This window comes from Ziziphus jujuba, chromosome 5, assembly GCF_031755915.1.
Source record: "Ziziphus jujuba cultivar Dongzao chromosome 5, ASM3175591v1".
Classification (NCBI taxonomy): domain Eukaryota; kingdom Viridiplantae; phylum Streptophyta; class Magnoliopsida; order Rosales; family Rhamnaceae; genus Ziziphus; species Ziziphus jujuba.
In genome coordinates this window covers 29,144,666-29,286,751 of record NC_083383.1, presented here as the reverse complement: position 1 = coordinate 29,286,751, position 142,086 = coordinate 29,144,666, and the positions used below count along the sequence as shown (strand labels likewise).

At 30.9% G+C, this 142,086-nt stretch overlaps 16 protein-coding genes and 1 long non-coding RNA gene across 24 annotated transcripts; 8 read left to right on the top strand and 9 right to left on the bottom strand.

Moving 5' to 3' along the window:
* The first annotated feature begins 5,423 nt into the window (after nucleotides 1-5,423).
* LOC132803823 (uncharacterized) lies at nucleotides 5,424-12,523 on the top strand. The gene is made up of 2 exons (XR_009639033.1): nucleotides 5,424-9,076; nucleotides 11,534-12,523. It is a non-coding gene; the product is annotated as an uncharacterized LOC132803823 (long non-coding RNA).
* A 2,126-nt stretch (nucleotides 12,524-14,649) lies between these two features.
* On the top strand, nucleotides 14,650-21,457 carry LOC107421657 (uncharacterized). Of its 2 annotated transcripts, XR_003056239.3 has the most exons (14): nucleotides 14,650-15,071; nucleotides 15,158-15,223; nucleotides 15,931-15,996; nucleotides 16,142-16,217; nucleotides 16,551-16,628; nucleotides 16,843-16,940; nucleotides 17,562-17,635; nucleotides 17,873-17,960; nucleotides 18,051-18,208; nucleotides 18,802-18,844; nucleotides 19,221-19,286; nucleotides 20,170-20,247; nucleotides 20,718-21,060; nucleotides 21,248-21,457. XR_003056239.3 is itself a non-coding variant. In XM_016030937.4 (13 exons), exons 1-13 carry the CDS (start codon nucleotides 14,973-14,975, stop codon nucleotides 20,826-20,828), a joined length of 1,101 nt encoding a protein of 366 aa, XP_015886423.3. In that variant the 5' UTR covers nucleotides 14,650-14,972; the 3' UTR covers nucleotides 20,829-21,222. The 2 variants fall into 2 exon arrangements, 1 of the variants encoding a protein (XP_015886423.3); XM_016030937.4 differs by lacking the exon at nucleotides 21,248-21,457 and having other exon boundaries at nucleotides 20,718-21,222.
* Nucleotides 21,458-26,691: 5,234 nt separating this feature from the next.
* LOC107421668 (protein BYPASS1-LIKE) lies at nucleotides 26,692-28,654 on the top strand. Its single transcript, XM_016030948.4, has one exon. The coding sequence runs from the start codon at nucleotides 27,069-27,071 to the stop codon at nucleotides 28,290-28,292; it is 1,224 nt and encodes a 407-aa protein (XP_015886434.2). The 5' UTR covers nucleotides 26,692-27,068; the 3' UTR covers nucleotides 28,293-28,654.
* A 3,831-nt stretch (nucleotides 28,655-32,485) lies between these two features.
* On the bottom strand, nucleotides 32,486-34,288 carry LOC107421663 (uncharacterized). Its single transcript, XM_016030942.4, has 2 exons — nucleotides 34,007-34,288; nucleotides 32,486-33,891 (listed from the first exon to the last, which is right to left on the bottom strand). Exons 1-2 carry the CDS (start codon nucleotides 34,152-34,154, stop codon nucleotides 32,756-32,758), a joined length of 1,284 nt encoding a protein of 427 aa, XP_015886428.3. The 5' UTR covers nucleotides 34,155-34,288; the 3' UTR covers nucleotides 32,486-32,755.
* Nucleotides 34,289-37,935: 3,647 nt separating this feature from the next.
* Nucleotides 37,936-40,266, bottom strand: LOC125423080 (uncharacterized). Its single transcript, XM_048476340.2, has 2 exons — nucleotides 38,912-40,266; nucleotides 37,936-38,558 (listed from the first exon to the last, which is right to left on the bottom strand). The coding sequence occupies exons 1-2, from the start codon at nucleotides 39,795-39,797 to the stop codon at nucleotides 38,554-38,556; spliced, it is 891 nt and encodes a 296-aa protein (XP_048332297.2). The 5' UTR covers nucleotides 39,798-40,266; the 3' UTR covers nucleotides 37,936-38,553.
* A 3,169-nt stretch (nucleotides 40,267-43,435) lies between these two features.
* Nucleotides 43,436-45,749, bottom strand: LOC107421659 (early nodulin-like protein 18). Its single transcript, XM_016030939.4, has 4 exons — nucleotides 45,312-45,749; nucleotides 45,078-45,193; nucleotides 44,479-44,910; nucleotides 43,436-44,005 (listed from the first exon to the last, which is right to left on the bottom strand). The coding sequence occupies exons 1-4, from the start codon at nucleotides 45,463-45,465 to the stop codon at nucleotides 43,943-43,945; spliced, it is 765 nt and encodes a 254-aa protein (XP_015886425.3). The 5' UTR covers nucleotides 45,466-45,749; the 3' UTR covers nucleotides 43,436-43,942.
* Nucleotides 45,750-48,841: 3,092 nt separating this feature from the next.
* LOC107421670 (G-box-binding factor 4) lies at nucleotides 48,842-54,455 on the bottom strand. Of its 3 annotated transcripts, none has more exons than XR_001581793.4 (5): nucleotides 53,393-54,452; nucleotides 53,210-53,281; nucleotides 51,451-51,480; nucleotides 49,454-49,764; nucleotides 48,842-49,122 (listed from the first exon to the last, which is right to left on the bottom strand). XR_001581793.4 is itself a non-coding variant. In XM_016030951.4 (4 exons), exons 1-4 carry the CDS (start codon nucleotides 54,149-54,151, stop codon nucleotides 49,684-49,686), a joined length of 942 nt encoding a protein of 313 aa, XP_015886437.1. In that variant the 5' UTR covers nucleotides 54,152-54,452; the 3' UTR covers nucleotides 49,194-49,683. The 3 variants fall into 3 exon arrangements, 1 of the variants encoding a protein (XP_015886437.1); XR_001581794.4 differs by lacking the exon at nucleotides 48,842-49,122 and adding an exon at nucleotides 52,258-52,366 and having other exon boundaries at nucleotides 49,194-49,764; nucleotides 53,393-54,455; XM_016030951.4 differs by lacking the exon at nucleotides 48,842-49,122 and having other exon boundaries at nucleotides 49,194-49,764.
* A 15,814-nt stretch (nucleotides 54,456-70,269) lies between these two features.
* Nucleotides 70,270-72,354, top strand: LOC107421647 (UPF0496 protein At1g20180). Its single transcript, XM_016030926.4, has 2 exons — nucleotides 70,270-70,757; nucleotides 71,217-72,354. The coding sequence occupies exons 1-2, from the start codon at nucleotides 70,721-70,723 to the stop codon at nucleotides 72,293-72,295; spliced, it is 1,116 nt and encodes a 371-aa protein (XP_015886412.3). The 5' UTR covers nucleotides 70,270-70,720; the 3' UTR covers nucleotides 72,296-72,354.
* Nucleotides 72,355-77,310: 4,956 nt separating this feature from the next.
* On the bottom strand, nucleotides 77,311-79,347 carry LOC107417030 (uncharacterized). The gene is made up of 3 exons (XM_060817326.1): nucleotides 79,150-79,347; nucleotides 77,928-78,159; nucleotides 77,311-77,840 (listed from the first exon to the last, which is right to left on the bottom strand). Exons 1-3 carry the CDS (start codon nucleotides 79,345-79,347, stop codon nucleotides 77,635-77,637), a joined length of 636 nt encoding a protein of 211 aa, XP_060673309.1. The 3' UTR covers nucleotides 77,311-77,634.
* On the bottom strand, nucleotides 78,774-80,164 carry LOC132803882 (L10-interacting MYB domain-containing protein-like). The gene is made up of 2 exons (XM_060817682.1): nucleotides 79,720-80,164; nucleotides 78,774-79,632 (listed from the first exon to the last, which is right to left on the bottom strand). The coding sequence occupies exons 1-2, from the start codon at nucleotides 80,047-80,049 to the stop codon at nucleotides 79,348-79,350; spliced, it is 615 nt and encodes a 204-aa protein (XP_060673665.1). The 5' UTR covers nucleotides 80,050-80,164; the 3' UTR covers nucleotides 78,774-79,347.
* Nucleotides 80,165-93,184: 13,020 nt separating this feature from the next.
* Nucleotides 93,185-103,417, top strand: LOC107421673 (sterol 3-beta-glucosyltransferase UGT80B1). The gene is made up of 14 exons (XM_016030954.4): nucleotides 93,185-94,186; nucleotides 96,005-96,153; nucleotides 96,345-96,578; nucleotides 97,211-97,322; nucleotides 97,973-98,143; nucleotides 98,610-98,673; nucleotides 99,434-99,491; nucleotides 99,599-99,776; nucleotides 99,988-100,118; nucleotides 100,702-100,804; nucleotides 101,387-101,463; nucleotides 101,721-101,768; nucleotides 102,131-102,280; nucleotides 102,934-103,417. The coding sequence occupies exons 1-14, from the start codon at nucleotides 93,970-93,972 to the stop codon at nucleotides 103,129-103,131; spliced, it is 1,890 nt and encodes a 629-aa protein (XP_015886440.2). The 5' UTR covers nucleotides 93,185-93,969; the 3' UTR covers nucleotides 103,132-103,417.
* A 137-nt stretch (nucleotides 103,418-103,554) lies between these two features.
* Nucleotides 103,555-104,684, bottom strand: LOC107421665 (citrate-binding protein). The gene is made up of 2 exons (XM_016030944.4): nucleotides 104,241-104,684; nucleotides 103,555-104,129 (listed from the first exon to the last, which is right to left on the bottom strand). Exons 1-2 carry the CDS (start codon nucleotides 104,517-104,519, stop codon nucleotides 103,746-103,748), a joined length of 663 nt encoding a protein of 220 aa, XP_015886430.2. The 5' UTR covers nucleotides 104,520-104,684; the 3' UTR covers nucleotides 103,555-103,745.
* Nucleotides 104,685-106,704: 2,020 nt separating this feature from the next.
* Nucleotides 106,705-108,106, bottom strand: LOC107421658 (citrate-binding protein). The gene is made up of 2 exons (XM_016030938.4): nucleotides 107,782-108,106; nucleotides 106,705-107,279 (listed from the first exon to the last, which is right to left on the bottom strand). The coding sequence occupies exons 1-2, from the start codon at nucleotides 108,061-108,063 to the stop codon at nucleotides 106,896-106,898; spliced, it is 666 nt and encodes a 221-aa protein (XP_015886424.3). The 5' UTR covers nucleotides 108,064-108,106; the 3' UTR covers nucleotides 106,705-106,895.
* A 6,755-nt stretch (nucleotides 108,107-114,861) lies between these two features.
* Nucleotides 114,862-116,512, bottom strand: LOC107421645 (citrate-binding protein-like). Its single transcript, XM_048475682.2, has 2 exons — nucleotides 116,249-116,512; nucleotides 114,862-115,257 (listed from the first exon to the last, which is right to left on the bottom strand). The coding sequence occupies exons 1-2, from the start codon at nucleotides 116,501-116,503 to the stop codon at nucleotides 114,862-114,864; spliced, it is 651 nt and encodes a 216-aa protein (XP_048331639.2). The 5' UTR covers nucleotides 116,504-116,512.
* A 1,205-nt stretch (nucleotides 116,513-117,717) lies between these two features.
* On the top strand, nucleotides 117,718-121,891 carry LOC107421699 (protein PHLOEM UNLOADING MODULATOR). Of its 2 annotated transcripts, XM_016030985.4 has the most exons (5): nucleotides 117,718-118,118; nucleotides 119,808-120,202; nucleotides 120,660-120,853; nucleotides 120,979-121,419; nucleotides 121,552-121,891. In XM_016030985.4, the coding sequence occupies exons 1-4, from the start codon at nucleotides 117,823-117,825 to the stop codon at nucleotides 121,378-121,380; spliced, it is 1,287 nt and encodes a 428-aa protein (XP_015886471.2). In that variant the 5' UTR covers nucleotides 117,718-117,822; the 3' UTR covers nucleotides 121,381-121,419; nucleotides 121,552-121,891. The 2 variants fall into 2 exon arrangements, with proteins under 2 accessions (XP_015886471.2, XP_015886470.2); XM_016030984.4 differs by having other exon boundaries at nucleotides 120,979-121,891.
* A 7,374-nt stretch (nucleotides 121,892-129,265) lies between these two features.
* LOC107421704 (thioredoxin Y1, chloroplastic) lies at nucleotides 129,266-132,743 on the top strand. The gene is made up of 5 exons (XM_016030996.4): nucleotides 129,266-129,575; nucleotides 130,534-130,622; nucleotides 131,406-131,583; nucleotides 132,095-132,163; nucleotides 132,472-132,743. Exons 1-4 carry the CDS (start codon nucleotides 129,384-129,386, stop codon nucleotides 132,158-132,160), a joined length of 525 nt encoding a protein of 174 aa, XP_015886482.3. The 5' UTR covers nucleotides 129,266-129,383; the 3' UTR covers nucleotides 132,161-132,163; nucleotides 132,472-132,743.
* Nucleotides 132,744-132,898: 155 nt separating this feature from the next.
* On the top strand, nucleotides 132,899-137,001 carry LOC107421703 (protein SET DOMAIN GROUP 41). Of its 4 annotated transcripts, XM_025074826.3 has the most exons (6): nucleotides 132,899-133,078; nucleotides 133,212-134,126; nucleotides 134,220-134,259; nucleotides 134,393-134,496; nucleotides 134,841-134,939; nucleotides 135,690-137,001. In XM_025074826.3, the coding sequence occupies exons 2-6, from the start codon at nucleotides 133,329-133,331 to the stop codon at nucleotides 136,665-136,667; spliced, it is 2,019 nt and encodes a 672-aa protein (XP_024930594.3). In that variant the 5' UTR covers nucleotides 132,899-133,078; nucleotides 133,212-133,328; the 3' UTR covers nucleotides 136,668-137,001. The 4 variants fall into 4 exon arrangements, with proteins under 4 accessions (XP_024930594.3, XP_015886481.3, XP_015886480.3 ...); XM_016030995.4 differs by having other exon boundaries at nucleotides 132,899-134,123; nucleotides 134,220-134,244; XM_016030994.4 differs by having other exon boundaries at nucleotides 132,899-134,123.
* The last annotated feature ends 5,085 nt before the right edge of the window (nucleotides 137,002-142,086 follow it).

Genomic DNA, 142,086 nt, shown 5'->3' with positions numbered 1-142,086 from the left:
ATTGGAATGATTCCAACATAGTCTCATGCTTTATTTTACAGACAAATATAGAATATCTCACAGAATGTTCCGTATATTAAAGAAAAGGCTTCTGTAATTTTGATGCATGTTGGATTGTGAATAGGGCATAATCTGGCATAGATATTGCCTACATGCTTTATTTATATGCATATTTTGCATATTCCCAATTTTAGGGAGACATGCATCTTGTTCTTACATAAAAAGATGCGGTGGTAAAGCTTTTTGTGATTGATGTTTGATGGGACATTATGGTCTAAAGTGAAATGAGCAATATCCTGCCAAGAAACTAGGGCAAGACAAGGGGATTAAATTGTCTTTTCAAAAAGCACATTGAATTAAATTTCATCCAATTCATCAAAACCATTGGTATGGTAGCTGTGGATGATTAATCCCTATAAAGGGCCAATGATGGACTTCATGTTTCACTTGCAAAGTGCAAGTCCGTTTGTAAAAGTATCAGCAAGTAGATTCTCTTAAGAGACAATCCGATAGCTTCTTCAAGTGACAAAAGAGAAGCCACTAGATGCAATATGGACTTTACTAATGCGCTCTCTCTTGATGTAAAAACACTTATAGACCTAAAATCAACACAGTAGATATCATCCTTTCCACTCAAATTAATCTATTCCACTTCTTTACAATTAATAATAAATCAGGGGAAAAAGTGATAAAAAGATATAAGATGATGAAAGTCAAATTCTAAAACAAATAGATTACAAAATAGGTGAAATTTTCCTCTTGAGTCTCAATGTATAGTTGCAGCAAAACGTTGTTCTAGAAGTAATATCCCCAATGAAAATATTAAGGTGGTTCTGCATTCTGCAACAGCTATGGAGAAGATCTGCATGCAATAATTTAAAAAAAGCTGGGCCAACACTTATTTCGGCCTTTGATCAGAACATTTGCCGTTCTTGTCATGAAAAGCTAACGAACAGTTTTTGGGATGTAGAAGACAAATAACACAAATTGATAAATTTATTCTTGCACCAAATGGAATTACTAAAAATTAAGATCCCACTTTACAATCTATTATATATTTTTCCTCATCAAAATCCTGCAGATAGATCGACGAATTCTGTTTCTGTTGATAATAATTGTCATATTTCCAAATTATAACTATATTTATATATATATATATACATACACCCATATATATTATTTATTATTATTATTTTCTGTTCATAAATCTATTCATTGAGATTCATTTCTGCAACCCAAATGAAAAACTTGAAAATTATGAAAAATGGAACTAGAAAAAGTACATGTCAAACATGGTTGTCTATGACTTATATATGTGTACTTTTCAATTTATAAATCAGTCATGTTATGATTGGCATCTAGCCACCTGCAAATGCATATAGGGCCTGGAAGCAGCATATATCATCATAATATGGGCCTGATGTCTATCAAAGAAAAATTATATATGTATGAAAGACAGCAGAGAACATTGTGGAGAAAACAGTTCTATTGAATCTGATTGCATTCATATTTTACAAGAATTAAAGTGGAAACTTAACAATTGATCTTCTTCAAAACCAACATGCTTTATAATCTCCAAATATCTCTCAGAGGGATGGAAGTTTCTAACTGATTAACAATCAAAATATTAATGAAATCTGAATTCTCACCTGATGATGTTCATGCTTTTGGAAAAACTATACAAAACAAGTACTCCAAAGCTGCAGCAAAAATGTCCAATCCCGGACCTTTACACTCAGCTACTACTCTCTACCATGAAAGTAATACATGGGGTTGTAGTTTCTCACACTTTTTGAAGTAATTTCATTGTAAGGTACACCAATTGAGCCACTGAAAAGCTCAAAAACTTACTTGACAGATTTACGAAAGTGAGCACAGATCAATGTTTTTGCAGAGTTCTAAGAACTCTTTGCAGTGCAACTTTTAAGGCTTCATAAGGAGATCCATATATATATAACATGTAGCCCAAACCTTATCTGCGACTTAGGCATGGTCTTCTTCACGGGGTTTTGAAAATCCTCTTCGGAAACTATGGGTGATGATCTACTTGCAGGGTGAGAGAAGATGAGAATGGAATGGTTCCTCTCCCTATAAAACTTACTTAGTATATAGAGGAACATTATGATATATACATTTATATATATGTATACATAGACATGGTATATGTATCTTTTTGATAATATAGACATGGTATATGTATACATGTCTCTTTAAGAGAAAAACATTACAATAAATAGTTATATATATGCTAGCAAACCTCGACCTCCTTTGTTAGTTTTCTCTCTGGAAATATTTAACAACCTTGGAATTTGTTGGGTTTTTTTGAGTGTGAATATTTTATAACACAAAAAGATTCAGTTCAATCTTTAAATGTATATGTATATACATACTATTTATTATAACTTAACACACACACACACACACACACACACACACATATATATATATATATATATGATTCTCTCCTTGGTGGTCTTTTGTGACAAAATGTGCTTCACGCGTATTGTAGCTAGAAATGTAAAATTATTCATTATGAAAAGAAAATGGAGGGGCATCGATCCACATAGTATGTCCCAGAAATCATATCATGATGATGGAACCCAACTTGCACTTGAAGCGCCACCACATATAGAAAATAAAAAAAACATGGTGAATCTTGTATACCTAACCTATGAAGATTGCAATGGGGGAGATGGTGGCCCATCAAAGAAACTGTTGGTGGACCACTATAATCTCAAGGATATATAATTTGCCAAGTTATGTGTGTGTATAAATAGTGTTTGTTGAACAAAAATGGATTACATTTGGACTGGATCTTATAGGCATCACTAATTCAACTTTTCACAATATAGTAATCCTCCCACTGCAGACTTTTAATTACCATGCGGCATCTTTCAGATCCAGGGAATATAATATATGCATACAGATATGATTGGAAATATGAGCATGTTTACAGAATAGAGCTAAAAATGTTATCTAAATTAATAATTTAAAATAATAAAAGAATATCTAGTTAATTAAGTGACAATGTTAAAGATGATATAAAATGAGAATTATATTCCTAATTAATCAAAATTATTTGCATAAAACTGAAGGTTGGCTTACCTTGGTCCTATTATCAATTATGATTACATCTATTGTATAAGATTTATTTTGTTGTATCCATGTAAAACTATGTAGGATTATTGATATAATAAGTGATAACAAGATGATATGATATAGTGATATGTTTCTATTTTATCGATTAGAATTTTAATATGTCTTAATTATGGATAAATAAATCCTTAAAAAATAATTATAATTAAATATAAAACAATAATATAATAACATTTATTACCTGGTAAGCTTCTTAATAAATTAACATATAACTCTAATATTATTCTAAAATCACTGTGTCTTTTTTATTATTCTTTATTTTATGAAGTAACAATGCGTCTACTTATTTTTGGTTTAATTGGTTACATTCTGATGCACTAATATGATTTCGATTGTTGTCATGGTATGTTTAACCAATAAAATGAACATTAGCTAAAAAAGCCATTTTAATGAAGAGCACAAATAATAAACTAAAGTCTTAAGGAAAGTTTGACAGGGTCTAAAAGATAAGTGTAATTATACATAAGATAGTTTCGGCCAAAAAATAAATAAATAAATAAATTATACATAAGATAATAATATAATTACACTTATCATTAGATTAACCTTTTAATAAATTAGTTGGTAACTATACTATTCTTCTAAGATGATTATGTGTCTCTTTTTTTTTTTTTTTAATGAATTAACTATGTGTCTGCTTATTATTGGTTTAATTGCTTACAATCTGAACGCACATATAACATTTCAATTGTTGTCATGGTATGTTTAACCAATATACGAAGATTAGCTAAAAAAAAAAAAAAAAAGATTTGACGAAGAACACAAATAACAAACTAAAGTCTTAAAAGAAAGTTTGACAGCCTCAGTGGGAATACAGAATCCAGTCACTTCCCATATAGAGAGTTAATGGAACAATTTTATAAGTTTCAGGATGGGGCTCTCACGTCAAGGTTTGTATTTTTTTTTTTTAATTGATGCTGTCCAGATTTTGTTTATTTATTTATTTTATTTTTGTTTGTCATCCTCAATTTTAAGTATATTATCTTGGATTAATCTTGGGTGGTATTTGCCATTTGCCAAGTTGCTAAGTTCTTGTTTAATTGTCAATTTGCCAAGCATGAACCCTTCTTTCTTTTATTTTTAGTTATTTATTTTTTGGAAGTACTAAAAGAAAACATTATCCTTCAAACAATTTTTTTTTTTTTTTTTTTTTTTTTTTTTGCTTTCATATTGGAGGTTTGGGTTAATTCCTCTACCTCCAAAAGATGAAAAATATACATATATATATATATATATATATATATATATATATATATATATATATATATATGTATGTATAGACCCATTCACATCAAGTAGAGATGATCCTTAGCATTTCCTTCCGACACCAGCGGTTACTTAGACTTTGTCTAAGAATAGCACACATTTCACAATTTTTTAGAGTAGAAGAAAGTTTTTCATTGTTGATTTTGGATCACATTAAAGTGTAAAATTTAAAATTCAATTATTGATTAAATATGATATTATAAGTATTAAAATTCTATTTGAGCAAAATGAACATATGGAGATTTAAATAAGCAATAAATAAATTACTTAATCTTAATGGTTAAAACAATTCAAAAGCTTAAAAAAAAAATTGTGATAATACTATTTAGTTAATTTGATAAGAACTTGGTTATATCTAAATATAATTTTTCTCTTATTTGTGAAAAAATTGTCTATAATGGTGTAGAACTAATACAATATGTTGTAATGTTATTTTGGATTATCTTAAGATATAATTTTTCTAAATACATATATGCATATAAATTGTTTAACAATATCTAACTCACAAGATGGCTCATTTTTGTAAACATTAACCAAATATGCCAAAAACCAAGAGCAAATTTTTTTCATGTTTAAACACAAAAGTTCATAATTTACCCACAAAAATAAAATAAAAACCACAAAAATTCATGGCCTAAATCGCATTCGTATTTCTACTCTTCAAAGGCTTAGTTTGACCATTTATCCATAAATTAAATAAATAAATAAACAAATAAAAAAATAAACAATTAAACAAAATGACTAGTTTGACCATTGTGGGGAATGCAAAAAAAAAAAAAAAGAAAAAGAAAAAAAAAACAAATTCAAATTAGATGGCCTGAGTCTAGAGTTTCATTTGATGGCCCAAAATATGCTTATTGGTCTCAAACATATTAGGCCAGTTTCTGGGCTATCATCGTTTAGCCCATTGGATTGGCCCAATATCAAAGCCCAAGATATTATAATGATGATCGTGTCCCCTCCAACATGAAGAGAATCCGAAAGAGGAGGAGGGTATTTTAGTCAGTTCAGACAATAAATGCATCTCCATCTCCACTCAAAACCCTATTTCTCTGTTTCAACCATACCTGTGTTCTCTCTGGTTTTTTAACCTTCGGATCAATCTCTATAAATTACCCATTTTTCTCATAAACGACAATGCAACACAAAATATAATCTATGGCCCATTGTCGTTTAGTTTATTTGTTTAATATCTAATGATTTTGTGTATTGCCCAGTGATGTATAAACTCAAATGTAATGAGCGGCTTAGCGTGGTTTTGTTCCTCAGGAGCCTTTTGTCATCACCGCCTCTTCTTCTTCTTCTTCTTCTTCTTTCTTCATACATAGATATATATATGTATACACACACACACACACAACCATACACATATACGCACATTCTCACAATTACGGTGGTGTTGAAAGGCTTTCGAAGGACGTCATTTGCTTGAAACCGTGGATGAATCATTCAAAAGCTATGAGATCTGAGGGCTTTTTTTATTTTTATTTTTGTGCATTTCGCTTTTCTAGATGGAACCCATTTGTGAATGAAGCTCCAAACTGGGCTTAGACTTGTTAGAATCTCTTTTTATTTATGGAAATTTTGGTTTTTTTTTTTTTTTTAAAAGAATAAAAAAGATTTTTCGCATTAATGTTTGTGCTTAAAGTATAGATTTTTTTATGAGCTTCGTTATAGACAAGTGAATGGAGATAAATATGTATTTTTGTGTTGTATTTTAGATTTAATAATATAGATCTGAATGCAAAATAGCTGTTTTAGTGTGCTTAACTTGGTTGATTACTGGATGTTTTGTTGGTTTGGGTTTGTTTCTTTGAGTTACTTCTTTTACTACTGGTTGTATAGTTGCTTGAGACCCAAATTTTGACTTTTAAGAATTGTATTGATTGCTTTTGCCCTATGATGGAAAATTTTATTCTGGGAAGTGGTACCGTGAATTTTCACATTGGAGCTTTTTTTTTTTTACATTTTTGCTGCTGTTACCATCACCACCACCACCACTTCTTACTCTCTCTCTCTCTCTCTCTCTCTCTCTCTATCTATCTATCTATCTATCTATCTATCTTCTCAATGCGGTTGAAGATGTAAAGAGGCTCTTATTGAAAATTTAGTGGCTATGCCCCTAATGACCAGCAAGCTATGAGATCTGAGGGCTCTTTAGAAAGCTTTCTTTTGTTACTGGTTGGCATTTTACTTTCTACAAAAGCAGTACTTTAAACCCTTTTGTTACTTCTTGGCATGATTGTTCAAATCCCGTTATTTGTTCATTTATTTGTTTTTTATATATCCTGTTTCTTTAAGGCTTCTTTAATTTGCTTGTTCCAATTTGATTTTTGTTTTTGAACCAAGAAAAATCCTATTTCGTCGTCCAATTTATGTTTAACTATCGTCCGTCTCTTGTATCTGCCCAATGATGAAAACCCATTTTATATTGGCTAGGTGCATTGGGTTTCATTTTAGGCCTTCATTTCCTGTATCTGTACCATTAAGAGTGGCATCTGCTTTTCTTAATGGTGCTTCTTGTTTTTGATTTTGTTGTTGTTGTTGTTGTTGTTGTCGTTGATGCTCCTGTTGTTTCTTTGTTATTGTTACATTTGGGATGTGAACAGGCTTTAAATGAAAAACATAAGCATTGCCAATCATGATATAAGTTGCTGAGGGCTTTAAAGTTTTGAGTTTGGAGGTGGATTAGAGTGGGATTGAAGAAATGGCTTTGAGGTCTTACCTGCTGTTGCTGTCGTTAGGAGTAATTTTGATTTTTCAAGTAGTTCTTGAGCTGCTGGTTTTTTCGTGCATATTTAGTTTTTTTTTTTATTGCCTCGTGTTTTAAATTTTTGTATGTGGGAAATGTCGGATTAGATCCATAATCATACCTTAACATCATTGAGCATTATGATCATTAGGACATTATTATGCCATTAGTGGAATGGTTAAATTTTTGCCTGTTTGAAATTGCATTTTTATTTTGCTGGTTTTTTATGAATTTGTATATAACTCCTTAATTTTGGTGTACCAAAATCATGTATGATTGTTCTCTCCTTAATTACTTGCTAAAGTTTCCACCATGCAGATGAGCTTGCAGTTCTGCCCAATGATGGAAATTCCATTGCAATTGAGAGGTGCTTTGATCTTCATTATGAGCCTCCATCTCCTCTAGACTTCTAGAACTGGCTGTTGCTTCTTTTCTTTTCCTTATTGTTGTTGTTGTTATTATTATTATTATTTTTGGTGTTGGTGGTGGTGGTGTTTGTGGTATATTGTGTAGTTGGTACGAAGTTTAGCTTGGTAGATGTTGACTGGCTTGTAGTTAAGTTTTTGCACTCAATGAAGTTGTATTGCATTGAGTTTCTGAGGGCAAATTTACCCAACAAGCATAGAAGAGGGTTTTAGAGAATTCTAAGTCTACCTTTTTCTGATGTAAACTTAAAATCTGGGTGCCAGGGATGCCTTTGATGAACCGTACGTGTGTATCTGGAAACAGAGCAAAAGTGTTTTGACATTTAACTTTCTGCTACTAGTGCTGCGTGCAATCAGGGCGTGTGCCTTCATCTTGGAGCCCCAAACTGGGCCTTGACTTGTTGGAGTCTCTTTTGTTTATAAAAGAAATTTGGGTTTTGCAATTTTTTTTATTTTTTATTTTTTATAAAATTTGACACATTAATGTCCTCGCATAAGGTATATATTTTTTTATGAGATACATGATAAACGAGTGAATGGAGATGAATGTCTTTTTTGTTGTACTTTAGATTTAATAATATAGATCTTAATGCAAAATAGCCGTTTCAATGTGCTTAACTTGGTTGATTACTGGATGCAATTTTGGTGGTAGAAGTTTCAAATTTTTCTTTTGTGGTTGGTTTGTTTCAATTACTTCTGTTTGTGTTCTGTGGTTGTGTAGTTGTTTGAGACCCAGATTTTGACTTTTAGGAGTTGTATTGATGGCTTTTGCCCTATGATGGAAATTTTTTTTCTGGGAAGTGGTACCGTGAATTTTCACATTTGAGCTTTTTCTAACATTTTTGCCGCCGTTTCCACCACCGCTTCTACTTCCATCTCTCTCTCTCTCCTTCTCTCTCTCTCTCTCCTCCTCCTCCTTCTCCTCCTACTTCTTTCTCTTTCTTTCTTCTTTCTTCCTTTTGCGGTTGAAGATGTAAAGAGGCTCTTATTGAGAATTCAGCGGTTATGCCCCTAATGACCAGCTAGCTATGAGATCTGAGGGCTTTTCAGAAATCTTTCTTTGTTCACTGCCTGACATTTACCGTCTTTAAAGGCAGTTTGTTCAAATTCTATTATTATTATTATTTTTATATATATGAGATGATTCTTGAAGGTTTATTTAATTCACCGGTTCCAATTTGATTTTTGTTTTTGAACCAAGAAAAATCCTATTGCATCTTCCAGTTTATGTTTTGAGTATCGTCTGTCTTTAGAGTCTGCCCGGTGATGGAAACCCAATTTATTTTGGCTAGGCGCATTGGATTTTCATTATAAGCCTTCACTTCCTGTATCTGTACCATTAAGAGTGACATCTGCTTTCTTTATGGTGCTTTTTGTTTTATTTTATTTTTATTTTTGGGTTGCTGCTGCTGCTGCTGCTGCTGCGGTTTTTTGGTTATTGTTACATTTGGGATGTGAAATGGCTTTAATGAAAAACGTAAGCATTGCTAATCATGGTATATGTTGCTGAGGGCTTTAATGTTGTGTGTTTGGAGATGGATTAGAGTGGGATTGAAGAGATGGCTTTGAGGTCTTATTTGCTTTTTCTGTCACTAGTAGGAATTTTGATTTTTCAAGTAGTTCTTTAGGTGCTGGTTTTTTTGTGCATATTTACTACTTTCTTGTTGCCTTAGGTTTTAAGTTTTTGTATGTGGGAAATTTCTGATCAGATCCATAACCATACCTTAATGTCATTGAGCAATATGATCATAGTAGGGCATTATTTTGCTATTAAGGAATGGTTAGTTTCTGTCTATTTGAAATTGTATTTTTATTTTTGTTTTGTTTTTCTTTTTTTTTTTTCTTTCTGAATTTACATATAACGCCCTAATTTTGTTGTACCAAAATTATGAATGATTATTATCTACTTAATTACTTGCTAAAGATTATTTTCATGTAGAGAAGCTTGTAGTGCTGCCCAATGATGGAAATTTCATTGAAATTGAGAGGTGCTTTGATCTTCACTATGAGCCTCCATCTCCACTAGACTTCTAGTACTGGCTGTGGCTTCTTTTCTTTTTCTTTTTCTTTTTCTTATTATTATTATTATTATTATTATTTTTGGTGGTCGTGGTGGGGGTGGTACTATTTGTAGTTGGACTTAAGGTTAGTTTGGTAGATGTTGACTGGCTTGTAGTGAAGTTTTTGCACTCAATGAAGGTATATCGCATTGAGTTTCTGAGGGCTCTTTACTCAACTTTTTAGTATGTAGAGGATGGTTTTATAGAGTTTTAGGTCCAGCATTTTCTGAGTTAAATTTAATATCTGAGTGCCAGGAATGCCTTTGATGAACTTTATGTGTTACTGGGAAAATTTGCCAAAGTGGTTTGACATTGAACTTTCTGCAATTAGTGCTCTCTGCAATCAGGGCGTGTGCTTTCATCTTGAAGCTCCTAACTTGGCCCTGACTTGTTGGAATCTCTTTGTTTATAAAGAAGTTTGGTTTTTGCAAGTTCTTTTTCAAGATTTGATGCGTTAATTTTTGTGCATAAAGTATATATTTTTTATGAGCTGCGTGATAAACAAGTGAATGGAGATGAATATGTCTTTTGTGTTTTATTTGAGGTTTAATAATATAGATCTGAATGCAAAATAGCTGCTTCAGTGTGCTTAACTTGGTGGATTACTGGATGCTCTGTTGGTGGTAGAAAATGCAATTTCTTTTTTCTTTTGTGGTTGGTTTGTTTCAGTTCTGTTTCTACCGTTTGGTTGTGTAGTTGGTTGAGACCCAGATTTTGACTTAAGTTGTATTGATGGCTTTTGCCCTATGATGGATAATTTTTTTCTGGGAAGTGGTACCATGAATTTTCACATTTGAGCTTTTTTTTAACATTTTTGCCGCTGTTGCCACCATTACTACTCTCTCTCTCTCTCTCTTCCTCCCCCCCCCAACAACATCTTTCCTCTTCCTCTTCCTTTTTCTCTTTCTATCTTTCTTTCTTTCTTCGTAATGTGGTTGAAGATGTGAAGAGGCTCGTATTGAAAATTCAGTGGCTATGCCCCTAATGACCAGCAAGCTATGAGATCTGAGGGCTTTTCAGAAATCTTTCTTTGTTCACTGCCTGACATTCACTGTCTAAAATGCAGTACTCTAAACCCTTTTTGTAGTTCGTAGCATGGTTGTTCAAATTCTGTTATTTTATTTATTATTATTATTTTTTTTATGGTTCTAATTTCATTTATGTTTTTGAGCCAAGTAAAATCCTATTTCGTCCTTCAATTTATGTTTTGAGTATCGTCTGTCTTTAGCGTCTGCCCAGTGATGGAAACCCAATCTATTTTGGCTAGGTGCATTGGATTTCATTATAAGCCTTCACTTCCTGTATCTGTACCAGTAAGACTGGCATCTGCTCTCTTTATGGTGCTTTTTGTTTTATTTTGTTTTTTGTTTTTTTTTTTTGGTTGGGTTGTTACTGGTGCTGCTGCTGGATATTGTTACATTTGGGATGTGAAATGGCTTTAAATGAAAAACATAAGCATCGCTAATCGTGATATAAGTTGCTGAGGGCTTTAATGTTGTGTGTTTGGATATGGATTAGAGTGGGATTGAAGAAATGGTTTTGATATCTTATTTGCTTTTTCTGTCACTAGTAGGAAATTTGATTTTTCAAGTAGTTCTTGAGGTGCTGGTTTTTTCTTGCATATTTAGTATTTTTCTTATTGCCTGAGGTTTTAAATTTGATTAGATCCATAACCATTGCTTAAAATCATTGCGCAATATGATCTTATTAGGGTATTAGTGGAATGATTAATTTCTACCTGTTGAAAATTGCTTGTTTATTTTTATTATTACTATTTTTTAGTGAATTCATATATAACCCCTTAATTTTGTTGTATCGAAATCATGTATGATTATTTTCTCCTTAATTACTTGCTGAATATTATTCCCATGTAGAGAAGCTTGTAGTTCTGCCCAATGACGGAAATTTGATGTTCAGAGGTGCTTTCATTTACATGATGAGCTTCCATCTCCAATAGACTTCTATCACTGGCTGTTGCTTGTTTTCTTTTACTTCTTTTTCTTTTCCTTATTATTATTTTAGGTATTGTTGGTGGTTGTGGTGGTGTTATAATATGTAGTTGGTCTGTACTTTAATTGGTAGATGTTGACTGGCTTGTAGTGAAGTTTTTGCACTCAATGAAGTTATATTTCATTGAGGTTTTGTTTATGTTTGGCATAGCTTTTGCTAAAATATTTCTTAAGAAAGTTATTTTTCACTAATTTTTGTTAGAAGTGCTTCTGAACCTCTAAAGCACTTCCAAAAAATATATAAACACTCATAAAACTATGCTGAACAGGGCTGAGTTTCTGTGGGCAAAATTTACTCAACCTTTTAGCGTCTAAGAGGATGGTGTTGTAGAATTGTAAGTCTAGCTTTTTTTTTATTTTAACTTAAATTGTCAGTGTTTTGACATCCAACTTTCTGCTAGTATTGCTGCCTGCAATCAATCAAGGAGATGAATGTATATGAATATAGAATTGTAAGTCTAGCTTTTTTCTGATTTTAACTTAAATTGTCAGTGTTTTGACATCCAACTTTCTGCTAGTATTGCTGCCTGCAATCAATCAAGGAGATGAATGTATATGAATATAGAATTGTAAGTCTAGCTTTTTTCTGATTTTAACTTAAATTGTCAGTGTTTTGACATCCAACTTTCTGCTAGTATTGCTGCCTGCAATCAATCAAGGAGATGAATGTATATGAATATAGAATAGCATATTGCAGAGCATGTATGATAACAAAATATTGTTTACCCAAAAAAAAAAAAAGAAGAAAAGAGTATTGGCAAAGTAGTAAAAACCGTCAAAGTCAGAAGAAGAAATAAAAAAAGGAGTAGTGGCAAAGTAGTAAAAACCGTCAAAGTCAGAAGAAGAAATAAATAAGTGAAATGGATGATGACAAGTGAAAATTTCGTTAAAAATGACATTAGGGGAGAATGAAAATGGTAAACTAGTATAGTGACCATTGAGGGGTACTTTAGCGAAAGGAAGTTTTATAACTTTCATACCTATAAGCTAGTTGAGGCTCGAATATTGATAAGTTTTGTTATTGGCTGGAATGATTTTATGCCGTAATGTCTTGTGGCATAGGATTGCGATATATTGTATGCCTATGATATTATCATAAAGCATTTTTTTTATCCAAAAAAAAAAAAAAAGTAAATTAGTATGGTGGGTATAAATAAAATCTGAAGGTTGTGCAAAATAATAAATATTGGTAGATATAGACTGATTCGCCGACGCAATCAACCAATGATAAAAGGTTAAAAAAAATAGTTCTTGTGGTTTATTGTTCGAACTTATTTAGGCGTGTAATTCATCTTTAAAAAAAAAAAAAGAAAAGAAAAAAGAACAAAAATCTTGTTAGCTTATCTTCAATTTAGATGTCAACCTAAAATAAGAGTGAAATATGAAGTTCTTGTCTGCTGGCATTGTATTAGTAAAATGGTCAATATAAAAGTGAAGACGAAATAATAGTGAAGTAGGTCCGATGATAAGTTATTAGTAAAATGGTTAATGTTGAATTAATATAGAGAGCAAAAGGATTCCAATTTTATAAAAGAGTAAAAAGGTTTCGTTTGGAATTTATTTTGGAGCTCTAAAATTTATAAGCAAAGGATCTAAAATTACTCAGGGCGGTAATGTTTTTAAAAATAATTTTTATAAATTAATCTTGTAAATGAAAATAATAAATTTGATTCTGTACTTTAAATTTAAAAATATGTTTGATAATATATTCAAAAGTATTTTATAAGAATGTAGGTAAAGAGAATATTTGTTTTTGAAGATGGTAATTATTATTCATATTTGTATCTAAGTTAATTTCAAGTGAAATTTATCTTTAATAACTATTGGATTAATATGGATTGATGGGATAAATAAAAATGTAATAATCATATTTAATAAAATAAGATAAATGTTATTTAAGTCTAAAAGAATCTTCAATAACTTTGTATATAGATTTTGTACATTTAAAAATTATTTATCAGATAAATAGATAGGATTTTAAAAAAAATTTCTTCAATGATTTTGTGCATTAGTTTTGTCAAGCTGATATGGCAATAAAAGAAATAGACATTATGAAGGATATTATTTACTTCTGGAAAGAAGTTTTGTTTGACAGGCTGAGTCAATATTATATTTATTTTTATTGATTTTTATTAAAAAAATAATTTTTATATGTGCTTTTGATTTTTTTAATTAGATATAATTTTAAAATAAAAAATTACACATTAGTATTTTATGACATTTTAAACAGAATCAATTGGTGGAGAGAAATTGTCGAAAACATTATCTATTAAATAGAAAAAATATCACATAAGCATTAATACTTTTCAAAATTAATACTATATAGAATCTAATAGGAAGAGCAATTGGAAATGCTCTAACTAAATATGGTATATATCTATATAAAATAAATGTTTTAATCCTTTTATATACTTGTGTTTTAGATTTTTTTTTTTTAATTTATATATGTTTTAAAGACTATTTTAAAAATTGTTTTGTAAAATGGACATGCCCGAAGTGTATGGTTAAAGCTAAAAGTTTTGAATTTACAATATTCTATTATTTATGGCTTGTTTTGAAGAGCAGTTTTAAAATATTGATTGTAATTTTTTTAATTATTTATAATTAAAATACTAATTTTAACCTTTTATTAAAAAATTTACAATAGCTTTTTTTAGATGAACGTTGTGGTAGTTGTGATGAGAAGTAAAAATTATATTAAAAATATTTAATAATATATATTAGATATATAATAAAAAATTTAATAATATATATTACATAAAATAATAATACAAGCAAAGGGACTATAACATCAATTGAAATTTACCATAATTAAAAATTGATTTTGAATCATATAATTAAATACTAATTTTTACTTATATAATAATTATAAAATAATAATTTATTAAATATTTAATCAAATATTTTTTTCCCAATACAATTAAAGTTGATTTTTTTTTTTTTAGAAGGTACAACTCTTTTGCACATACTTACAAATTTTATTTCAATTAATCTAATAAAGTCAAGGTTTTTCTTTTAATTTTCAAGTTTTAAATTGTACTTTTTGAAATATATGTGTATTTTCTAAAAAAGGAAAAAAATAAAAAATAAAAAAAGAGAGAAGGATTTATAAGCCAATTCAACAATTAATTAACATGATTATTAGTATTATTTCATTTTTGTATTGGTACCTGTGGTCGTCGTTGTTGTCGGTTTTACAGTCGCCAGTCGGAGCTTTTACTGTCAGTGCTCCACTTAGAACGTATAAACATATGCATTCCCGCCACGGCCATTGAAGCATAAAAGAGAAGCAAAGAAGAAGAAGATGTTGGAAGCGAAGAGTCTTCGGAAAGCGGTGATTCCGTCCACTCTCATCTCCAATCCTTCTCCTGGAAACCTTCAATCTACTCGCCTCGCCCTCCATGTATCTTACCTTCTACTTCTCAACTAAACCCTAAACCCTCACTCTCCCCAAGTCTTTCTATCTCAGTTCTGATTTTCTTGCCTCAGGTTACCAGTGACGGTTCCTCTTGTTGGGTCTATGTTGCTTCCGGTTGCCATGTTTACAAACTTCGGGTATTCTACTCTTTCTTCTTTTTTTTTCTTTTTTTTTTTTTTTTTTTTTTTAAATAATTTCATGTAACGCGAAATTAAGACGAATAAAGTTGTTTAGATAGGTTTAAAGGGTTCAAATATCATGTAATAAGTTCAATCGTTGAGATTGCTATGTAGGGACTTTGACAAAGTTTACAAATTTATAAATATAACGAATAATTGAAAAGCTTTCAAATTTTACATTAATTTTATTTGAAAAATAACCCCTCATTTCAGAAATGCAATCGTGATAATTAAAAATCTCTAGTAATCTCTAGTGATATCCTGTTCTATTTTGTTTTTCCTAATGCTAATAGGAAAGTTGAAGATTTGGAATTTTTATTGATTACCATGTTCAAAAAGGGAAATGTTGTCAAGGGCCAGTGGGCTTCAACCCATTGCAAAATGCAAAATTGGTTGAAAGAATAGAACTCAAATGAAAATGCTTTGGAATGGGATCCTATTGTTCAATGTATTATTAAAGAAGAGCATAAAAGTCTTGGACTTGGTAGTGCAAGCAGACTAGATTTTTTATTTTTTACGAGATAATGAGCTGATTCACTGTAAAAATAGTAATAATAATAATAATAATAACAATAAATAAATAAACAATAATTTCGTTGTTGCTTAAGCAGCATTGGTCCTTTGATATATTATTGCTTACAGATGATCTCTCTCTCTATCTATAGATTCCATTGGAAGATTCTTTGGTCAGCAAAGGAAAGGAAAGCTTATTAATCCCCATACATACACAGGTATGAGATCTCACAACTTAAAGCTGTGTGGGTCTAGATCTCATTGGGTTTATCATTTATTAAACATAAAGGGCCTATATTTGCTTGTATTACTACTTTGGATACTATGCATTAATCTAGTCATCTATTATCTGAACTCTTGAAGGTTATGGAATCTTTCTTAGTTAACCGCTGTCCTCACCGTTCGGAAATTCAGAGTATAGTGCTCGCTGAAACTGACAGTAAGTGCCTGTTGTATTGAGAATATTGAGGCTGAAAATCTTGCAGTGAATATCAAGAAATTTATGCACACGAAGAAATTAATATCTTAAAAACCTTTTTACATATTTTCACTATCATTCTTCAATACAACCATGAGATGGGAGCAGAAGTAGTAAGCATTTATATATGTTGGTCATCATAAGCTATTCATACTGTTCATAGGTCATTGTGCGGTGGGTTAATGTTCTCAAAATGCTTATCATCATAATAGTTTGAACCTAGAACCTAGAAGTAATCAATATTTCAGTGGAATAAATGCTTATGCATAATCACTATATTTATCTGAATTCCAGGCAATGACTATTTAATGTTGGGAAGTGTTGATGCTTATGGTCATCTTATTGTATCCAAATTAGACACCACTGGTAAAGGTACGTTCTCATTATTGAATCTATAATGCTGCCGATGTTTCTTTTTTGAAGAATTATATAATGCAGCTAATATTTCTTGTTTTATATACTTAATAGGGAAAAAATAAAAAATAAAAAGTCACTTGGTGATCTTTCTTCATGAAATTTTCCTAGGCAATATTTTTTGAGAAACAGTTTATTGACTGGAGTCTCTTACATACTGATCAATTGTCAGATGTTGATAGGCTTACATATACAGTCTTGCCTCGTGATTCTGGTGTTGGAGAAAGTAGCTGGGCAGGGGTCTGTTTCAGTCCAACTCAATGGTCTATGGTATGTAGATACTAGTTAGTTTATTTACTTAAAGATGGTTAATGTTGGTTTAGGGTATTAAATGACATCTGAGTAGTTAGCAAGAGACTGGTCTTCTAAAGTTAAATCTTGTTAGATATATTGATTGGACTATTTTTAATTCTTGATTATATTGCTAATTATATTTTCTATAATGGATATCTGACAATAGTTAGTTTCTTGCTGTCAAGTAGTTAGTCCATGGTGGGAGTGGGATCAATCAACTAATGCTATTATATGGAGAAGGTTGAAATGAAAGTCCTTGGAGTTGGTTTATCTATTGTTAGCAAACCTTAACTTCACCTTCTTCCTTTTACCAATTATTGCGTTAATCCTCCAGTGAGGCATGAAGAGCTAAATCTGCTCGTCTTATTGGGCCTGATATGTATTATGTTTCGCCATCAAACTGCATCTTGAGAAAGCTCCTATGCAAAAACACAAGTTCTTCTTGCAAATTAACCATGGATTAATGTGAATAGTTCTTTACACCTATATATTTTTGACTCTATATTAATTTCAAGTACTCCAATTTGACGCGTTAAATTAACTGAATCAGAAGTTACAGGCTCTGGCCAGCTATATATTTATCTTTTTATTGTCCAGGCAGCTGTGGCACGTAGCTTATGCAAAACTGTTGATATTTATGATCAGGATATACATGTGCTGACATTACGGACGTAAGTGGTACACTTGGTGCTTGAATCTTTTCTTTCTTACTCCTGAAAGATGTTATAATTAGTCAATAGTGTATGCATTTCTCTTGCATTTAGTATTTCGTCTTGGTGGCTTACTTTGATTGCATAATACTCAACTTCACAGGTTCTGCAATTGTATATTTATATAGATAGCTTATGTTGCATTACCTATATGTTGGCAAGTCTTCTTGATCTTCTTTGATGTGCCCACTTTTTCAGACTCTTGTATCCATCATCTTTAAACTTTCTACCAAATATGTATACTGGCAATGAAAATTCTGTATTAGCCATTGCTGAAGGTTGCCAGGTATGATTTTAGTTATTCCAACACTATTCTTAGCTTGGTTCTCCAGATTATTTGCTTTTACTGCTCATTCATCTGTTGGAATATTTGTAGCTGTCAATATGGGACTTGAGAATGAAAGAAAATGGCGGTTGTCTACAACGAATCTCCGGTTCTCTTGGTGATGTTTACTATGCTGTCTGCGGCTCTCCAACTGGTAATATTGCAGCAGGTGGAGCTGATCGTACCGTGACTATCTATGATCCTCGCAGGTTAGTACCTTTGAACTATTTTACTGGAAAAGATTTGTTTCCATAATCAACGCAAGTGAATTATATCTGCCGGGAGTAGTTCTTTTCTATTTTTCGAGTAATAAAATTTGTAGAAAAAAATTGCCAAATTGGGATATGCATTTTTTACACCATCCATGTACCTAGAAATGATTAAAAACTTAAAAAGAAACATGACCCTGAAGAATAACAAAGTGTCTACTCTCCCCTGACTTTAGACTTGGAATTGAGAAGTTGCTGTGAGTAATGCATCTGTATACCGCTTTTAAATCAAGGGCTTTTGTTTTGTTTTCTTTCTTTCTTTATTTTTTTTCCTTCCTCATACTATTAAATTAAATAGAAATAAGTGAAAATTAACATGTATTAAGATTACGTACTCTAGAGTAGGCACACACACTTATATAAGATCCAGCAGTCTTAAAATTGCAGACTTATCTTTTTTGCACATGCTTAATAATAAGTAACTCTATGTGCTCCATTTAAGCCCAGACAAGAGAGATCAAGGAAATGGAAACTCATTGTTTCTTGATGTTGCACAGAATGAGAATCTGATGTGTTTTATATCTTGAACGTAGATGGTCTGCACTATCAAGATGGGTGCATTGCTCAAAATATGAGGTCAGTTATGTTAGATAATAGCATGGTTTTTCCGATTTCTTGTTCTTGTTTAAGCTCCCACTCTATTTATATGTGTAATGCGTATGTGTCAAATTCTGATGTTTTCCCTCATTCTGTGTCCCATACTGACTTAGTGTGCTTGTCAATTGCAATTATACATAAGCCTATTTGAGTATCCTGTATGGCTTTAAAATTATTTTATAATGGAATCAAAATTAGTGTGATTCTTAAGGGAAATACCAAAATGTGAATGGTTGCCATGCTAAAGTTACTGAATTCCTACTACTTTGTTCAAGCTACAAAAATTCTTTCTTTTACATATTTTTGGCCTTTATATTGCTCCCAGAGATAACATGTTTTTTCATTGGTATGGCAGATAACTGGACTTGCTTTCTCCTCAATCGATTCAGACTATATCTATGTGCAAGGGGTTGATTACGAGGTGAATTATTTATTTGTTTATTTTCCTAACCTTTACTTGATACCTTCAATTTCTGATGAAATATTGCTGCTTTACTTCTATCATCCTTATACCACCATATGAGTTCTTCCATTTGTTATCCCGCTGCTTGATCAAATTATGTTTTTCAAAGCATTATTTTGATTCCCTACTTTATTATAAATGAAAAGAGATACTATAAAACTGTGTACTAAATGGTTCATTTGGTTACTCGTAGAGGCCTAGGCTATTATGACATTGATTCATGCTTGAGGAGACATGTTCATTTAAAAAGTTTACATGAGATAAAAAATTAAAAAATTTCTTTAGTTGCAACTCCTTTTATGTTCAAATGATTCTTTAAGAAATTCTTCCATAGAAAGTGGCAAATACAATTGCTTTTTGGAAATTTTTTGGTAATTGTCCCTCCATCAATCTGTCAATTTCCTTTCAAACTGTAAGCCTTCATATTTTGACTGTGTCAATGGGTACTTCGAATTTGAGCCATGATCCAAAGCTGGAAAGATAAAAAATGCAAACTGTCTAATGCAAAACATTGTAAGTCTAAAAGCAAAACTTGCCTAGCCTTCACAATCTGGACAAGTTATAAAGAAAGATACCAGTTACCAGATATATTGGTTTATCTTTTCTTCACAGAACGTAGAGCAATGCCAAGTGCTTTGAATTAGACTTGCTCTATGATGCAAATGGGAAAAGAAACCTTCAAAATGCATGTGCCAGAACAATGGCTGTGGGAACTTGGTGGCTTGTGGTGCTTACTTTGTAGATCTATCATTTTGATATCTTTTTGTACTTGAGTTCTAAAGCATTTGGCTTGATTATCATTGGTTGTTAAAATTTTGATACAACAAATATGTATTTGCAGGTGTTTTGTGGAAATTGGAAAGAAAGCAGTCGGGTTTTTTCATTTAGAGGAGACTCAAACTGGCTTGGCTTTGGCAAGGTATATGCCACTTAACATTTTATGCAGTTTTACACACCTGATCGATAAGTGGCTTAAGTCATCCCGTTAAACAAAAAGGCTAAGTTGTTTCCCCGACAATTTCGATTAATTTGGTTATAATGAGCATCTTTATTCTTGTTCTTTGGTGAAAATTGAATCAAATCAAGCAAACATAGCTGGAAATTGGTTTCCATTTTGGAGCATAACTTCTCATAATCTAGAGTTTAAGCCAAGTGAGTGAAAGTCGAGAGTTTTTCGTAGAATGGCTATGATGAATTATTTTTACATATCACTAAAGCTTAATCTACCCAAGTGGACCTAGACGTTAACCAAGAACTAACTTAGAGAGTAATGATATTTTGTTTCATATTCTACATAAAATTAGATGCATTTCATGTAACTTTAGTGACAGCTTACTGTCTGATGGAAACTTGAAAATGGAATCTCACAATTTTATGCATTATTTTCAGTGCTACAACAGGGATGTTCTTGGCGGATGGTGCGACTCGGGTAGCATCTTTGTGGCTGATGTTGTAGCCAAAGAAAGCGAAATGGACTCTTCAAAAGATTTTGTTTGTTAATGGATCTTTTTAGTCCTGTCATCTCATCTACATTGATTGCGCTTTGTTTTTTTTCATGCTATCACAAGGGAAAGGGTTTGAACCTAATCAGCAGCCTCCTTCCGCAAACCTGCCTGCTATGATCTTGAGCATCCTACCTGGCCCCATTCGATTCAATGAAGAAATTATCCTTACCCAATTCAACATGATTTTCTTGGCTCTATGGACTCCACCTTTTCAATTCAACAGCAAGGTTAGGTGGCTTTTGAAGTTGTACTCTGTTATGAGCTACTTGAATCATCTGTAGTACTTGTAACATTTAAATACTTGCAACTTTTTTTCTTTTTCATTTTTCTTAGTGGAAAATTTACTTTCTTTGTTGTCGGTTGAAGGAACAAGACCATATGATTGATTCGTTTCCCTGTTTATTCAATGAGCAGAGATCTATGCACCTTGGCCGGTTCTAATACATTTGTCTCCTGTTTAGCTCCCATGCGGCCCGTTTGCAATAGTTGAGCCACTACCATTTTGGCTTTAGCTTCTAGGGGATTGTTTGTGAAAATGGTGGGAGTGGAACTGATTGGAATTGGCATGGTTGTTGAAAGCCACTAGCTAGTTATACATATCTTACTTGGCATAGTTTTTTTTTTTTTTTTTTTTTTTTTTTTTTTCAAGTGCTTTATAAAAGAAGTCACTCTCTACTTCTCCAAAAGTGTTGTGGTTAGAAATGCTTTTAAAGGTTTGAAGCATTATTTTAAAATTATCTAAATATTTTTAAAAGCAATTTAAATTCATTTTTTAACGTTTAAAGTTTTGAGATCAATTATAATTTAATTTAATCTTTAAAATTAAAATTCAAATAACATTATCACCTATTTAAAAAAATTTACACTAAAATGGCCTACAATTGAAGGAATACTAGGATACTAGTTACATGTACACAATAAATTCACCATCACCGTTTAACCATTTAAGCTTTTAGAGTCGGTATTAATGCTATAAAGATTTTCACCCCAAAAAAAAAAAAAAAAAATCACTTTTCCTGCCATTTCCTGTCCATTTGACAAGTAACTTAAGAGATTCAATAGGGAAATGGAGTGGGGGCAGAGCAATCATTTCAAAGATATCAATAAAAGCAAAAGCTTAAGACTTACGATTCTTGAATTTAAGCATAAGCTCATAAGTTTAGTCAGATTAAGACCTATGGCCAGGGCTTGCGGTCCTCAATTTTAGGGTTTCAACTTAAATGAGTCTGATTAGTCAAGAGTCAAGTTTCTTGGATTGGGATGATTTGTATGGGCCCCGATTGACATCTATGTGGGACCTACATTTGGGGTTGGTTGCGAGACCTGCCTAAAGGGTCCCACCATTGAGATTCATCATTACAATCCAAACAACTTACTATCTGCAATCGAATGCATATTTCTTTTCAAAGACAATTACAAGTGAGAACCCCTAATCATGATAAAACGCCCAAAGGGGTTAAATAAGATGGCCCCTCCCTATCAAATCTCAGAAACTGTGAAATTTGCAGTCAATTTTGGACGTTAGAGATAAAACCAACGGTAAAATTAACAGTTCGAATTGGATAATATTTTTTTAATTACTAAAAAGATCCTTTCCAGTATAAAGGTCGTATCCAATTCCACCAATGAATCTTCAGAATATGAATAAAACAATTATTATTGGATCGCATCCAATTCCAATATTTGAGATATTCTTATTTTGTCTAATTGGATATAACTTGGGGTGCGTTTGTTTCTGCAAATAATTTTGAACCTCACTGGGGAAAAAAGAAAAAAGAAAAAAAAAAGCACAGGGCACATAAAAGGACCCTCCTCCCCACAAGCCATAACTCATAGTTTGTGACCTTCACTTGTACAAGATTTTCGAGGCAGAATATAATTTTTTTAAGGGAGGATCAATCTTTTCCACCCAAAAAAAAAAAAAAGAGGGAGGGTTAATCTTGATGCCCAATCGCCCACGTCTAACAAAAAACAAAAAATTTACAAAATTCAGATACATCCTTTTCTCTCCTTGTGTAGCATGTGTTAAAATTGTTAGTCAATTTTGTGGAACACTTGCTATTTTTTTAAATGTATTATATATTATATAATAAGTTTTGTTTAGGTGAATTTTAGGTTGCTTGGCTCCAAAGATAAAAGACTTTTTTTTTTTTTTTCTTTTTCTTTGTTTTAATTTTTAGCCGAACACATACACATACCTCATCCTATTGTCGCTAAAAAAAGAGACGTGCGAAGACTGTAATAAATTTCCATTTTCACACCATTCCCCAAATAGTGGGCTCCGCCTCCGAATATTAGAACACATGGCCCACATCTTTACATTTATATATATATATATATATATATATATATATATAATATATATAGTATTCTGAGGATGACAATTTGGGGACCCTACTAAATTTAATTTAAATGGACATCAATTTTGGACTACGTCACCTTATTGGGCCCTCTATATCCCCATGTATATCATTGATCTGTTCTAGGTAGCCCCTTAATATATTCTTATTATATATATATATATATTGATGTTGATAGTTATTATCACTATTCATCTAATAATCGTTTTATTTTTTTCCCCAAAAAAAAATTATAATATCTTGAGAATATTCATTTGCTTTGTTCAAGTACTTAAATTCTTTTTATTTATTGCCATGTGAATTAAGGACTAGTGGACATTCTTTTATTAATGAACAACAATCCGTGGATTGAACTTCTCTGGAAGATTTCAGCATTCGGTCTGAGAATAGTATACCACTTTTGAATGAGGAAGATAAAATTTTGTTTTATTGGATAAATTAGTGCAACATTCTATGTATTTTTGCATTAATTTTGCAAAGTAAAGATATATATATATATATATATTTTTTTTTTCCTTATTAAGAACTTTTATTTTATTGAAATTCTTATTAAATTGTTTTTGTAAATTAGCTATATGATGGGATAGTGGTCTGAACACAAACCATAAACTTGAAAACACAAACTGCATAATTATACTTGTTTGAGGAATGCCTAAAAATGGGAAAAAAATGGAGAAAAAGAAACAAAAGCCCAACTTGATGCTATCAAAATCAAATCTCTCTTTTTCGTTAACAAAATAAATAAATAAATAAATAAATAAAATCTTTCTTTGAAGAATGATCAAATGTATGAAGTAGATTTATTCAAACAAATACAACCAATATCCTTCTTTAAATACCAATATATATGCATATGATAAAAAAAAAAAAAAAAAAAAAACAATATATGCATAGGCAATTAGGCGTAAATAAAATTGATTTAGTTGCATCCCATTAATGAGAAGAAATTATTCAAGCAAAAAAATAATGAGAAGAAATTAAAGAAACTAATTAATATGAAATAAACTACAAAGATGTGATATGAAGCTTGACAGGCTTGAGCCAGATAATCAACTGAGTACCTCCAAAGATATAATTAAAAACAAAGAATAGTTGTCAGATAAAGTGAAAGGAAAAAAACAAAAAAAAGCATTCAATGAAACAAATATTTTTTTTAAAATTTTTTTTCTTGTCTTTTTTTTTCTTTTTTTCCTTGCCTCCGAACAAGGAAATAAAATAAAATAAATCAATGATTTTGGTCTGGCATTATAGGTTTTAGGATACTGAGATTTATCAACTGGATCCATTCCTCCATGTCCCTTGGGACTACCAAATATCAATTAACCCACACGTGGTGTGCTTTTAATTAATTATATAATTATAGATTCTTTTACCAATTAGTATTCAATCTCCCCAAGTCTTTTATTTATTCATTATTAAGCATTTCCTAAAATTTTCACAAATTTCATTATAATATATATTATATATATATATATAATAATGTAGGGGTGTCACTTCAATTTGTTGCTTTCGTTTAATTTCAGATTCAAGACCATAAGCTAGGGAGACTTTTTAGGTGGTGAAACAAAGAAATTTAAAAATAAAATAAACTAAAATCAGGAGAGATAGAGAAATTGGAATTTCCCGCTATTTAATGAATTGTTAACATTCAATGAATTTTGAAATTTAATAAATAAATAATAGCGGAAGCAATTGTCATCTTCCTCTATTTAATGAATTGATAACATTCACTGAATTAGGAAAATCAAGAAAAAAAAAAAATATATATATATATATATATATATATATATATATATATATAAACAGCTTTTTCCACATAAAACAATAATATTGTTTTCTTTCCTAATTTTGTATCTGTAATAAATGCAAATTATCTTTAATAAAGATATCATTCTTATATCTTTGGGACCGCAATAAAGATAGAATTTATCAATCAAATTTTACTTGCAAAAAATGAACCGAATTGCTTGAAACCTTTTTCGGGTAAAAGGAGATGAAGAATAAGAATCTTTTACTTTTTTTTGGATCTTTATTTATGCTTATTTTTAAAACTCAATTCTGGATTATTTTTAGCAAACTATTTTCTTAATGAAATGTTTAAAAGTTAATAAATTCAAAATAATATAAGTGTTAAAATACATTTGAAGTGCGGAAAACCCAAGCACACACAAAAATACTAAAAAAAATCAAGTAGAGTATGTAGATCTAAATAAATAAATGAAACCAATTAGTGGAAATGAATATGACCGAACATACTCATAATATTAATTTTAGTGACCAATTGGAAGGAATTACAATTCAAATTAATTTCAAAAAATACAATGATATAAAGAAGTATTTTTTTTTCCATGTAATAGATATTTTAAAAGGTCATTCATTAATATAATACTTGCCAACTAAAAGAAAAAGAACTAAGAACCATTCAACAATATTATACGCATAAAAAAGAGCATAAAACTATATAACATGATTGAAGGATTTGTTTTTACCCAAAAAAAAAAAAAAAACAAATTAATTGAAGGATTCGAATTTTTCTGATATAATTTTGGCTGATTTTGCTAAAATCCTCCCCCTAATTTTGTTAAATAGATACTCCGATATCCTATGTCTATTATCATAAGAGATTTTTAAAAAGATTCTTTACCCAAAAAAGAAACAAAAAAAAAAAAGAGATTTTGAAAAGGTTTTATTATTATTATTTTTTAATCTTCTAAAATAAAGAATTTGGGTTAGGAGCCTCCTGTCCTTTTCATGGTTTCAACCCATTTCCGCAGTGGCAATTTGAATTTGTCATTTTTATTTTTTATTAAATATTATTTTTCAATCAGGGCCATTTTGGTCAATTCACCCTTAACGAAAGCATAAGGCAAACAAAGTCCCGTCGTTTGGTTGCTCCCCCGTCTCACTTCCACTTTCTAGAATAAGTAGGAAGACGGACCGAGTCATCAAGCCACGTAAGCATCTACGCGCCAACAAAGACCCAACCAAAGTCAGCCACGTTTGCACTCCTCTCAACGTTAAGACGCCGACTCCGTCCTTTTTAACCTTCACCTTTACCTTCACCTTCGCGTGGGCCCCAAACACACTCTCGTTTACACCCACCACGTGGCGCGATCACATCTTCCCCTTCCCCTCTGCCCTACCGTACATAACCTGGTCACCCGAGCAGAGCCGCTATCTCTTTCTCTCTCTCTCTCTCTTTCCCGTCCACGTGGCACATCAAGAAGTTGACAGTATATTCGAAACCAAACGATGTCGTTTCAATGTTTCGGCCTTTTTTATACGGTTTCGTGGTAAGGCCGTGTTCGGTGCGCGTGAAAAAGCCCCGCAATCATAAGAATTAGGAAAAAAAAAAAAAAATCTAATATTATTGAATTCACTTCTACCCAAAAAGAAGGTAAAAAAGAAAAATACTTTTTTTATTTTTCAATTTTTAAATAAATATATAAAAAAAAAAGAAAAAAGAAAAACAAAAAGTGGAAGCGAGTGAGGGGGAGAGAGAGAGTGAGGAAGAGAAGTGCTTAAGACTCATTCGTTTTTGTTTTTGTTTTTTGTTTTCCTGCTTCTTTCATATATTCTTTCCCCAACTACCATCGAACGCGGTCCAATAATCCAATAAAACGCTGGCCTCCCATTAGGGTTTTCTCAAATCCAGTCTCTCTCTCGCACTTTCTTTCTTTCTCACTCCCTCCAACTTGTCTTTCTCTCTCTCTCTAAAAACAAGTGGTACTCGTGGACAGAAATCTCGTTTGAGCAATTTTCAGTTGGGTTCCAGCTCAAATTCAGTTACTTGTGTTGGCGTTGTTGGAGAATGGGTGGGTGTTTTTAGGACAAAGATAACAGAGAGGAAGAGGGTAGTTTCGTCAAATACGATAATGCCCGCTACGGACTTCCAGGGTTCGGCTTCTGGTTTCCCGAGTTTTGGGCGTTCCATTCTCAGCTTCCGACGAGACCAAATCCATTCCATGGAAACCCCAATCAATCACCACCATCACGAATCCGCCGGCAACCTCGAGGCCGACCTCAATTCCTTTCAGAAGCAGGTCGCCGACCGATTCCATGACCTCTGGTCGTCTTCATCGGCTGCGGCCGCTTCTACTGCCTCCGAACACTTGCTCTCCGTCGTCTGGATTCGGAAGCTTCTCGACGCCTTCCTTTGCTGCCAGGAAGAGTTCAGAGCCGTGCTGTTCAACAACGGATCGCTGGTTTTCCGGCCACCCGTGGATCGGATGGTATCCGACTATTTCGAACGGAGCGTGAAGGCTCTCGATGTCTGTAATGCCATCCGAGATGGAATCGAGCAGATCAGGCAGTGGCACAAGCTCTTAGAGATCGTTCTCTGCGCTCTCGACAACCAGCGGAGTCTCGGCGAAGGCCAATTCCGGCGTGCGAAGAAAGCGCTGATCGATTTGGCCATCGCGATGCTCGACGAGAAGGATTCCAGCACCACCGTCGCCCATCGGAACCGCTCTTTCGGCCGGCACAACAACAGCAGCTCCGCGGGACGAGATCACCGCCACGTCGGACATTTCCGATCGCTGTCTTGGAGTGTTTCGCGGTCTTGGTCCGCCGCTAGGCAGCTGCAGGCGATCGGGAACAATTTGGCGGCCCCGAGAACGAACGAAATCGTGGCGACGAATGGAATCGCCCTCGCCGTGTTCACCATGAACACCGTCTTGCTGTTCGTAATGTGGGCCTTGGTGGCGGCGATTCCGTGCCAGGACCGTGGGCTCCAGGTCCATTTCTCGATCCCTAGAAGCTTCTCGTGGGCCATGCCGATGATTTCGCTGCACGAGCGAATCTTGGAGGAATCCAAGAGACGTGACCGGAAGAACGCTTGCGGATTGTTGACGGAGATTCGTCAGATTGAGAAATTCTCGAGGGTGATGAGCGAATTGACCGATTCGGTTCAGTTCCCATTGATGGAGGACAAAGAGGTGGAGGTGAGGCAGATAGTGAAGGAGCTTTCTCAGCTCTGCGACACCATTAAAGATGGATTAGACCCATTGGAACGCCAGGTCAGAGAGGTTTTCCATAGAATTGTTCGGAGCCGCACGGAAGGTCTGGATTCTTTGGGCAGAGCTTACCATAACGACTAGTGTTGGCTTTTTTTTTTTTTTTTTTTGTCCTGTTTGTTTCTGTTAATAATTTGTGGAAATTGAGAATATGCTTTGGCAATGGCGAAGGATACAATTTGAAGAAGAAGAAAGAAAGAAAAGGAGATTTCAGAAGCCTCTGTTGCCAACAAAAAAAATTAACAAGGAAAAAAAAGGGTAAGAAAAAAAAAAAAAAAGAAATTTCTTGTATTTAGTTTCACCATATATATATTCTGTGTAAAGAGATTAGGATATTGCGGAACCGATCTTTGCGGTGGATTCTGCAATTTTTATTTTTTTTTCGGGTTTTTGTTGTTGCTTTTTTGTATAATCAAATATTTGAGCTTTATGCTTCTTCATGCCAATATCTGATTTTGTTAATGATTATGATTATAATCTCTCTATGTATGTAATCTTAGTTTTTGGTTCATTTGGTTATTATATTATACAAATTCTCTGTTCGAATGGGCAAATTGTTGTTCAAGCTTTTCTGATCTGTATGCATTTCTTCTTCTTCTTCTTCTGCTTCTTCTTCACATTTTGCTGTATATAGACTTTGAAGCCCATGCTTAAAACATCCAAAAGTGGGCAAGACTTTTTCACCTATAGATTTGCCTCTTATGATTCTGTGTACCAACAAATTGTCTGTTTTCAAAATCCTCTTGCCTCCATTGTTTGTCTCTGTTGGAGAAGACAGCTGTGGTTTTGTCTATATTTTCTTCATTCTTTCTCATCGTTTTTAATTACATTATTATAAATATATATTTTTCGGTTAATTTCACTTGGACTTATTCTTCATTCTGACTCCCCCCCAACCCAAAAGGATAAGAAAATTTGGAGTTTTTGCTTGCTATATTGCCCAACCTCAACTCCCTAATAATAATGGAAGAAAATTATTTATTCGTATTTCTCTTCCATATTGGGCTGTTTCTTTTGTGGGATCAAAATCTAAACTTTGACCCTTGAAAAAAATGTTACAATTTATAGTGCAGAAATAGTATCATAGATAATGATTTTCTTTTTTTATGATTATCTTTGGGGACTTTTTTTTGATTGTTTGATTAAATGGGGGTGGGTTTTTGACTATGACTTGTTTTGATTCTAATATGAAGGTTGTATGGTTCATTCACTTGACCTTGAAAGACGATGCAACAACCAAGAATTAAATTTGCGTGGCCAAAAAGAACAAAATTATATATGTTTTTTATTATCCCTTTTGTGTTACTTGATTGGGCTTCAACCTGTTGACCGGGTTATAAGAGAGAGAATTTTGCTGGAGTGGCTGTAAAGAAATATATATATATATATATATATATATTCTATCATTCTAGAAGAGAATGGTCAAATTAGTAATTGAGGTCAATGTTAGATACTCTCTTTGACTTTGACGATGCTGAAAGAATTAATGACCCTTCCAGATCACTTTAATTTAATGACCCAAATGCACGTGAATCAAAAAGATTGTTTTAGATTATTTATGTACTTATTCAGTAAAAAAATACATTATCTATTTACTTTTGAATAAGATATTCATAGAGAAAGAGAATGTTTTACCAATTCTAACCATCGGTTCCTTAATAAATTGGAGATAATTTGATACCCACAACAAAGTGGCATTTTCAAAGAAACTATATATATATATATATACACACACACACAGAAGTGGCAAAATTGATGTTATTTCAGGCAAAAGGCAATGAGGTTCCCACCTCAAAGACAGAAAAGAAATCAATTTCTGAATATTGATACAACTTTGAATCTGATAGTTTATTTTGGTTTTTATGGGAAATTACCTGCTTGCGTTTAGCATTTTACACTTCGCTATCATTACTCCCAAATTTTCACTCTGTATTCTTGTTTATGTGAATATTTCTTCATTTCTTCTTATTCTTCAGTTCCATTCCTATATATATATATATATATTTTTTTTTTTCCCCTTTTTTTTTGTTTTTTTAATCTTTTTATACAAAGTACTAAACAGTCAAAATATGTCTTTGTTAGTGATGTTTCTGAATATTTTTAGCTGGCTATGATTGTTTTCCAACCAAGTACACACACAGAGCAAAAAGGATGTGGTCCAAAGAGAGAGAAGGCTGTTTTGGAAAGGGAATTCATCTTTCTACATCGTATTTTTCTGTACAAAGTTTTCTAGTACGTTTGCGTTTCAACTCCAATAATTTTAAAACGATGTCATATTATGTTGAAAACTATAAATTACATGGGGTTGGGTTGGGGTTTTGGGGGTCTACTTTCCCTTCAAAACGAATTCTTCACCATTCATTGTGCCAAATGGAACATTAAGTTTCTTATGGAAAATTGATTTTATGCAGCCTCTAGCAGTATTTGATATTATAGGTGTTGGTTAGAGAGAAGCTTTCGGGCAACCCATCACTGTCTTTGAACTGAAATTGGAGAAAAATAATGCAGTTGGTGGTATTTTAACATCAACTCTCTCTGGAGTGAAAGATATTAGGCTTTTGAATGCCGACCCTACTAATAGTAGTGGCTGCTACAGCTGTTGCTCTTCTTTGGACCCCTCCTTTCTCCTCGTAACTATCTCTATAGCCGTTCATGAATTTAGGTTTAAATGCCAAAAGCTTTTCTTGTCTTTTGTTGGTTGGAGTCTAAAAGCAATCTCATAAATATTTGTAAGTGGGCAGGTAGAATTCAAGGTGTTTTATATATTATTAAAAAATATATTTGGTATGTATTCGTTAGAATGCTTCTTATCCGTTTAAGTTTTAAAAATAAATAGAAATTTAATATGATATCAAAGCTTTTGGTAATTAGGAAGTCATATGTTTATTATCTCTATTTGCATGTGTATTTATGTTGCATTATTAATTGGGTTTGATTAAATTGTTATTTTCATTGTTTGACATGTGCAAGGTCAATTTCTCCCCCCCCCCCCTTTCAATGGGCTTAGAAAATATGTTTGATATGTATTGTTGGATCTATTTTTTATCAGCTTAAGTTTTTAAGATATATGGCAATTTGATATATATATATATATATATATATATGGCGTTTCTATGGTCTAGTCTATCCATTTAGAGATCCGTATCAAAATTAATATTTTTTTAGAAAAAACTGTTGGCTTTGCTATGTATACATATGCAGTAGCATCGGCTTTGATGTGGATCAACATATAGACAAATCACACCATAGCATTTCTCTATGTGTACATATGTATATTTTTATGTGCTTGTGTGTATACACATCGGAATCTTATGTCATTTAGAGAAATTCTGATTTTAATTTTTACTGAATCTTTTTCAAAACTCAATGCAGAAAGAAGGAAAAAAAAAAAAAGAAAAAAGAAAAGAAAAGAAAGAAAAATAGCTCCTGGACCAGATCATGATGCATTTATTCATGCAAAGTTTTCTTTATGATATTTAAATTTCAACTTATTCTTTGTTCTGAAGATTTGTAGCCTAATTGGAGCAAATAAAACCCAAATTGGGGAAGATATATGGTGCAAGTAGAAAGTGTAGATAGAACCTCAAAGTCCTTTGACAATTTTGAAAGGGTATTTGGACGTCGAGAAAACTAAAATGTAGGATAAAATTTGTTCAGAGCTTTTCGCTGCAGTTTGACTTTGAAAAAACATTAACTGAAGCTTACTAATTGCCAATGGGGTCCTACTAGTCAAAGCTACAGAAAGGTGGCTCCTTTTGAAATTAAATTTATTTATTTTTCCTACAAATTTCATTGAATGGCTCTATATATGATATGATAAATATGACCAAACAGGGGAAGGCTGCTAGAAAGTGCACAAAGTGGTTTGAACTATGAAACTATATGATGTTAAATCTATGTCAACTCCTAAGAGTCGAAAACCCAAAATGTATTGATTGAAAATACAAGTCTTTCTTTTGGATCTAAAAGTTTTCAATCCTATAAAATATATTCCTTTCCTTAATTTTTTTCCTCCACTAATGTAGAATAAATTTGGGAACATTTTGAGTGGTCAACATCCCGGCCGGTATCTTTGAAAGCATTTTGCATGTATGTCACCAAATGCTGAAGCTGTGGATGTCTTGCAGCAAATTGAGGGAACAAACAGTTCTCAAACCATTTTCTGGGGCCACAAATATTATGGTAATGGATTATAAAATAAAGGTTGAGGAATTATGCCCCAGGGAGTAAAGAATTGGCATTTTTTGGTTTTAGATTCAACTAGAGAAGAGGAAAACTAAATATAACGGATTTTATTTGAACAAAAAAGGAAAAGCAAAGTACATAAAAATGAGAACAAAATATGATCAAGATTTTTATTTCTCTTCCATTGACGCATTAGTCTATGTTCCAAACATAGCCATTGAAACCTTTTGTATAAGTTTCTAACTCAGCAAGCAATTCTTAGTCAGAGCAGTCTTCTACAATAAATGTCCATTTGACAGGGGAAAAAAAGAAGAAGAAAAAAATTAAAAAGAAAAGCAGGCAAATTAAAAACTTTACAGAACCTATCTTTTTCTTGATCTAATCCAGTTAATCACAATCACTACAAGTGACACAAGAAGAGCTGAACCTGCAATAGCACAAGGACGGCAAAGCTTCTTACGCCTTCTCGAACCAGGTTTCCTCTCTCGAGTTTCGACCTCAATGACATCTTTCTTTTTTCCATCTTCAGGTGAATCATTCTCCCTGATTTCCTCCTTACCTTCATCGTGTTTTTCTTCACTGATTTCCTGAGTTTGGTTTCCTGATTTATCAGTTTCTTTTACTTCATCTTTGTCTTTTTGATCTGCACGATTATCTGGCTGAGAAGTTTCTGCTTCTTCAGTTACATCATTATGATCAGCTTGCGATGTTTTCTTGGCTTCTTGGTTTTGCAAATCTTCATGAATTCCATCTACAGCCTCTGTTTCTTCAGATTGAGTTTCTTGTTTGGTGTCAATGCTCCCTGGGACAAGAGCACTTTCTGATCTTGTCTGCTTCTGAATCTGATCAGTTTCTAGTCCATTAGGCTCTTCAATAGGGGCTTCAATATCTGCTTTTGGAGTTGCTTTCTCTGTTTGATGCTCAGTTTCTAATGCTTTTGATGACTCTGCAACATTCTGACCAATTTCCTCTGCTTTATCAGTCTCAATTTCCATTGGCTCCAATTTCCCTTCATCAACCTGATCATGTTCTGCCTTCTTTTCATTCTTTGGTTCTTCAATTTTCTCTGGTATTGTTGCTTCAACATGTTCTTCCTTATCAGCAACCTTATGAATTTCTTGTTGTTCTTCTTTTGTTTCAACTCTTTCAGGGACCTTATGATCATCATCACTTGCAGTCTTTGTGATCTTAGTAGGCCTCCCTTTGTCAACCACGTCTTCTTCCTTAACTTCCACAATCCCAACCCCACGAATTCCTTTCGTCGATTTTGGCATCGAGATCGTCAAAATCGATTCTTCGTCTCTAAACTTAGCCTTGATTCGATCGAGAACAACACCGGAAGGGATTTGGAAAACTTTAATGAATCCCCTCAGCTCCACCTCTTGTTTTTGCATTGTCCATCCTATCATCACCATTTCTTGAACTGGTTTCTCCCCGCTAATTGAAATCTGCGTCCCATCTTCATTGATCTTTATACCAATACTTTCTCTTCTATAACCTGCATTGATTAATAAAGAGTTTACTGTTTTATAAGATAAGACTTATAAATCATACAAAACCACAAGAAATATATATATATATATATACACAAAATAATAATAATAATGAAAGACCTTTGAGATGGGCAGTGAGGATGAACATGGTTTCAGTTTCTCTAGAGGTAAAAAAAGGACCAAATGGGTCTTTGGAAAGCTGAAACTTGGCTGTGGAAGTTAGATCATGCCTGGTTTTGGTGATCTTTAATCCCAATTCTAGCTCCATTTATGAATCTAGAACAAACTTAAAAAAAAATAAAAAAATAAAAAAAAGAATTTGAAATTTGTGTCAAGCTAAATGGGTGGGAGAATTGGGAATTAACATGGTGGGAAGCATTTTAAAAGCAAAGATTACAGTGGGTGTTATATAGATATATTTTTTATATAAATATGTGAGAAAAAGCACATATTCATTACTTGATGAAATATTGGTTTAAAAGTGAAGCAGACTACTATTCAAATATCTTTTTCCTTGGCGGGAAGCTAAAGGCTATCTTAGATGCCCAATACATGAAACACGCAAGCACAAACTTCCTCCATCATTCATGTTACGTGGCCTCCTGAAAATGCACTTTGGAGCTGTTGATATGGAATCGTTTGCCATGTGGTCACTCACAAGTCACAACCAAGGTTTAAAATATCTTATTATTTTTTTCATTAAATGAATTTAAATTTACAAAAAATTTGATAAAATTTCAAATATTTCATAAAAATTTCTATTTTTATATTTATATATCAATTCTTTCACAATTTAATCAGAATTTTCATATTAAATGTTGATAGTTTCGAATTATTCTCAATAATTTTCATGAGATTTAAAAGTATTAGTTAAATTTTAATTTTTATTAAATTTATCATAACAAATCCTAATAATATTTATTAATATTTTTTTCAATTTATATAATTAATAAACTGATAAAATATTGATTAAATAAAAAATATCCCGTAATTTTAGTAACAAAATTCCACCTTTTTATATATAAATTTCCATATTTTTTTATGAGATTTTATCTATATGGATATTTTCATGTTATAGAATGTGCAATATTTTCATGGCTAATATGCATAGAAAGTGAAATACAAGAAAGCATAAAAAGTGAAATGAAATATGCGAATTGATGAAAGGGAAAAGTAAAAAATGAGAAAACAAGAAATCTACTGACCTCATTAGCTCCATCGCATCTCATCTTGGCTTGGGAAAGGGACACCAATCTTTGGTCATGCATAGTAATCACTCGATAAGTTTGGATCACCTGTTTAACATCTTGCACTCTCAATCCATTCCATACTCTTGTACTAGGCGAAGAAATGCCTCTTAATTTCAAATTCCTACACAATAACCATTTATATTGAAACAATTTTTATGAAACAATTTTCTACTTTTCTTATTCTTAAAATATGTACAGAGTGGCCGTATATATACAACAACCCTAGCAATAGAAAAGGAAACTAGCAAGGCTATCAGATCCCATGATTTACAGAATATTCTTAATCAAATCAGGCTAATCTTAGGGATACAAATAGTTACAAAATCTCCTCAAAAACTAGCTGTACACTAATCATGTTTTCCCACACTTCTCCTCAAGTTGGTGAATAGGTGTTTATCATTCTTAGCTTGGATACAATACTTTGAAACACTGAGCTACTTAACCCTTTAGTAAGTATATTCGCAAGTTGGCCATGTGTAGACACGTAAGGGGTACAAATCAACAAGCTCTCTAGTTTCTCCTTGAATAAGTGTCTGTCAATTTCAATGTGTTTCGTTCGATCATGTTGTACTGGTTTGTGAGCTATGCTAATCGCAGACTTATTATCACAATAAAGTCTCATTGGGCCATCCCACTTGATTTTTGAGTCTTCTAAGATGATCTTCAACCAAAATAGTTCACACACACCTTGAGCCATTGCTTGGAATTCTGCCTCTGAACTAGACCGTGCTACCACATGTTGTTTCTTGCTTCTCCATGTCAAGAGGTTACGACCAAGAAAGGTGCAATATCTGGTGGTTGACCTCCTGTTGACCATTGACCCTGCATAATCAGCATCTGTATAAGCCTCAAGCACCAAACCTCCGTTTCTTTTGAACAGAATACCTTTTCCTGCTGTCCTTTTGAGATACTATAACACTCGGTGAGCTACTTGCAAATGAACTTCTTTTGGGCTATGCATGAATTAACTAATCACACTCATTGCGTATACTATGTCCGGTCGTGTATGAGACAGATAAATGAGTTTTCCTACCAGGTGCTGATACATTTCCTTATCTACTGCAGCGTCTTCCTCTGCCATTCCAAGTCTAAGAGTTAGGTGTATTGGAGTACTTGCTGGTTTGCATGCTGTCTTGCCTGTTTCTTTAAGGAGATCTGTAACATACTTCTGTTGGGAGATAAAAATGCTTGCTTAGAGTGAGCCACCTCAATCCCAAGAAAGTATTTCAACCTTCCTAATACTTTGATTTCAAACTCCTTAGCCAAACACTGACTTAGAATTTGTCTCTTCTTATCATCATTCCTATCACTATTATGTCATCAACATACACTAAGAGTGCAATGACTCCCCCTGAAGAAGAGTGTTTAAGGAACTGTGTGTGATCCCCTTGGCTTTGTCTATATCCCATGGCAATCATAACTCTCGCAAATCTACCAAACCATGCCCGTGGTAATTGCTTAAGTCTATATAAGGATTTCTTCAATTTACACATAGTATGAGCATCCAAATTAGTCATATAACCCGGTGGGACTTCCATAAAAATTTCTGCTTCTAGTTCTCCGTGCAAAAATGCATTCTTAACATCAAAACTACTATAACTCCCATCCATAATTAGCTGCTAATAACAGTAGGATTCTAACAGTATTCATCTTTGCAACTTGAGCAAATGTTTCTAGGTTGTCAATCTCATAGGTTACCAACTTCATCTTTGCAACTTGAGTATAGCCCTTGGCTACCAACCATGCCTTATACCTCTCTATTGACTTATCAGCTCTATATTTCACTGTATAGACCCATTTACAACCCACAATTTTCTTTCCTACTGGTAACTTCATCAATTCCCACGTCTTGTTCTTCTCTAATGCCTCCATTTCTTCATTCATGGCTTGTTTCCATTTTTCATTAGACAAAGCCTCAGATAAGATGGTAGGGATGGGAACGGTTTTTAGGTTAATCAGGAAAGCTTTATGTGATGGTGAAAAATGTTTGAAAGACAAGAAGTGTGCAAGAAAATATAAAGGTCGTTTGGTGCACTCTCTAGTTCCTTTCCTAACAGCAATGGGAAGATCTAAGTCATCATTACCTACATGAGATTCAATTTCAACTTGCAATGAAGAATTAGAAATTGCTACCTCATTCTCAGGATCTGGGTTGGATTCTTGGACTTGCACTGATTCAGAGACAACCATCTTCTTCCTTAAGTACACGTTGCCAAATCTCCCATTCTCAATGACAAAGTTGGGATTTTCTGAAATTTCATACACAGTTTCAGACACAGGTTTTGGATTTGGAATGGACTCAAATACAGACTTAGACATTGGAAGTAATGACAAGTCGAGCAAGAAATCCCCCTCCTTATCTTCAAGTATGGAATTCTCCCCCTAAAAATAAGGTGTGGTGAAATAAGGCGCTTGTTCATTGAAAGTAACGTCCATCAAGACATAGAACTTCTTTGATGGAGGGTGATAACACTTGTACCCTTTTAGAGTTAAGGAATAATCTACGAATAAACATTTTAATGCCTTTGGGTCTGGCTTCCCTTTATTTTGACTATGAACATGGACAAATGACATGCACCTAAATATTCTAGGGATACGATTAAATGTAAGGTGTATGTTTGGATAGAATGTTGAGAGTCTTTCAGTGGGCTCTTGAATCCCATGACTTTGGAAGGCAAACGATTTATAAGATGAGCTGCTGTAAGCACTACTTCCCCCCAAAAAGATTTAGGCACATTTTTCTGAAATAAAAAGGCTCAGGTTGACTGAAGGAGATGACCATTTTTTCTTTCTGCAACTCCATTTTATTGTAGTGTGTTGACAAAGGATGACTCATGTACTATTTCTTTCTTTTGAAAATAAGGAGTTAGGACTTGATTGAAATAATCTATGGCATTATCTGTCCTAAACCTTTTGATATTGACTCCAAATTGGTTTTTAATCATGGAATAAAAATTTGGAAGGATAGTACTAACATCATATTTATGTTTAAGTAAGAAAATCCAAGTAACACGAGTACAATCATCAATGAATGACACAAATCGTTTTGCTCCAGAAACATTAAGAATAGAAGAAGGACCCCAAATATCACTGTAAATAAGGTAAAAAGGAAGAGAGCTTCTTTTATTACTTAATGGAAAAGGCACACGTTTGTGTTTAGCAAGTTCACACATTTCACAATGAAAGCTCTCAACATCTATACCTTGGAATAAGAATGGAAACAAAATATTAATGACTCTAAATGATGGATGTCTAAGTCGGCGGTGGTGAAGCCAAACTTTACCTTTATTGGATGAATAAAGTTCTCAAATAAAAGATGAAGGTAATCTATCTTTGGTAATGTTTGACTGGCTCGGTGCTTTAAGGTAATAGAGCCCATCCTGTTCTTTTGCATGTCCAATCATCTTCCCCGAATCCTTATCCTGAAATACACAATAATTATGATGAAAAAACACATTGCAATCTAAATCTTGAGTAAGCTTTTGGATAGAGATAAGGTTTGTCGATAATCTGGGGACATGAAAAATATTTTTTAAGATCAATGATGGACTTATTTTAACATCTCCCACACCTGCTATGGTAGTCGAAGGACCATCAGCTATGGCTATTTTTCTATTGCTTGGACATGGGGAGTATGTAGAAAAGACATTTGGTGAGTGGGTCATGTGGTAGGTAGCTCCTAAATCCATGATTCAGGAGTCGGCAAAGGTTGTATCCGAGACATTTAATCCCATAGAAGATGGAAACTTACCTGAGTACACCAATGAACAAGTACCTGAAGGTTTGTCGAGGTTCCTAATTAGAGATCTCAGCCTCTCGACCTCTTCTTGGTTGAGACCATTCGACTCCTTTGGTGCTGCTTTGTTCTGCTGTGTCTTCGCAATATGGACCTGACCATTGTTCCTTATTTTATGTCTCCACTCTTGGCTTGAAGGTTTTCCATGAAGCTTCCAACACCGCTTACAAGAATGGCGTGCCTTCATACAATAGGTGCACCATAAACTGTCACGATCAGGGATCTTTAGTTGTCCAGGTTGTCCACTTTCAAGAAATAACGATTTGTCCATGTTTATGGTTGAATTATTTTCACCCCTAGCTACCATAGCCGAGCTGTCCGTGATTTGTGATTCGAGCATAAGTCCTCTTTTCCTTTCCTCCCCTCGAACCAGTGCTGCCACTTCATTAAAGCATGAAACTACCTGCTTGTCAAGAATCTGGATTCTCACTTGATCAAATTCTGGATTAAGCCCCATAAGAAAATCATAAACTCTATCTTGCTTAATGAAGTCCTTTAGAACAGCAGCATCTTCAGAACATTTGGTTTTTATCATCCTATAATGATCCAGTTCTTGCCATAAACTTTTCCATTGATTGGCATATTCTGTAACTGTTTTACTGCTTTGTTTAGCAGCCATCGTTTTCACCTTTACCTCATATACTTGACCTGCATCTCTTGCTTTTGAGTATGTTTGTTGTATTGCATCCCAAATATCCTTAGTAGTAGCCAAGAACATACACATGTCACTAATCTCGGGAACCATTGAATTCCACAGCCATGCCATAATTATCGAATCTTCTTCACCCCATGCATCAAACTTAGGATATCCCAGTTTTGGCCCCGTACCCATAAGGTGACTTAGCTTTCCCTTTCCTTTGAGCATAGTACAAACAAGTTAGGGACCATTTGAGATAGTTTTTACCATTTAATTTATAGGCAGCCTAGATATTTTGCAACTCTCCGGATTGTTGAGATTGAAAGACCTCCTTTGACTGTGCTGTAGCAGTTGTTTCTACAACTTCTGACATTTTTCACGAATCAAAACTTGCTGAAAGACTAGTGAGAATCAAGAAGAAATCGGCTATTAAGGCCAAGAAACAAAGATAAACCACCAATGATGAAGAATAGAGGAAAAATCCAGCTATGAAAGCTAGTAAAACGAACACATGAAATACTTTGTTTTGTCTTTAGAAAACAGAGTAAAACAGAGCAACAAAACCAGTGATGAAGGCTGAAAGAAGAGAACCCAAATCTGAGCCTAAGGCTTTGATACCGTGACACAATTTTTAAAAAACAATTTTCTGCTTTTCTTATTCTTAAAAGATGTACAAAGTGAATGTATATATACAACAACCCCCGCAACAGAAAAGGAAACTAACTAGGCTATCAGATCTCATGATTTATGGAATATTCTTGATCAAATCAGCCTAATTTTAGGGACACAAATGGTTATAAAATCTCCTAAAAAACTGGCTGTACACTAATCACATTTTCAAACATATATACTAAATCAATCAAAAATCCTAGTTACTAACTCATTAACTATGATATTTTAGTTAAACAAGAATTAAGAACCCATGGATACCCATTAATATTTTTTCAATTTGTATAATTAAATTAATAAAATATTAATTAAATTAATAAAATATTGATTAAATAAGAATATTTTGCAATTTCAATAATAAATTCCATATTTTTATGTATAGATTTTCATCTTCTGTTGTTATTTATTTATAAGATTTTATCAAATTCAATAATTTCTAATATTTTTATCCATATTTCTATGTTTTATATTTTGAACTTTTTTCACAACTACCTAAGATGACATATACATATGTGGTCATTTTGAAGTCAGATTTGTTTTTTCTTCTAACTTTAAAAAGGGAGTTGTATAAACCAAAAGGAAGCAAACATACAGGAAAACACGATGTCATTTAATTAGAATGTGATTAACATACCACATTCTTAATACATAACGCTTACAAAATGTTTGAAAATCATAAAGGGGGAGATAAGTTTAAAATGGTCATTAGAAAGACCCCACTGTGAGGCTAAGTGCGCCAATTTATTATTTTGTCTTGAGGTCCAAACAAAAGTCGTAGAGTGAAAGAGAGGTACAAATCTAATATCTTCTTGATGATTTTAGATGAAGAACAATGGCCAGATCGGTTCTCCGGATCATTGAGGTTTTGAATGACAGTTTTGGTGTCACTCTCACAACAAAGATTGAGATGACCATTTTCAAAAGCCAATAGGGCGGCATTGAGAATTGCAGTGGCTTCAAGGATTTCTATTTTTTCCTTTAGCACTTGGACTTTTAGTACTCTTCCAGTATGGTTCCTCACTACCACCCGAGACTAGCATATCCATTTCCAATAAAAGCATCAGAATTAATTTTAATAACTTCATTTGGAGGAGGGGACCAAGAGCTGTCTGTAGCCGGGTTGAAAGTTGGAGGGCCACTGGAAGTGGACTTGGTGTTCATAAACTCTTCAAACTTGCTATACAAAACCCTAACTTCTTCTTCAAGAAACTCCTTTTCCTCTCAAAGATTAACTTGTTTCTCACTTTCTAGATAGTTTCAAGAATTAGCATTGCAAAGAGGGAAAAATTCTTACCATCATTAAGATGGATTGGAAGCTTTCTCATCGATTTGGTTAACCAAACTAGATAAGACTCCAAACTAGAATGCTGATTCCTCCCATTTGATACTCTAGGGGAAAACCAACCACAATGCCCTGACAACGATACAATGGAACAACAAATATACTTCGTCCTCAAGACTTTCGCAACCATGAGGGCAATTGGAGTTGTCTACCTCCCATCTACGGTGAAGCAAAACAGATTGCATTGGCAAAATATGAGATGAAAGTTTTCATATGAAAAACTTAAGTCTTTCATGGATGTTGCTAGAGCAATGATAACGCCACCAATTCGACTCCTCTCCTACCTTTAGATATTGTAACCTATAAATAGACTTGACTTGGAACCTTCCCAATGAGCTTCCAGTCCAAATAATCTTCTCTTTCAAGGAAGCATTCGCCAATAGCATGTTGGTGATGTTGCTAACTAATTCCTTGTCAAATAGATGATCTAGTAGAAATATGCTCCACTCACCATTAGGGAGCATCAAAGAATCTACCTGTCCAAGCTCTTGAAGTCAGATTATGTGGATGGAGTTTGGTCAAATCAATTGTTTGAAAATTGATTTACTTAACTTTTTTTTAGCACTAACCCAAGTACAAGGGCATCCATCTTATTCTTAAAAAGTTAGCATGTATATATATATATATATATATATATATATATTTACTTTCTTTTTTTTAATAAAAATGTTATTTCTTACCGTACTAATGATGTTATAGCAATAGTGTGTCCATTCAGGTAATAGTAGATTCCATATCAGAAGTTAAAAAGAATTTATAATAAGAGTAAGAAATTAATGATGTTCATCTGAATTAATCAACGAATAGAGAAATATGGGTTATACAACAAAAATGGGATCTGAGTTGGGTATTCTTGAAGCCATCTGAAACAATTCTTCTTCAAGCCAAATCCAACTAAAAATATAGATGTATAAAGCATTTTGTGAAATATAGATGTAGAAAGCATTTTATGCTATTTAGTAATGAAAGAGGAAAACTACAAAGCAGTTTTAGCATCCATTATAAGGTTTCTGCTTTTTCAGTTTCAGCAATAATAGCCACAAGCATACATTCATTCGTTTGATAATTTTATTTTTTCTTGATATATCATCAGACAATTTTTATGTGACTTTTTAAGAATAATTCCCACTTTATAATGAAAGATGGTGATGTTGCGATAAATACTAAAATTTATTACATCCTTAGCCAGATAAATTTTTAATTTTAAATTTTTAATTGATGTTTCACTCATATACCTTGCCATTTTGTTCTTTTTTTTTTTTTTTTCCTCTTTACATCTAATAATTAATCATATATAACGTAAACTAAACAATTTATGCTAGTCTTGTGCAAAATAAAATATAAAAATTATACCAGCTAGAGACCAATTAACCCAAACAAAACCCCATCATATATCATATGCAATTTACAATATAATACAAGTCACCCATGTTCGTATCAATGGATGCCGAAGCCAAACGATGTATCACGTTTTTATTTATCATAATTTACTCTAAAATGTCTTGACTCTAACTTAATTTTGTACACATTTAAAAATTTTTTTTTTTCTATTTTCTTACATATTTACATGCAACACCTCGTTTAGTTTCCAAAATCTGGCAAGATGGATTTAAATTTAATTGTTGTCATGAACCATAAAATGCATGTTCTTACATACAATTGAAGTTGGATTTTCTGTTGCTTCTCTCTCTCTCTCTCTCTCTTTTACTTGTAATTATTATGGGAAATAGGGGTGAACATGTGCATGGGACATCATGTCGATGAGATCACATACATTGCATGCGCACAATTAATGCCAGTCCCATTAAGTGCTTTGACTTAATTAATTTGGTTTGGCCAAATGGGTCACATATAGTTCATGAAAATAATCAATATACTTTTAAACAAATAACACCGTCACACTCATTCATTCAAGGCCGTACAGCTCCTCTTACACCAATATATGTGCTAGCTAGGTTTATATATATTAACCAAAACATTTTGGCATTGGGACTTCAATATTGCAAGCCAATGTCCCCAAACAAAAAATTAAAAGAGGAATTTAAAGGAAAAAAAAGGAGGTAAAGAAAAGAGCATTAGCATAGCTATAGATAAAGTAGAAAAAAGAAAAGAAAAAGTAGGTAGTAATCGATTGCATGGCAAAACAAAAGGACTAAAAGTGCCAATTATTCCTAAATAGGGTCCGAGTGTGAAGACCATCACAGCTTCACAATACATGGTATAATCATAGCCATTCTTTAAAGCTACTTTAGACTATCTAAACCTCTTCTCTCTCTCTCTCTCTCCCTCTCTCTACCTCTCTTTCCCTTCCCTGCCTCTCAGATTTTTCTTCCATAAATTCTCTCTTCTCTAGTTTACCATTTTACAGCACCAGGAAAGCCACACAAAATACACCCATTTGAACTGCAAATAATTCCACCATCACCTGCATATGCATTCCCACCCAAAAATCATTATTACCAAAATCCCAAAAATATATATATATATATATATATATATCAGTACCCCATCTAAAAACTTCAAACCCCCATGAAAATTAAAACAATTTATTATGAATATCACATTTGTTTCCTTTTCTTGGATGAACATTAATATATAAACATTCTATATACATAAATTTGCTTTATAAAGCAATTGGTATCCGATTACGTATAATTTATACCATATAACATATAATTTATACCATATATTATTCCTAATTACATGTAATTATATATCTTACAAATAAATTATATGTGATTAACGCTAAATTTTTTAATAATCCCAGACAAAAATCTTCTACACAAGAGAATTACCTTACTTATATTATTATTATTATTATTATCATATATAATATGATCAGTGTGTTGCTTATATGCATACATAGAGTAGTGAAGCAAGAGAAGTGAAAATGAGTACCTGACTTCCATGGCCAGAGGTGGGCAAAGGGCGAATAGTGGCAGAGTCAACTTCTCCGGTAGGCAGAGGAACTGCAGGGTTACTATTGATAAATGGTATACCACCATTACCACCTCCTTTATCAGGAACTAGGGATGGCACAGCTCCTCCTGGATAAGAACTTGGTCCGGGACTCGGTGGTGCCGCCGCTTGCCGTGGTCGGAACGGCCACATGTAAGCCGGAGAAGATGATATTACTGATCCACCTGAAGATGGCGCTGGCGCAAGTGTAGGCGCAACCATTGGAGGAAGCTGTGGAGATATGGTACTTGAGCTTCTTTCTGATGATGAAAAAACTACTTTAATGGCCAGCTTCTGATAGCCTTGGCATGTACTTTTCAAAGAGCCATTGTTGAATGAGAAGTAGAAGAAACCAGGGCGTGATGGATGCCACTTCATGAAACCCAAAAAAATAAATAAATAAATAAATAAATAAAAAATAAGTTAAGAAACAGAGGGGGAAAAAAAAAAAACTTACATTTTGGCATTTTCCAAGAAAGTTTTTCTAGTCATCCAAACAGATGATGAAGTTAGAATAAGAGTTAGAGAGAAAGTAGTACCGTGTAGGAGGTTGAGTTGGGTTTGTTGAGAAGCGTGGCTTGAGTGAAATTGCAGACATTGTAGGCTTTTTGGTTCTGGAAAATGTAAAGATTGTAGTGGTACTTGTGCTTGAAGACTGAGAAAGAAATTAAGAAAACAGAAAATGCGATTTGGATTGTTAATTTACTTTTGTAAGAAATTAATTAAAATTTGTAAGTTTCTAATTGTAATTGTAATTGTAAAATTGTACTTACTAATAGAGTCTCCTACATGAACAACAGGGTGTTTCCACTCTGAAACTCCATCTACTAGTAGTGTTGAAGATTGACAAGGTTGGATATTGACTAGTAAAGAAATTACAAGAGAGGAGAAGAAGATGATGGTGGGCATTGGGCTTGAGATCTTCATGAACTGCTCCTCATGCAAAATTGCTGTGATTGATGTTGCAAAAGTTTGAAACTTGAAAGAACAGCAAAAAACATAAAGAGTATTTGATTAGAGTTAGAGAGAGGTCATTTTTTGTAGGCACAATAAGCTTAAGGTTAGCTTTGTAATATGGAGTCTCTTGGGTTTTGAGAAAAGGAAAAGTGGGTTTTGGAAAAATGTGAGAAAAAGAGAGAGAAGAAGGGTAAAAAGGTTTTTGTAGTGTGGTGGGAATGGGGATGGAAGAGAGACTGTGTTATAAATTTTATGTCAGAAATGGCTTGGCTTTTTCATGGGAAAGAGTTTGAATGGATGACAGACATGGATATTGGAGATTGTGTTTGTGTGTGTTTTCATTATTTTACACAGTAAAAGTTGGAATCATTTTGTTTGTTGGGAAAAAACTAATTAAAACTTCGAAAAATATTAAGAAAAGTAGATGGATCCATATAATATATATTATTATATATTATGTATATGTTGTATATGATATAAAAATGGTGGAGCATAAATAAGAAGGAGAATTTGGGTGGCTCAGGCTCTGATGGATATGATTCATGATGGGAATTATTATTCTTAAATGATTAGTTCTGATTATTATTAGTATTATTATTATTTTATTTTTATTATTAAACTTTTTTTTTCCTCTTGGGAGGAGAGGAATCTAAAAAAACTTTTTTTTTTTCTGTGGGCTTTAATTTTTTATGTAGTCCATACTTTTTATGTTGTAATGATTCTCGTATTTTATGCATAATAGAATAAAAATCTATATGAACTGTTTTTTATTTTATTTTTTATTTTTCGAAAGAAAAGAGAGAAATACCAAATAGAGAAAAACCTGTCAGATTCAGGTAGTAGGGAAAGCACATTGTCTTAACTGAACTTTCGAGCTAGGTTTACCACTTAACTTTATTATGGATCAAATTATTAAGTCCATAATTAACTTAGTTATGAAAACTTTTTATTATAATGTTGCAGTATGTCTTAATTGTTAACATTTTCCATCAAATGTTGAAATTGAAACCCAATGTTAGAAAAATTAATGCTAAGGATTCTATTTCTAGAGAGAAAGAGACTAGAGAGTGAAACTATTAGTAGGAAAGTCTGTTCAAGACATTCTAATGGCAAATCTTCTACTTTTTTTTTTAAATAATAATATTGAATTTGAATTCTCCATTTGCAAATTAAAAAAATAGAATAAAAGTAGGGAAGAAAATGCAGGTGTAGCTTTTCCAATTAAAAATCAAAATAAGAGAAAGTAGTAAGAAATTAAAAATACATTAGAGAGAGAAACTAAAGACTAAAGAGCTAGTAGAGAGATAAACAAGAGGAAGTATATAAAAAAGTTTAAGCTATGAATGAAATGGATATTCCTTGCATTTAGTCGTGGAGTAACATTTTCTTCATTATTCTTTCATTTAAAAAAAAAAAAATTTCTCTTCATTATCTAACCAAGGAAAATGAGTGACAAAAAGAAAAGGGGAAAATAAATATTTTCTTATTTACGTTTATATGACATATCACGTGTATTAGTTAAATCCATAATGATGATCCTTCTATGAGTACATGAAGATGGATCATGGGATAAAAGGTGTTTAATTATAACAGGGAAAAGGGCAAAAAAAAAAAAAAAAAAAATTCTATGTACCCTGTGGAATAAAAATTAAAGAAAAAAAGTTCCAAAAATTATGGAATAATATTCTCTCTCGATTGATCACGATAGAAAAACAGAAAAGAGTCTCTAATACAACTCCTTGAGAACTTTATGAGCTAATTAACACCTAATAAATTTAATTTTCTTTTTTTCTTTCAAATCATCAAACTTTAATTTCAATTCTCTTATGTTTACCTTTAAATACAATTGTATGAACTCCTTTAAGAGACAATCCATTAGTAAATCTTGTATATTTTCAATACAGTAGTTTCGAATTCAAAAACCCGTAAAAAAATTATTAAAAAAAAAAATTGTATAGGATCTTTGTGTGGTAACTAAGCTCATTATTTCCTCATTAAAGCATTGTTAGCCTAAACATTTTTCTGGTCAACATGTTTAGCTTAGCCTAAACCTTACTGCTCAATAATGCATGAAAAGGAGGGAACATGGTGTGAAACCAAAGGCAAGCCAGCCACTCTTATGGGTATCCTGAATATTCCAATTTTAAATATTAAGGTTGTGGTGTCAATGGTTTGGGAAAATTAATATTAACATTTGGAACCGAAATATGTATTAAGGACAAGAACTAAAAGACATATACATACATGAAGCAGCAGTAACAAAGGGGCTTCGATAAGTACAAAAGTGAGGACCTGTAATAAATCAAATATTATTCCATCTGCAGGACAAAACTGAAAGTTACTTGACAAAATCAAAAGGAGGATTTAATATGACAAAGCACTGTATTTTCTTTTTGTTTTTGTTTTTGTTTCTTTTTTCGACAAATCACTGTATTTGAATTGATTAAAAATTATTACTTTTATAAAGATAAATTTCATTTTAAATCTTCTTAGTTTTACCATGATTGCATTTTTAGTTGTAACAATTAACTTTGTGAATATGATTTTTGAGAAATATAGATTTAAATGTAATCAGATAGGTCTAAATAAAATTTTCCCCCTTTATAATTGATTCCTGTACAACACATATAGAAAATAATTATGCGTTTAATTTACAATATTAGTTTACAAATTTAATAATTTAGTAATTTAATAAAAAGTAATAATCTAACAGGTAAGATTGAATACTACTTATCACTGGGATATTGATTATTGAACACGTAGCTCTCCAACACCATGTGTAAATGGTTGGGAAGTCCACCACGAAGACATTCATAAACTGCTCTACCATAATTTATAGCAGATAACCCCAATTTAGGTTTAATAGTACCATACTTTGTTCAATTCAATTTATCTCTTTCAACCTGGATGCTATGAGGCGGTCCTCGGAAAATTTTAGAATAAGCAGTCCTCCAAATGTAAAGCGTGCATGAGCAGGGCCTTGAACCCATAAACATTGCCCGTAATGGAAGTAAAAATGTTAATAACCGAACCTTCTTGTCCATGTCTAGAATTTGTTTAAGCCATTCCCCAAAATAATGGGTTCTTTATTTAATTAGTTTTGATGAAATTTTTTTTGGTGAAAAATTGAAAAGCCAACCAAATACTGAATTCTAGGATTTGCTTGCAGCGAGCATGATCCATCAATTCATCATTCCACAATACCTAATTGTTTGTTACAAAAATTACTCGAAAGTTTTTTATTTTTTTTATTTTTTTTTTAAGTAATTAACAATGCATAAAGCAAAGGAAAAGCACTCCGTAGAGAGTTACAAAAGGTTTGAAGCCTTAGCTTCTTCCACAAGCATACGAGAAAGAAAGTTTAATTGAGAAATAATATCAGAATTGATATGGAAATTGATCTATTAAAAAAGTAAGACAATATGCAGGCACTAGAGCTGGACTAGGCCCAACACCAAGTACGCCCCTATACAAACTACCCAAAGTCTCAAAAGACTACAAAAATAAAAAATAAAAAATAGGTCTCAAAAGGTCTCTGTTTTAGAAATCATCTAAAAGTGGAATATTCGGAGGCAATTTGCTAGTTCAATACGTCACTCGCCTAGCGAAGCCCATTGGGCAAATTGCCTTAAACCAAAAAAAATTAAAATAAATTAAAAAATTAAAAAAAAAAAAATCAAAATCAAAACACAGAAGAGGAAAAGAAAAAGAAAATGCACATTTTCTAACCGGATAATCACATTAATATTAACAATATCGCTTTGAATATGAACATAAGACTAGCCTTGGATCTCATGTTTTACTTAAAAAAAATAAAATAAAAAAATCTGTAATAACTATCAAACCATAAAAATACTAATCTTTGATCCTCATCTTCCCCTCTCATCAACAATTGGGGAATGGAGGTTTCATTGCAGAACCTATTAATTTAACTACAAGCATCTAACATAAGATTTACCTCTTTTATCTTGTTGATGGAAGTCTCCTTTTGTTCAGTAAACAAGGAATTTTCCTTCATATTTAAGGTTGCGTTCCCTTTCTCTTCTTTATATCAAAAACCCCATCTCTCAGCAATAATTATATAGAAATTTCATTCTAGAAGATCTGGTTCCAACAAGAATGCTGTTTGTTTCTTTTTTCTTCCTGCATCTGAAATACCATTTCCATGTTGTAACCAAGTATATACTACTACCACTCGAAGGAATGAACCCTCCGAAGAACACGTGGTGCCCTTCGCTTCTCCTCTACTGGAATAATTTTCTCCATTAACTGCAGCAGAAGAAAATCATAAAAGTTTAACAACATATGTAATCAAATGTATATAACGAAAAATTGTTGCATATAATGTATTAAATGAGTGAGCAATTACTTCTTTCTACTTTGCATCAAGATCCTATTATTATATATAGAAATGTCCATCATATACAGAAGTGCTCTCCTATGAAAATCAGATTTTATTTCATAATCAGCCTCCATCATCTTCACCTTTAGGACATCTGTAACGAGATCCTCATCATAGGATTTGGTTTAGGAAAATAATACTAGATATGACATCTGCATTTTAGTTTTCAGATACGACTTTAAATTTCTGAATTGCAGTTTTATGTCAGTCTAAATTCAAGGGTTTGTTTGTACAGAAATATTTAAACTTAGTTAGGAAATAACCGTATGCAAAAGTCAGGCATTTTCCCGATTACACCTTCAACTATGCAAATATTTCGTTGGGATATGGTTACATCACAGTAGCATTCTTCTACCAGCTCCAAATAAATTTTACTCTGCAAGCCAATAATTTCTCTCAAAAACAAGACAGCTAACTGTGATTCTTCTAGTTGGCTGTCCTGCTTCATGATTCTACCCACTTTGATCACTTGGACAACAGAAAGCTACTTAAACCTTGTGGCCAAATCTTGATAATTTGATCATCTTTCTCAACTAATGGTAAAGTTCGTGCCTCTACCAAGGCTGGTTCACTATCTCTTAGGCTTTCTAATTTGCAAAGATCCCGAACACATAAATAACAGAGCACATGAAAAAGGGCCTGGTCTAGTAACCTTTTAGGCAGTTCTTTTATAGATCAATGTGCTAAATGTCTCTAAACCTTCTTGTCAGTAACTTGAAGATTCCTCAAAAAGAAGACATCCAATTCACATAAAACTATTTTGGCAAGGCCAATTAGTTGCAGTTTCTCTTAGCACCTTACAGTTGTGTCCAAGTGTTATGGTTAAGCCATAACATTTTGGGGTTAAATTGAAAAAAGAAAAAAGAAAAGAGAGTTCATAGCATTTCTTTTAAGCACGTTACCTAAAGCAATGCAGGAAATGACACATTTATTTATCACTAATTTGGTTCATAGAACACCCACGATAAACTTCTTTCTATTTATTTGAAATTTGAAACTTAGGATATATATTTAAACATATACATACATATATATATATATTTGAAAAAAGAGAATCCAACACAATTAAAGCAACGTTTTCTCTATTCAAGAGAAAGCATTTTATTTTGCAAAACAAGAAATAGTTAAATAGGACTTTGGATCCTATAAATAAAATAAATTCAGGTTGCAGTAATGGGATTATGTGAAAGGCTTTGAAATTAGAATGAAATATAAATTCCATATAAACCAAGCATCCAACTGATAAAAGTATACAACACTTTCTTCTTCTATTTCATTTTTCGATTGATTATGACATACACCATTATAGATTTCCAATTTCAAAGACAGCAAGAAACCTATTCTATGTGCTGAATTCTACACTTTTGGGCTTCCTATGTAGCTAGCTAAATAAAAATATAATCCAGTAAGAGGAGTTTCAGTCCCTTTTTTATTATTTTTTTTTTCTCTTTCCAAAAATCATTTGTTATTTACTCTAACAGAATCCTTCCAAAGATAATGCTGTCAGTTAACAAGAATACAACAGTAACAAACATCAGAAGTAAAATAAATACCTGCTTAAATCTTTCCTTAGTTCTCTCAGCCTGCACAAGAAAAACCTTCTTTAGAAACTGAAGAAAACAATGAAATGAATGCTGAAAACAAAGAATATGCAAAACATCAAGATGAAAAGTTGGGTCCGAGTGGAAGACTGCAGTAAACGTATTAATAACAGAAAGAAGTAGAACAAAAGTACATGGTTCACGAATCATCTTTGAGTAATGGCATGTAGATATTAGAACTTATAACAAATAAAAATAATGGAAAATTTCTTCCCACTAAAATAAACGTAACTAAGAAAGTAAAATTATGGCTACCAAGCACAAGATATAAATATATATATATATATATGATAATAATGAGATGAAACATGAAGTCATAACTGTATGGATACAGTATACATAATTGGTTTAGCAGGGCGTAGTTGAACCAAATCACTGGTGGATATCCATACCTCAACCAAAACACAAATCTTATAACGTTTTAAAATAGTAGCCATTGAGCTGCAAGAGGAAGACCTTCCAACAAAACTATCCTTATTGCTGCCTAGAAAACTTATAACTCCATTTCTCAGCAAAAAGTTCCCATATTTTCCCTTGAATATTTTCCCACAAAGCGGTGAAATGATATAGCAGCTCATAGGCAAAAACAACTTAATAAAAGAAATATCCTCCTTTGCCTATAAATTGAGCATGGTTTTTTATGGCTGTTGAATTATTATTTTGTTAATTCTTTATTCCATTCCCACATAGGGGTATTCTAGAAGCAAATAAACACTCAATAATGGATAGGTTTAACATTAAATTCACAAGGACACATACATAAATCTGTGTCACCATGTCTAGAACTTTACTAGTAGCTGTCTGCAACACCTCGAGCCTATGTCAAAACATGACATTTGTCTCCGTGTCCACATGGCTAAAAGCATGACTAGCATAAAAAAGAGAAGCTTGCTTATCAAAAAATATATGAAACATAAAACCTTCAGCATGTGTCTTGATGTACTGCTTATGCATATGTACACATACACACATGTAATATATAAATAAATCCACATATTTGATAGGCCTATATAGGGTGCATTAACACAATTATTGAAATATATGTTGGATTCTAGATTGCAGTTATGAGAGCATATACAGATACATCATGACTCAGCAGCCAGTTTGCAGATGCAATGTAGTTAAAGAGCCAAAATATATATGGATATGGACTTTTACGGTTAAACATGTGAAATCAGGTAATTAAATTTTTTTTTCTTTCAAAATTTTAATTATTATTATTATTATTATTATTATTATTATTTTTGAAGTGGGATATTTAAATATAGATGTAACTAAACCCAATCATAAGACTGACAACAGCAACAAGGTTAACATGAATCCACAATTCAAGCCCCTCCAGGCCCTCTAATTCGCAGTGAGAAACAGCCTTAAGTATCAGATGAAAAAGATTTCTCATTCAGTTGGTAATGCAAAAATTTCTAAATTTCAAAAAATTGGTAGGTTTGCATTACCAGAAGGACATGAAATTTGTTAAATATTATAATTGTTGTTCCATAACTCCAGAAGAAAAAGATAAATAAATAAATAAAAATAATAATAATCTACTCAAATTCACCAATCTCTCCCCTATCAGATATCACTAAAATACTGTGATACAATCCAAGAGAGGGGGGGGGGGGGGGGAGGGCGAAATGAAAACCTTAATGGTTGTTATTTTCAAAAGAATGAAACCTGCCACAATTCTCTAATATAATTAAACAGGAAATACCTTCTCTTTCATCAGCCGCTCGTTTTCCTCCTCAAGTCTCACTGCCAACGACTCCAACTCAACTTGATACGCCTACAACCCAAAAAAACCAACACCACAGCAAAAAATGCATAATATTACAAACACCCCAAAAAAAATAAATAAATAAATAAATTTCCCTGTAACTATTCTATATATCTCTACCTGCTTCCTTTCCCTTGACCTGGCCGCAGATTCTCTGTTCTTAATCATTCGCCTCTGTCTCTGCTGCGCAGCCTTATCCAATGGCTCCAAAACGGCTCGCCCTCTCTTCCCCCTCACACCTCCTGCGGTTCCTGTTCCTGTTCCTCCTCCTCCAATCACCTCAACCCCATTTCCAAACCCAATAATCGAACCATCGACCTTATCCAGGGCCTGTAATGGGCTCGGTGGGATTGAATCAAACGAGAAGAGCCCACCACTCAATCGCTCCGTAGCCGGAGGTGGCAGCGATTTCACATCGTCCTCCTCCACGGCTCCAGCCCTCGCCAAGAAATCCTCCAGAGTCATCATCTCGTCCGGAGCCTCTTCTTTACACCCCTTCCTGTCGCCTGACACAATCTCCCTCCACACGTCGTCGACCGTTTTAGGACCATTGGAGGAGCTAACAGAACCACCGGAATTCATATCGCCGGCGCCGGCAGCGGCAGTGGCAATGGGAGGGGTGTCGATGAGCGTGATTTGGGCGTCGAGGAGGGTGGATTCGGTGGTGGGATTTGCGTCGTAGACATTGCGAAGTAGGCCATCGACGGTCATGGAGCCGAGCGAAGAAGCTTTGGTGGTGGTTCGATTGGAATTGTTGTTCTTCTGGTTTTGATCTGCTTTAGGTTTTGTAGCAACCGATGAAGACAAAGAAGAAGAAGAACGTCTCGCTAGATCCGAATTTCGCGAATTGGACGACGCCATCACCTTCGACGACGCCATCGCCAATTTCTTAGGGCTCCTCAGAGATTCTCTCTCTCTCTCTTTCACACACACATATACATATGCATATACATACACTCTCTCTCTCTCTCTCTCTCTCTCTCTCTGACTGTGTCTACAGCTGCTTTCTCTCCCTAGAAACTAGATTCTTTTCCACTGTTTTCTCTCTCTAGGGTTTGGGGAATTTGGGGAAGGAGTTTGTTTTTTCTGTTGGGAATTGGGATCAGAGAGAAACTCGTTTTTTTTTTTTTCTTTAAAAAATGATTGAATTTCGCAGCCACCGAAAAAATACATATTACGAAAAAAAAAAAAAAAAAACAAACAAACAAATATGTTTTTTTTTTTTTTAATTAAAAAAAATTTGTTCGCCGGTGGTATAGATAGACGGTTTTTTGACTTAGTTTGATAATTGAGAAATGTTAAAGTTACGGACGGACGTGAAGTCTGTGATGGAGTTTGAGGCGGGTGCCATGTGTTTGTACGGTGTTTGAGTTGGGAATGTTATATGGATATGATTGCGGAAATGTGGGTCCTACCTGAGGAATTTGAGAGATATACCTGCACTGATTCCCGTGGTTTTCACCTTAGGCCGGTCGGGTAGGAGCGTGGGGCCCAGTATACAAGTTGGGTCGAACCTTGGCCTGCTTTTTATTATTTTCTTTTTTTTGTTTTTTTTTTTCCTGATACAAAATAAGATTTTTCATATCAACAAATATATACATGTATAAGAAGAAAGAGTAAGCCATTGAGAGAGATTATCCAAAATATTATTATAAAAAAGAAAAAGAAGAAGTTAGACATGCGAATAAAAGACACTGTAAAAGGATAAATGTTCTTGTTCATTTGTTTAATTATTCATAATGGATTAAATTTAGTTTTCATTAAATTTTAATATCTGCATTAATTTCTTATTTCTTTTTTAATGTTTTTTTTCTTAACTATTTTATTTTTTCCTTTTTTTTTATGAAGGACCTGTAAAGATCCAGAATCCTAAGAAATTTGATATTCGAATTAAAAATGATAATAATTGTTTTTAGGAATAGATGAATATAAAAGGGGTAAAGATGAAATGAAATAAAAGGTCAAAGAACCTTTTAAGTATGAAAAGGTTTAAAGATCACTTATATATTTTTAGATGTACCAGAAAAACTGAAAATTAATTAAGATTTCAAAGTTTTAGTTACTAAAAATTATGTTTTGATTAATTGCTAAGCATGGTTTTTATTTCGTTAAATATATATTTGTTACAAAACATGCATACGGGGAGCTTAGACAATATAATTGAATGATGAACTTTTACATAATTTTTTATCATGACCACCCATATCATGGTGGGTATTAGACTCCATTCAATCTAATGCATTTAGCCATAACATCCACCATGATGTGGGCAATATCGTTTATATTAGCATTTTTTTGTATATTTTATATATTATTACTATAATTGATTTTAACTTCGACAACAATTTAAATGAGGGAGATGCTTGATGGATGCCTTGGATGCCTTGGATGCCTTATATATATATATATATATATATATATTCGATATATTTTCTCTTTTAGGATCAAGTTTGTTGTATGGGACTGCAAGAGCTTGCGTACATGAGGTTGTGTCCATATTTTTAGTTTAACGACAATGCAACACGTGTTTACTAACAAATCCATATTTGAGAATGGAAAGTGAGAGGGGGGTAGATATACCCTTTTCAACACATAGTCACAGAGGGGATACAGCCCACCCACCCCCAAAAGAAAATAATAATAAAAAAAATTATATACATTATAAGAATTTCTTGATAGAAAATGAAAGAGAAAGATGGAAGAGAAATAATAGAAACAGAATGGTGAAAACTAAAATGTACATAGAAACTATTTTAAATTTGGCAATATTTTTTAATTATTTTTTAAAAGTTTGATGTTCAATTTTATTATTATCATAAGTTTCATATTAAAACATAATTTTGAGTTGGGATCTTTTATTTTCATTGGCAAATTGAAGACTAATAGATTGATTTAGTTGATATTATTTGCTAATTTGGATTATATAGTTAGAGTTTATTATTATAATAAATTGATAAATTAATTAATTTAGTTGTTAATTTTATACAACCGAATATTTATCGTAAAAATTATTTTTATTTAATTGACAGCTTTTTGTGAAATAATTATTTTTGTGGTATATATATAACAAATTATGAAGAATCGTAATTGACAACTTAACGTAGTTTGTATATTAATTACATATTTTTTATTTTCATATTTTAGTGTCATTTATTATTATTTTTTATTTTTTAAATTAATATATAATATTAGGATTATTTTATATATACATATTGAAAGCTAATATTAACTATGTTACCATCTAATCAGATACATTTTTACCTTTTCAATTAATAAAAGATTTTATATATTAAAAAAATAATAACTTATTTTACTTTTCAATTAATAAAATTTTACGGAAAGGAAACAATCTCTAAATGATACTTTATCTGTATAAATGGTATCAAATTATTGTATGTAATCAATCTTATATAATAAAAATTTATTTATGGTAAACAGATCCTTAATATTATATGTACAATGTAACACTCAAATCAATGGAGCATGAAAAATAAAGAGGACCTTGCCAACATTGTATTGATACTACGCACATATAAAAGAGAGTTGTTGCAACATAGCCCGGTATACATCTATCTGATATTATAGCTATTATCTCTATGGTGATAAAGCTTTGTTTAGCATATACAGATTTACGCAGTACAAGAAGTCTTTATGTAGTAGGATTATACTTATTATTCAGCATTGGACTTATAAGAAGATACGCCAGTATGAGTTACTCTATCAGAAACCAACCTAATTTATAAATAACCAATCCAGTCCAATTAATAATTGATTTAGTTTTTTTAATCCAAATTAAATGGATTCATTTGGGATTTTTTTTCTTTTAGGTTTATTTTTTGGGATTTTTTTTTTAAAAAAAAACTTTTGGACTTTTTGAATATTAAATTATGGACAACAACCTTTAGCTTTTTGGCTTTTTTTATTATACAAAATACTTATTTTTCTTAAATGGATAAATTGTCTAAAAAGATTTAAAAAAAAAATCTAATACTTAGAAATACATAAATATTAAAAAAGAAAAAAAGAAGAAGCTAAAGCTTAATAATAATGATATGTCAACTTTTAAGCTAATTTGAGCAGTCTACACCCAAAAATTTTTAGAAAACGAAGTTGTTCGTTTGAAATAGCCTAGTAATAGATTATAAATAACTTCACTAAAATTGATAAATGGAGAGAATACTATCATACCAATAGCTCTAAGAAAAAGAAACAAGGCTCATGGAAAATTATCAAATCCTAGTCAAGCTTTGCTAAAGCCTGTAATAATATTAATCATCTCCACAGGGAAGGCATCAAAAGCCAAAACCATCTTGCTAATATATAAAATTTTGTTGCACCCAAAAATTTTTAGAAATTTTTTTCCCAAGTTTTCTCAACTCACAGCCATTGAAAAACATGTTAAAATTTCTAAAAAGCATAAAGTTTGAATTAAATCTCAACATTAGTAGGAACAACAAGAATCTTTGGTTAGAGAATGAACAATGATTGACTGGTCTTGAACGTTTGGGTTTGCATTCCGATGAACAAAGATGGGATTTGTAATCCAATGATCAATGATTAATGAATGACACTGGAGTAGTTTGAAATTTTGGATAGTTTTCTTGCTCTAAATGAAATTTAAGGATCAGTTTGGATTTACATATTACATATTACGTTACAAATTTAAATTTTATAATAACATAAAATTTAAATATATAGTTTCAATCAAATTTGATTATAAATTTACCGGATGAAATATTTGAACTTTTATTATAGATAATAACACAAAATTTAAATATATAATTTCGATCAAATTTAATGTGTTCATTATAGATAATAACACAAAATTTAAATATATAATTTCGATCAAATTTAATTACACATTTACTAGAGATATTTGAACTCTAGGGCGGGATGAGAATTTGAACTCTAGCGGGGAAAGCCCATGTACTTGGTAGCCACACACCTTAACCACTTGACCAAAGTGGCTATATAACTTAAACACAACTTATTATAACATCGATAGCACTGGGTTTTTTCTTTCCATTTTATTTAATTATTTTTAGTTTAATTTTTTATAAGTAGTTTAATTTTATAAGTTTCTAAAATAATTTTAAATTTCGTTTAGGCTGAAAAAGTAGTTGTATGAGTTTGTTAAGGATTTAAAAAGCATTTTGCAGTTACATAAAGGTGAAAAATCTATATTGCATAAATCGTTTTATGTCATCTATATATAATAGATTCAGTGATTGAGATTGTACCAACTCATACGATTATCTTATAAAACTTGAAAAGTATTATGCATTATTGCATTAAAATGATTTTTAATAATTTTCCTTCCTATCATCTATATATAATAGATTCAATGATTGAGATTGCACCAACTCATACGATCATCTTATAATAGTTAGAAAGTTGAATGATTGAGATTGTACCAACTCATACGATTATCTTATAATAGTTAGAAAGTATTATGCATCATTGCATTAAATTTATTTTAATAATTTTCCTTCATATTTTATAAAATGTACGATCTAATAACAAATTTTGAAAAGATTTATTTGATTTTCTAAGCATAAAAAAGTCCTCAATATTTATATTATTTTTATACTCAAATATAATATTTTATATTTATACTTTAATTTAAAAATTAGGCATAATAAATTATTTAACATAACAATATAAATGAATATAATAAATAAGGAAAAGCAAAATTATATCACGCCAATAAATTAATTACATATTTGACCTAATTTCATTTTTATAATTTTATATTAAAAATTTAAATTAAATAAACTGAAGTTGCTTTATTTTGAAGGTTAAAAATTACACCTGACAATAATTTTAACCTAAAAAAATCGTTTTACAAGTTACAATTTATAATGTAATTAACTGCGGCAAAAGATCATGCTTTCAGATTTTTATTTATTTCTTTTCTCTCTTTTTCTTTATTATTATTTTTTTTTTCTTTTTGGGAAAGAGATCTTGTAATAAATTAAGAATCAACAAAACAACATAAATAAGCATCGGCTTTGAGGAGAGGAAGCAGCCACGCAAGGCCAAGTTCTATCCAAGTCTCAAAATCACTAATGGACAAAGCATGTTTTGGTAAAACATGTGCAACCTGATTAGATTCTCTAGGAGCATAACTACACTTAAAACCAATACGTAAATCTAAAATCCTCCGAATATCTTCCTCAATAAAACAAGTAACACCCCAAAAAAAAAAAATGAAGATCCACTAATGGAGTTTTTATTTCTTTAAATATATATTTGTTATAAAACATGCATATGGAAGCTAGAGTAATGGAAAATATAATTGAAAATATCTATATTAATTTTATATTAATTGATAATATATAAATATATATGTACATGTATATTAAGCTAAAAGCTCACCATGATGTGTGCAATATGCAATAGCATTGTATATTTATATACATTATTTTGTTTTATTTATATTTAATTTGAACAGCAATTAGATGAGGGGGGTACATGATAGATGCCTTATGTATGTATATGTATAATGTATGTATATGTATAATATATGTATTTGCAATTCGATATTTTTTCTCATTTTCTTTTAGGATCGAGTTGTCTTGTATATGGGACTAAAAGAACTTTCTTACGTACATGGGGTTTTGTCTATATTATTGTTTGTTCCAAATATTACTCAAGATATGACATGGCACATGTGTCTACTAACAAATCCATATTAGAGAAGAGAGAGAGAGAGAGATAGAGATACTCCTTCTATATATACAGAAACCTTAGTATAGTAGAGGATATCTATTATATATGTATAGAGAGGAAAATTCTATGGTGCAGATGACATCTAAATCGATGTTTTTTGAAAGAAAAAAAAAATCAATTTTTGTTTTGTATATGTACACAGTGTATATAACACCTAAATCGACGTTTTTTGAAAGAAAAAAAAAATCAATTTTTACTTTGTATATGTACACAGTGTACATAGCAAAACCGTATTTTTTTAGGTTTAAAAATAGTCCGTATGCAGACCACCGTAAAACTACTATATATATATATATATATAAGAGAAAGAAGATAGAAGATTTTATGTATAAAATTTAGTTGGAGCAAATTATTCAAAAGAAGGAAAAAAAAAAAAAAAAAAAGGTTGACGGCAGAAAAGCAAAGTTATTAACTTATTAGGAAGAATATAGTTCGCTTTACAGGTATTGCTTGCCTTGTTCAAGCTTCAACGCTCCCCAACCATTCGAAAACCAAAACTAATAATCCAAAAATATGGTTGCTTCTTTTCTATAACCGAACCAAAACGATATTTTTAATTTCTTGCCCTTTTTTTTTGTTTTTTAATGTATTCAAGAATATTATTCTAAACCTTTTCTTTTACCTTTTGAAAAGTTAAAGACGGAAAGTATTTATATGACTATTGAGGCGCATTTTGTTTGCTATATACTTCAAATTTGATTATATATATGCATATATATATATATATATATATATATATATATATATATATATATATATATTATTCGTTGAATTTAAAACAAACTTGTGTTATATATTGTAACTAAGTTATAGAAATAAGTAATACGTTTAATATATAATACTATAGGTATAAGATTCAAAATAATGTTTTATATGTTAAAGAAGAAAAAGAAAAACAGAGTGAAAATACAGAGAGAGAAATTGGAAAAGAAAAAGAGAGAGAGAGAGATCAAATTTGAAACAAGGCGTGTTTTTTTTTTTTTTTTCATTGGGGGGGGGGGGGGGGGATGGAAACAAGAGATACTGTTTGCTTGATTTGTATTTAAAAAGGAGAAATTAAACAGATTTTAACCACCAAATAACAAAAATAGCCTTTTCCATTGCTCAAAATTGTCTTGTGGTGAAAGAAATATACTTAATAAAAAAATGTTATTTATTATGATTGATAATCCATTTTATATGTTATTTGACAATTTAATTAGTTGTCAATAAAATAGTTGATTTTTTTTTTTTTAAATAAAAAAATTAATTTTCTTTAATTAGATTTTTTAACATAAAAATTAATATATAATTAAATGTATCCTATTAATATTTATTATATAGTAATCATTATTTATTAATGACATATAACAAAACTCATTTAATAATATTTCATTATTTACCTTTTCTACTATACATAATGTCCGGAAATAAAAACTTTAGATTAAGTGCTCACTAATCATTAACATATTATGATATTTATATATATATATATTTTTTTTTTATCCCCAAAAAAATTCTTGCATACCATCAGCTGGCACCACTTTAAGTAAATAACAGTGTTAAAAAAATTGTCACATCAAATCATCATTTCCATAATTTTTATATTTTGAATAAAAGAAATATTGGGAACTGTACAAGACGTTGCTTTTTCTTTCATGAGAAGGAGCTTTTGCCTTAAGGTTGTTCTCAGCTTCATTTCTGTAAACTTTATAATGGAACAAGAGCTTCAAGTTAAATGATTAAATCCATCTCTTTCATTGATTTGTTCGGAGAAGCAATTTGAGTCTTGATTGATGCCAAGCTTGTTCATCAACTACCTGAAATTACTTTAATATAAAAATGCAAATTAAGGGATTTAAAGTTGGATTTAAAAATCAAGTTAACGGATAAGATCTATAGACTAGTAGGGCAATAATATTAGAATACTTGCTAGTTAATTGCTAGCAAAAAAACATTAAAATACCCATTTTTTTTTTTTAATTTTGGTTTTGTCTTTTCCTGTTAATTCATCATGGAAGATCTCACAATGGGATTGAAACATTCTGTCTACACCCAACTCAAACCAAAATTGTGAATAGTTCGAATTGAACCAAGAATGGGTCTATTTCATAAAATTCTAACTAGGTGGTTCGCAGTTGCAGAGTAAAAAAAAGAAAAAAAAAAAAAAAAAAAGGGAGTAATAAAATTTAAGAAGAGCTTTTCTGATGGCTGGTAGAGATGAAGAGGAAAGAAACCATAGCCAAGGAAGAAAGATGGAGAAATCGCCTTTTCCGCAAAAAGTTTCATATTTTTCAAAAAAAAAATATATATATATATATATATTAATTAATATGCTAGATTGCTTATGATATGGTATACATATTTTTGATATATGACACTCAACCACAGTCTTAACTGATTTGATATCACGATGATATACAAGATTTTCTTCATAAACTGTCAAATTGATAATGACTAATACAAAGTTAAGGTGTGATGATAAAATTTCCTCACCTTAATTTATTTTCAATTTATCTAAATATATAATATAGTATTTAAAACTGCACTGATTCCTTGATTTTTTTAGGCTGGTCGGCTAGAAGCGTAGGGGAACTTTGGATGGTGGAGATCACTGGGGGCCCGGCTTACTAATTATGTCCAACTTAGTCTGCTTCATCATTATTGTTATTATCATTTACTTATTTATTTGCTTTGAACTTTTTTCTTTTTTGTCCGGAATCTTTTTTCAATTTTTTTATTTTTTTTCTACTGATATAAGATGAAAGTATTCATATTGTCCCACCAAAAAAAAAAAAAAAAAGTATGGCCATCGAGGGATTATCCACAAAGTAAAAGGAAGGGTATTTATGGAATAACATTTTCAATTATTTGATTATTGTAATAAAAAAATTTGTTTGAATATTGATAATTGGATTAAATTTTATTATACGTCATTTGTTTGTTATTTATACCATTAATTATTTTTAAAAAAATATTTCATTTATACTTCTAAAATTTAAAATAATTACTAAAGTATCTTTTAGGTTTCTAATTTTAGTATGTATCATCTTAACTCCTTGAGTTTCATTTTTATATATATACTAGATTCATTCCGGTGCATTACACGGCATGTAAAATCTCTATAGTAGATGATGTTAAATATAATATATAATAATTAATTATATTTAAAAATTTATTTAAAATTTTTATTACTAATAAGTATATTTAGATTTTTTTTTTTAGTATATACTATAAAAACTATAAACTTGACTTCTATATACAATATTATTCAATTATAGAATTTAAATTGAAAAATTATCCATATAAATTACCTATATTATTGTTTTCATTTATGAAATTTTTTTATTTAGTTTTTTTATCTATGGAATTTAAATTTAAATTTAAATATATTTATATAACTTAATTTAAATTCAAATATATTTAAATAATATTTTCCATCTATAGAATTCAAATTCCAATTTATATGTCTGTTTTTAGTTCATTGTAAATAATTAATTTCCATATATTAAATACTAATAATGTAATTTAATTATTTATCATTATTATTATTATAAGTAGTAGTTGTCCTATAAATATATTTTTACTTTGTAAGATAAATTATTTATAGTATTCAATTAAAAAATGTTTACCTATTTAATTTTTTCCATCTATAAAATACAAATTCAAATCCAAATACAAATGTATTTATATGATTTAATTCAAACTTAAATGTATGTATATAATATTTTCTATCTATGAAATTAAAATTAAAATTCAAATATATTTTTTGATTCTTTATAAGTAATTAATTTTCCTATATCTTATATTTAATTTGATTAGATAAAGAATTCAATTTAAATGAAATAATATTATCCTCTATATCTCTTTCATTATCTAATATATATATATATATATTATATATCTATTTTAATTTTATGGATCTTTCCTTTTATATATATTTTAAAATGTTTTTGGTAAAATAATTATTTTCATTAGACTTTATAACTCATTATTTCTATTTATAATTATTTATACCATATATAGAATATTTTATCTTGTAAATATTGGTCAAACCTTGTATAAATATATATATATATATATATATATATATATTTGTTTATGATTAATAAAAATCATGCTTTAATATATTCCTGAAAAATCTTCAATTTTGTTTTATATTAAATATTAGATAATTTAATATCGAATATTATATATTAAAATAATAGATAATTATTAATTTTTCAATTTAAATTTAATAATTATCATTTCTAATCGAATTATCCATTTTTTTATATTTAAGAACATAATAATATAATTATAAAAAAATAATTAAATAGTAGAATAATTATTTAATAATATTATCATTCTTTTTAAGAAAATAAAATGAGCATGGGATAACAATCAAAATTCAAGATTAAATAAGATCATAAAAATCAACTCAGTTATAATTACAAATCAAATTAATGGTCATCAGTCTTTTATAATTTTTATTACATTGTAAGTATTCAGTTATACTTTTAAATATGAAATATACATTTTGTATAAAATTGATTTTATATTGCTCTATATTAATTAAATCTTGTCATGTATGTACATATATATATATATAAGTATATTTTGAGCAATTTTTGAAAAATATTGAAAAAAAAATATTATCCATTTTAAATTTATGATAAATAGATAAATTTTATTAGTAATTATCATATATTAATCTTATTATTTTATAATAAAATTTTATTTATTACATATCCATATATAAATACTATGTGTATAGAGTTTTTGTGTAAAATATAATTAATAATAAAAATATCTTTTATTATATATATATATTTTTTTACCTAATCTTTAAAAAATTTGAAAAAGTAACCAAATAAGGAGAGAAAAAAATTTATCTTGCCAAGTTTTATTACATCACCAAAAACAAAATCTTCATACCCACATATTATGGAAACTTTTAAAAATTAAGATCAGATTTTTTATTCCAAGTTTTAAGAAAATTGTATAATTTTTATTTTTAGAAATATTATTTATATAAATTATTTGTGAAAATATTATTTATATAAATTATGCTAAAACCGTTGCACATGTTATTGAAAAGATTTAGAGCCAAATCATGATAATGCGCATTTATTATGGAAATTTCTAAAAAATCAAGATCAAATTATTTTTTTAAGTATTATTAAGATTGTAAAAAATTTTAAATAATTTTATTTCTAGATTTTAATTATTTATAATGCCTTTGAAAGGAAACAAAATGAATACAAGGAAATATATGATAATAATTTTAAGATTGTAAAATTTTTAAGATAATTTTATTTTTGAATTTTAATTTTTTAATGATTTTGGAGGGAACATAATGAATATAAGAATGACACATGGTAAAAAATTTTGCTGACCCTTTTACTTTTATATATTATATAGATTACAGATGATTTCTTTTTATATTATATAATATAATATTATTTATTTAACAACAACAACAACAACAATAATGATGATAATATAATTTAAAAAGGATAAAGATATATATTTGGTAAATAAGATAAAATCAAATATTTTATTTATCTTAAATTTACTTCAAAATTATTACCATATATAATTTTATCAATTGTTTGATAGTTATGGATAGTTATATCAAAAATTAATTTTATATATATTTGGTTATATCTAATGGATAATGAATAATGAATAATAAATAAAATTAAAAAAATATTTTTAGAGGGAATTTGAAAGAAATGGTATGCTAACACGTGGCGCATACACTTCTTCTTTTATATATTATATATATATAGATATATTTAGTCATCTAACCTACCTTTATATTCTTACTAAAGTTTAATTAGTTTTTAATTGTTTTTTTAATAATTAATTTAAAAACTCTAAAACTTTTTTTTTCTATATTTATAATTAAATTAAATTTACACTATGTAAAAATTTGATTTTTGTAATTAACTTTGCAAAATCAATAAAAAAAATTAATTTTGTGAAAAAAAAATGAAGCTCAATGCACTTAGAAGTATTTTACCTTTACTAAAAGTATAATGTTAATTTCAACTAACACATGAGAGAGAGAGAGAGAGAGAGAGAGAGAGAGAGAGTAAGGTTAAGGGGTGTAGATAATTTATTAAAAATATGAGGAATGCTTTTGCTAAATCTCAAAGATGTAAATGAAATATATTCTATTTCTATTTTATATCTTATTTTTTATGTTTTAACTTTTTTTTTTTTTATATAAATGACATATAAAGATCCAAAACCCTAAGAAATTTGATACGTGAATTTATAAAAACTTCTCTTTTAGTGAAATGAAATAAAATTGGAATAATTATTTCTAGGAATAGATGAATATATAGTGAAAGTTTTTTATAGAGAGTTGGTGTCTCAGAAGGTTCCAAGTCCAAAGAAATTTTTAAGCAAGAAAAAGGGTTAAAGAATAAAGATCGATCACTCACACGCTTTTTTAGACATACCATAAAAGCTGGTAATTAACGTTTAGAGTTAATTACACTTTGGTTCCATTCATTTTTTAAATTTTGCCTATTAAACCTTCAACTTTCAAAAAAGGTAATTTATTTGATTTTCAAATTTTCAATTTATTGTAAATTGGTTCAACTCCTAAGTTGGTCAAAAAATTGACCATTATCAATTTATTTTGTAAAATTGAACTAATATGTAATAAATTAAAAAATTAAATATCTAAATCGTTATTTTTGAAAATTAAAAGTTTAAATTATTAAACTCTATAGATCAAAGACACCAAAAATGCAATTAAACCTAATATCTAAAAGTTTTAATTACCAAACATATGTTGTGATTAATTGCTATGTGATTTGACCTTATAATTTTTTCTAATGCAATTAACTGCAGCTAAAAGATAGATGATAATAACTATGGGCACGAAATAATTCAAACTCTTTGATTGGATCAAGTTTTTGTAGCTAAAGGATCCCCTTATTCAATTTAACATACATAAGAAAAAAAAAAAATAGTTGCAGCCAAAGATCATGCTTTCAAATACATTTACATACATGATCAAAATATATATAAGTATGTATATATATATATATATATTTACATACATTACATTATTTTATTTTATTTCTTTGGACAACAATTAAATGAGGGAGATGATAGCTGTCTTATGTATATCCTACATATATGTACGTGTCTGTATTTGCAATCCAACTCCTCTTTTAGGATTGAGTTGTGTTGTATGGGACTTCAAGAGGTTTCTTACGTATGTACGTGGGTTTGTATATATCATTTATTTTTACACGTTACTCAAGATATGACATGGCATACTGACAATACTACACATGTCTAATAACTAATCTATTTTAGAATGAACACAGAGAGAGCTATAGTTACACTCTTTTTATGAACAGGAAATATATATGTATACCAAATGATAGAATACGTTATATATATATATTTTTTAGTATTACGTTATATATTAAATTTAGTTGGACCAAATTATTGAAAACATAAATGAAAAAGAAAAAAAGTTGGCAGCAGAAAAACAAAGTAATAATTAGGGAGAAGTAGTTTGCTTTACAGGTATTGCCTGCCGACCTGCCTTGTTCAAGCTTCAACGCTCCCTGACCATTCATTAACCAAAACTAATAATCCAACAGTATGGTTGCCTCTTTTCTAAAACAGATCCAAATCGATATTTTTTAATTGCTTGCCCTTTATATATATATATATATATAGACACACACACACACACACACACACACATCAATATTATCCTAAACTTTCTTTTTTGTTACCTTTTTTAAAGTTAACGAGGTAAAGTATATGTCTATTGAGGTGCATTTGGTTTGGTATTTAGTTAATAATTGTTTTTGTATATCTTAATATAGTATTCATTGAATTTAAAACAAAATTGTATTATATATTGTAATTAAGTTATAGAAATAAGTAATGCGTTTTATATATAAATATAAGATTCAAAGTAGTATTTATATATTAAAGAAGAAAAAAGAAAGTGAAACATATAGAGAGAAAAGTTGGAAAATTAAAGAGGACTCAATTTGAAACAAGAAGATTGTTTGGTTTTGATTTGTATTTCAAAACGAGAAAATAAACTTATTTTAAACACTGAATAACAAAAGTAGCCTTTTCCATCGCTCAAATTGTCTTGGGCCTGGTGAAATAGATGGTTAATAATATTCTATTACATAACTTTTCTAGTATACACACAATGTCCAAAAATACAACTATTCTTAAAAAAATTAATAAAAAAAGCCCAAAATAACACTGCAAACAAAATCTAATTAAATTAAGTACTTATCAAAGATACTTCAATAATTCATGACTTTTGTTTTTGGCAACACAATAATTCATGACTTATACATGGTGTTTCTAATGCATTTACTTATATTATTACCAAAAAAAAAAAAAAAGGATTTATATTTATATAATAGTCGAAAAACTAGCATATATTATAGATGGTTTCGATCATATAATTAATTAATTGGAACTACTTAAAATAAATTATAAGAAAATCTAAAGAACTAAACTGTTTAAGTAAGCGCAGGTCTATAGAAGTACTAGATGTCCAATTTTTCACCATGGACACATAACATCCTTTCAATGGTATTAGCTTGTAATGAGTCCTAGTATTAGCCCTAGCTTAGCTAACCTTTTTAGTTTCATATGTTTGAGAGAAAGAGAAAGCAAGAGAGAGAGAGAGAAAGAGGGAGAGACAGAGAGAGAGAGAGAGAGAAGGGGGAAAGGAAGGCAGAGAGAGACAGTCACAAATTAATATGGTTAACTTGTCCAATCTTATTTTCAGAAAAAAGAAAAAAAATTAAAAATAAGAAAGAGTTGTCCAATCTAAAACCAGTCTAAGGATATGAGATACAATATGTATATGTGACGGCACTGCTTATAAAACCCTTTTTTTTTATTATATATATATATATATATAAATTATAAAATTAACAGAGCTAATTATATTTTAGTATCTTTAATTTATAAGATTTGGCAATTTAATTTTTTAACTTTTTGACTTTCTTTATATATATATATATATATTATAAAATTAATAGAATCAATTGTATTTTAGTATCTTTAATTTATAAGATTTGACAATTTAATTTTTTAACTTTTTGGCTTTCTTTATATATATATATATATATATATATATTACAAAATTAATAGAGTCAATTGCATTTTAGTTTTTTTAATTTATAAGATTTGGCAATTTAATTCTTTAACTTTTTGGTTCTGTAATTTATATTTTTAAATTTTTAATTTATCATAATTTGGATTTTGTCAACTTTTAACTATATAGTTTAAATACCATCTTATGAACATAATATTAAATTATATTAATTTTCAAATCAGAAGATACTAAATGTAAATATTAAAACAAAATTTAAAATTTTGTTGTTGGATATTTTATTTTTTATTTTTTTGGGAAACGTTAGTGCAAGTAAATTGATTGATACTAAACTATATCACAATTCAAATTAGAAAATACTGAATATGTAAACTTTTAAGACTAATTTTAAAACTTTGCATTTTAATATCTTTTGATTTAAAATTTTATACAGTTTAACATATTACTCTCTTAGGAATAAATATGCTTGTTAAGCTTTATCAATCAAAAACAAAAATAAATAAATAAATAAACGAAAATAAATTGAAAAATAAAAAATTTAAATTACCATGCCTAAAATTAAAAGTATAAAATGTAAAATTTTAAAAATGAAAGATATGAAAATATAAATAACCAAAATCAATAAAAGGAAACAGAAAGCATGTTGATAAAAGATGAAAATCGTGGGAATTTGTAGATTTGCTAAACCAATAATTTGGCAAACTAAATAATATACTTGGATGAACTAGAAAATCCACTTGGCACTAGCTGCATGATACAAGGCAGAGTGCTTTACACATATATGTATGTGGTGACTGGTGTATCCATTTCGAAGCTTGTCATTCAATGATTGACTCATCAAGAAAATCTTCAACAAGCAATGTTGAATGATATCCATATATACTTCTTTACCTACCTACTCTCAAACGTTCTTCTATTGTAATTACCGAACTTTTGGATTTATGGACATTAATGAATTCGATAATAAAGGGTAAAATGGTAATTTTCCGGCATGTTATGTGTTTTAAAAAGCAGGAGTCTTTCAGCAATATTGGAAATCCAATTGATATGAAATTCCTTTTAGGCATAAATAATGGTGTATGCTTACAAACTTTAAATAACTTAAATAAGGACAAAATTCATAAAGCTAAAAGCATATAACAGATGCCAAAAAAGGTTTCCTCATTATGGGGAAGCTCTTCAGCAAATTTAGCCTTAAAGATTGCATACAACTTGGAGAAGTAACACACCCCTAGATCTCTCTCTTTCTCTTTCTCTTTCTCTTTCTCTTTAGAGTTTATGATTAGAAATTATACATATGAAAAAGACTGCGTGACATACAATCTATAAAACCTTTTTTGAGGCTTTATATATATAAAGCATAGACACATATCATTTCAAAACAAACTGCCTTAGCCTATGCAGGAAGTTAAATCCCTCTCAATATTCATTCATGTATATTACTTCTTATATCTTCCTTTTATATATATAAGGAAAGGAAGCTTAAGCCGAATTTCAAGTTCCGTTTAGTTAGATCTCCTCCTTCAAATTGATTCAAAGCTTACTGATTTACTTAGCTCATCTTCTAGCCCAATTCACCATAACCATCATCATCAAAATCTTCTTCTAAGAGAGGATTCACCGGCATGTGGGCAAAATTAAGAACTTTTAAGATCAGGAAAGGTACTACACCAATGGAATATATATATATATCTGTATATTTTTGTGTCTATATGTATATTAATTTTCTTTTTTTAGTTTTAATTTCCTTCTGTATTTTTAGCTTAGTTTCAAAATTTGAATAAGTAGAAGTTGATATATATAAATTACTAAAATTTAAATTTATATTCAAGATGTATAGCAATTTCAGCATTAACTAACTAAAAGGAAAAAAAAAGTCTTTTGCATAGATATGATGATTTATTTTAAATTTCTTCTATTGGGGCGCACAGGTTCAAAGTGTATAGCTTGTTCACCATATTCAACAATTTAGAACTTAATTTTTTTACATAATTATTTCGCAGCTAGAACTCAAAAAGATTATTATAATCTAGTACTTAATTAGCGGTTTAACACTTTGTTTTCTTCTTCTTCTTCTTCTTCTTCTTTTTTTTTTTTTTTTTTTTTTTTTTTTTTTTTTAGTGAGCAAAGAATTGAGAGAAGTTGGCAAAAGCTTTAACGTGAATGAAGAATATCTGAGTGCATTAAGAACCAAATCCTATGCCGATTTCTTCACTAAAGCTCAATTACTTGTAAACCAAGATTCATCATCATCATCATCATCATCTTATAACCCTCATCTAAACTTCTCAGAAATCCTTCTAGAACCTTGTCAAGAAGCAATCCCTGGTATTCTTGATTCACCAATTCTCTCAAAGATTCCGAAACTCAAATCCCTCCTTCTCAATTACTTCGACATCAGCGCCGAAGCTTCCAACTTCTGCAGCCACCTTCTCAAGACCATCAACCGTATCCAATCCAGCCACAGCTTCATTCAACTTTCCCTCGACAAAATCGAAGACTATTCGCCGCCGGACAAACTCAAACCCATCATTTCCGATCTCGTAAACATATTCGTCGTCCAAACCAATCCGTTTTCGAACCTCAACAACCATGATTTCAAGCTCATCCACGACAAATACTCGTCGGTTTTGCACCGCTTGAAATCCATGAGAAAGAAGGTGTGCAGGAAGATCAAGCTCATCAAGTATTTGAAGAAAGCAACCGGGATTTGCGTCACTGCAGCTTGCGGTTTAGTCGCCCTGATAGCCATTGTTCTCGCAGCACACACTCTCACTGCGCTGCTAATGGGACCGGCACTCTTCAGCTTCCCATTCAAAAGCTTGAAGGAGAAAATTACTGATTTGCCATTCCTTAGAAGTGGATTTCTTCGAACAGTTGGTGAGCAACTTGATGTGGCAGCAAAAGGGACTTACATTTTGGATAGAGATTTCGACACGATGGGAAGGCTTGTTGCTAGGCTGCATGATGAGGTTGAGCATAACAGATCAATGGTAAAGTTTTGCATGGAAAGGAAAGAGGAAAGGTTTTGTTTGCAGGTGGTGAAGGAGCTCAAGAAGAGCAGCAATGGGTTCAGGAAGCAAGTGGAGGAGCTTGAAGAGCATTTGTATTTGTGTCTTGTAACTATCAATAGGGCTAGAGCTTTGGTTATCAAGGAAATGAAAACAGGCACTGCAGCTTGTGTAAAAGGAAGTTTGTAGGAAGTTAATTAATTAGCTATTGTAGCCTGGCCTACATATATAAATATATAATACTAATATATGCTTTGTACAGTCTATTAATGCATATATATATATATATATATATTCTCATTCTGTATAAATTTTATATATGTATTACGTATATATTATATATTAGGGGGATAATTCATTTGGATTTATTGAGATTTATATTAATTACATTTTAATTTTTTTAAAGTTTGAAAACAATTAACATTCTTGTAATGCGCGTAAATAATATTAATTTAAAAGGTGTGAATAAAATAATAAGTAATGAGAATATAATAAAATTGATGAATTTTTTGAAACATAAAAGAATGTTGATGATAGTTTTTTGAAACCAAAGGGATCAAATTGTCTAGCCTCCTTCATGTAGTATTTCGCTGCATAAAACCTCCTATAGAGTTGGTTGGTTGGTTTTACTCTTTACCATGTTTACTCTATATGACTTGCGGAACCCAATTATAATATAGGATATTTTGCCTATTTTGGTAGAGCAACTATTCCAGATTCATATTTGTGAGAGAAGAAACTTTTTTTTTTTTTTAAAAATTAGGATGATAATAATATTTTAATACAAAAGGAAGGCATATGATTTAAATTTACTACTTTAAAAGTGTAAATATGACTGGGCCATCCTCACTTACGAAAAAAGAAACTTGAGTGAACCTGTTATTGTTAATGGTATTGTGGATATAGTGTTTTATAAAGTTTATAAATCAAGTTGAATTTTCTCTAAATATATATATATATATATAGGAAAATTATCACATCAGCACGAAAAAACCACTATATATATATATATATATATATATGTATAGCAACAAGAATATTGTTATAAAATCAAGCATATATTAGTGGTATTATGAACACAAAGTATCAATTGTTTCAATATAGAGCTTAAGTTTAATTGAATCTCACCTTAAATTTAAAAATAATAAAAATAAGTAAATTACATCTTAGTTTCCTTATATAGACTCATAAAGAAAAGTACTTAACACCATATTTGATTCTCCAAAAAACTATCATTAACATTCTTTCATGTTTCAAAAATTCATCAATTTTATTAAAATGATATCTTATATTATTAAAATGATGTTATATAATAAAATCCTAATTAAGAAAATCTTATTAAAAAAAATTTGAACGTAAGAAAAAGAACGTAAAACATTTGATCAATGCACCATGCAAGACCCAACTACCTTATTTGCTTTCTGAGCCCATCATATTTCAAATTGGGCCTCTTCAATCAAATGTGAAAACATTAGGGTTTTTTCGAAAAATAGCCACTTTACAACTTCATTTTAGAAAAATAGTAAAAAAAAATTTTTTTAAAAAAAATAACCACCTTTTAGTACATCATGACCAAAATACTCTTTTGTACTCTTTTTTTGGGTCTATTTTCTCTACCGAAATGCAACTTTGTTTTAGTTTGTTGTTTTTGGTTTTTTTTTTTTTTTTTTTTTCCCTCCATTCCCTTTTCCTTTCGAAACAGAACTAGGACATAAAAACAAAGCTTTCCCTTTCCCTTTAGAAACACACCAGCAGCGCCATTTTCACTTCAAGCAAAAAACACACCAGCAGCGCCATTTTCCCTTTCCCTTTAGAAGCACACCAGCAGCGCCATTTTCCCTTTCCCTTTAGAAGCAGCGCCATTTTCCCTTTCCCTTTAAAAGCAGCGCCATTTTCCACGAACTGGCAGAAAAATGGCGGAAAATTGGCTGAAAACTGGTGGAAAATTGGCGGAAAATTGACGGAAAATTGGCGGAACATTGGCGGAAATTTTGCGAAAACTGACAAACTGGAGGAAATTGGCGGAAGTTCATCTTTTTCGCCAAATTTCCTCCGTTTTTACTGTTTTTCGCAATTTTTCAGTTTTACACAAAATTTCTCCCATTTTCAAACCATATGCCACCTAAGTATCTTTAAAATCACATATAACATCTCATAAATTAATTTCTTACATACCCATATCAAATAAAAAGCTTAAAAAATCCTAAACTAATAAAACTTACAAGAAAAAAGAGAAAGAGAAAAAACAAAAAAAACACATATTTCCTTACTTTCATCTAATAAGAAAAAAGATAAAATTTTTACCTGATTTTAGTTTGAGATATGAGAAAATACAAAAAAATGAGAGTGAGAGGCGATGAGATGCAAAAAGTGACCTTAGAGAAACCCCACGAACGGCTGTGTAGAAACCCCACGAACGGCTGTGTAGAGGAAGAAAGGAAAGGGTAAAAAAAAAACCTTTTGCGTAATTTTCAATTTTATCAAGGGTATTTTTGTCCCAAGGTGGCTAGTTTTTTTTTTAAAAAAAATTTTTGCTATTTTTCTAAAATGGAGTTGTAAGATGGCTATTTATCGAAAAAACCCAAAATATTAAGTGTGAGACGCTAAAGCCATTGGACATAAATTCATTGGGCCTCAGAATCTATATTGTGCAAAACAAATAGGGCTTTTGTCAGAACTAGCCATTCCGTAAATTGTTTTTGGAAGAATAGCAATTTTTTTTTTTTTTAAAAAACTAACCAATATTTTACCTTTTCGGACTAAAGTACCCTTATCTATATTTTTTCTTTTATTTTTTTTGTTCTTTTCTCTATCAAAAGGCTTTTTGTCGTGTTTAGTTATTTTTTTTTTGTTTCGGTTTTGTTTTTTTTACTTTCCCTTTGAAAACGCAGCTAGGGCATTTTAAAAATTACCATCCCAGCCGCCATTTTCACCGACATTTGTCTCCTGTTCATCGGCATCATCCTCGTCCATCGTTGTGTCGGCAAGAGTCGTTCGATTGAGAGCTACCAGAGACAGAGGAGAGACACGAAAGGCAACGCCTTCCATACCGTTTGCCGCCGTCATCTTCCTCGCACCACTATCGTGCCGTTCGCCGTTGTCGTCCTCCCACCAGGGGCTAGCCGTTGCCACATCTGCAAGGTAACCTTTCTCTGAAAGCACCGGTGCTTCCAACAACTTTAACATTTTTTTTTCTTCTTCTTGTTTGCTTAAAATCTTCAAGTACATAGAAAGTGTGCCATAGCTCACTATTGCTTGCATTCCGAGTCAAATAGCAGAGCGTTCTTTTTGGGTGGGTGCAACTTCCCCCACTGTCCTTAGCTCTCATATAATTTTCCAAAACAGAAAGAGAAATAGAAATAGAGAGAGAGAGAGAGAGAGAGAGAGAGTTAGGGCATAATTTCATATTTCTATCATACAGAGAGTCCATTATATATGCCAAACGCACCCTCTGAAATCATATTTCCTAAGGTCCGAGAAAGAAAATAACAGATATAGGAGATAATTCATCATGTCTACTTGTCTGATTTACCACAGAAATTGTTTTGACCTAGTTTTGGTGTACAGAACATTATACATATAGTTTGGGTCTCGTCTCATTTAAGCTATATATATATATATATATAATTGTATGATTATTTGAAGATTTTGTACCAATTGAGATATAATGCATGCTTTTGCCCTGTTCCTGATAACTCAGTATCAAGATGATGAAGAAAATTACCTTCCACTATAACCTTTCTCCATAACAACCATGTTTCCATTACCCAAGTTTCTAAGTCTCACAAACTGTTCAGCCGTCCATTTGTTATTTGTACCACCCCATTAGAAACAGTCCGAAGGGGTAGACTATGTGAGGCAATCACCTTGTTCATTTTTGGGTTTCTATCAACTAGTTGCTGAAAACTTCCAATATCAATGTCTACTCTCAGTGCTCCTCATCATGAAAATTTCCTTTTCCCAAAAGAAAAATCTAAATCAAACCCAGTTCAAAGGATCACATAAAGATTTCAAAAAAACTAAATGGGTTTTGTTAATCTGTGTAGTATGTACCAAAATCTTGCTCTCTTAGAATAGGCTCTTCTATGTACCAAAATCATGCTATCTTAAACGAGAATCTTCTCTCATACCAGCAATTCTTGAGCGCTTTCGAACAGGACTTTTCAAATGTTCCATGTGCTTTTCTATAGGGAGATATATAGAGAAGATTGTCTTTCTCAATCATCTCTTTGATTCTTTTCCCACATTATTCAGCTTCAGCTTTTCCTTTCTTTGTCAGTGCAATTTTTGGATCAGCAACTCTTCTATAAGCCATCTTATATAGGTTTCCTTCACTCTGACCATGTGAAACCAGCATTATCCTATGAGGTCTAGGAGGTGGGATTTTCATGAAAACTAGTTAACCCATTATCACCATGTTCAATGCTCTCACTTGAGTTTCCACTGTAGTGGATTTTACTTCTACTACTATTACTACCACTACTACCATAGAATCTAAATTTGAGAGTTGGACAAATGAAGCTGGGAGTATAGAAGGAAGAACTGTCATTGTTTGGAAAATAGGAAAATATTTCAAAAAGAAGTAGGAAATGTGTATAATTGAATCATTTTTATGAGTAGGAATATTCATCAAAGGTGTTTGATATTTTTACTATTATGTGGGGCTTAAGAATTTTGCTGAGAGGACAATGAAAGGCTTGTTTGTGGATGGTATATAGACCTTTTCTATGCCTTCATGTCAGATTGAAAGAGTTTAAGGGCCTGTTTGGCCATGTTTTCTGTTTTCTGTTTTTGAAACATTGTTTTCAGAAATGAAAATAGAAAACTGTTTTCTCTTGTTTGGCCATTGATGTTTGAAAACAGTTTTCAACACCAAAAAATAGAAAATATGTTTGGTTACATGTTTTTAAACAGTTTTTTGTTTTTATTTTTTTATTTTTTTATTTTTGGGTTACATACAAGGTTTTTATTTATTTTTCTTTCATACAAAAAACCTTATATATAATATATGTAGCTATAATATATTTATATATATTTACATAATATTAATTCATTCCCATATTAATGAATTATATACATATATAATATAAAATATATATTGAAATCTAATATAACTTTTTTTTTCCGTTGAATTTTTTTGTCTATTATTATATAATAAAACGTAATTGATAGTATATAATAAAATAATTGTTGCTAACAGGAAATTAAATTTTATAAGTCTAATATAAAATCTCCAGCTATAAATATCCATTAAATTACTAATTTTACATATGAATAACATAGTCATGCCACATTACTTGTTAAAGTTGATTTCGATAAGCTGCCATAGCTGTTGCTGCTTCGTCTGACAAATCTACACTTGTTTGATCCACTTGTACTAGCTTCTTCATCTTCAATCTCTTGTTCTTCTTCTTCCCATTGTGTAAACATAACATCATTTTGTGCCCACTTTCAAATGAAATTATGTAGTGTACAACAAGCTATAACTATCAAAGGTTATCTACTTTGCTTGTAAGGTGGCATCATTTTCAAAATTCGAAATGCACTTTCAACACACCAAAGCAACGTTCAATAACATTTCTAAGTGAAGAATGCCTATAATTAAACAATTCTTTTGGTCCTCTTGGTTGGGGACCTCTACCATGATATTCTTGCAAATGATATCTTTCACCTCGAAATGAAGGAAGAAAACCCATGGTACATGGAAATCCAGAATCAACAACATAATATTCACCTAAAAAGATACAAAAAATGAAATCATGTATGGAAATTTTTTATACTAAAAAACATCAAATAAGACAATAAAATTTTTTATGTTTACCTTCTTTAGGTAATGGAAATTTATTTTCGGATTTTGTAATTGCATGAAGAAAAACTCTTGAATCATTTGTAGTGCCCTCCCAACCAGCATAAACGAAAGTAAACATCATGTTGAAATTGCATGCACATAAAACATTTTGAGTCACTATAGATTTTCTACCTCTATAGCTAACTTGCTTTTCAGCAGGAACATGTGCGCTTATGTGTGTGCCATCAATTGCACCAATACATTTCTAAAAACACCAAAATATTACAGTATTAGTTTTAAAAAAGTAACTAAGAGTAATAAAATTCATAAATTATATTTACAAAAACAAGTATTTACCTCAAACCATGGAAAATATTTTGGATTTTTGACGATATGTGAAGGCAATGGAGAGTTTGTATGACATATCAATTCTTTTCCAAGTCTACATATTGCTCTTAGTGTCAAAGTGAAATGTCTATCCACAGTTTCAAGGGAATGTTGAAAACGATCCGCTATAAGTCTCATTCCAACATTGTGACCAATTATTATAAGAAACATAGCAAGTGCTTCTTTAACTCTAACTTATTTAGTATCTTTCAAATATTCATGTTGCTTCAAACAAGTACAAAGAGAAAGAAAAATATTTTTGTTCATTCGAAACAACTCATAGCATGTTTTTGCACTCCCATTCAATAATTCTGTTATAAAATTTTGACCACTCAACATTGAAGTTCTTTGAGGTATTTTTTCTAGAAAACGTTTAGTGTACTCACATACATCAAGAAATATCATAAAGTCTTGAAACTCTTCATCTGAACTAGAAGAAGAGGAACTATTTATATCATCCATAGATTAGTTTTACCTATTGTCCTTCCTGCATATAATATTAAAATATAAATATATATTAAGACGAAAGAATTAAAAGATCTCAACTTCTAAAACAATTTAACCATCCAATAATCAAGGACACCATTAACCAAGTGTAGGCAAACATAGCATTCATTTGAACATATCATCTAAACATATAAAGTATAAAAATCCAAACATATAAAACATATAAAAATCTAAAAAAATCCAAACATATTATTCCACAAACATTAAACCGACAAAATTAAATCCTAATATATCAAATCCTACTACAGATATAATTATGATATATGATAATCTAGCTAAAGACTATCTAACTAAGCCTTCTTCCTAGGTGAAGACATATGGATAAATATCTCTCTCCAATCTGCCTCTCTCAACTTTCTACTGCTTTAAGATAAGTAGCATTGTCAACTCCATCTATTGCTTCAAGAAGGCTCACACATGTAGCAATGGAACAATCTTTTGCATTATCAATACTATTATCATCCACACTATAGGAACTTTTATATTTTTCTGCCTTAGCTTTAGCAACTTCTGTCTTTGCCTTTGCTGTCTCAATCCATGCTTGGATTGCAGCACTCATTTATTGTGACCTAGTTTCCTTTTTACTTCTATGTTTTGAGCTAGATGATGCAGTGCGTTTCCTCAAATTGCTTGTTAATTTATCGAGAGTAGAAAAGGGATCATCACGACTAATGTTAACGTGTGCACTCTCAGCCTCCAATTCCATCTCATCATCAGTATTGGGTGGATCACTAGTAGATGCATGACGAAACACTCCAATAGCAGGTGACTTGTTAAATATAATTCCTAATAGCTTGTAATGGTCACATCCTTTCTTTCGAAATTCAGTTGCTTTAGGATGCACCTAAAAGAATAAATAATATATTCATCAACGTATAATAATAATAATAATAATAATATATTGTATATCCTCAAACGAAAGTACATATACCCGTATATAGTTTTGCCACATTTCATCTGTAGCATTCACAGTATTAGTTTCAGCATCCCAACCAAATCTAGTTTGTTGCAACAGCTCACTAAACTCACGATGCTTACTTCGAAGCCTATTGAATTTCTGCTTAATTTGCTTCACGTTGTAGTTTCTTTTAGACTTATTATTCAGAGCTTCAAGTATATTAGTCCATTCCTTTGAACTAAACTTACCATTTTTCATACCACCTTTGTTTATTAAATCTACCATAACATCTATATAAATTTTTTCATTGGTAGCACCCCATAGAGTTGAATCATCACCACCATCATTTTCCATAGTTGACATCGCACAAATATACTACAGAAAAAATAAATAGCAGAATTGAAGCAATCATCATAAACATTTCTAGGAATTTAAAAGTTTCAACAAAGGAAATCATCATAGAAAGTGAGAGAGACAAATTCCATGTTGACACAAAGACAAAACAATCAATGAAAAGGCAAGAAAGATGATCAACGTGAACATATTGAACATGTGCAACTTTACATGATTTTTTGACCAGAATGTCACAGCCTTACATGATTTTTAATCTGAACGTTATAGCCACAGGCATTTTATCAAACTAATTACACACATGGAGGGTATGGAAGATTAATCTACATTCATATCTCTAGCTCCTGTTTCCCATCCATTTCTTTGCATGTCTTTGTTAGTCCATTCTATATGTAACTCTTTTTTTTCCCCCACAAAAATGACCCACTTCTTAATTTATATCATCAAACTCTGTGAAAATCAAAATTTTGCCATTCTACAAATTGTTTTTTTTTTTTTTTTTAGTGTTGCTTATAAACATTCATCCAAATAATAATAATAATAATATATATATATATATATATATCTAAAAGAAACCCACCACAAGAAATGTCCACCTATATATATATACATGTAGAGCTTGGACAAAATCCATAAAAGCACACGGTTCCATATGCTTTGTTTTCTTTTCTTTTTTTTTATATATATATAAACATGTGAAACATGAAAATTGTCACCAAGGCACACGACTCCATACATGTATATGGCAAAAGGTATCCACATGTCTTTTGTTTAGCCACACAAACTTTTTCTTGGCTCCATGCATATATATATATAGATACACACACATGTCAAAACATCCTATCCTTTATCTTTTTTTCTTTTGTTTGTATATGTATGTATGTATACACGGTTTCATGTATATATATGTTTCAAAAAAGGTGTCCACACATCTCTATTAGGCCACACTTGCACTTCACATTTGAATATGTGTTTTATATAAAAACTATTCTCTTCTGTATAGCTTTTTACTCGGATCACCAAAAAAACAAAGGCATAGAAAAGGAAAATTCAATATGGCAAAAAGTTGCTCTAATTCAATATGTTGAATTAAACAGTTGGAAGGAAGCTTGGCAGGCTTAGCGGGCTAAGTAGCAGCAGCAGCAGAAGGAGCTGTCAGGTTTATTTGGTTTTTGTTAAAATAGAAAACTCACAGTCAAAATAACCAAACAAAAAGAAAAGAAAACTCACTATGTTTTTTTTTTCCCATGTACTCAATTAAAGTAGGTAGAAAAATAGAATTTTTCAAAAAGGAAAGGTTTGCACCCACTTTCGGGGTTGTGAGCAAAGCATAAGAATAAGGGATGCTTTCATTTATGAAATTTCAATGAAGCTACCACAGACCAAAACACACAGAACATCTGTCTGATTTTTCAACATCAAAATACTTGCATGAAATTCAATCGCACATGATCTGAAAATTCTACCAAGTTTCATAAAAGTTAAAAGAGTACAAAAAGAATGTTAGATTAGATGATTAATTGATAAGAGTACTGATCTGTTGAGGGTGCATAATTAAATGGTTTAAAATTACTTTCAGTTAGTGCTTTCAACTTTATACTAGTTTCTGGCACTATCACTATCAGTTAGTGCTTAAAAGTTATCACTAAAAACAATTAATATATCAGAGCCAAAAAAAAAAAAAATAGAAACGATTAATAGATATATATATATATATATATATATATTATTTTTACAGCAGAATTATACAAGATCGATGACTTCCCTGAAACCTTATTAAACTTGACTAACAAACTTAAAAATCTTATGAAAATGATTTGTTGAGAGGAAACTTGAGGACCCCCTAATAGACAAGCACTTTATGTACACAGAAATAGAACACTGAGAAGAATAATGAAGAACAGAGGAAGTAATAGCAGAATTTGATCGAATAATAATAATACATCGGACAGAGCCTAACCAGAGTTAACTAATAATTAGCTAACTAACTATCCGACTCAGCACTGATAAGTTTTTCTTTCATTCATTTAGATATAGTTATTCTTCAACATATCATATTCAGGACTTAAAATTGAATTTGATAACTAGGCACCACCCTTTACATCTCAATCGCACATGATCTGAAAATTCTACCAAGTTTCACAGAAGTGTGGAGGAGGAGGAGGAGCAAGCTTCTAGGCAAGCTGGGTTGAATTTGATTTTTTTTAAAAAAATTTAGGAATGGCAAGCCCGACAGAGGGAAAAGACAGAAGTTCCATCGAAGACGTTAAGAGGAAGAAGAAGAAGAAAAAAAAAGTTCCAGAGTATCGTGGAATTGGTATGAGACTCAAAGGCTAACCAAGAAAAATTCACAATCAATAATAAGCAATTAAACCCAAATCCAACAAAACTACAAACACAATTTATCAACAGACATAATCCAACTAGTATTGAAAGATTTGAGAAGCAAGGAAAACCTGATCGGTGAACTTGAGCAGAGATCTATTCGAAATTTATTGAAGGAACGGCTGGTTATTCGAGATCTGTTCGATGAAGGTTAGCTGGTGTGCGTGGGTCGACAAGCGGTGAACGTTTCGAAGGCCAGTGAAGGAGCTGGTCAAGTGGCGAAGGTGAGAGAACAGTAGAGAGGCCAAGGTGAGAGAACAGGTGGAAACATCTTTTTGATGTTTTCCCAATTTTGTTTTTTTTTTTTTAACTTGTTTTCTGAATTTGTTTTTAGAAACAAATGGTCAAATAGCTATAAGATTGTTTTGGAAACAAATTTCTGTTTTCAAGAACAGAAAACTATTCTGAAAACAGCTGGCCAAACAAGCCCTCAGTTTCCTAGAATACTTGAGTACTGGAGTTGTCATGTTTACTTTCCCCAAATCAAAATAATTAAATTGGATTAAAAATAGGAACTTTTTTCCCCCCTTGATTGAGAAAAAGTTTATATGGTTGAAATGGGAAAATATGGGATTTTTATTTTATTTTATTATTTTTAATATTTTTGTTCTGTTGCAATAAATTCATTGATAGAAGACAAAAGAAATGGTACAATCATGGAAATGAAGGTATAGATGGCAAGGTGCTTTTCCTATCCTTATAAGATTTTTTTGTCCTTTTGGAAATGGGGGAACCTTTGTGCCTTGTGCCTTTGGGTCCCAAAATCCAATTTAATTGTTCTGTAGTGTATGACTTTAAAAGAAGTTATTCAAGACCTATTCAGTCTGCATATTGACAAGACAAACTTAAGATATTTTTATTGTCAAAATATATATATAAAAGAAAAAAAAAATTATGTGTCTAGTTGAGTCCTGGAAACATCAAGCTCAAGCAAAAGGACATTATTATATAGATTTACAAAATGTAACTTTTGTCTTTGTAAGGTAAACTATTTATATAATTTCATTCTTGTTAATAATTTCCCCCTAGAAATTGGCCGCATATTATGTCCAGGCTCATTGTGCTTGTTTGATGTATGTATTTTCCATCTGAACTTCACGATTCTTTTGATTATCAATTTTTTGAAGCATATTCTTCTCCAATTGAGTATCTGATCATGAACTTAAAGCTTATGCCTCTCCATATTCTTATTGCTTTTATTTTTTTGGTAAGTTTATTACACTATTATTTAAAGTTTGTTACACTTGTATTTATGGTGTGTATTTCTTTACTTATTCATTATTCATTTATTGTTTGATAGATTTGGGGTTTTGAGACAATTCCTTCGTTGGATCAAGCATTTGGAAAGAAGTTGCCGGACATGACATTCCCTCGGATTCTTAATTGGCATATTTCACAAGTGCCAAGATTTGAGAAGGCCACTGAACTCTTCGATCATCGTGATGTAAGTATATGAGTTATTCCACTTATATATATATATATATATATACATATGTAAATATACATTCTAACTTAGTAATATTATTTATAGACTTTTGCAGTATTTGTAGTAATATTAGTATTACTTAATAATCATTTGATGATAATCCCTTTTGTCTTTTGCAGTATCCCGTTCATGCATTATGTTACTTTATTTACTGCGATCTGCATCCTTTTATGAGCAGCGGCCGGATCTTGTAGACTCCATTGATGAGTTTACATGTGAATTCACACAAAATTCCCCTCAGCAAAGTAACGAGTAAAGCCCCTTAATACGTACATGTTTGTTGAATAAATATTAACTATTAAATATGGTTCTAATAATACTAATATATGTTATAATAATTGTTTTTTTGTAGTGGTGACTGTGGTATATTTACACTCAAAACCATCCAGTTTTTACATGCTAGATTACCAGTGACATTCACACAAGATGACATGAAGTTCTTTAGGAAGAAGTATGCATATGAGGCTTACAACAAAGAACTAAGCATACGAGTTGGGTGATGATGCATTTTTCTTTCCTTTTGTCATGTTTATAAATGCATATTCTTTATTGTATTAGACTTTTAATTGTAAAGATAATGGTGACTTATAATGTTCATTTAACAAAGATAATGATGTGTTATTTATGTAAGGATAACTAATTGACCTTATAGAAAATGTGCCATATTTATTTATTAGAATTCCATTATGCACAGACGTCTTACAAGCTCAATTGCAAATTCTAAAAAATTTTCCGCTTGCTGGAAATCCCATATGGAGATCAATTGAAGCTTCTGGATAATTTTCCACCGGGCGAAAATTTTTTCCTCCAAACAGAAATCGTTTTCCTCCTGTTGGAAAAAATTTCCTCCAAGTGGAAATCGTTGAATAATTTTTATTCCTATCAGAAACTAATTTCCTCCACTTGGAAAATCAATTTCTAATAGATTATTTAAGTTAATAGTGGGGTAAAAAAATTGAAAGTGGAGACAAATATTATATAAAATGAAGATGGAATTAACAAAAAATGTATTGACATTTAAAATCTTTAAAGAAAAGAAAAAATGATATATATTTATTTTTCTTTTCAAAATCATTTGGACATTTCATAAAATGAGATGTAAACTAAAGATTTAAAATCAACTCTAGAAAGCCTCTTTTCATTTGGGATTAAATTCAAAAAAAAAAAAAGATTGCTAATAAATCTTCCACCGCGGAATAGAAAATATAATATCCAAGATATGAAATAATTATTAAAACATATTAAACCATAACAATAAATTAAAACTTTCTAATTCGAAGCATAAAATAATGGATTCATATATCTCTGCCTATAATGTCCAACACCACCGCATCGGCTACATCTATGTCCAATAACATATTCACCTTCGGATGGTATGCGTTGCATCCTCGGCCTACCGGCTCGTCTACGTGTCTATCTTGGTGGAAGAACAATACGACTTGCCACGTCATCCGGGACATGCCACTGTTTTTCATCTAACACAGGTTAAATGGACTCAGCATAAGCTGCACGATATGCATCTGTGGTGTAGTAATGAGAACACATGCCATAAGGAGCAATTTTACGGTCTCTGCAAGCGGCAATACAATGATCACAAGGATATTGATCAAGATCGAAGACTTTGCATGAGCATATTTTTGATTGGAGATTAACTGTACCCCTCAAACTCTCACCTTCCACAAGAAATTCATGCATATTAATGGCTTTCACACGTCGTCCGATGGACTCCAAATTTCGTAGTTTGAGTTGCTCTTCCATATGGTCAGTCACAGGCTTTGTCAATTTTGCACCTGCAGTACGTCGCTCATAAAACCACCTTTGCAGTAAATCCCGTATGTGCTCAATTAATGCTACTATTGACATCTCTCTGGCATCTAGCAAAATATCATTCAAGCTTTCTGCAATATTGGTAGTCATGATAGTGTACCTTCTACATGGAAAAAGAGAACGTGCCCACCTTGTAGGGTCACATGATCGAATGTACTAGGCAGCCCTACTGTTTTTTGCCTCAATTTACCCCATATAAAACTCAAAATCTTCAACCAAATATGCACTAGCTGCGAGCATGAAACATTGTATTATTGTTTCATCTTTCGCATGTCCATTTGCTTTAATATTTCTGCTTATATGGTACGTGCACAATGCATGGTATGCATTGGGAAAAACTTTGCATAATGCCCTTTCAATAGCGGGGTGTCTATCACTCACAAATACCAAATCCGGAAAATCTCCGATGGCATCCTTGAGGTTTTGGAAAAACCATGTATATGCTTGCTTGTTCTCTCCATCTCCAATACCGAAAGCCAAAGGATATATTTGCTTATTGCCATCCATGCTCGATGCAATATACATGTACCCTTTGTATTTCCCTTTCAATGTAGTTGCATCAACAGCCAACACGGGTCTTATGTGGGATTTAAATCCCCTAATGCTTGCTCCAATCGCCATAAAGAAATATACAAAATTGTTATTATCGTTTGTTTTGATACGTGCAAAAGTTCCAGGGTTCTTCGACACTAACTCATAACAGTAGGCAGGCAACTTAGCAAAATTCTCCTCTGGAGATCCCCTAACACTGTTAGGTGCATACTCTTTACCTCTCCATGCTTTGTTGTAGCTTATATTCACCCCATATTTCTGCAAAAAATCATGTTGAATTTCTTTGGGTTTGTAAACACGTGCAATACCTTCATATTTAGATTTGATACATTGCCCGATAACCCGGCTACTGACCTGCTTATGTTCTCGATGCACGATATCTAACGAGCAACTGTGTATATTATCAAAAATTCTCACAACAAATATTTCTCCATTTTTAAATGTGGTTGCACGTAGTCGCCATTTACAAGTATTTTCAAGCATACAACCTTATACCGTTGTGTAGTTGACCGTGTCACCTTGAACTCTTTATTTTCTCGCATGCAATAAATACTCAGTTTATTCTGTAAGTCATGTTTGTTGCGAAATAATTGTCCAACTACTATGCTCTCACAGCCAGTGAACTTTGATGAAAATATGGCCATAGAACCACTTCTGTTGCTCGATGATATGTGGTCACTTGTAGCACGATGAACCCTAACATCATCAACTCTTCATTGTTCATTTCAGGATGCATATCATTATCATTGTCCGGCAACTCATGATCAAAATCTACATCAGATGATCAGGATCATCCCTTGCTGCATTGTAATTCTCATCATAATCAATATTATGCAACTGCTCATACTCCTCATTGTACAGAAACCGTTCAGCATAGTCACCTCCAACATCAACTCCTTTGTGGATGTTAAATGATGTCCAGCCCCATGAACATCAACTTGATCTCTAAACTGAGTTTCTTGAACCATAATTTCCTGAGATGTAGCCTGAATAGGTTCAGTACCGGAAACTTGTGGTAGACGAACGCCAATTGGAGGACAAGAAAAAAAATGAAGATTACTCCCACTATCCGAAGTAAAGGCTGTTTGATGAACATTTTTACATACATGTTCAACTTTCGAAATCACCTCAACATACATTGGAGGCCGCATCATTGTCATCTCTCCATTCCTCACTTCTTGAAGAAAGCATTTCACATCCTTATCACAGCATATTTCTGTAGGATCCAACTTTTCTGCACATCGTCCATATATCGATTTTAGCTTTAGCAAATATTCATTTAAATCTATCTCAATAGAATTAAAAATCTCATCCTCTAACACTGATTTTGTGCATCTTTTGTCAACGGAAACCATTATATTTTTACCATTTCGATATTCCCAATTACCAACATCATTTTGTACCAATGTTCCATTATATAAAACCGCAATTACAATATCATCATCTTCCATTTTACTACAAAATTAAATGAATAACTTTAAACTAAATCAATAAATATAAAAAAATTTGAATAACACTAAACAAACATATTAATTGTATTAAAAAATTTTATTCTGTTTTTTTTTTCCACCAAATGTGGCTCTACTGGCAAAAAACTGGCGAAAAATTAGCGGAAAACTTGCAAAAACTGACAAACTGGAGGAAAATGGTGGAAGTTCATCTTTTTCGCCAAATTTCCTCCATTTTTACTGTTTTTCGCAATTTTTCAGTTTTACATAAATTTTTCTCCATTTTCAAACCATATCCCACCTAAGTATCTTTAAACTCACATATAACAGCTCATAAATGAATTTCTTGCATATCCATATTAAATAAAAAGCTTAAAAATTCCAAAACTAACAAAAAATACAAGAAAAAAAAAAGAAAGAGAAAAAAGAGAAAAAACACATATTTCCTTAGTTTCATCTAATAAGAAAAAAGATAAAATTTTTACCTAAGTTTAGTTTTAGATATGAAAAAATACAAGAAAATGAGAGTGAGAGGAGATGAGATGCAAAGAGTGGCCTGTTAGAGAAACCCTTGCATGAATGGCTGTGTAGAGGAAGAAGGGAAAGAGTAAAAAAAACCTATTGCGTAATTTTCAATTTTATCAAAGGTATTTTTGTTCCAAAGTGGCTAGTTTTAAAAAAAAAAAAAAATTGTTATTCTTCAAAAATCATATTACGAGATGGCTACTTTTCGAAAAAACCTAAACAAATATATATTTTTACTTCCACAAAAAAAAAAAAAAAAGAATAATGCAGACCAAATATCGGACAAATGAGTGAACCATGTTTCTTTCTTTAATAATTATGAGAAAAAAATCCCCAAATCCCAAATAAAAGTTAAAAAAAATGGAAATTGATTATTATTATTATTTTTTTTTTCTGAAAGATGGGGAAATTAAGTTTATCTTACTGTGTTAGTGTGATTGGTGAATTTTTATTTTATTTGATTTTTTTCCTTGGACTTCATTTTTGAAAACGTAAGAATTAGCCAACATATTAGTTGTTCAACTTAGGTATAACATGAAACAGTTAAATTTTTTATTATTCTTTTTTTTTTCTAGAATAAAATTTGATATCATTCTTAAAGTAATATGTGTGCATATAACAAACTAGAAGTGCAATATAAATAAATTATAGTTCAATAATTGTCTTTTAACACTTTATGAACAAAAAGAAAATTATCTTTTAACATCCATCTAATGAGTATATTCTCAATCTATAGACCTATGGCATATTTTGCTTCTTAAAAAATTTTAACGTCAAAATCCTTCTGTTTTTCAAAATAATAATAATAATATAAGATTCAATAAATTTGCAAAATCCTCAAAAGTCGTAGCAAATATGTACTCCAACTAGGGAAACTGGAAAAACGTGGTTAATTTGTAACAAACGGTACTTTGACATGTTATATATTTTATCCAAAAAGAAAGAGAATATATATTATATATATGACTTTTTCATTTCCTTCTTAACGAAGATATTATATAGCTTTCATCAGTACAACTCAAAGTCATTAATTAATCTATAAACAGTCATACAGTGCATGCATATTAAATAATTATATCACAAAATTAAATATGATACAATCTATCAGAGTAAAAAAAAAAAAAAAAGGTTCCATACTAATCAAGCTTATTGTGCACTTAAGTAGCACAAGATGCAACAAAATAGTCTTTATATACATATACATATCTACATAATATTTTTATAATATGGATATATACACCATAAAATCATATCGAAATAAATATGAAAAATTATTACTGACAATATTTTTTGATTCTATTGTTGATGTTAGTTTATATTTTCAAATGTATTAGTAAATTTCTATAATATGGATAACGTTGAGGTTTTGTAGTTGATTGGATATGTAAAGGTAAAATACTATTTCGGTGCAGACTATGAGAGCTGTATTAAATGGAAACAAATTTTGAATATTAAATATAATTTCAAAATAATAGGGATTAAGATGGGCCAGTGAGACTATGGAGGATAAGATATTGACACTCACACAAAGTTAAAAACAACTAATTAAGATGCAACATTACTTCTAGTTAATATGTTAATATCATGTTCATAAAAGAGGATGATATAAATCATGTGAAACTCACGTGGATGTTAATAACATGGACATAACAATCTTCTCCTTTGGAGTATGCTATAAGTAATTTCAAAACTAAAAGATAGCAACAAATTTTTTTTTTTCCGGTTTATTAATCAAAAAAGAAAAGTTTATAGTTTCGTGAGGACAACTATTTCTCTTATCGTAAAGTAGTTAATCAGACACGCATCTTTGAATTGAGTTCCACACGTGCTCTTTGAACAATATAATTAACTATAATCATACCACACACCTAGACTTATTTGGATAATAAAAATAATAATAATAATAATAAGAGTTGATTTAACAACTACATTGTAAATAAATGAATGAATGAATGATGGAAAAAAAAAGGCCTTTTGTCCCATTTGGTAGCAATGGTCATGAAAGCAACATGTACGGCCAAGCTTGAATGCTTCAACATCTCACACTTCTGTAATATTCGGGAAATATTTCAATATTTCCACAATATATACTCTGCCCATTTTTAATATAAAGATAAGACCTACAAATTTATGGGTCCCATCCCTATTCATGTCCTATTGTTGCAGAAAACTTTGCAGACTGCTAGCTGATATATACATATGCTGTTAGCAAAGAACACCCTTTTCCTCTTTATTTATTATCTCAGCTTTATCATATTTCGGCTATGCATCATTTCATTTTTTTAATTATAAAGTTGTTTTTTAAAGCATATATTTTAATGGATGAGTTTATAATTAATTAGTTATAACTAATTCCAGCCCAAAAGAAAAAAAGAATAATTAGTTGCTAACTAGCTATTTGATTTTCATATATATATATATATAGAGAGAGAGAGAGAGAGAGGCCAAAAATTTATCAAAGAAGAAGACCGCACACACTGATGGACGGCAAAATTTAATGCAATATTAACATAATTATGAGATACAAACAAATTTGCAAACACAAGCAATAGTAGCTACATATATAAATATATATATATTAATTATTGGTGTTTGGGAGGAAGGCAAAGGTTTTTGTATTAATAGTGAAAGCGTCTTTCGAAAGCGCTTTATTTCTGTATAGAAAGCGAAATATATAGGCGGGAAGGATAAAATTTTGGTGTTTTGTACAATTAAAAAGCATTCATTATTAGTTTATAATAGATAGGATTAATAGGATTAAATGTTTATCTATATATACATACATATGGTCAACCATAGATAAAGTCCATATTATTTTATATATTTTTTATAATTATTAAATCATATTAAAAATTAAAATTTAAAATTTAAAAATATTTAAATATAAATTAATAATAAATTAAAATTTTATTTAAAAAAATTAAAATTTATTGAATTTGATAATTAATAAATATAATTTTAATTTTTTTTAAACATGATTTAAGAATTAAAAAAAAAATATTATGCTAGACTTCCTATTAAATGTTTTATTTAAACCTAATTATATATATATATATATTTTTTTTTTTTTTTCTTGGGCCAAATCTCTTCTAACTTAAACAATTCTTTAAAAAAAAAACACTTAAAACTATGCGCTTTATAGTGTCAATTGCCAAAAGACAAAACCACAAAAGTATTTCCAAGCTGGTTATTTTAACCATTGCATGAACTGATAAACAAGTATATATGTTACTTTAAGATTATCGTGAGGTTCAATCATATATATATATATATATATATATAACATAGACATTATGAATAAATAAAATTTTAAAACACAATAAAACACACTTTCAATAAACAATTTATAATAAAAGACTCCACAGCTGCTTATAGCCAATTTTGTGATATTATTATTATACATGGAAATAGAGTAATTCTAATTCTATAGACATTATGAATAAATAAAAAATTAAAACACAACAAAACACACTTTCAATAAAACAATTTATGGTAAAAGACTCCAAAGCTGCTTATAGCCAATTTTGTGATATTATTATTATTATACATGGAAATAGAGTAATTCTAATTCTATAGACATTATGAATAACTAAAAATTTAAAACACAATAAAACACACTTTCAATAAACAATTTATAGTAAAAGACTCCACAGCTGCTTATAGCAAATTTTGTGATATTATTATTATACATGGAAATGGAGTAATTCTAATTCTTACTCATTAATATGGGAGGAAAAAAAAAAATAGCTTAAACATTTTGTATTTAATTGTATCCAAAATAGACCACTGTTAAATTTTAGTTATTCCATATTTGTGTGAAACTTACCTTTCTATAATTGAAGAGGTTTTTTATAGTTTGGATATATATACAAATTTTTTAACTTGCAGATAGATATACGTTAAAATGATGATTTTCAAAAAATCATTATCTTTATATTAGATATCTACAAGCTAAAATTTGCAAATATCCAACTGTAAAAAAATTACTATAATTGAATTTTATAATATATTTAATATCAAAAAAATAAAAACAAAAATCACATAATATATTATTAGTTAATGTGCTTCTCATGAAATCATTTTTTATACGTTTTTACATGATAAAATAATCTTATTCAGCATCATCTTACTTGAATAAAGCATTAATTAAAAAAAAGAATAAAAAACTTGAAGTTGTGTAAGTGTCCTTTGTTTAATTCCTATGGGATATGGCTAATTTTTTGTTAATGAGACTTTTAAATTTATATCTACATGTATATGACTTGGTTATTTATACATAATTTAAAAAAAAAAATATTAAGATTTTTTTCACTTTCTTAAATAGGAAACACAATTTATTCAATAGATTAGAATGGGAACAAATTTAGTGTTTAAATAATACCATTTTATATCCAAATTTTGGCCAAAAAAAATTTATATTAGTAGAAAGGAGCGACTTGCATACTTGCCAAGTCTTTAATTGCTCCTTGAAGATTTTACAATTTTATTGAAAAAATATTTTTTAAATGTTTTTTATTCTTTCAAAAAAAAAAATTAAATAATTGAAATTAGAGCTTTGACCGTGGAATGAGGTGTACACTTGGGGGATCCAGTTTGTGCCAACTAAACCACTACTTTTGCATGAGAATAATAAGATTCTGTCTTCTTAAATCTCTAATTTCAGACAAACTCTCAAATCTAATAATTTTCTCTTTCTTCCTCAAAAATAAATTAAAAAAAAAAAACCAATTTTTTATCTTTAATTTTTCAATATTTCTTCGACTGCTCGTTGTCATCAGTCATCATTAAATATGGTTGGTCATCTTATCATCGACCCAATTCATTGGACTGTTCAAACTTCCTTTTCATGTGCAATAAGTGCTGGCCTAAAACGTGGCCCAAAAAAAAAAAAAAAAAAAAAAAAAAGGAAAGAGAGAAAACACTATTTTTTTTTTTTTTTCACTATTTTCATGTCATTACAGCTATATTTACTTAATGTATTTTTTTCAATGATCCGTCAACAGCAGACACTATGAAGTTTCTTATTTCGTCTTCAATATAGACCACCTTGCAGAAACAGTAACTTTTTTTTTTCCATTTTTTAATTTTTTTATCGTCATATTTTCCATGAAAGTTTGAAGATTTCGTTAGCAGTTGCGAACAAAGTATCATTTGGAGGCTTGTTGTTTCAATTTGTAATCCTTGTTTTGTGGCCACTTTTTTTAATTTTTCCTTGATTTGAGTTTTGGTATAAGAGTCTGAAAGCTTTTTTTTTTTTTTTTTTTTTTTTATTTAACCTCTTGCTTACCAAACCTTCATATAAAGTTTGACTGGCTGGTGGGTCTATGAGTTTGGTCGAGTGCAGTTAAGCATTAAAAGGCTTCAATTATTTTCGTTATTGCTGCTTTGATGTCGCCCCACCTTGTCTTACCTGGCTTCTCGGCCTTAATCTTGGTCAATTACTGATACTGGGTATATGGTGTTTTGACGTTTTTAAACTATTGGGTCTGGTGGGTTTTTTAGTTGTTGACTCTCTGTGTGCTTGTGGGATCTTCTTCTCCAAATTTGAGGTTTTTGGGTCGGTAGTAAGTGTTTTTGTAGGACTTTGGAGTGTTTTCACTCGTTGTGCTGAGCAACAATTTTTCTGTTCCAATTATGAGAATTGCTGATATTTGAAGAGTCTTGGAGTTGTAGTCTGGCTGTTTTCTGAATCTGAAAATCTGTGATGAAATGGCTAGTAATGGGGATACTCATCCACTGGAAAAAGATGAAGGTATAAGCGGCAAAGAAGTAAATGAGGATTTGGGAGAGGCCAGTGGTGTTGATGAATCAATCTTGATCGATAAAAATAAATCTGCACCAGAACAAGAGGCAGAGAATCAAAAGGAACGGACCACATTAATTTTTCAGTCAAAAGAGTTGAATGTCGGTTCTTCACCTCTGAAAGGTTAGTGTCCAGCAACTTCAGAATCTCTAGTTGCTTTATTTTAGTTTTTGTTTGTATTGCATAACGGGACTTGGCATTAAGCTTTTAGCATTAAAGAAGTTGAAAAGTGTATTCAACCTCTTAACGTATTTCTTCAAAACAAATTAAGTATAAGCCCCTAGAGATTTAAGCTTGCGATTCACTCTCTCTGGGTGATGAAAACATTTTTCTTTATCTGCTTCTTCTTTTTCCCGAGCATGAGAGCTTTGTGTTTACTCCTAAGACTCAATAACAGGACAATAAACACAAACCGCCGCCCGCCCCCCCCCCCTTACTAGTGCCCCTGCGGGTTAGTTGAGCTTTTCCATCCAAGTAATAGTATGAGTAGGTATATAAATTTTGATCTTGGAAAAGTGTGCCATCAGCAATTAATTCATTCTGCTTAGTCAAATTCTTATTAAACTTTTTGACCCCTTTTCATTTGGCTTTAAGCTGTCTATCCTGAAGTTGGAACTTACACTTTATGTGGTCTGAGTTGTGGGAGTAACTGTATACCAAATCAAAAAATTTCAATGAGACTGACTTTTACTTTTGTTGCCAAACCTATTGCTTAGCCAATTTATTTTATTTTTGGGACATAATCTTGTTGCTTAATTAATCGTATTTGATTTAAGCTGCCGTAATGTCTGATTCTTGCATCAGAAGACACTTGTGTATGTAGAGTTTTTTTCAGCAAAAGCAGGAGTGGATATCCAGTGTACCGTGGGACAATTTGTTATTACTGAAAAAGGTTTTTGTGGCTTAGTTATTACAGGGTGTGCCTATTGTGGTGTCTGGCTGGGTAAATCACTGCAAAAGAAGCTATATTTGGACTTGGGATTTATACTTTCAAGCAGAAAGAAACTTTGTCTGTAAAATAATTATCTAAATCTTATTACCATTTTTTCAAAGTCATAGTGCTGTTTAATATGCATATTTCTATAGCTAACAAAGCAAAAGATGTGGAGAGCGCTCAGAGCAGAATACTGCTCTCTGCAACCTCTTTTAAATGATTTTCACAAATTCACTTCACAACCCCCCACCCCCTTCTTAAAGTAATGAGAAGTCTTAAATTTTATAAGTAATACAGGATATTGAGTGGTGATTGTGGTTATCCACAAACCTAATATAGACTATGACATAGTGATCCACAACAGAAGGCTAGATTACTATTCCCCTGAATGATTGAACTTTGTCCTTCATTTTGCCTTACTGTTTTTGAGTTGTGAATGGTTTAATATATTCATAGCTTATATTGTTTTTGCTTTTACATTACATGTTAAATTTGATTTTCTTGAAAGAATTCTTTTGTTATGTACTGGGAATGCATCAAGATAATGTTTGACTATATTTGGTGGATGACATTGGCTATAGATATTGATGTTGGTTATGAATCCAATCTATTCCGTGCCTTTAAGTGAATATCTAAAGAGACTTGGCAGTGTAGCTTCCTTTTCTTTTAGTTATTTATTTATTTTATTTTTTTTCATGATTTAATTGGTAGAATGGTGTTTCTACTTTGAAAGCGTGGTGGCACTTATATACAAATTCTAATACCTAATTTCCTTCTGGGATAGTAATTCTAATACCTAAATTCTAATACCTAATTTCTTTATTTAGCTGTTCTTTTTCCCTCCATTCATGGTTACAACATATAACTGAACTCAAACTTCCACCTTGACCTTCGTAGACATCACTGGTTTGCTTATAGTATGCTGAAAGATGGAATGATGTTAAATGTTTATGTAGTACTCTTGTAACGAAGCTAAACTCCGTATGTTTACTGATACTAAAAAACAGTCTTGGATCACTGCGTCACTGCACCTGTTGGCACTCATAGGGGTCTGCTAATTGATGATTATGGGATTACATTCTCTCGATCCATGACGGAGAAGAAGGAGATTCCTAGGCGTGACCTCAAACTTGATAGACTATCAGAACGTGAGAAGGTAAATTCCAAAACAATGTGGGTGCTTGCAAGTTATGTTTTTTCCTGCTGGCAAGTTATGTTCTTAAGAATTTATTTTTCCTTTTCTTTTTTCCCTTCTCTTCAACATTTATGTTCGTGCTTGTGTAACTGTGATTTTTTTTTCCTTTTCTTGTAACAATCCATAATCTTTTTTCATGTTTTACTTCTCAGCGAAAACTAATTGAGAATCTAGTCAAGATACATTATGATGGAAGGGTAGAAGTTAATTTAGTCGACACTACACCTGTTGCTTCAGATTTGTTAGAGCTTCAAAATTTCCCTCCCTTTCTTGATGATAAAACTTCTGAAATCAATAAATCAATTCCAAAGTTGAAAATTGCTATCCTTGTGGTTGGAACAAGAGGAGATGTGCAGCCTTTTCTGGCTATGGCAAAGAGACTTCAGGCATGTCTAAACTACTTGGTTTTATGATAATTTTTTCTCATGCCATCGGGATATTCGTTTCTTATTGGAAAAAAGTTAACCTCTTGTAAGATGTAACTTTTTTTTAGTCAGTGCTTATTAAGATTGCACACTAATATATCATAAACACATGTTCTCTCTCTCTCTCTCTCTCTCTCTCACACACACACACAGAGACAATGAATGTTTTATTTGGGTGCAAGAGAGTAACTAGTTGCCCTTTTAGTTCACAGATAATTAGATACAAAATCAGATACTACTGGTATTTGTTAGATTTCATATGGTTTTCTTGCAGCAATAAGTGTATCGTAAGTATTGATATTTTAACTACTATTGTAATGTAGATTACATCTTTGGGAAGTCTGGACTAGTGGAATGATATACTGGTTAATGGGCATGATTATCTTTGTTTACCTGAAGTATTGGTTACCAATGTAATTAATAGGTTGGACTATTCCATTCTTCTAAGTGTTATAAATTTCTAATTAATGATCATATTTACAAGTGAGCATACCCTATTGCCATTCTAGTTTATAGGAGAGCATAACCTATTGCTAATTAATTATTATATGATTTATAGTTTATTTGATTGTGATTTAAATTTTGAATTTCAGGAGTTTGGTCATCGTGTGAGGTTGGCAACTCATACTAACTTCAGCTCTTTTGTAAAGTCAGCGGGTGTAGAATTCTATCCCTTGGGTGGTGATCCTCGGGTTTTGGCAGGATGTAAGACGCAGGTCCCTTATTTGCTAATATCCTTTTATTTGCAACTTAACTTCTTCCTTTTTTTCCTCTTTCATCATGGCAATTTTTTTGATGGTCACCATGCATGGTCCTTTTGTTATGTCCTGTCTCCTGTGTTGAGTCAGCATATCTGAGACTTTAAGATGCCATGACAGGAATGCATTGGCGTCTCATTAGAACATATTCTCTTTCTCTCTTGCTCCTCCATTTCTTTTTCAGGAAATTGAAACTAAATGTCAAGTATATGTTGTAAACTGGACATATAGTTTGATCCACTTTCTAAAATGTTAGCTTTTGGAATTAATGGTAACTTAATATGTTATGAGACTCTGGTTGTGGTCTGTGTTCAAACCTGCTAAGACCTACTCTCTTTCATATGGACTATGTTAACTTGATGAGCATGGTTGGATTCACTTCCTAATAATGCAAGTTATAGGAGATTAATTGCAAGTTATCACTGAACGATTAGGGTCTGTATTTTTAGTTTTTTAGCTATTATCGTAATTCAATTGTACAACTCATTTCTAACAAGTCCAAATAGTTTAGTACAGTAAAATTCTTTTCCTTGCTTCAGTCTTTTGTTATGTCATGAGGTTTGTTTTATTTATTTTATTTTGTTTTTATGTTTATAGATATGGCTAGAAATAAAGGTCTCATTCCATCTGGAACAAAAGAGATATCTATACAGAGAAAGGAACTGAAGGCAATTGTTGAATCTCTTCTTCCAGCATGCACAGAACCAGATATAGAAACTGGTATCCCTTTTAGGGCGCAGGCAATTATTGCAAACCCTCCTGCTTATGGTGAGTTCCTATTACCAAAGAAGTTATCATACTTTAATTTCATTATCGTATTCCCCTTATATGAATTGTCATTTGAATATATGAAATAATATTGTACTAAATAACAACAAATAAAAAAACTACTGAAAAGGTTAAAGATATCTTGTAATGTTAAATTCCTTTGATAATTTTGACAGCTGTGGCTTTAGCTTATAGATTGATCATGTTCTTTTAGTACCATGTTTAGATGTTTAGATTTCCTCTGATGCTTTTATGATAGTATTTTCTTATTATACAGACCCCTTTTCTGCACAATATCCACGATTTATAAGTGAAATTGTTGATGATTTTGTACTGCTATATTTATTTTCACATCTAATCATACATTCTTAAGCTATCTTTCTGCTTGTTAAGTCGGAATTATGGTTTTCCATGTTGAAGTTACTCTGAACAGTTTACAAAATTTAACATACGCTTTGGATTGCAGGACATGCTCATGTTGCTGAAGCTCTTTGTGTACCCCTTCACATCTTCTTCACAATGCCATGGACGTGAGTTCTACTTTTTATTTTTTATTTTTTTAATTGTTTATTTATTTATTTCTTTTGTAGTCACTATTTTTAGAAGTATCAAAACTTTATTGAAACGAAAGAGAATGCAACTTCTTTAGATGATAAAATACCTCTTTTAATTTTAAAGGAACATAGAAGGAAAATAAAGAACTAAAACTTAGAAAACTAGATGCAAAACCCACACTGGAAGAATATAACTAGAAAACTTTTTTCAACATGAATGATAAAAGTTACATAGTTTTTGACTTCTTGACAGTTTCTTTTTAGTATTATTGTTGTTGTTGTTGGTAAGCTTTTTCTTGATGGTTTAAGTAATTATTTTTTTTTGGCTTAATTTGGAAAATGTGATTATACGCAAACTGGATAAAAGGAGTAGAAGATGTTTAACTTGTCGGTTTCAATAATTTTTGTTCTAAGTTAATGGAAACAACCAGATTCAGTTTCATGCAGGCTGCAGTTATAATATGAGTTGCAAAACCCTGCGAGGAAAGGGCCTTAAGAAATGTTCTACCATATGTAAAACAAAAATATGTGATAAATGTCATGAATGAAAAGTCAAGAAAAGGCAGAAGCAGTGCATTTCTTCACATCATTATATTGGCATTTTGAGATGGCCATTGAAGAAAATTTTAAAAAGAAACTACATACTGGTGTTGGGATAACATTAAACTCTCAAATGCCCGTTTATTGTAGTTGTCGTTCGAAGTTATGCCATCTTACATCTGTTTTTAATAGGCAGGCCAACGTCAGAATTTCCTCACCCATTAGCACGTGTACCTTCAAGTGCTGGCTACTGGGTAATGGTCTTGTTTGCTATCACACTTTTCAATATCTTCTTTTTTTGTCAATCAGACATTGGACTGATTTATGAAAATCTCTTCCATTTTGTCCTTTATGCATCCAGCTTTCCTATGTCGTTGTGGATTTACTTGTATGGTGGGGGATTAGGGGGATAATCAATGACTTCAGAAAGAGAAAATTGAAGCTTTCTCCTATTGCATACTTCAGTACATACCATGGATCAATATCTCATTTGCCAACAGGCTATATGTGGAGTCCCCATGTTGTGCCAAAGCCAAATGGTAAGGCTTATTGATTACAATCGTCTACCATCTGTTTATTATTATAAAATTTTAATACAGAACTGATACTTGTGTCTTGTATCTCTTTTCCCCCTTGAATATTGGTCAATTGAAATTTATGAAATTCCTCGTTTTTGTTTTGTGATAAACTTTAGAATGTTGAATATATCTTGTGTTGGAAGGATTTTGACTTCATTTCACAAATGTCCAGATTGGGGGCCTTTAGTTGACGTTGTTGGATATTGCTTCCTAAACCTGGGATCGAAGTATCAACCTCAAGAGGAATTTGTTCAATGGATTCAGAAAGGGCCCAAACCTATATATATTGGGTTTGGAAGCATGGTAAGGTGGTCTCACTAAGGCTAATGGTGTAGTTATTGACAATTTAGCTGTATACTTTTATTTTATATCTTCTTTTTATGTTCTTGAATTAGAGCCCCTGATTGTTATTGATGTTAACAGAAAAATTGGGTGGATATTTGCTTAAATCCATAGAATGAAATATTCTTTTTTCCTCTCTAATTGTTTTTTGAATACATAGTTAATCCTCATGTACTTGTGCTCGCTACCAATATTACCAAACTATTTTTACTGTATTCCTGCCTGATGCATTGCTCAGATTCTTGAATATTTATTTGGGCTTACATGAAATAATATGCGGTTATTCTTGCCATTTATACATATAATAATATCCATAATTTTATTATTATTGTTATTTCCATCATGGTGTTTCTTAGTACTAATCATGAATTTAGTATCATAATCGGTCTTGCTTTGGTTGATGGCCTTTGTTTACTTGTAAGGATGTACACATCCTAATTTTGATTAACATTTTCATGTACTCTGTATGAAGATTTCAATTTTTGGCTGATAATCAATCACATCTTCATGGAAAGACACTAATTTGTTTCCGTTGCTTGTTTAGCCTCTTGAAGATCCAAAGAAAACTACGGACATTATATTGGAGGCATTGAAGGACACAGGTCAAAGAGGAATACTTGACCGTGGTTGGGGAGACCTAGGAAATTGTAAGTTTGTCTTTTTTCAATCTAATTACGTGCCCTTATTAATCTCCAGAGGTTTTCCAAATTCCAAATTCTTTTCAAAAGTTCATATTGTTGGCAATCGTTTCTAGTCTCACATGCTTTGGTTTCTGCATTTTTCCTTTCTCAACATAGACCCGGACAATATTGCTATTACCAGTTGGATAGAAGTAGAAAGCTGCCTCAATGAACTTTGTAAAACAAAGGCTATCCATAATGAAAATAAGATTTGTGTTCTGATAGTATAAACTTTTCAAAATATATTCAGACCATATAGTTGAATTTGGTAATCATTTTGGGCAAAATTCTAGAAAATATGTAATTTCCTCACAAAATTAAAAAGTCTGTCACTCTGGACTTGATGGCATATGAGCGAAATTTTCCTTTGAAAATTGCAGGAAATTTTTCATTTCATTTTATTTTGTGGATTGGTCATTGTATGTTATATTTTAGAAAACCCAGAAAAAGAAGAAGAAAAAGACAAAAATAGTCGAGCATTGTTTCTTTGTTGCATACTTACAATGAGAACATATGACTTTCACTTATGATTTGTTTTGCATCTTGCAGTAATAGACGTTTCTGACAACATTTTCCTTTTGGAGGATTGCCCTCATGATTGGCTGTTCCCTCAATGTTCAGCAGTGGTAAGTTTTGTCAATCATTTTCTCATAGAATTTCTAGACTGGGCAAACGTAGTTATTAAAATCTAACTCCATGGCATATAAAAATGATATTGAATTCTTTGGCACAGTTCTGTTCCTTTGATGATACTTGGAAGAGATATTGAACGAGTTGTTGATCATTATAATTGAGAAACTGTTACTGAATCACCTAAAATTTAATGCTGGAGCGGTGGTGAACTATTGATGTATGTGCTTCGTGTTGCATTTTATATATGCAGGTTCATCATGGTGGTGCAGGAACTACAGCTACAGGACTAAGAGCAGGGGTAACAATCTTTCCAGTTGTTTCAACTAAATCCTTGAAATTCACTCTAATTAATTAGTTGCAATTGTTTACTTGAAACCAGAAGAAAAATTGGGCTTAAAATTGAAACCAAAAATTGTATTTTAGCCTATTTCATTCTAATCTCCTTGATAGCGCTGAGGTTCTGAGCATGGAGGCTAGGAATGTTTAATTCATTTAAGATATTTTGCACCTTAAGGTTTTGAAACTTTGAACAAGTTAAAACAAATTGTACAATTCCGATAGTGATTTTTTTAATGCAATTTATAACCCCATTTAACATGTCACCTGAAAAAATTGTTTTTCTGCCCGTTGGTTTTTTCTAACGTTAATTGTTTAAAGCAGTGTCCAACAACTATAGTGCCATTCTTTGGAGATCAGTTCTTCTGGGGTGACAGAATACATCAAAAAGGTCTGGGACCTGCACCAATACCTATAGCTCAGCTCAGCATCGATAACCTATCAAATGCTATAAAATTTATGCTCCAGCCCGAGGTATTCTGATATCTATATATGTCTCTAAATACAACTCCTTAGACAATCACATGCATGATGATTACTTGCATCAGCCTTCATTTTCCAGCATAATGTATTTGTCCATCACAATGAAGAACAACTTGAGTACCAAGTTCTTTTGGGAATAAAATGCAATTGTAATTGCAAGTTTATTTTGCATGTAGATATCTTGTCAAACATTTAAATATCAAAGAACATCTAAATCATGTGGCTACTTTCTTTTTGGTAACATAATTGTATTGCAACTATTTCCTTTTTCCTCTTATTTCTGGTTTCACTATAGGTAAATGATTCACTGAAAATAACATAATGTTATTAATAAAATTTTAAATTTGGATGATCATTTAGAGCATTATTTGAGTGAAACATGAACCAGGTACGTGAAGTATTTACTCTTAAAAGGGTTAGCTGTACGAGGGAATTATCATTCTTGTTATGAAGATGCACTTGGTTTTATACTTTGCTTTTATGTACTTGCTCGTGATAAATAATTAGGTTTTCCTTCAATACATATGAGAAGTCACATGGTTACTCAGCAAACGTTGCAATAATCTAAGGAGACCCCTATTTTTTTTTTTTTTAAATTATTTATTTATTTATTTTTTGCCTTACTGAAAACTTTGATTATCCAGGTTAAGTCTCAAGCTGTAGAAATATCAAAGTTGATAGAGAACGAAGATGGTGTTATAGCTGCAGTCGATGCATTTCACCGTCATTTACCTCCTGAGCTACCATTGCCAACCACATCTTCGGAGGAAGATGACCAGCCAAACCCTTTGCAGTGGTTCTTTCAACAAATAGGAAAGTGGTGCTGCCTGCCTTGTTCATAGGATTTTTGCTGCAACACTTACTGTTGTATAGCATGTGTTCATTAAATTTTTCCGTCTTCTTTTTCCATCATATTCATATTGTTTTTGGCTTAGTATTTCATTCATTTGATTCATAGTGTCACCTGTCTGAGTTTAGCCGATATTTTTTAACAGAATAATAAAGATCTCGTAAAGTTAAAGTTACATTTACAGTTAAAGATACAGATCTTTTTACCAACTGGGAAATAATTGTAGTACGTTAACCTTGTTTCAAATCAATTTGTGGATCGTCTATTTTGTTGGTGTATTATGTATGTTTCCTGTAGAAATTTGCATGTTTTAGGTTGAAAAATGTATATTAATGAACATTCATGATTACATTAATGCAGTTAAACTCGATTATGGATCATATTGCAGTTCGCGCATTTGATATGCATGCAGAAATTTAGCATTACTCATCAATTTCCTTAAGACAATATTTCAATTATCAAAAACTATGTAATTAACACAGAAAGAAGAAGAAAACCCAGTTGAAAGTATAAGCAAGACCACAACTTAAATTTTGATAAACAGCCACAAGAATATCATAAAATTAACTAGCAACTACACAGGACTAATAATCCACCATTAAACAATCACTTTCTATAAAGTTTAATTCCTTTCCATCTTGATTCCATGTAGTTGCTTGAATTTGCTGGTGCAGCATAAACTCCACACTTGAAGTAAAGATCTCCTGGTCCCTGATCTTTGACAACAAACTTCTTGACACCTTCAATGAAAACTGTAATCTTCCCTTTGTCAACATCGTGGATTATGTTTACTCTGAACCACTTATCATATAGATTGGTCGCCACTAGGTTGTACTTGTAGTACCTCATGTCTCCATTGTAGATCCTCAGTTGCAGAGATGTAGCTCCCACAGCTGCACCATGGATTTGCACTATGGTTACGCCTGAGGTACCGTTCGGTACAAAAGCATACCCTTCAAATTGCCATATCCCAGAAGAGTAGTCATACCCCTGAACAAAAACAAACAAAGTAATCAGTACCAGGAAATAATAGACCGATTGATACCATGTTAAGTTACCATTAATTCGAAAATTGTTAAAATGAGAGGGAGATATATATACTGATACGCGAACTTCAGTTCTTGGCCGGGTTGTGCTGTCAGGTTTGAAAGGCTTGTCCTTGTCATAAACCCAGAAACTTCGTATGGCGTCTTCGTAGCTGTAACGTTGTTGAAGTGGTTTGTCATATGGTTTCTGTAACTTGAAGTTCTTCTGTGATAATGGAATCTGGGTGAATCCATCAGTAGGATCTGCATTGCAAAGATGGAAATCTATAAAGAAGAATCCCACAAAAACCAACAACATGAATCCCTTGTAGCAAGTGGAATTCATGATATTCATACTGTGGCCCTGCAATATTTGCTGGTTGGTTTTCTAGCAACTTTTAATGTCAAATTATATCCCAATTGGTTTTCGACCTAATGATTGGGTAACATATTTATATATGGTTAACCTCGATATAGGTCCAATCATGCAGTGGTTTCACTTGGAAATAAACTTAAGTTCAAAAGTTAGACCTCTATGCATGTCTTTTTTCTCCAATGTGCCGTGCCTCCCATCTATCTTCCTACATATATATATATATATATATATATATATTTCATGATGTTGACATCCGTAAATATTTTAAGGTGTGGATACATATTAAGTAATATGTTATTTAAAAAAATATCATGCAATTTAATATATTATCTTATGTATATTTATAAATTTTTTATTATCTGATGTATATTTGTAAATTTTTAAATATATAAGTTTTTATCTAAAAATTTACAAATATTTATATTATAGAAAAATTAATATTTTTATATATATTTGAAACAATATTCACAATATAAATTGAAAATGTACTTATTCGTTAAATACTGATGATGATGAAGAAGATGTCATATCAGTTAATAATTTAAAATTAAAATTTTAATTGGCTAAACACTAACCATTAACAATTATCATATTAATATATATGAGATATAAGATGAGAATTATATTCTTCAAACTATATAAAGAATTTTGTTATGGTACATTGTTTTGGACAATTCTGCATAGATTACTTCCAGATAAGAAATCAATTATTTTATATATATATACATATAACAGATTAGCCAGAGAGATATCTTGGTCTTTGACAGAGAGTAAATTTTCCAGTTGTCTAAATCCATATGAATATTTTGTTGTCGGTTCGAGTAAATCAGATTTAGCAGCATTAATTTGATCACAATCCTCCATTATTTTTTAATCCCATTTTTGTAATTGTTTGTCTACAGCTAAAAATAGTAGTTCGCTTTAGGTAACAGAGTAATTTCCTCCCGTGAAATACAGAGTAAAGTTTTATCTTTTCCAGGATAATGCCAATCCCAAGAAATGTCCACCCATATGATAAAATACATATTAGCTACTATTCATCGAAGAGTATGTTAATTTCTGTCTTAGTCAAAAAATAAAAAAAAAAAGAGTGTGTTAATTTCTGCATTTGTTTTTCTTCTATTTCCTAATTTCGTATCTTTAATCACCAATCGCAATAAACACTTTTTTCTAATGTTAATCACCCAATAATGAACACTTTTTTCTAATGGACATTTTTTATTTTCTGTGTTGGCAATGTTTTAGAACAAATGAGTATATATTTTCTGATTCTGTCTAGATATTCTAATACGTTTAAATGCACATAAAAAAAGAACAAAAAATGCATTGGATAATCAATTAATCTTAGAATTAATGATACTTTAGTACTTTAAACTTTTAGATTTATGATTTAGATCTTGAACGTTGAAGTACAATTTGAGTTTCAAATTTTATACAAATTGATCTTATTACAAAGAAACCATTATTGACCGTCTACATGCAATACATATAAACTTTTTAATTACATTTTGATATCTTTTAACTTTTAAGACTTTTTAATATATAATTTTGGCTTCCAATTTTTCAAATCTTGTGATTTAAGCTTTAATTTTTCAAATAATATAATTTAAAAATATATAGTACTTATTAAGAAATAATTAATAATCAGCAGTACAAGAAGTATACATAGGTTTAAATTCTATTTAAAAACATTTTAGCAAGAAAAAATAATATTTTTTGAAGAAAAAAATTTTAATTAATAATTTAAATAAAGTTTTTTTGGTGAATAAGTTTAAATTTGAATTTTCTTAATTTAAATTTTATAATATAATAATATATCAGTAAAAAATTAAGAAATAAAAGTATGTTTGGATAAAATAACAATAATAGAAGAAATAAAACATAAAATATTTATATATAATATTAGAACAAATTTTTGGTAAAAATAATAATAGGTAGTGAATTCCTTAAATTAAATAGTGAGTATGCCAACTATGAATATATATGGTCTCAAAAGATGCCTAAACATTATCTTCCAAATGATAATTCATCAAAAAAAAAAAAAAATTATCTTCCAAATGATAATAGGCTTCTCACCTAGTTACAAATTCATAAAGAGAAGAAATGAAACTATTTCAAAACAAGGTTAAGATATACTAAATTGTTTATTAAGAAAAAAAAATACTGATTTTTAATCTTTCCCTTGATCATATCGTGTATACAATAGAAATTGCAATTAACATTAATGCTTCATAGTCTTGAAACAATCTTTTACACCTTTAGGCATTATTTTCAGAATATTTTATTATCGAGCTAATGATTATTATAGTTACTCATCATTACCCACCACCTAGAATAGAAATTAACCCAAAGAAACTACTTCTTGAAAATTTTGACACCCCTCCATCTTGATTCCATGTAGTTGCTTGAACCTTCTGGTGCTGCATAAACTCCGTATTTGAAGTAAATAGTAGCTCTTCCTTTATCATCCACCACAAGCTTTTGAGCTCCATCAATGAAAACTGTAACCTTCCCTTGTTCAACATCATGGATCACATTCACTCTGAACCACCTATCATAGATATTAGAAGCCACAAACCTGTTGCTATAATACCTCAATTCACCATTATAAACCCTCAATTGCAGAGTTGTAGCTTGTGAAGCTCCACCAAAAACCTGCATTATTGTTACCCCAGATGTGCCTTTTGGCACATATGCTGTGCCTTCAAATTGCCACACTCCAGAGCTATAATCATGTCCCTGTAAATTGTAATTATATATATATATATATACATGTTTACAACATTAAATAAAAGCATATGTGTTAAAACGTGTCAAATATTAAAAATATCATATTGATTAATAATTTCAAATTAAAAATTTAATTAAGCAAGTGACAATTTTAACACTTATAACATCAATAGCTTTTCAATATAAATTTATCAAAATTTTAGAGATATTAGTAATCTTATCTTAACATAAAAAAGCGTTGCACCATAACTAATATGATATTTAAATTTTATATAAACACTGGTTCAATGGTATCTCATACAGTAGCCATAAAAAAATGTTTACAAATAAATGAATTACTGCAAATCTTAATATAAAAAAGTTCTGATGTAAGATTTTTTTTTTTTTTTATGTTTACTTAAACAATTAACGTTATAATTAATATTAACAAAACAATTAAAGTAAAGAAACAAAACAATTAATAGAAAAATAAAAAAATCATGTCAACAAATAGCACCAAAGTGTCAAATACCCGAATTCGAATTTCAGTGCGAGGCCTTGTTGGACTGTCTGGTTTGAAGGGTTTGTCGTTGTTATAGACCCAGAACTTCTCGACTCCATCTTGGGATCTGTATCGGTTCTGAGTAGGCTGGTCGTACGGTTTCTGTAACACTAACTCATTGCTCGATATAGCCACCTGCTGGAACCCATCTGTAGGATCGGCAAGGCAAAATTGATTTTGGAAGCCATTAATGGAGAAGCTCAAAACTACTACCATGAGGACCACCAAGTTTTTGCTGCACCCACTTGCCATTTTGCTTTTTTTGCGAATACAAAGTTTGGTGCATTTGTTTTATATATATACATGTACAGAAATAATGTAACTATGTATGCGAACAGAGGGTCAACAAAGACTTTAATGCCACCGACTGAAAAATAATGTTGGCCATTTCAAGAAAGTGAAATTTTATTTTGTATTTTGCACCAAGGGGCTGGACAAAATGGAAGAAAGCCGCCGATCCATCATAATTGCAAGGCTGGATCAAATGGAAGAAAGCAGCCGATCCATCGCACTTGCTTGCAGAGTTGTGTGTTTGATTCCTAATACGTCCTATTTGAACTTTAGTATGGATCCCATACATGTATATCATTGTGAAAAAAAATGATAGAGATCATAAACTGGATAGTATATAAATTTACACAATCTTAATAAGATGCAAATTATTAATAGCTTATGGATTCCTAAAATTTGGACCGATGATACTTATTAGAAGGTTCTTTTTCTTTTAGCAAAAATATTTTATTTTGTATTTTTATAGCTAATGTCTAATGAGAAACCAAATTAGTTTACCATTCCATAGTTTTGGAGAAGTATTAAATAAATAATATATGATCTGCATTTCAGATTTTCTTTTAGAAGTTATATTCATTATTTATACTTAGACATGAATAAGGAGATAGAAAATACTCATTAAATTCCTCTTCGATTTGAATTTACGAATATTATTAATATATATGTATATATAAAAATATTTTATTGGACCGAGTTGGATAGTGTATGTTGTCCAAGGATTCGGATTCCCTTAATTTTTTTGAACAATTTGAATCCACTGGATTATTTTACTTTTCTAGAATAAAAATTATCATCATTAATAATTTGAATAGTTTTTAGGAAATAAATCATATAGTAATATTTTTTATATTTATGACTTAATTTCTTTAAAGCTCTCGTTTAATTTAAAATATTAAATATTTTCTAAATAAAATGCAAAGTTATTTTTATACATATGGATCAATTTACATAATATATACACGTATGGATAAATTTCTAGACTAAGGAACCACCGAAAAGTAAAAACTGTAACACAAAATCTCTCTACTATTTTTTAAAAAGAAAATTCATTCAGTTTTTTGAATTATTGAAGATTGATAAATCATAAACATTTGATTATGATAGTTTATATTCTTTTAATTTAAATATTTTGGAAAAAGGATAACAATATTGCATTTTTTTTAACAAAAATAATTTTTAAAATAGGACAAAAGGAAACTAATGTCATTTAAATTATTAGAAATAAAGAAAATTGTTTTTTTAATAAAATAATTTAATTTAATTCCAACCATTGTACAAATATCATATGATGTGAAATAAAATATAAAATGTTTAAATCAACTTGACAGTTTATTGTCCAATTCAATTACATGTGAACATTATGGGTCTCTGTCCCGAATGAGCTGGCCTGCGAGAGGTCAACTATAAATTTTCTTCAAATTTCGCTTAGATCCTTTTTGCTTTGCTTTAATTATATTTATAATTTTTAATGATAAAAATTAATAAAACAGAATTGATAGAAAAATTTTAAATATGATTTTTTATAAATATATATTTATTTAATTATAATTAAGGTAAAATTGAAAGAGTTTAAACGGAAGTTTTTCAATAAAGTTTTACATATTTATACATTTCCAGAAAAAAAAAAAAAAAAAAAAAACCACAATATTTGTATTTTTTCTCTTGGTAAAATATTGTCAAAATGAGTGGCTGCTTTTCGGATAAGGTTCTCAAATGCTTGGATAGTCTTTCGTCTAAAGTTGCCGAAACCCCGTGGGGATATCTGGCGAGGTTGTTTTACATGTGACTTGCAAATAATTCATCAAACGGAAGATGCTGGAATTTTACCAAAATAAAGAGAAAAAAAAAAAAATTGATACATATGGATCAATTTACTTCTTGACCGGTTATGATGACCCTTTCCCACTAGGACAAAGTATGTTCTCTTACACATGATACATACGAATTTATTTATTTTTAGACTGGTCAAAGTTGATTTTTTGACTTTTTTAATAATTTTGTTAGAATTATAATATTATTTTAAATTAAAATGGAGATAAATTTCGTCAAACTTGATTGAATTAGACCTGGCAATTTGGATCATGATACGGCGACACGACTCGAAAATGACACGGAATAAATGAGTTTGGGTTTATTATAAATGGGTTCGGGTCATAATCGGGTCAACCCGTTTAACACGATTATTAATCGTGTCATTTTCGGGTTGACCTGTTTAACTCGAAATTGACCCGTTACGATCCATTTATTAAACGTGTCAGTTTCAACCCGACACGATTATATACCTATTACAACCCATTTAAATTTAATTTTAAATTAATATTTTATCACTAATATAATATTTAATAACTAAAAAATATTATAAATTAAAAATTTTATAAAAATAATTTTCTATTACTAATTTTTTAAAAACAAAAAATACATCTTTAATAAAACAAAAACATAAAAATAAAAAAAAATAAAAAAAATTTCGGGTTAATAGGTCAATTTTCGGGTTAACGGGTTAATAGGTTAGTTTTCGGGTTAATAGGTCAATTTCAGGTTAACGGATTAATAGGTCAACACGACCCGTTAAAATAATCGTGTTAAATGGGTCGTGTCGTGTTGACCTATTTATAAACAGGTCGGGTTAGTGTTTTAGGTACCTGACACGATTAATAAATGGGTCGTGTTTGGGTTAGACATTTTTGACACGATTATTAAACGGGTTGACACGAACACGACCCACCAACCCGAATTGCCAGGTATAGATTGAATCGAGGACCTGAATATGTATGCTTACTATTTATCCTTGGCTCAACCTTATAAATACTGCAAATTCAATGGTGTGATGCCTGCCCAAAGAAATAAAAAATAAAAAATAAGCGTTGCTCGACAATTGCCTCAAAAAGAGGATTTTCTTCTCTTAATTTGTTGGCGGTCTAAGTTCGTAAATGCCAGCCTTATGCTTTCCTTCATGGGAATCTGACCAACATTTATATAAAGAAGTTGCAAACACAATATTATATCTTACCCATAACAAGCAAACAATTATTTGATATATATATATATATATATATATCCATATATGTAATACTAAAGGGGCAAAAAAGAAATTGTATTCTTTAAAAAAAAAAATCAAATGTTATCTGTACTGAAAATTTAATAAATCATTATGAAATGGTTTATTTTTAATTATTAGATTTTAATAATGTCGTAAATTAGTATTGCTATATATTATATATCAATATTATTCTTAAATAATTAATAATAAAGTGAGCTAAATATTTTGTTGTTATTAATATATGCGTGTGCGCGCATATATGCATGTGTATATGCGGAAATTCTGTGGTGATGACGGTCTGCATGAGGACCGCAGTATTAGTGACGGTTTTTTATAATATTAACGACGGTTTCTTAGAAAATCGTCACCAATACTATGAAAAACCGTCACCAATACTGTGGTCCACATGAGGACCGTCCGCACCATAGACAGACTGTGTGTATGTGTGGGAGTAAAATTTATTAGATTATATTATATATATATATATACACACACGCTTAGGAGAAGATATTGTTGGAGACATTGTGATATGTTAATTGGCCGGTCGGTGGTCCTTCGCGTGTAGACATATGTATATACATTATTTAGTTGACTTTTTGTAGGAGTCACTTAGAACCAAATTCCCAATGCAATATGTACAGTAATTTATATGGAAGCTGCCAAATCCATCACATCTGTTTGCAGAATATGTGGATTGGATTTTTTATAAGTCTTATCGGAGTTTTGGTATAGATTGGATTTTTGATAAATTTTATCAGAATTTTGATATAGATTTCACATGTTGAACACGGTTGGAGAAGACGATAGAGACAACTGCGTGGTGATAGGCTGGATAGTCTGTAAACTGCTATATGGTTATAAAATTACAGCTGCTAATGATTCATAGTTCTCTAAAGTTTGGGTCGAAAATAATCACCAAGAGATCCAATTTTAATTCACTAAAAACAAAAAATGATGAGGGATAACACGTATATTTAAGAGAAAGCAATTTTTTTTCCTCACTCATATCCTTTTATTATCTAGATAAAAATTTGTTATCCTCAGAAAAATTATTTATATATATATATACAGTCCGTCTATGGTGCGGACGGTTCTTATGCGGACCACAATATTGATGATAGTTTTTTATAGTATTGGTGACGATTTTCTAAGAAATCGTAGTTAATACTATGAAAAACCGTTACTAATACTGCGATCCTCATATGGACCATCCTTACCATAGAATTTCCATATATATATATATATATATATATATGTATAATTTCATATATGGAACTTGAAATGGAGTTTCTCTAGTTGTCATATTCCTGATGATTGTATGACCATTAGCTAAATCTTCACTATTAATTAAAACCCCAATTACTTGTAATATATTTCACAGTTTATGAGTTATACATATATTGATCATTAAAATTCCTCCATGATATAATATTGAGCTATGTTTTTATTTTTATTTTTTGAACTAGCCTTAATTTCTTCTCTTCCCATTATAGCTAATTATAAAACTATTATATATCTACTATTAGGACTATAAATAGATTAAATAGTTCCTAAGTAGCTCAAGTTAAGTTCGATTTTAATTTTTTTGAATTTGACTTATAAAGAAAACGAGCTATGTTTGAATAATAAATAAAGCTTGCGAATCAATTTTAAACAATAAATTAAACTTGTAAGTAATTTAAATCTATTATTTATATGTTTTTATATATAAATTATATTTTAAATCTTACCAAATTAAATATTTATAATACATAAATAATATTTTTTATATTTTAAAATTATAAAATCTTCAAAATTAAATTAATTTTATAATAAAATTAATATAATATATAACTAATATTTTTTATATTTTAAAATTATAAAATCTTCAAAATTAAATTAATTTTATAATAAAATTAATATAATATATAGAATTAATTAATTATTAATGTTAAAATTATTGATTTAAGAAAATAAATGTTTAATTTTATAAATTTTTATATTGTAACTAGCCAAATCTATTTAATCTCGAATTTTTCATAAACGAAGTTAAATCAAACTTGAATAAATTATTTTAAAATTTTATAAGTTTAAACTGAATTTGAACATTTTTAAAATCATACAAATACTAATATTCAATTCAACTCGGTGCAATACAATTACATCTCCATCCAACGTAGTCACCCGTGAACCCTATCTTTTGTTATATATTTTATGAAATCCAGTAATTGGTTGAAATTTGTTTCGTTGACTTGTTCTGTGCCAATATTATTTATTTGTTGCTTTCTTTCTCAATTATAGGATAATCAATATTTATTTGTTGTTTAATTGGTTTTACCATTTGTCTATATCTTTCAGCAGAGGATTAGCTTCCAGATTCTTGGTGTCCTGGCTTTAATTTGTATGTTGAGACAGCAAGCTGGCGCGTAAAATTAGCAAAAATTAAAAATTATTGTCTGAAAAATATTAGTTTCTTCTATCTGTTTTTATTTGCAAGACAGCCAAAATAGTTTCTATTTTTTTTTTCTTTTTAACTAAAAAAATTTTTTTTTTTTCTATTTCCGTTCCCTTGCATTGATTTTGTACATGGATGATGTTGTTTGATATTAATATTCTAACTTTATAAAGTTAAGAGATACTAATTTGAAAATTTTTCTATATATGTATACATATATATATTTTTTTATGTATATAAATGTTCAATCTTTTATCAAGTTAATCGCATAATAATGTTTTTATCAAAAAAAGAAAAAGAAAAAAGAATATGATAGTTTTATAGACTATGAGATAGATTAGACTTTTAAAGATAAGTTAATTTAGCCCAACTAAACAACAAGAGTGCTACAGTTAACAAAAGTTTTATCAAAAACATTTATCTAACTGTTGTTATGTTATTGGTAAAGTATTAATATATAAATGAATAAGTAAATAAAGAATACAAATCAATTAAATATTGTCATATTATTCTTTACAAGTAAATATTTTAGTATTTTTAGCATTATTAATAAAAAAACTCAAACAATGATAAAGATCTTTTGTTCTTATTTTCCATTTCATTCTAATTCGGCAAGTTGTAATATCACCTTATCTTAGAATGTAGTTTTTTTTTTTTTTTTTTTTTATAAATTTCTTGCTAATGTTTTTAAATAATATGGCATTATTATATCATTATTAAATGGACAAAGAAAATGGGAAAAAAGATTTTTGAAATTCATTTATTTATTATAAGATATTCATGTTGACGTAATAAGAAACTTTTTGTATATATTTATCGTCAATTTCTCATCATGATATTTTAGTTGATTTTTCACCATAACTTTACTTATTAGCTTTGATATTTTTTCAATGATTAAAATTTAAGAACATATTTGAAATTATATATAAGTTTGGTGAAAAAATAAAACTCTAAAAGTAAACCCTATAAAAGATTCATATAAATTCTAAATACATATTTAAATTTTAATACTTAAAAAAAATTCTACAAATGAATAAAAAAGATCCTAACAAAAATCCATTAGAATGTATTGATGAAAAACTATATATATATATATATATATATATATTCAAATTAAAATTTTTTTGATGTAGCGACAATCTATATATCTTCTTTTATTAAAAAGAGAAAAAGACAAAACAAACAAGTTATTGAGAATCCCAAAACAAACAAATTATTGAGAATCTAAGGCGATACGTTGTGATGCCAAAATTCATGGGAAAATTAAGAAAGAGAAACATTTGTGCTAAATTTTTTTAAAAATTTTGATGTCTCTCCACCTTGATTCCATGTAATAACTAATATTAGCAGGTGCAGCATAAACTCCACATTTGAAATAGCAGCCTTCAGGAGCTGGCCCATTATCCTTAATCTCGAACTTCTTCGCTCCATCAATGAAAACACTAACTCTTCCTCCATCCACATCGTGTATTATGTTCAGCCTGAACCACTTATCATACAGATCAGTTGCTATCAATTTACCGCTGTAATGTCTCATATCTCCATTTTTGTAGATTCTTAGTATTATAGTTGTTGCTCCGTGAGCTGATCCATGGATCTGTGCCACTGTTGCACCAGAGGTTCCATTTGGTACAAAACCATGCCCTTCAAATTGCCATACTCCAGAAGTATAGTCCAATCCCTTATATATATATATATAAACAAAAGAAAGTACTCTAATTAAATTAAAGTAAACTTATAATATATATAAAAACAAAAGAAAGTACTCTAATTAAATTAAAGTAAACTTATAATGTTACACATTTAATTAGTTATGAATTAAAATTTAAAGTTAGTTGAAACAGTTTTTATTGTGTCATTTGACATGATATAAATTAATGTAAAACAATGATATAGTATGTAGAAGGGCTTTTGGATATATTGGTTTTTCATCCCTCTCCTACAAATCTGAATAATAATCTTTTTAAAGAAAATATGGTTTGTCTTATCGATAAACTTCAACACTTTAAAAATTGAAATCACGTACAAATTAGATGACTTATACTTTATTTTTAACTCATACCAAAATAATAATTTGATAATAAATATAATAATAATAATAAAATATAAACAAGCTAAATGAGTTTCTAAAAAGAACTAATCTTCCAATATAATGGTCTAATTGAAATATTAAAAAAATATGTGCCATAGAGCCTACTACATAAATTAGTAAATAACCAAGTTCTATTAATGATACAAATAAATCTTTCAAGTAAGTTATTAATTATGCCAAATTTATACAATATTTATATATATATAATTTTGCTACAATGGACACGAATGGGTATATAAAAAATTTACATATCTATCCTTAAAAAGATATTTAAAATAAAGATTTAAGTTTTTAAGCGTCCATGTTATGATGAAAAATACACATCTACTATAACAAATTTATATATATATATCTAACCTATATGTTTCTAAACCATGAAATTTTCATAGTTGAGTTGGAGTACCGTTTTTACTGTGCTAGCTACTTGATCATATATATATTTTTTTTTAAAAAATGTCTTATATTATCTAGCTAGTCCGAAAATAGTCTATAGATTTGCTATTATATTGAAAATCATGTACAAGACATGAGGGGAAGAAGAGGCAGAGAGGGGTTAAGAAGAGTAGGATTTCATTTTTACATGAATGCGAACTTCGGTTCTTGGCTGAGTACGGCTATTAGGATCATGCGGCTTGTCGTCCGCATAGACCCACAAGCGTCTTGTCCCATTGATGAAGCTGTAGCGCTCCTCCAACGGCGTGTCGTATGGTTTCTGCAGTACGAAATTGCATGCCGTCAATGGCACTGCCACGAAGCCATCAGTAGGATCAGTTTCAGCTGCTTCACATAAAATCAAAACAGCTGAAAAAAGTAGCAAATACAAAAAAATGCTCATGTTTTTTTCTCTCTCTCTCTCTTTTTTTTTTTTTTTTTTTAATGCTTGAATTAATTTTCACTATACCAAGCTTGAGGACGAACATCCACCATTCATGTTTATATAGGCTGGGTATATTGTAGAAAATATGCAACATTTAAAAAAAAAAAAATGAACATAAAGACAATATGCAAATGTCACCTTCATTTTATTGTTTATAATTTAAAAAAGCAAATTAGCATTACATGATTTGTCATATCTTAATAACCTTATTAAAGAAAAAATAAACAAATAGATATGAACAACTGAATGCTAATATATATATATATTGATTTCATTAACATATTTTAATAATGAACATTATTAATATATTATGCGGCCGACAGTGATTATATAATTTTTATTTTAAATCCTTCATTTTTTACGTGGATCCACCAATAAGTAAGCAATCATATGACTCGGTTCGCTGTTATTGTATAACAAATAAAATAATAAATTTTTTATTTGATATACTGAACTGTGTATTTAGTTCGTTTGGCTGTGCATAGAGTTATTTTTTAACAAATATTATATATATATATATATATATAGAGAATGCGGTCGGTTCTTATGGGTAATTTTTCGACCAAAAACATGCAAAATACTGTAGCTTTTAGATTTTTACAACAATCACAGACGGCTCCGATTGAATTATAAATTCACGTGCAAAAAATTAGTGAAATTTCTCAAAATTCATGGCCTTCACTCCAAGTTTGCCTCGAGCACTCTGATTGTCCATGCAAGTACTCCGTCATTATCTCCGGTAATTGTTGATCGGCACCTCTAATGGCTGCCAATTGAGTTTGATTTATTTCTTACTACAAACCCAAAAACATGTAAAGTGCATTACAAAGAAATTGAGTCAAAGGTGGACATCAAAAGAAAATAAAAATAAAAATAAAATCATTCCTCACAAGCTGTTAAAATGATAATGTTTAATTTATTCTAAAAATTCAATATTATCGATACAAAAAAAAAGTAAGTTGTTAATTTATTCTAAAAAAACAAAAAAGTTTAATATTATTGATAACAAAAATTTGAAAAAAAATAAATTTATTATCCTAGTATCTTATTTTGGTATTTTGTCCAAGTAAAAAAAAAATGCAGTAATATTTTGACACTTAACACAAAGGAAGAGAGAGACAGAGACAACGAGGATAAAGGATCCCAATTAATCTCTAATAAAATTACCAAAGTAGAAAACAAAGATCTCAAGCAGTTACATTTAATTTTCAAACTAAATTAACTTAAAAAAAATTTCATTTTCCAACTTCCAACGCTTTCTTTCTTCTACCATCATCATGCGGTGGCCGGGATCAAGGACCGGCGGTGGACTCGGCCTCGCCGCCGTTGCCTATGTCGCGGTCGACTACCTGCGCCACCTCTCCCCCATGTGGCACGAGCGTTTACAGCCAGCTCTGTGGACCGTGCTCGCTCTTGTAGCCGTCGTTCGCATTCCTTTTTACAAGCACTGGTCCTCTGAGTTTCGCTCCGCCATACCATTTGTTGCTTCCATGCTTTTCATGCTCTCTGCTCTTCTCTTTGAAGCTCTCTGTGTGCGTTCCGTCACTGCTGTGCTTGGTCTTGATTGGCACAGGTAAAACCCCACTCTCTTTGAGCTTTGATCAGTGGGAAAGACCCAGATGAGATGGGGCATTCTAATGAAAATTTGATTTTCTTTTTCTTTTTCTATTTTTTTTTTAATTTTTAAATCTGTTCTGGGTTTCTGTTTGCTGAATATTATCTGGGTCGAGTTTTTTTTAGGTTGGTTCAACCAATTTTCAATTGGCCAAGCTTGATTTGAGTTTTTATGGCTTTTTTTTTGGTTTGTGAACTGACCTCGCCAAATGCAAGGACTAGTCTAAATTAGATTGTGATCTGATCTGATATTTTTATGAGATTTTTTTGGACAGAAAAAAAATACCAGATTTAGAATTTGATTTTCTCATGAAGATGATTTAAATTGTACATGGGTTATAAATGTTAGTGAATAATAACTCTGCAGGAGCTCAATGGATTTTATTTATTAATTATTTTATAACTAGGAGCTGAATGGATCTGATATAGGTAAAGATTAGTGTCAGTATAGACTAAGGCTTATAGATGTGAATTAATTTTACTTCCAATTTGGTTGGTCAACCCGCGGTAGAGAAGTTAAACGGTTTCCATTTCAGCTCATAACAATGAAATTGTGCGGCGTATCTTTAATTAATTACCTCATGGAAGGTAAAAATCTCTGAGGAAGTTTCTCCAATTTTGTCTGTTTTGGACATTGTCATGCATGTCCCAATCTCAGGGATTTCCAAAGTGTCAATAAGCATAGCAGTTTTCAGAAGGGCTAGTGTTGCATCAGTTATTACTAAGTTTTGACATTCATTTATAGGTCATGTCAACTCATGGTCTTATTTAAGAGCGTCCTAGTGAACAAAAAGTTAAATATTAAAAAAGCGTTAACCCAGAAAAGAGATTGATTTATGAATTGTCACTTGATTCTTCTGTTGGCCATTAAACTGGGATCTGGAATATGAAACCTATGATTGAAACTGGTTTGTTATTTTGAATGTATCTATGTTCCATCAAAGAATTTACTTCTGCATGGATGGCATGTAGTTATTAATAGAGGCAGATGGCTGTAATATCATTCTCTTTAGAGTTTATGGAAAGAACATATGTTTGAGGAATAAGGTATGCAAAGGTATGGTTCCTCCAAAATACACAAGACTAGTGAAATTCTTGCAGGCAGCAAAGTCAGCTACCAATTCTCTTCATTAAGATATTTGAACAGCTCTTTTCCTCTCTTTGTTCAATTTCTTGTATCCTTACATTGTTGTATGGTAGAAGAGGCTTAATGATAAGATTATAGAGAAGCTTCTTACAGCTTCTTTGTTTCTCTCCACGGCTAGTTTTATTTAACATCTCCAAATACTTTTGTTTAAGTACAAGCATGTGCATACAGTTCAAGCCTACTTTCATAATGAGCTCGTGTAGGCATCACAAGAACATTTGAAATCTTCAATTCTGGTTACAACTTTCTTGGGCTGTTGAAACATACTACTTCTCTATCAAACCATCTTCTCAACACTAAACAGAATCTTTGGAAACTTGAAAGTCTTTTTGGTAAATAAAGATTCTATTTACGGAGCAGTCATATCATATATGCTATTGTGCCTTCTTGCTTTTAACTTCACTGGAATGTGTTGGCAGAGAAAATGCTTCTTCTTTCTCATGTTATTAAGCCTTACTAAGTGATAAGTGGATTATTGATTATTTTTGTAACATTTGACAGTAATACATCTCCTCTTCCAGACACTGGCCAGTGGTTGCTTTTGGCTCTGAATGAGAAACTTCCTCATGTGATAGTTGAGATATTGAGGGCCCGTATCATTGGGCTGCACCACTTCCTTATGTTGTTTATGATGTTGGCATTCTCTGTACTATTTGACTCCGTAAAAGCTCCTGGCCTTGGACTTGGTGCAAGATACATGTTCACCATGGCAGTTGGCCGTCTTCTTCGTGCCATTACTTTTGCATCTACAATTCTGCCATCAGCCAGGCCTTGGTGTGCTAAAGCTAGATTCAGTGTCCCTGCATATCCCCATCGCTGGGCTCAGAAATATTATGTCCCTTATGCTTCGGATGCTAACGCTATTAACCAGTTAATAAGAATGGATATAGCTTATGGTACATGCAACTCATTACTTATGTTTTTGTATTCCCCTGTATTTTCATCTGTTTGGGTTGCAACTTTAACACAAAAAGAATATTGTGTATCCAAGCCACTCTGACCTAAATTGGTATTTGCAGAATGCCAATTTTCTGTTTCTTCTTTATGTCATATATTTTACTAATTAGGCCCTCTTTCCTTCATTGATTAATCTATAGCTGAACAGGGAGATGTCAGATCACCTGATTCTTCATTCCATTTTACATTTTTATTTTTTATTGGATGTTAAAGTTGTGAAATCTTCTTCTCTGGTTTTAAAGTTTTGTTAATTGTTTAAAACTGTCACTTCTTCATTGTTGGTATTAGAATTTTTTTCTTGGTTGAAATCTTCTACCTTTATATGAGTACTACAGATATGTTTCCTTTGCTGATAGAATAAGGTCAAACAATTTACAACCTTTCCTTGTCTCCCAGCCGATACTGGAAAATACATCGATGACTTCTGCCCAGATTGGGGTTCGATGAGTTTCCTTATAGATTTTCTGCGACCCACTGCTTCAGAAGGATCTTCTTGGTATAATTTGCTGAAGAAAGCTGGAGGGGGCTGCAATGACCTTGTATACAGTGGACACATGCTAGTTGCAGTGTTGACAGCCATGGCTTGGACGGTATTAATATTATGCACTTTGAAATTCAATTGTACGACCGAGTAGTGGCCATCGCCACACTATGGTTTAAAGGGAAATTACTTAAGTCCTGTTGGCTTCTCTCTGTCTCTAAACAATCCATGCAGGAGGCTTATGGAGGTTTTAGCTCAGTCATCATATGGTTGCTTGTGATGCACAGTGCCCAGAGAGAAATTCGAGAGCGCCATCACTATAGTGTTGACTGTATTGTGGCCATCTACGTCGGTATCCTACTGTGGAAGATGACAGGTTTCCTCTGGCCAGCCAAAAATGCAACTAGAGATAGGAGGCTTGCAGTTCTAGAGAAAATCCAAGGTCCACTAATCCAAGCTGCTAAGGATTCCGACATAGATGGAGTGAGAGAACTTCTCAGACAGGTGGAGTTGGATCCGCAACATATCCAGAAGAACAAAGTGTCAAACAGGGCCACGTGGTTGTTTGCTTCTGCTACCATTGTCTCCTCACTCACCATTGTGCTTCTGGCCTTCATATTGACAAGTGACGGATAATTTTCCGGCGTACTTTGATTGATTTCCACAGCATAGAAGGTTAGACTTTGTAACACTACGTACTGTAAGATTTGGTTTAACTTTGTGTGTATGTGTGTATGTGTTTTTTAAAGGGTATTTTAGATTCCTTTGTTTTTTTAGTGATATTTGTTTGGGGATTATTTCATGAAGCCGGCAGATTTGGCTTGGCATAAGATTAGGGAGGTTTTGACATAAGAGATTGGTAGGCAATGAGGACCGTGTTTTGCCTGAAGAAAACTTTCAGCTTCCATATTGTTGATGGCCTGTTTCGCCTTTTTATATGTGAAAGGGGCTTTATTCTGCTGTTACACAATCATCACACCTTCAGGGCCTTTCTGATTTTGTGCAAGAAATGTTGTCCCTTATGGCAGAAGCCAGAAAACATTTAAGTTAAATTGCCACTAAATATGTTTTTTCTTGCAGTGATTCTTAGTGTTCTTTTGGGATGATATATAATTATATTTCTAGTTGATTATTTATTTATTCATTTATGTTTCGGTATATGTATATAGAATAATATATATATATATATATATGTACATATATTTTATAGTCAGATGCCTATTCATTCAGAACAAATATATATATATATATATATATGTTGTTTAATTTATGTGATATTGCGTGCTATTTATTTTAGTTTAAAAAAAAATAGCGTGCATTTTAATTATTAGAAGTTGTTTATCTTATTTTTTGATAAAAAAGAGTCCAAAAAAAAAATAAAAACCAATTGTTAATTATCTTATTGGTTGGGATATGGTGAATGATAACGATTAGAAATATCAATATCAATATTACTATTGAAAACAGAGTTGCACAGCAAAATAAAAAATAAAATCGAAATTGCAAAATAGTAAAATTAAAATAAAATTCCAAAGTTATGTTAAACTAAGATAAAATTCAAGGAACATGGAAGAAAATTTAAAAAAAAAATAAAAATAGAGAAGAAAATAAAAATAAAAATTGTGTTAATATTGAAAATGAAAGTTTGCTTAAACGTAAAATAAATAGACTCCTGTTTTACGGGCATAAAACTCTAAATAAAAAAGAATAAACAACCAATCATAATAAAATCCTGAAATGACTAAAAATAAACAAATCCTATAAAAAGGTCAAAACAAGACCCATAACGTAGATAAAAAATAAAACCTAAACAGAATGGAGGTAAAAGAAAAATAAACATGACGATTATATGTTTGTTCATGATCTTCTTCTTAAAGGAATTTGTGAGTGAAATCTTGTTAAGGTTTCCGGTGATATCCCTTTTGTGATTCAAGAGCCTGTATAAGTCATGGCGGAAAACTTAAAATCTTTTCTTCACTACGGCAGGGAAAACTTGTCATCATCGTGGCATGCTTTGTTACGACATATTGGGAGATTTGTAGAAACGGTGTCCTGCTCCAATTGATCCTCAATTCAAAAGAATTAAGATCACATGTTGTTGCAATGGCCTCATCCTGTTTCGGCATGAGTTTTTATCAAAATAGGAGCTGGTAACTGGATAGATAAAGCTTATCCTACCTTCCCCATCCAAAGCCTTGAAGAAGTATGACAAAACCAATCTCGGTACTTGAAAGTATTGGTTTTGATACCAAAAATATGGATTGCAAAGTGGTCACAATCTATCTCTACCACTTGTTTGACGACACTCTTCCAAGCTCCATCGTTCTTGACATTTATAGCTTAAACTCGAACTCTTGGAAAATAATAGCAACAACTTATTCAGGCTAGGCTTTAAAGATAAATGATTGGTGGAGGGGTGTTTTTAGCAATATTATGCTTACCTGGAAAGCAATGTATAACGAGGATGATGGAAACAATTGGATAGCCTAGTCTAATGCAAAATAGTAGCTTGAATTTCTCATTCAACAATGTCAATGGTTTCATAAATTCCCTTTGGGTTTTTCCATCCGTGATCGACGCTAAGACCCCTACTATCACAAGTAAGAAAATAATCAGGCTGATTTTGAATTTTCCTTTCCTCCACGCTCCGCCGCTTAGTAGTTTCATCCTTCAATGCATTCATGAATAATAGACTACCCTTTTCTTCCGATCTTAACCAAGGCCTGCCTGTAAATGTTAGCCACAATAGCATTTGAGTTGGTTAATGTTGTCGAGCGATGGAAACTACACTTTCCGTTGACATAATCAATTTTCCCACAACAATAATAGAAATCGACTAGACATTCATATTTAAACTGTATCCAAATATCATCTCCATTAATCCTCATCTGAAAGAAGCCCGCCGATAGTGACTTATCCATTGGAATATCCACTCTAAAATTGAGAAATCTCTGGCCAAAAACACATCTTCTAAGGGAGAAGTGAACTTTCCCAATCTACATGCAAGTATAAAAAGGTAGGCCATGAACTTGCACCACGAAAGTATAGACATCTCCAAGCCATTCCTTCAAAATAATGTAAGCTCCATCCAGCGATCAAGGCCTACCATTAAAAATGTCGTTTTTTGTCATCCACATTAGCAAATAAGAACTTGGAGATGTCTACGAGTTTCTCATTTTGGACTCAATTCCTAAGCCACCAAGCCTTTTGGATAACTGTTGTTTCGTGTACATACTGAAAACTCTAGTCAAAAGAATTTTTTCTACAAATATAGGTCGAAATATCCTAAATTGCCTGATTTTGGGTGTAAACTTAGGATGTCCACGGAGTGTTGAAGGCCATTAAATCTCAGTGAAGAAGGATCCATAGCTTCATGCAGAAGACAAAAGACTGTAGAGAGAGATTGATCTTTTGAATGACAAACGGAGAGTTCAAGAACTTAGGTCGCCATGGAAGAGAAAACTGTTTCCAGGGTTTAAAATAAAAGAGAAAACTTAGCCATGTTTTTTATTTTTTTTGTTTTTAAAACATTGTTTTCAAAATATAAAACAAAAACAGTTTTTTATTATTTTATAAAAATAATGAGTGTTTGGCCAATTGTGTTTGAAAACAATTTTCAAAAATCAAAAACATATTTTTAGGAATGGTGCATACGGTTTCCAATTGTGCAGGGTAAATTGTCATTCTTACTCTCCTTTATCAATGCTCAAGTGTTAAATGCAGTGAACCAACATATTTTTAATTTTTTTAAAAACTATGAAAAATATTTTTTTATTATTTTTTGATTTTTGTTTTCATTTCTATTTATTTTTTGAAAATAGTTTTTGGAAACTGATGGTCAAACAACATATTTTTGTTTTGAAAATAATTTTTTATTTTCAAAAGCAAAAAACAGTTTTTAAAACAGATGACCAAATATACCCTTAGATTTCAATTTTTTTATGGCATTTTATAGAAGATTTTACCCGTGAAGAGAATCTACTTCCACTTGATTAAAAGCTTTTATGCATAGCTTACTACTTTTCTAGTAGCTATATGGGAGTATTGCCATTAGCAATGGAAATTAAGTCGAATAATAATAGTTTGTTTTGAAGTAAAATTAAGCTATATAATATATATATATATATATATATAGTTCATGTTTACTATATATTGTGTTTACTATATATTGTGGAATTTTTTATATTCATTCTTAAGTTTAATTCCAAATACATTGTTCTTAACTGGTTATGTTCTTCCGAATATATTGTTCATTGGTTATGTTTATGCATTAAAGACCATTTAAAAAAGGTCTTTTGTTATGATAGCTTTCAAAGAGAAAAAAAGGTAGACCGTACAAAAAAAAAAAAAAAACAATATAATTCTTTTAATTAATGGTCAAACTAATGATACTTACACAAGTGAGATTGGTCAAGTGATATGCCTCTCACATTCAACACCTTTAAGATCATCATCAAATATTGAAACAATAAGTTCAAGTGATAGTAATAATTGAATGAAATTAATTTATTATTTGGTTTTATAAGTAAAAAAAAAAAAAATCCAATACAACTTGTTTTGGTTTTGTTTTGTTTTTTGAGCTTCCTTTCCTTGTAATGAACTATATGAGTCAAAAATTTATTTATTCTTGCTATATGTTTTATAGACAGAAAAACATTGTATGCTGGATTTTCATTTTGTTGTCATATTATTAATGTACGAGTTGAAACCATGTAGTAAGGAATTTGTTTATTTCATGTATAATTAATCTTTGTATATGTTCTCTAAATTCTTATTAACTAATAATCCTACAACGGACCATGCCTGACGGAGACAGAAATGGTGCTAATTAAAGCGCATTGAAAAGGTTTTTAGTGTTGTTACCTCGTCGTCCTTTGATGACTTTCAAACACATGGACTACTGATCTTGTTTTATGTTTTTTAATTTGTTCGTGGCTAAAGAAGGAATGTTTAGACTCTCCAAGTTTTACTTTATTGCATTTTAGCCCAATAAGATTGCCTTGATAACCATAGAAGGAGCATTAAAATGCAAATGTTTAAAACTAGAAATCCTACATTACAAAAACTTTTTTTAAGTACCTAAATTGCAACAAATTGAATTTCAATATTGGTGATGTGGTAGAAAACCATTAACCAAAAAATAATCGAATTGAATAAAATAAATCGAAATTTGAAGACCAAAATTGCAACTCTTAAAACTTAAAGTTCAAACCATCAACTAGAGAATATTATCATAACTGCATACTTGGTGTGATGATAAAAACATTTAAAATTTGACTTAGTCTTGAATCGTAACTTTTAGCCCCCTCCAGCTTCGGCCACACTTTCAGGTTGGCCTTGAAACTTGACTTGGTAGTAATCATAAATTAAAGGCAAAACTACATTATGGCCTGGGGAGCCCATGGGCTCTAAAGGTTTTTTTTTTTTTTTTTCCTATATATATATATATATATATATATATATATATATAGATAGAGAGGTTTTTTTATGATATGGATGTTTATATTTTTTTATTGTATGAATTTTTTAAAAATGATTATTTTTTAAAAAATTTTTTATTAATAATATATATAAAAATGATAATTTTTTTTAAAAACCATCATTTTTACGAACATGTATATTATAGAATTTCTATATATATATATATATATATATATTAATTTTTCAAATTTATTAGAAAATATTTATATATTTATCTTAAATAATATATTTGCCCCCCTTCCCCCTCAAGAAAAAATAAAAATTGATAGATATTATACTATTTTTAATTCCAAATTATACAATATACCTTTTTGTTGCTATTAAGGTTCTATTTAAAAAGTGTCCAAATTTAAAAAAATAAAATAAAAAAACACTAATTCTCAATATTAGCTTTTAGAAATTAATTTCCTAAAATCAATTTTCTATAAATTATTTTTTAGAATGTTTAGAATATTTATAAATTACAAATAAATAATTAAACTATCAGTTAAAATTTAAGAATAGAATTGTCTTTAAATAAAATATATAAAATTAATTTTTTAGAAAATTTTAAAATTACATATTTTTTGGAAGATTTATTTTCTATTTTATTTTTTCACATTTTGAAATTTACTTTCCCATAGGATCCATGATTTCCTCTTTATAAAAATCATCCAAACACATAAAATTTTTATTTTTTTAAAGGATTTCAAATTTCTATTAGTTTTAATACTTTATAAACAAAACCTAATTAGAGAATCTAGTTAAATAATAAAAGCTTTAAGATTATTTTATTATTTGTTTATTCATGGTATATTTAATGGAAAGTATCAATGTTATTTCCTTTTGAGATTAGTAGTTGTTTTAGGTATCATTTTGCAATTTGTTCATTTTTCATTAGTTTGCTTTGTAGTTTGCTCCCAACATTTTTTACCTATCAGATCATATTTTTTTCAAAAAATATTTTAGTTTTTGCATGTTATAAATTTTGTTCACTAAACATGCTCTCTAATATTATTACTTGTATTTTAATAGTTATTTTAAAAGACTAACCTGGATGTTTAAAAAAATTTATATGCAATTTCGTAAATATTAATTAACAATTTTATTTAGAAATTTTCACTTTAAATCTTCTTAACAAGCTCCTTTGTATAAGGAGTAGAGAGATCGGAAAAAACTTGTTATAACATAAGAATAATAATACTAAGAATAATGCTACAGACACTAACTAGTCTACAAAGATATTTATCAAGTATACACAAGTATAATTAATTGGTTAACATATTAATATAACATAAATATGGATATCAACTTTTAAAAAAATAAGTATAATTAAATATAAATCAATCAAATAATAACATATATATATATATATATATACTATGTAAATAACTTACTAAACTAAATGGTATCTTTGGTATTATACTAACCTTAGATACACATAAAAATAAACTAGAAATACAAGAATCAATAAAATATAGAAGATATATATGAAATCTACGTTCTTTTACTTGATATGTACAATAATAAGACCAACTGGTCCATCTCTAGCAGGTGGTTGATCCTTGATATGCCTCACCATGGGAAGTAACAAAACATAGATTTCATATATATCTTCTGTATATTTTATTGATTATCTTTGTTATGCTTGTTTACTGTCTCTGCTTGTATTTTTATTTTACCTTAACATGTATCTAGGATTGTTATTCTTATTTATTGTAAGTTTTTTTCCAATCTCTCTATTCCTTATGAGCTTGTCGAGAAGATTCAAAGTGAAAGCAAGAAGTTTTCCAAGGGTTTTAGGTGCTTGTACATGGTGGCTCGTGTGAAATTAGTAAATTGAAGCAATGGGGAGCTGAAGTTCTTGTCTGTATACCAAGCAAGATGGTTTCTATGCTTTGCCGCGGCAGGAAAGTTACCAATCTCGGACGAGTAACTTACTTGGTCATGGATGAACCTGATGAGATGTTTAAAATGGGTTTTGAATTATAACCATCCCCACAGTTACTATCAAAATTCATTTTATTTCTTTTATTTGGAATAATTAATTTAAAGATTTCAACGTTTTTGTTAATCTATACTTTAATTAATTTTTGTAAACTAAATGTAATAAATTTTAAGTTTGAATAAAGAAAACTATGTGATCATTTTAATTAGATAAATTTTTTGAATTAAGTGATAATTTATCAAATATACATTTTACTAATTGTTTGTCAAATATATGCAACTAGAGATATCATAATTTTAATTTGAAATGGTATGGTTTCAAATCTGGTATTTCATTTTTTAAAACCAAAAATATAGAGGTTACCAAGCAAAAACTAACTTTTATATTTCCTTTTATAATTTTTTTTTGGGTAAAATAGTTAACGTATCCTTATTTTTAAATTTGATTAATATTAAGGGTACCAATAAATCTATAAAATATTTATTAAATTATGGATATTATTAATTTATATTTAATTATACTTATTTCTTAAATAATTTACGTATTCATATTTTTTAAAAATCTTAAAATACATGAGCAAATGATAATTTTTTGAGATCAGTTTTTTTGACCTCACAGTATTTTTTGCTTCAATGATTTTGATTTTTTTTAACAAAACTAAATTTAGAATAAAGTGCATACTGTACTAATAATATATATATATATATATATATTATTATTCCTCCTGTTTTACAAATTTTACATACTTTCCGTTTTATTTATTTTTCATCGGCGCGTGGATTACAGTTCTCTAGGAACAAAGTAGCAAACTGTGGTGGTCCCCACAGTCAGAACATCTATCCGCGTCATCACCACATATTTTTTCATTCAAATCAGAACGTTAATCCAAACCCAACCAATCAAATCCTTAAGCCTCTCGCCGATGGATCTAACTACTTTTGGAATCACTCCGTTCAATCGGACGGTTCACAACCAGGAAGCTTCCTATCGTCTCCGGTGTGCTGCTACACACCATATTTTTTGGTGGACCCCACGAATGACGGCCTGCATCTCTCGCGCTCTAATTTTTTTTTTTTTTTTAATTTTTTTTTTTTTATATTTCTTATTCCTTTCTTCGTTTCTCATTTTTTCTCTTCGCTGCCAAACAAACAGATATTTTTCCTTCTCATTTTCCTTTCCGATTTTCTTGGAAAATTTTGGATTTTTTTTCCCCCCCCTGCAGAGTACGCAAATGGCGGTCACTGTTTCGGCATTCACAATTCCTTCTCTGAGCTCAGACCGTACCACTTTTCTGGCTGCTTCTTCTTCCCATTCGTCAGCACTGTCTTCCGCGTCTTCGCTGCAATTTCCAGTTCAGCTTCGCCGTTTTCGAATCGGAACCAAGGGGATTTCCGCTCCTTCGCGACCTCGAATTCTTCCTCTGGTAACCAATTTTCTTTTTCGATGCTTTTTCTAGTCTGTATGTTTGCTGAGAAAATTTTGGAATTTAATAGAAATGTTTATTATTTTTTTTTTTGCGGTTCGTTAGGTGTAGGTTTCAAATTATCTAATCCAAATAACAACGGGCTATTTGTTTTAGATTAGCCTATGACACATTGGGCAGAATATTAATACGTGAATAGCCTAGTTAGCCGGAGACTTTTATTCAGAAAGGATATAGAAATGAGCTTAGACTGAACAATCATGTCTTGTTTAAAGGCTGATAGTTATAATTGCTAGCTACTAGCTACAAGCTAGTTTACATTTTTATGTTTGCTAGATAGCTTTTTCTGTATCTGTTTGTTGGTATTTAACAATTAAATCTTCATTTGCAATCTGGGTAGAGTCTCTTTAAACAATTAAACTTAATATCACAACAACAAAATGAACAATAATGTTTATATTATACCTTTTTATTAATTAGAAGAATATACTATTTATTATGATACTTCAGAATTTTTTTCTACAAGTATTTGTCATATTCTGAAGTAAAATTTTCTTGACAGTGAGGCACTCATTTTCTAATCAATACATCTCCAAGGATGTAACCTCAGTGTATTTTTGTTCTTCTACTACTGGTAATTGCACTTCGTAAATTGTTACCGCTATTTTTAGAGTGGAGACAAAATAACCCCAAATCTATTGCCTTTCTACATCTTGATTCGTTCTTGAACTTTATTTTACCATACTGATGCAATCTACATCTTGTATTAGATAATTTGTTCTCATAAATGGTGTTCTTTATTCCTTTTGCAATTGTGTTTGTCTTTCCAAGTGTGTTTCTTTGCCTCTTGTTTGTTTATGGATTTAAATGTGGTTATCAAGAAGCTTATATTCACTACAATAAACTGATATCATCTTAGTCTTGCTGAATCTGTACATTTGGTCAATTGAATTTGTAGGTAGAAGCAACAAAGCAAACATTTTCCAACTTAGATGATTTGCTGGCTAAAGCTGAAAAACCTGTGTTGGTCGACTTCTATGCAACTTGGTAAGGTATTCCCATCTTGTTTGTTTCCCCTTTGGTTTTCTGTCTTTTTTCTATTGAAATAAGGAGGATGATTGATTGTTCCCAACCATGTTGGAGACTGTATAAGCACCCAAATTCATATATGGAGAATCAGGGATTGGAAAACTATTTCGAGTCTTTTCTTACTTTGTGATTTCTGGTTACCTTGCAGTTGAACTTTGAGTTCCAAAACAACGTGATACATGATACATTCTTCCACCTAGTAAAGCGTGCTTTCTCTCTTTTGAAATCTATTTTTAGCCTTGTTGTACCTATTTTTGGTTATTTTGCAAGTAATCTTTGAATTCTGAAATTAGGTGATGCTATTTCTACCCTCTCCCGCTGCCTCTTTTCTCCCTCTACTCTACCCACACATTCCCCTCTATGGGATGGGTATGTGCAGGGAAATTTTGAGGCCTCAAACTAGCTGTACTTGAGAACATTATATTATGCTAAATGGCATGTAGTGTTTCGAGGGCATTGAAAACTAGAAGTAGAACTCCAGGCACGGTTTGTTAGAGATGAGATCGCTTGCCCCACCTTTCCTTTTGCTACATTTTTAGCTATTACTTCAATAATATGACTTCCCTGTGCTCATTTGACTCTTTTTCTCTCTCAGTATTTATTTATTTTTTCTAGGAGTCAGCTCATAGGTTACTCAGTAGACCAATCTCTTAGGTTCAGGCTTGATGAGGAAATAGCTGATATTGAGATGAGAACTATAAGTTACATTGAAGATGGGCTAACCCGATCTCTATTTGACAGGTGTGGCCCATGTCAATTTATGGTTCCTATCCTCAATGAAGTCAATGCTAAACTGAAAGATAAAATCCAGGTGGTGAAAATCGACACTGAGAAGTATCCAAGCATTGCTGACAAATACAGAATAGAAGCATTGCCTACTTTCATCTTATTTAAGGATGGAGTACCTTACGATCGCTTTGTAAGTTAAATTTGTGTTTTTTAGCTCCTGCTTCACATCCTTAGATGAAATCAATCTTTGCTTCTGGTAGATAATCACATGCTTTGGAAATTCATTATCTCAAAGTCAAATATATTTGGATTGTTTGTTTTTAATTGTTTTCTTCTTTATAAAATTTCAAATTATGGAGGCATAATGTTCTCGTATGTATCATCGCTGTTTATATTATATTTGTTGGATTTTCAAAAATGGTATGTTGGAATTGCTTTTGCTGATTTCGTTAGCTAATCTAGAGAAATTATGTTTTATGGCATGTTTTCTTTTCTTTTCTTTTCTTTTTCTTTCTCCATTTTGTTATGTTTAGTTAAGGTACATAGTGTACTTTTCAGCAATATGATGTAATCGAGGTAGTGCTATGCTTTTTTTTTTTTTTTTGGTTCTTTTTATTATTATTATTAGCATTTAGTGCATTTAATTCATAATGTTTGCTAAGTTTGACAATCTATCATAATTTTGGTTCGATTATGTTTAGGAGGGTGCTTTTACTGCTGATAAGCTAATTCAACGAATTGAAGATGCTTTGAAAGCTACGAAGTAGACGGTAAGCCTTTTAGTTCTCCATAATCACTAATTCATGCAATGATGCAAATTTTCCTCAGTAAGCCAATGTGCTCAGAACATATTTGCTGCAGTGGGCATCTATATTACGGGTACAGACGCACATTTTAGCAAAATTTGAAATCATAAAATTAACATTTGATGTTATGTTATTTTTCTCTCCTCTTTCCCCGTTGCTTTTCTATCTCTCTCTCTCTCTTTTTCTTTTTTCTTCTTTTTTTTTTTCTTTTTTTAATTTCCTTCTCACTTTTTTGTCTTTTATTTTATTCTCTTATGTAACCATCATCTCAGGTACAAAAGAGAACAGATCTCTAGTCAGGCATTTTGGTGGGAACAATGTATTTGATGATTGAAGAATGCATAAGATGATCTCTCCATATTTTTGGAATGTCCATTTGCTCCTTTTTTTCTTTCCTTTTTTGTACCTAACTGGTATCTTAATTAAAAGATATAATAGCTTTTGTTTCCATTTAGCGGATTAAGTCAAGAAATTGATGAAAATTAAACTAGATTTGTGCAGAAAGCTTGCATTAATTTTGAACTTTCATTGAGAGTTGTGTTCAGGGTTTGATGATGTGCAGATTTCATATATCATTTTATGGTGGTGCTTTGCGTTTTAAATGTTCTGTCTACCGAACCCAACCCAACCTTGTTGGGAAGAAAGATATACATATTTCCGATGTGCTTAGTCTGATGGAATTGAGAGACCGATTGATATTCGTACCTTTTCCATCTTAATTAGATTCCAAATGCCATACTGCCTTCGGCATTCACATGGTGATCAGAAGGTGGTTTGCAAACGAGAAAGCATTATTCAATTTATCTGCCAATTAAAAAGAATTACGAGAGGCAAGCCCCACATGCATAACAAAGATTCAAACCTATTATACGGTATAGGGTAAGAGAGGAGATTTTGTGCTCTCTTCTGTAACATGTTTTATTATCCTTTTGCTTTCTACAATAATAATAATAATAATGTTTTGCCTTTTTTTTTTTGGGGGGGGTAATTAATGATTATATGGACCATGAAGAACCACTGAAACTTGAAAGTATGTAAAGTTGCGAGAATAAATAACGCAAAATATGAAAATAACTTCCCGGGCTTCTCAGTGGTTCAGTTGAGGAGTCAAAAAGGCAGACCGAGAGAGATGGAAATGAGAATGAGAGCGAGCGAAGACATAGAAATCGGCGAAGACATAACGCCGGCAATACCAGCTCTGTGTTTCTGTCTCAACGATTCCTTTGTCTCCTCTCATTGCTCCTCCTGTTTCTCTCCCCTTCCTTCCCATCACTCTTCTTCTTCCAATCCCTTCCACCTCCTCTACTGCTCTCCTCCGTCTTCATGCTCTCTCTCTTCCTCCACCTCCTCCGCCGCCGCCGACTCCCACCTCCTTCTCCTCCTTCACTCCCGCCCCTCCCTCTACCCCCATGGCGATTCCTCCGACCTCCGCCTTGCCCTCCGCCTCCTCCACCACTCTGCTCCTCCTCCCCTCTCCCTCTCCCGCGACCGCATCGCCGGATTGTTGACCAACCGTCACAAATTGATGACTCGTGAGGCGTCCGATGACGATGAGTTTGTTGCCAGAATTCGCAGTGGAGCCAGGGCTATGGCCGCCGCCAGAAGAATGCGAGACGGCTTGGATGATGTCTCCTGTTGCGATCATGCTGCGTCCGAATACGACGCCGTTTTGGAGGAGGAGGCCACGGCGCTCTGCCTGGTGATAACGAACGCCGTGGAGGTGCAGGATAAGAGTGGGCGCACCCTCGGACTCGCTCTGTTCTGTCCCAGCTTCTGCTGGATCAACCACAGCTGTTCTCCCAATGCCTGTTACCGGACTTTGCTCTGTACGGATCCTCAAACGGCACCGTCTTCTTCCGTCCAAGGGAAGAAGCCGCTGCGAATTTCTCCCTATAGCTGCGGCTGCGGCGACGAAGATAATCAAGTAGTGAGGCTGAGGCACTCATCATTTCCTGATTGCTGACTGTATTGGAAATCCTTTTTTCCTAAGAAATTGAAATTCACCTTTTTCTTTTTGCAGATAGCGGGTGTCGTTTGTAGCAATGGTATATTAACAAAAGGTGTCTCTTTTTAGTTGCTATTGAAAGCAAGTTTTTGTATTTGTTTTAATTTGTTTACTGGAATTAACTGAATTTATAACTTCTAAAAACTTTTTATTTATTTATTTATTTATTTTTCATGTATGAAAACAAGAATCCCATTGTTATTGTGGTCCAAGGATCATAGTTAGAAGCATCAAGAGGATAACGAAAGGGGAAGAGGTTACTGTGGCTTACACTGACTTGTTACAGCCTAAGGTATTATATATTATTTCATCTCATAAATTATTTATTGTGAATTTTCAAACATAAATCAGAGACTCTTGGCTTCTGCTATGAAATGAATATCTGCTGATATATATTATTAGTTGGGTTTGCTGTGATATTGCTAGTTGACTAACCTCCTCTATTACTGAATTGCAATGTTGATGGCAGAAAGAAAAAAAGAAGTGTCAATTTGATGTATTTTCTTCTGTTTGTTAAGTTCTAGATAGTTGGTATTTGATATTCATTTTCTAAAATCTTTTTGAAACTTATGTTTGTTTAGAAATTAATTTGTTTCTTTTGTTCTCATTTTTTATACTCATTTCCATTGCTTCTAGGCAGTAAGGCAGTCAGAGCTATGGTCGAGGTATCGTTTTATCTGCTGTTGTAGACGATGTAGTGCATCACCTTTGACTTATGTGGATCGAGCTTTGGAGGTAAAGAGATCATGAGAAAATGTTTGTTTATATAACTTCGGATTTTCACTCCTGGAGGTTATAATTGTGATACAGAACAAGGGAAGGGGAATTGGCGGGGAAAAAAACACATATCCAGTTTAGTCTCTAAGAATTAGGTCTCATATCCAGTTTAGTCTCTAAGAATTAGTTCTCAATAAGTCTAATAAGCTAGTAGGTGTTTTAATCCAATCAGAAAACTATACCAAATATGAAGTTCTAATTATAATAGGAAAAGAACCATCGTAACAAAATCCTCAAATAAACAAACTTTTAATTCCTGAAGTAAAAATCGTCCTAAGATAAGGCTCATAATTATTTTTAACTTTTTTTTTTTTTCCATAAAAATACTCATATTTATTTAAAATCCAAATGAAAAAACATAACTAAAGCTGCTTTAAATTTCTAATCAGCAAACTTTCCTACAAAATTCCTGCTTTATAGTCTCATTCTCATACACTGGGGTTCCTGTCCTGTGGTTTGATCTTCTTTAACTTTTCTATGTGATCGCTAGGGCAAACCTTTTTCTCTGTTCATAGTATGATTCGTCAATTGTTTAGTGTTCTGGTTCTGGTAACTTTTGAAGAAGCTTTTTTGTTGTACCTACTTCTTTGACTTCTCACTTAGTGACTTTAGAAACCATGTTATATATTTCTTGATGATAAGGAGATGTACGAAAATCTGAATGTTATCTGTGCTAGCAGTGACACTTAAGCTATTTCATTTGTCTAGGAACTTTCTGTTGCCAGTCTTGATTCTTTGAGTTCCAATATCAGCTTTGATACAGATAAGGCAACTGAAAAACTAACCGAGTACATCGAGGATGCCATAGCTGACTACCTGTCAAGTGATGATCCTGTATCTTGTTGCAAGAGGCTTGAGCATGTGCTTGCTCAAGGTCTTAGTGATGAGCAGTTAGAATGCAAGGAAGGAAATTCACAGGCAACTTATCGGTTGCATCCCCTGCACCATCTATCTCTTAATGCCTACACAACACTTCAATCAGCATATAAAACCCGCACAAGTGACTTATTGCCATTGTGTCCTGAACGGGATGAACATCTGGTTGAAGCTTTCAACATGAGCAGGAGCAGTGTAGCATATGCATTGATGCTTGCTGGCGCAACTCACCATCTGTTCCACTTTGAAACTTCTCTGATTGCATCAGTTGCCAATTTCTGGATAAGTGCAGGGGAATCCTTGCTAACTTTTGCTAGAAGCTCAGTATGGAATGAGTTTGTTGGATGGGGTTTGCCTGTGTTGAATCTTTCCTCTATCACAGCACATAAATGCCCAAAATGCTTGTTGGTAGACAAATTTAGAACCATCCAACTTGATAGTCAAGTACAATATGCAGATTTTGAGGACACAAGAAGGAAGTTTCTTGTTTGTGTCACTGGTTTTACACATGAGGTTTGGAGTTTTCTAGTCAACAGCTGCTGCTATTTAAGGTCATTTAAGGACCCCATTGACTTCAGCTGGTCTGCAAACTCGAAATTTTCAAGTTTTTTGGAAATTGATGCTCGTTCTAGCAGCACAGACATGCATGGATGTGAAGTAGAGGAAGACTCCGACAGTGGAAAAATTAGAATATATATGTTCCAACTTGGTATGCATTGCTTACTCTATGGAGGATATCTCGCAAGCATATGTTTTGGTGGGCATTCCAGTTTGACATGTCATGTTCAAAATATTGTGGACGGTGAGTAGAATTTGATTTAAAATCCCTTTGCTGATTGAAACTGAGATGTACAGTTAACATGTTATTTTGTGAATCTTGAGAACAAACTGAGCAAAAAGACTCACCGATGCTTTGATACGTCAAGGCTGAGAATTGCATCATTTTGCTTTTGTTGTACAAGCTTAATTGTATTGTGAGCTTGTGTTGGGCAGCCTGATGCAAAGATGAGATGAAATGTAAAGAAAATGAGTGTATATATTTGGTTATTTTATGGTGTATTTAGATAATTCTTGAAGGTAGTGCTAGAGTTGGGCTCAGAGTTCTGTTTATCAAGCAAAGCCAAGATCCAAGTTTGAGTGCCTAGGCTTATCTTGCACTGTTTGATTTTATTTTATAATATAACAAACCAATTTTGAAGAGGTTGATTATCTTGTTGCCACATTTCTTCTTTCTACTTTTCTTTTTTTTGTTTTTCCCAAGAAAAGAAAAAATGTTCGTTTATCTCCTCATGTTGTTCTTGCACTCACATTCAAGAGCCCAATTAACATCCATTCATGTGCTGAGAAAGATAGATTTGACTCGTAGAGGAAGAGATGTGAGATTTTCTCGTAGGCTTTTGTTTTTTTGTGATGTCAAAGTCGACATCGTGATTCATACCGATCTTCAATTGCTCCCTTGGACAAACGAGGCCACACGATGTTTGTCATGTGGGCCCGTACACCTAATCCAACTGTCCTACCCAAATAAATACAACCCCGTTGATACCGTTACCCTATATATTGTACACGTAGATCTGGATATTAATACCTTCTTTTTTCTTTTTTTCTTGTTTGGTTTATTAAAAAATAAAAATAATAATAATTTCCTCTTACAATTTACCTCAACCCAAAAACATGATCTTCTCAATGCCCCCAAAACATCTTTAGATGCTTTTAGATATTTTTCTCTAAGCCTGGCCCATGTATGTTTCATTTTAATTTAAAGTAAAATCTTTATAAATAAATATTTATGAAATTATAAAAAATTATTCATTTAAGAGATTATTAATATTATGAAAAATTATTCATTTAAAACTTTTATTAATTTATTAATAAATGAATAATTTATTTCTTTATCGATAAATAACTATTTTTTAATTTAAAAAATTTATATTTGTGAAATAATTATCCTAATTATATAATACATATTAATAAAAAAAAAATCAATCAGACTTGATGAAATTTATAATCGTATGATTGATCAGCACTCAATCAATCAATAAATAAAAAAATCAATATGTAGAATTTCGCCATATATAAATGTCTACAAATGAAAGAAATTTCACTAATAAATATAAAAATGACCCTTTTTTTGGTTGGCTAATTAGTTTACTTTACTTATAGAAAATTGTGATAATGATCAATTTTTATTTTAAATCTCATTTCCTTTTCTTGTACATATTCAAAAAAAAATAAAATAAAACATATCAAGTAAATTTTTTTATTATGTATGATAAATGTTTATATATATATATATATATATATTACAAGTTTAATCAATTATTACTTTATATATTCAATAGAACCTAAAGGATTTTTAAAAAAATTATTATCTTATGTATTTGATGAATTTATTCATTAGTATATTAATTTGAGTTGGGATCAAATAATTTTATTTATTTAATGAGGTTATTCATTATCTAGATTTTACTGTATTTTTTTCTTTTTCTTTTTTATTTCTTTGGATTTATTATTATTATTGCACTTTGGCCCTGAGATTTTCTAACTAATGATGTAATAGTGGTGATAATTGTAATCTAAACATTTCGAAATTCTTGTAATTGAAACCACTCTCTTTTTTATTTTTATTTTTGGACATATATAATGTGTGTATATATATATATATATATATATCATCAATGCAATAATCAATCGAATAACTTTAAGCGTTTTCTTTCTATTGGCACAACCATATTAATTTATTTTTTCAAACATTATTGTAATTTAATGAATATAAGAATGGATGGAGTATGGAAATATTTAGATACGAAGTACTTATTAGTTCTTTTAATTTGAAGACTCAAAGTAGAAATTAATTTTTTTTTTTTTTAAAAAAAATCCGATAGAATGTATGGTTCTTTTATATTAATATAGACGATTCATGTGCTTCATCTATTAATCAGTTGGAAATTTTTCAAAACATTTACTAATTAATCACTTCCATACTTTATGTTAAACAAATATTTACAGACATATATATACATATCCAGACTCAAATAAAATTCTTATTATAAGGATTAATATAAAATTTTTCTTTTTTAATTTTTAAATTGTATCGAGAACTGTTATATGAAAATACATTTATTAATCATTAAATTTCAATAGAATTTATTTTCACTAAATAGGATTTTAGTATGTCATAAAAAATCCTATATAAATATGTTTTGAATTTTAAATTTTAATTTTTGATGTGATCTAATAATTATCAAAAATACATTTTATTTTAATAAAATAAGGTAGATTCTAATTAAAAATAACTATATATATATATATATATGCTCTACAATGTAGCAATTTGTTGGCTCAATCTCCATCACAACAAATGGGTACAAGAATGTCAACAAAATTAAAATTCAAATATGTGGAAAAAATCATTGTGAAAAATTGATTCAAAAATTAAATAATTATACTTTGAAAAAGCCAAAAAGTAAATAAAAATAATGCAACCTTGATTGAGATTGTTGCACATATGGCTTCCAAGATCGGATAATGCCAAGCCACATTATTACAAAAAGCACAAAACAGACCCATAAGCTAAAAAATGAAAACAAAATAGAAAAAAGAGAGATGGGAAAGCATAATAAATAACAACAGCATAAACAACAATTCAGGCATAGATTAAAACAAAACCAAAAAAAAAAAAAAAAAAAAAAAAAAAAAAAAGGAGGATAAATAAGATTAAAGGCATTTTGCTTTCACTATCTTGTCACTGTATAACTCTGATTTGTTTCGCATGCGTCTATATATAACTTTGAAAATGATAGGCAAAACAACAATTATCTCGTCTAATTAAAGGAAAACCAAAACTGAAAGAAATTCTTTTTCTCTCTCTCGAATAAATATTAAAATATGTAGATATTTATTTTCAATCACCCATGATGTTGGTACAAATAAAAGATTTTTAGTGGCTTCAAAACCATTCATTATGATAAGTAGAATTTTGAAGCATTTTTCATTTCAAATTTTTTTTAAAATAATAATAATAATAACACTATAAAGAGAATAATCCATGTAATGAGACACGTTTTATGTGTAAATATGCATACAACAAAATTATTCAATAATGGGAACAATTCAATAATAAAAATTATTATTTTAAAAAGAAATATTATTTAAGTTTGAACTTTTTCACCCCAATATTAAAAAAAAAATATATATATATATATATATATTTTCAATCACAACGGTTGGAATTCTTTCGGTTTGTTTAATTGAACTTGTCTATTTCAAATTAAAATAATAATAATAATAATAATAATATTTCAGCATCCAAAAATTGCCGACGGCTATTAGAATGTTGCTGTATATACATGTTACATTAATAACAATAAAAATGAGTAATTACGTGGGCCAGAGTTCAAAGAAAATAATGAATATCTTAGGGTGGACGTGGATATTACCGTTTGCCGACACCAGACCAAAAGTCCAAGAACCATTAAAGTGGGCCCAAGAAGTAGTGGCCATAACCTAACAAGGAGGGTGGAGGAACAAATGTTAACCAACCGATAACCATCAACACCAACCTCTGCTTTATGGGATCTCCATTTCACAACCCCACCCCACCCTCTATCCATTTCCTCAATCACAGGCATTATGACTCTCTCTCTCTCTCTCTCTCTCTCTCTCTCTCTCTCTCTCTCTCTCTCTCCTCTCTTTCCAATTTAGCAAACAACAAAAACTTCATTGCCTCATCAACCATCCGACCCCATTTTCCATTTTAAAATCACTTCAAACCTCACCAATTCTTTTTTTTTTTAACTGAATTTTGTTTAGTTATGGCAGAAAATTAATGGTTATTAAAAAAAATAAATTTCAAACATTTATTTGGTATACATAATAACTATTTCTAATAAAATAGAAGAGTTACTTATTAGAATAAAAAATGAAAAATGAATAATCACTTCACTTCAATTTATATGTTTTCGTTCTAAAAATGTTCAAACTTGATAAAAATTAGTAAAAAGCTAAATTTTATGCAGTTTTAGTATATTATAATTAATCTAAATCTAAACTTATCAAAATATGATAAAAAAAATATTTTAAAATCTAAATTAAATAATAGTAACAGAAATTATAAGATTTTTAAAAAGAATTATTATTCATTCAAATAAATGTACATCTATTTCATATTCCAAATTCAAAAATGTAGCAAACATAGAAAATAAATTAAATCTATGAAATTGATATTTTATTTTTGAATTTATTCCACATACTAAACACATTCTAAATTCATAAGAAGTGAACTGAAAAACATCCTGGCATATTATGTAAATAAACTTTGGTAAACTTTTGGTAATATTAGCATTATTGTTAATCCAAATAAAAACAAAAATACTTAAACTTGGTTTAACTTTTATTTTGTGATAGCCTCATCCACCCCCTAAATTATTCATTGTTTTTCAATTCAATATATAAACTAAATTAGCTTGATATTATTTATATCACATCAGTTTTACGTTCATTATAAATGTTATCATTAAAAAGTAATTTCTTTAAAAGTACTTTTTATATTGCTTATATAATATGTTTATTTTCAAAATTCACATATGAATTAGAGATGTTCTAAGTATTTTTATTTTACTTTTGTCCCCTTTACTTTGTGGCCCTAGACAACAACCTTTAATTCACTATTAAAGCAAATTGTAGTCTCTTTTCAAGACCACAATTCCATAAAGTTAGATATTTGATTAAAACATAAATGGTGAAATTTTAACCAAAAAAGTGTTCTGAAATTTCAGCTAAAGGTAAATGGTAAAAAATGATACGTAGGGCCGGATTGAAGTACTAGTACTTCTACCAAAGTGGGTTCATGTGGACTAGGTAATGAGGAGCAAAAAAAAAAAAAAGAAAAGAAAAGAAAATGTGTGCAATTTTTTTTTTCTTAAAAAAAAAAATAAAGAAATGTGTGCTAGACTGCTAGGTAAGTGGTACAAAAATTAGTATACATTTTATGGCTTTTTTTTTTTTTTTCCGCTGAAATACTTTTTTATGGCATTCAATAATTTGTTAAGAGTACCGGCCATGGGGCACTAGAGCACGTGGTTGATGTATATATCAATTCATGGTAACATTTTTTCATTGGGTTATAATAAATTTATATTTTAAAGGAGACAAAATGGGCCCCCAATTTATAACTTTACGGTGTTGGGTACAAAGGCTAACCGACCTCACTTGATAATTTATGATAACA

What these genes read in the sequence shown, in the direction of transcription:
- LOC107421645 (XM_048475682.2), bottom strand. Translation starts at nt 116,503, where the DNA reads ATGAGCATTTTTTTGTATTTGCTACTTTTTTCAGCTGTTTTGATTTTA. An exon ending in GAACCGAAGTTCGCATTCAT is followed by an intron (nt 115,258 to 116,248) that starts GTAAAAATGAAA and finishes TATATATATAAG; the next exon opens with GGATTGGACTATACTTCTGG.
- LOC107421663 (XM_016030942.4), bottom strand. Translation starts at nt 34,154, where the DNA reads ATGGAGCTAGAATTGGGATTAAAGATCACCAAAACCAGGCATGATCTA. An exon ending in CCTCACTGCCCATCTCAAAG is followed by an intron (nt 33,892 to 34,006) that starts GTCTTTCATTAT and finishes TAATCAATGCAG; the next exon opens with GTTATAGAAGAGAAAGTATT.
- LOC107421659 (XM_016030939.4), bottom strand. Translation starts at nt 45,465, where the DNA reads ATGAAGATCTCAAGCCCAATGCCCACCATCATCTTCTTCTCCTCTCTT. An exon ending in TCATGTAGGAGACTCTATTA is followed by an intron (nt 45,194 to 45,311) that starts GTAAGTACAATT and finishes TTTCTTTCTCAG; the next exon opens with TCTTCAAGCACAAGTACCAC. An exon ending in CCAACTCAACCTCCTACACG is followed by an intron (nt 44,911 to 45,077) that starts GTACTACTTTCT and finishes GGTTTCATGAAG; the next exon opens with TGGCATCCATCACGCCCTGG.
- LOC107421670 (XM_016030951.4), bottom strand. Translation starts at nt 54,151, where the DNA reads ATGGCGTCGTCGAAGGTGATGGCGTCGTCCAATTCGCGAAATTCGGAT. An exon ending in GGTCAAGGGAAAGGAAGCAG is followed by an intron (nt 53,282 to 53,392) that starts GTAGAGATATAT and finishes TTTGGGTTGTAG; the next exon opens with GCGTATCAAGTTGAGTTGGA. An exon ending in CTAAGGAAAGATTTAAGCAG is followed by an intron (nt 49,765 to 51,450) that starts GTATTTATTTTA and finishes CTTCTGCTGCAG; the next exon opens with TTAATGGAGAAAATTATTCC.
- LOC107421703 (XM_025074826.3), top strand. Translation starts at nt 133,329, where the DNA reads ATGGAAATGAGAATGAGAGCGAGCGAAGACATAGAAATCGGCGAAGAC. An exon ending in CAATGGTATATTAACAAAAG is followed by an intron (nt 134,260 to 134,392) that starts GTGTCTCTTTTT and finishes TATGAAAACAAG; the next exon opens with AATCCCATTGTTATTGTGGT. An exon ending in CTGACTTGTTACAGCCTAAG is followed by an intron (nt 134,497 to 134,840) that starts GTATTATATATT and finishes CATTGCTTCTAG; the next exon opens with GCAGTAAGGCAGTCAGAGCT.
- LOC107421668 (XM_016030948.4), top strand. Translation starts at nt 27,069, where the DNA reads ATGCCCGCTACGGACTTCCAGGGTTCGGCTTCTGGTTTCCCGAGTTTT.
- LOC107421704 (XM_016030996.4), top strand. Translation starts at nt 129,384, where the DNA reads ATGGCGGTCACTGTTTCGGCATTCACAATTCCTTCTCTGAGCTCAGAC. An exon ending in GACCTCGAATTCTTCCTCTG is followed by an intron (nt 129,576 to 130,533) that starts GTAACCAATTTT and finishes TTGAATTTGTAG; the next exon opens with GTAGAAGCAACAAAGCAAAC. An exon ending in GTCGACTTCTATGCAACTTG is followed by an intron (nt 130,623 to 131,405) that starts GTAAGGTATTCC and finishes TCTATTTGACAG; the next exon opens with GTGTGGCCCATGTCAATTTA.
- LOC107421699 (XM_016030985.4), top strand. Translation starts at nt 117,823, where the DNA reads ATGCGGTGGCCGGGATCAAGGACCGGCGGTGGACTCGGCCTCGCCGCC. An exon ending in CTTGGTCTTGATTGGCACAG is followed by an intron (nt 118,119 to 119,807) that starts GTAAAACCCCAC and finishes AACATTTGACAG; the next exon opens with TAATACATCTCCTCTTCCAG. An exon ending in TGACAGCCATGGCTTGGACG is followed by an intron (nt 120,854 to 120,978) that starts GTATTAATATTA and finishes CAATCCATGCAG; the next exon opens with GAGGCTTATGGAGGTTTTAG.
- LOC107421647 (XM_016030926.4), top strand. Translation starts at nt 70,721, where the DNA reads ATGTGGGCAAAATTAAGAACTTTTAAGATCAGGAAAG. An exon ending in AACTTTTAAGATCAGGAAAG is followed by an intron (nt 70,758 to 71,216) that starts GTACTACACCAA and finishes TTTTTTTTTTAG; the next exon opens with TGAGCAAAGAATTGAGAGAA.
- LOC107417030 (XM_060817326.1), bottom strand. Translation starts at nt 79,347, where the DNA reads ATGAGTGCTGCAATCCAAGCATGGATTGAGACAGCAAAGGCAAAGACA. An exon ending in ATGCTACTTATCTTAAAGCA is followed by an intron (nt 78,160 to 79,149) that starts GTAGAAAGTTGA and finishes TGGTGTTTTTAG; the next exon opens with AAATGTATTGGTGCAATTGA. An exon ending in ATTTCCATTACCTAAAGAAG is followed by an intron (nt 77,841 to 77,927) that starts GTAAACATAAAA and finishes GTATCTTTTTAG; the next exon opens with GTGAATATTATGTTGTTGAT.
- LOC125423080 (XM_048476340.2), bottom strand. Translation starts at nt 39,797, where the DNA reads ATGCTCAAAGGAAAGGGAAAGCTAAGTCACCTTATGGGTACGGGGCCA.
- LOC107421658 (XM_016030938.4), bottom strand. Translation starts at nt 108,063, where the DNA reads ATGGCAAGTGGGTGCAGCAAAAACTTGGTGGTCCTCATGGTAGTAGTT. An exon ending in GCACTGAAATTCGAATTCGG is followed by an intron (nt 107,280 to 107,781) that starts GTATTTGACACT and finishes TACAATTTACAG; the next exon opens with GGACATGATTATAGCTCTGG.
- LOC107421673 (XM_016030954.4), top strand. Translation starts at nt 93,970, where the DNA reads ATGGCTAGTAATGGGGATACTCATCCACTGGAAAAAGATGAAGGTATA. An exon ending in TGTTGTGCCAAAGCCAAATG is followed by an intron (nt 99,777 to 99,987) that starts GTAAGGCTTATT and finishes ACAAATGTCCAG; the next exon opens with ATTGGGGGCCTTTAGTTGAC. An exon ending in AATTTATGCTCCAGCCCGAG is followed by an intron (nt 102,281 to 102,933) that starts GTATTCTGATAT and finishes TTGATTATCCAG; the next exon opens with GTTAAGTCTCAAGCTGTAGA.
- LOC132803882 (XM_060817682.1), bottom strand. Translation starts at nt 80,049, where the DNA reads ATGTCAACTATGGAAAATGATGGTGGTGATGATTCAACTCTATGGGGT. An exon ending in TGTGGCAAAACTATATACGG is followed by an intron (nt 79,633 to 79,719) that starts GTATATGTACTT and finishes TTATTCTTTTAG; the next exon opens with GTGCATCCTAAAGCAACTGA.
- LOC107421665 (XM_016030944.4), bottom strand. Translation starts at nt 104,519, where the DNA reads ATGAATATCATGAATTCCACTTGCTACAAGGGATTCATGTTGTTGGTT. An exon ending in GAACTGAAGTTCGCGTATCA is followed by an intron (nt 104,130 to 104,240) that starts GTATATATATCT and finishes GTTTTTGTTCAG; the next exon opens with GGGTATGACTACTCTTCTGG.
- LOC107421657 (XM_016030937.4), top strand. Translation starts at nt 14,973, where the DNA reads ATGTTGGAAGCGAAGAGTCTTCGGAAAGCGGTGATTCCGTCCACTCTC. An exon ending in GTCCAACTCAATGGTCTATG is followed by an intron (nt 16,941 to 17,561) that starts GTATGTAGATAC and finishes TTTATTGTCCAG; the next exon opens with GCAGCTGTGGCACGTAGCTT. An exon ending in ACTGGCTTGGCTTTGGCAAG is followed by an intron (nt 20,248 to 20,717) that starts GTATATGCCACT and finishes CATTATTTTCAG; the next exon opens with TGCTACAACAGGGATGTTCT.